At 45.8% G+C, this 141,971-nt stretch overlaps 3 protein-coding genes and 1 long non-coding RNA gene across 5 annotated transcripts; 1 reads left to right on the forward strand and 3 right to left on the reverse strand.

Moving 5' to 3' along the window:
• Positions 1-64,491: 64,491 nt before the first annotated feature.
• On the reverse strand, positions 64,492-84,460 carry kl-3 (dynein heavy chain 8, axonemal kl-3). Its single transcript, XM_076519481.1, has 64 exons — positions 84,329-84,460; positions 83,994-84,216; positions 83,758-83,909; positions 83,484-83,682; positions 83,171-83,334; positions 82,927-83,103; positions 82,623-82,844; positions 82,460-82,561; positions 82,246-82,392; positions 81,902-82,176; positions 81,498-81,837; positions 81,198-81,424; positions 80,642-81,126; positions 80,398-80,557; positions 80,114-80,319; positions 79,904-80,019; positions 79,645-79,825; positions 79,251-79,588; positions 79,024-79,187; positions 78,705-78,959; positions 78,404-78,644; positions 77,967-78,338; positions 77,758-77,903; positions 77,549-77,687; positions 77,254-77,484; positions 76,989-77,194; positions 76,689-76,909; positions 76,304-76,589; positions 75,984-76,122; positions 75,690-75,910; positions 75,448-75,631; positions 75,238-75,378; positions 74,814-75,161; positions 74,562-74,736; positions 74,331-74,476; positions 74,064-74,262; positions 73,876-73,994; positions 73,471-73,807; positions 73,130-73,400; positions 72,853-73,053; positions 72,516-72,761; positions 72,136-72,454; positions 71,483-71,709; positions 71,187-71,409; positions 70,929-71,105; positions 70,697-70,864; positions 70,411-70,626; positions 70,197-70,334; positions 69,830-70,126; positions 68,835-69,146; positions 68,632-68,767; positions 68,416-68,567; positions 68,102-68,355; positions 67,611-68,039; positions 67,265-67,541; positions 66,679-66,865; positions 66,359-66,620; positions 66,028-66,267; positions 65,786-65,953; positions 65,578-65,719; positions 65,320-65,509; positions 65,122-65,243; positions 64,897-65,058; positions 64,492-64,820 (listed from the first exon to the last, which is right to left on the reverse strand). Exons 1-64 carry the CDS (start codon positions 84,458-84,460, stop codon positions 64,695-64,697), a joined length of 13,758 nt encoding a protein of 4,585 aa, XP_076375596.1. The 3' UTR covers positions 64,492-64,694.
• A 313-nt stretch (positions 84,461-84,773) lies between these two features.
• On the forward strand, positions 84,774-100,121 carry Vps13B (vacuolar protein sorting 13B). 2 transcript variants are annotated; one of them, XM_076520621.1, is made up of 38 exons: positions 84,774-85,005; positions 85,320-85,586; positions 85,682-85,859; positions 85,924-86,002; positions 86,089-86,264; positions 86,329-86,432; positions 86,505-86,754; positions 86,826-87,016; positions 87,103-87,312; positions 87,388-87,526; positions 87,596-87,713; positions 87,776-87,918; positions 87,997-88,169; positions 88,251-88,427; positions 88,491-88,779; positions 88,854-89,016; positions 89,079-89,466; positions 89,577-89,712; positions 89,786-89,953; positions 90,024-90,247; positions 90,328-90,547; positions 90,621-90,825; positions 90,895-91,072; positions 91,133-91,459; positions 91,538-91,741; positions 91,809-91,924; positions 91,992-92,343; positions 92,416-92,532; positions 92,611-92,727; positions 92,791-93,060; positions 93,126-93,737; positions 93,815-93,910; positions 93,980-97,529; positions 97,598-98,002; positions 98,071-98,247; positions 98,313-98,677; positions 98,752-99,090; positions 99,175-100,121. In XM_076520621.1, the coding sequence occupies exons 2-38, from the start codon at positions 85,500-85,502 to the stop codon at positions 99,403-99,405; spliced, it is 11,274 nt and encodes a 3,757-aa protein (XP_076376736.1). In that variant the 5' UTR covers positions 84,774-85,005; positions 85,320-85,499; the 3' UTR covers positions 99,406-100,121. The 2 variants fall into 2 exon arrangements, with proteins under 2 accessions (XP_076376736.1, XP_076376737.1); XM_076520622.1 differs by having other exon boundaries at positions 89,586-89,712.
• Positions 100,019-102,016, reverse strand: LOC143259213 (RING finger protein 37). The gene is made up of 2 exons (XM_076520623.1): positions 101,159-102,016; positions 100,019-100,955 (listed from the first exon to the last, which is right to left on the reverse strand). Exons 1-2 carry the CDS (start codon positions 101,818-101,820, stop codon positions 100,157-100,159), a joined length of 1,461 nt encoding a protein of 486 aa, XP_076376738.1. The 5' UTR covers positions 101,821-102,016; the 3' UTR covers positions 100,019-100,156.
• A 2,572-nt stretch (positions 102,017-104,588) lies between these two features.
• On the reverse strand, positions 104,589-108,756 carry LOC143259214 (uncharacterized). Its single transcript, XR_013033053.1, has 5 exons — positions 107,742-108,756; positions 105,888-106,140; positions 105,372-105,508; positions 105,159-105,242; positions 104,589-104,992 (listed from the first exon to the last, which is right to left on the reverse strand). It is a non-coding gene; the product is annotated as an uncharacterized LOC143259214 (long non-coding RNA).
• Between the last annotated feature and the right edge of the window lie 33,215 nt (positions 108,757-141,971).

Raw genomic sequence — 141,971 nt, forward strand, 5'->3', positions numbered from 1 at the left:
TTCAAGTGTGCGGCATATCCGAACAGAATGTTTCCTCAGTTTTCCGCGAATGATGTTTCTTGTTTGTGCAAACAATTTTTCCTAACGAAACAGTTATGGTTATACGAAAGTAGAGACTTCGAGCTTCAAAATAAGCCAAAGCTCGTCGCCGTACGATTTTCTTGCACGAAGTTACAACAGTTCGAAGCGCGCGTTGCACGTCGAATATCCAGGTCCGACCAAACAGCGCTAGCACTACTCGGACCCGCCGCTGTCTCTAAAAATACAATGTATTCGCGATCCGGCCGCTGCAACGACACCTCGTTGTCGCAATCACGGCCGCTGCCTCGATCAATTAATTTCGCGATTCCGTCAACAATCATTTACAATAACGGGAACCGCAGCACACGCGATCGATCAATTCCGGCTCGCAGCGGCGAGGCGAGGCGCGGCGCGGCAATTAAACTCCGCTTAAAGGGGCGGTAATTTTCGGGTTCTTCGAGCCGCTTTTACAACGCTGTCGCCGCAGGGGAGCGTGTAAACGAGCTCCCGCGGGGCTGCGAAGACGCCGGGAGATAATCACCCGGGTAACACTACGGAACGAGTTAATTGCCGAAGGTTTGGAAGCGCGCGGGGCTAGCTGGTCCCTCGCTGGAGTGCCACCAGCCCTCGGGTATGGTAAATAAAAGGAATTATTCTGGATTCATGAAAAGGCGTGGCGCCCTTCCGCGCGCAGTTCCAAGGGTGGCCGGGCCACGGCCAGCTAGGTTTTCGGGGGGCGAACGACGACAGAGGGAGGAGGCTGGTGGTGGTGGAGGAGGAGGATCGTTTTCATTTGCAAGCTGTTACGAGTGTAGCATCTGCTGCTAAACGCTATAAACAGCTTTACTCGACTCGTAATGGCGGGAGGTGGAGTTTAACTTTGGAATAGGGTGGCAGCGTCCGTGCGCCGAGCTGCGAGACGAGACCGTCTCTGCTCGAGCACTCCTTGGTAATGGAATGTAAGTGAAATAATAGAGTCGCCACTTACTACATCTACGAAAACCCTATTTCGTCTTCCGTTTCCCTTTTTACCCCCCACCGCTCCTCCCACCACCCCTCGACCGCCCCTTAAAACTACATTCTATCGTGAAACGTCCGAACCCTTGTTCTTTGCGTTCTCGTTTCCCGACGACGCATACTTTGCAAATTTCTGTGCAATCTCCCCTTTTCTCCCCCCTTTCTCCCTCTCTCTCTTTCTCTTTAGTTTTCTCTCTCTCTCTCTCTCTCTCAATCTTTCGTTTTCCCGCTGTCTCTTACTCTTTCGTTTTCTCTCTCGCTTTCTTTCGTTTCCTCACGGCTCTCTCTTTCTTTCTTTCGTTTCCTCACGGCTCTCTCTTTCTTTCTTTCGTTTTCTGTAGATTCTCTCTCTTTTTTCGTTTTCTCTCGGCTCTCCCTATCTTTCTTTCGTTTTCTGTCCACTCTCTCTCTCTTTCTTCCGTTTTTTCTCTCGCTTTCTTTCGTGTCCCCTCAGCTGTCTCTTTCTTTCTTCCGTTTTCTGTCGACTCTCTCTGTCTTTTTTTCATTTTCTCTCGGCTCTCCCTCTCTTTCTTTCGTTTTCTGTCGACTCTCTCTTTCACTCTTTCGTTTTCTCTCTCTCTTTCTTTCGTTTTTTCTCGGCTCTCTCTCTCTCCTTCTTTCGTTTTCTCTCGGCTCTCTCTCTTTCTTTCTTTCGTTTTCTCTCGATTCACTTTCTCTCTGTCTCTCTTTCTTTCCTTTTCTCTCAGCTCTCTCTCTCTCCCTTCGTTCTCTCTCTCTCTCTTTCGTTCTCTCTCTCTCTTTCGTTCTCTCTCTCTCTCTCTTTGTCTCCTGCTCGGAAATAGAGGCTCCACGGGGACGCACTAAAAATTCTATGGACCACCGACGGAATACCGAGCTTTACGAGGTTCGTTTCTATAATAACGCGAATGATGGACAAGGTGCACTTCCATTCCACTTGGCTCTCCTCGCCTCTACGCCGGGATTTGTCGTCCCCGCGGCCTGTGTTTTATTCCCGACGAGACAGTCGAAAATCACTTTACCCGGCGGCGGGATCAGCTCGTAAGCTCGGCTCCTTCGACAGATGTAACGTCGGTTACACAGATTCGAGCTCTCTCCGGCTTGTTTGTCCCCTTTCGGGTTACAGATCCCCCGAGAATCCCTGGTTCTTTTGTTCGGGAACTGTCTCGGGATTGCGGGAGTTAGTAGATTAGGCCACCCTGTGATAATGCGTCGACGAGGCACGCTAGCTCTGTGCTGATACTCTTGACTGAGACTTGTGACTGCAACGAGCTGCGAACTGTAAGGAGACAAGTAGTAGTACGTGTCGATCACGAGACGGACAAAACTGTGGGTACGTAAGTACGAACGGAAGGGTCATTGTACAATTTTTGACCGATCTCTGGCTGGCTGATGCTACTGATAATGTTCACTTTGTCCTGATCGTGATTAGTATTTACTAATCGTGATTAATATTTAGTATTAGTATTAGTATTAGTATTAGCATTTAGTATATATATATTAGTATTTAGTATTAGTATTAGCATTTAGTATTAGTATTAGTATTAGTATTGGCATTTAGTATATATATTAGTATTAGTATTAGCATTTAGTATTAGTATTGGTATTAGTATTAGTATTAGTATTAGTATTAGTATTAGTATTAGTATTAGTATTAGTATTAGTATTAGTATTAGTATTAGTATTAGTATTAGTATTAGTATTAGTATTAGTATTAGTATTAGTATTAGTATTAGTATTAGTATTAGTATTAGTATTAGTATTTAGTATTAGTATACACTAATCGCTATTAGCAAGCCGATCGTCCGAAGAATCAGTCAAAACCGTTCACTTCTCGGTCAAAGGGGCCAGCATCAGTAGCATCGGTCAGCCATAGGTTGGACAAAAATTGTACATCGATGCCTGCGATCGTATCATCCGCGAACAACGTTCCAGCAAGTAGTACAGATCAAGCATCGCTCGGACACGTAAACTACTCGCTAAACAAGCACCGTTCGGACAAGTGGTATAATCCAATCACATCTCGTACAAATAGGATCTACAAACGCGAAAGTGGAATGCACGGGGATATAGCGCAGCGGAAACAGTAATCTCGCGGAAGCCGCGTAATAGGTCCGAACAGAGCGTAGCATAAAGGGCTCGAAAATCTCGGTTCTTTCGTTCAAGAATTGTGCCATCAGCGCGGCTCCTCCGTTTCAGCTAATTACTTTGTTTGTTCTCTCCCGCGGCGCTATTAGACGCGATTAGAGCGGCGAACTATTATTGTTACATCGCGATAGCAAAACGCCCGAGTAATTCGGTGGAAGTGCGAGCGGGGGCTGGGAGGGGCGCGGGGGCAGTGGGAGACGAGGGAAATATTTAACGCACATTCGAAGCACACGCGCGGATCGTTCTAATGGGGCCGAGATACCATGATATACATCGGCGCTTAAGCCGGGGCATGGCATTGTTCGCGCGGAGAGACCGTAAACCGAGCGCGCGAGGATAACGACGGTAATCGCCGCAAGCGGTAAGACACACGCCGCACGGGGAACGTCTTTTTGCGAGTTTTCCGCGAGCAAGGGAGCGCCGGATCGAGCGGAAGCGTTCATTAGGCCCGCTTCAATCTCGCGGCCAGGGGACCGGCTGTTTCCTTATTTGCCGCGGAGATCGAGATCGTTAGCGAAACTATCATTAGCCCGGGCAGCCGGCGAGCACTCTGACCAATGATTTTTAAACGAGGTCGAAGTAGAGGGATCTTGTAAAATCTCCGAAAAACGTCTCGATTTCAATTTCTTCGCGAACTCGCCAAGCTGCTTGTAATTATTGTTGTTGCAATTATTGTCTGACCGGTGGTCGATGTGTTCTACTCGTAAACCTGTACCTGCTTGTTTCCATGAATTTTACTCGCTGAAAGTCAAGGTTGATATTTCATCCCCTCTACCTTCTGATTTGATTCGATTGGGAAAAGCTTCGTGTCTTCGGAAACACCGTAAGCTTTTTTTTACCAATTTCAGTATTTATAATAATTCTATGTATCCTATATAATTAACTCCATGTATCTCTGTCGAAAGCTTCTTCTACTTCTCTGCAACGTTCATTTTATTCCGAATTACGTGTGTTACATTTGCACGATTTGAAAGGGTTCGGTAGCCCGTGAACGAATAAAGCATACCGATAACAATAATAATAATAATTTCTGGTAAAACGTTCGTCCGGTTATTACGTTTTGCCGGCGGATGCCGCGAGCAAACGCTAATCGATCCGAACAACAGGCAGAGTCGAGGGTACACTTGGATTTGTCCGAGTGTTTCTCAGTTGTCAGTCTCAATCTGGTTCGGCTCGGCGCGGTATTAAATTACAGTCACCGTCCGACACACGCTTCTTGCCAAAAGCTCTGGCCGCATCGATCCGGCCCGGCTAATTGTCAATTTCCTGACCGATAAATCATGCAGCCGGGGCTCGCGACCACTTGCCCGCGAGATTGCCGGCCACTGTATTATCGGTGCAATTGCTGTGTCGTTAGACCTAGCACGCGCAATTATTCGGATTTCGCGTTGTCTTCCCGCCGTTCGAACCCGCGATCGGAACAATACGCGCCGGCTAATAATAAGGGAAACGTGTTTCGAACAGAGTTGCTCCGATCGTCGCGACAACTTCGAACAACAACTCGTTTCGTTCGGCTAAGCCGATCGAACGGCGATGTCCGACGTTCGTTGCACTCGATCGCGATTCGTTGTTCCGGTGATTGTCGCGGTCGCGGCTGGATCGAATTCAACCACCGTGCCGGGATATCAAAAATTCTTTTAACGAAGTGCGAAAGTGATCGAGGAATGCCTGCGGTCGGACACGCGAGGATCCGGCGAGAGAATCGGTGGTCGATCGGCAAATTACACGAGCGGAAAGACGCGAATAACAGAGACGCCTCTGGGATTCGAATGATTAAGAGGCGAATTAGGCTTGATGTTGTTAAGTGGAAACGGTATGCTTACGGTCAGACAGACGCAGGTGGTAACGTATCGCTAGATGCGGGGTAATTCGATTTAATCTTGCAAAGTATTCTAGAATTACTTTCACGGGAAAGGGGACACTAGATTGAATCGGCTACATTCGCAAGTGGATTAAGTCTGCCTGTGGTTCGGCGACTGGAAAATGATCGTCTCGATAATTCAATTACAGCTTACGTTGATTCGTCCAACATAAATTGCAGATATAATTGTCTGACTGTGGATTTTGAGCATTTATTTTAATAAAAAGAATTAGTGCCTGCAATACGAAATATTAGGAGAAGAAATACCATTTAATAATGTCGATACTTGCGATATTAACTATCGGTATTAATTATTAGTATAATTATTGGTATAATTATTAGTATTGACGACGCAACGCGACAGCCAAGCGACACCTAATTAACAGACCTAACAGACGTTTAAGATGTTTATTTTGCCGAACGATCCGCTGTCCGACGATTATAAATAAAACAAGGAGCCAGTGGAACAAGATGGTCTGTTGCCAGCGGCAAAGGGGGGCTCTGAATTCTAAACCACGATAGTTACGAAACCGTAGCACCGACAGAATAAATCTCTGCTCATCCGAGTAGTTTTCGAATAGTCCGAACGGCATTACAATCCTCGATATTAGAGGAATTACAGTTCCCCGAGATTATCCTGCCGAGAGTCCGGCGACCGGGGAGCCGTAAAAAATTCGTGAAACATTTATACGTTTCCAGTGCAGCTTGGGAACCGTGGCTCTGTTCCGCTTCATTTATTCCCATTCCGTGGAAGATGAGTTTGTTCAACGACTAACCCCGGCGAAGCTGCCGCGACAAACGGCCGGGCAAAGGGTAGAAATGTAATATTCCGCAATGGTGTTTTCCCTTGTTCCCATTTTAACTCTTCACTTTTCGCGACTTCGATAGCCCCGTTGTTCCACGTGGCTGTCTCCTCTCTCTCTCTCGCGTGCGCGCGCTCTCTCTATCTGCCTATCTGTCTCTATCTCTCTCTTTCTCTCTCGCACGCCCTCTCTCTCGCGCTCTCCCTATCTGACTGTCTGACTGTCTCTCTCCATCACTTTCTTTCTCTCTCTCTCGCGCTCTATATCTCTCTTTCTCTCTCGCGCGCGTTCTCACTCTCGCGCTTTCTCTCTCGCCCTCTATCTCTCTCTTTCTCTCTCGCGCGCTCTCACTCTCGCGCTCTCTCTCTCTCGCGCTTCTCTCTCGCGCTCTCACTCTCGCGCTTTCTCTCGCGCGCTCTCTCTCTCTTTTTTCTCTCACCATCTCTCTCTCCTTCTCACTCTTTCTCTGTCTCCCCCTCTTTTTCTGTCTCTCTCTCTCTCTATCTATCTGTCTCTCTCTTTCTCTCTCTCCTCCTCTTCCGTCACGGTATCTCCGGCGACGTTTACGTGCGCAAACCCTTCGGCAGCGCCTTAACCGTCGTCTTTTATGCCGGCAGACTAGCTGCTTTATAACCGAACTTATTTGTCCTGCGGACAACTCTTTTGTTATTCGCGGTCTTTTGTCCCTGTTAGTTTATCGACTCGTCCCTGCAGACGTCTTCGTCACCCCTCATCCTCCTCCCCGTCCTCCTCGTCCATCTCGTCGGGGTCCCGCAACATTTTCAACTTAACGGCGGTCGAATCGAGATTACGCGTCGTTCGGACGCAACAATGCCTCCCGGATACGTCCGACAGCGTTTCGTTCTATCGCCGGGAGCAGTTAGAGCCGACGGATTCGCGAGAACGCGCACGCGCGCGCGCGGGGCCCCGAGAACAATGAGGGCAGAATTTTATTAGCAAGGAGGGGAGAGCCGCGTCCGCGGGCTGCGTATTCGTTTATTTATCCGTGCCGCGGCTCGTCCGCGAACGATAAACCCCTTGGGAACTTCGTAAACAAAACTTTACTCCTGTCATAATTCAACGGTTCCGCGAAGAAACAGCTCGCGCGGACTTTCTATTAATTTAACCGGTTAGCTGCGAGCTGTTCGCATCATGTCGTCCGTGAACTTCGCGAACTGTTCCTTTAACCTGTCAGCTATGCCGCCTTCTTTTTAAAGCTCGCATCTACAGGGTGTCCCAGAAATGTCTCGCAATCCGGAAATGACGGGTTCCTCGGATCATTTGAAGCAGCCTCTTCCGTTGCCAAAATGTTCTCCGAGGCACCGTTAACGAGTTATTAACGAAAAACGGTGACCAATAAGAATCGAGTACGGCTGACGCGAGGCGGCCCCGCAGGAAGCCCAGTTACGCTCATTGACTCGGTCGCCTCGCGCCAGCCGAGCTCGCCTCTCATTGGTCACTGTTTTCCGTGAATAACTCGTTAACGGTGCCTCGGAGAACATTTTTGTAAAGGAAAAAGTTGCTTCGAATGACCTGAGGAACCCACCACTTTCGGATTGCGAGACATTTTTCGGACACTCTGTATATGTGTCGCGAGAATCAAGCGACGACGAGTATACTCGTCGAACACAGCTAATTGGTTCATGCTGAACTAGCTGAGGACAGTGTACAGTCGGATACGATCGACGAGTGGAAACAGATCGGCTGTAATCGGTCGAGATAATTGACGTTTTAATGAACCTGTTCATAGTTTCACGCGAACTACTTATAAAAGAAAAACCAGGGTATTTTGGAGCATTCTTAATACGCAGAAAGTAGAATCGGATCGCCTCGAACCAGCCAGAAACTTCCGAGAGACGCGTTGCACAAATAATTTCGCTGGTAGTATAAGGCGGCGCGCAGTCAGACAACGCGGGTGGGAACGAACACCGGCAATCAGCCTTTACCTTCGAAAGCTACAATGGCGCCGCGCAATCAAGTGAAAGCGAAATGCGCCGAGTCGGACACAAAATGCGAGCGTAACGAGCTTCAATACGGTCGGACGAGGTACGCCGCGTGTTCGATAAATATCGCGGATATTCCGTGGCGGCGTTGACAAGCGCCGTAAAGAACAGACGCGTGGCGGCGGCGGCGGGGAGGGAGAGGAAAAAAATAATAGATTCCGTAATCATCCGCCTTTGCCGAGTTTCCAGGTGAGCGCTCGTAAAACCGTGGGGCCGTTGGGTTTTCGAAACAAGAGTTTTCCAGGCGCGGCTCGCGACTCGTTCGCCCGCCGAAAGTGTATTAAAAACCGCTTTCCCCGTAAATATCTCGTCGCGTTCGTTTTTCGAGCGCCGCGAAGGATAAGCGTGAATCTTCGCCGAGGGTGCGTGGGGGGGCGGGACGGCGAACAGGGATGAAGGGTGGAAATTTCGCGTACGTTTGACACGAGGGCGGGAGAAGGGGCGCGCTCGCTTGCGCGGCGTTGAAGATATTTTTTGGCCGGCGCGGACACGGCCAGCGCGAAGGAAAGTTGGACGACTCGTTACAACTTTTTAATGGACGGGAGATTAGTTTTTAAACGACTTTCCGCGTTGCCGGGGAACATTTTCATGATACCCGTGGCCGAACGTTCTTTAATGGTTCTTGACGTGTGACGTCGGAACGGTGCCCGGCCAATTAGAGAAACGCGGGCGAGCGCTCGTTGTAGCACAGCGGGACTAATTATCGATTGTTGCGCGCACCGGAGGGCGGACCACCACCTTTTTTTCACCCCTCGCTTCTCCTTCGTCGGAAACGCAACAATTAGGTGACAGAGTAACGAACGATCTTGTTCGAAAGCGTCGGATATTTTTCCAGATGAAACGCGCCGGCCTGTTTGCGAATGATCCGCGCTCGCTGCTAATGAAATTCCGAAGCCGAACTGATATTAATACATCCACTCGCCGCCGGTAAATTTTATATCGGCGATATTAAAACGCGGCCTGCTGCGCGCCGGTTCACGATTCACCGTCGCTTCCTGATTGATCTTGATTATTTCGATGTTACCTTGCGCTCTTCGCCGCCTGTTCCGTGTAAACAGACCGCCCTGTGTGCGAACGGAATTTTTTAACGGGCTACGGAGATCGACGATCGGACGCTGAATATCCTCCCATTATCGTCTCCATCGCGGAACATCCTAAACGATGCGAAAGATATAATGACATTCGCATTATTCTGCGATCATGCACGAAGGAATAATGCAACGTCTGGACACGGATTTTTTAATCGTCGATTTATTGCTTGCCATGTTACTTTATCGAGTTGTTGCAACGACGAGTTTTTCGAATTATTCGAATGAAGGGTTATTCCGGTAAATAATTATTCGAATGAAGAATTTTATTCAGATAAAGAATTATTCGAATAAAGAATTATTCAAATAAAAAATTATTCAGATTGTTCCGGCCGAATCGCGGACCGCGGGTCAACGCACGTTCGACATTCGGTGTACGCCGTCTCGCCGTTTTGTCGAATAAACGGCGAGGCGGCAAGACAATAACACGATCAACGTGCGTTGGCCCGACCGTCAAACGCTCGCTTCGGCCGTATGTATACGCAGCGTGTTTTGCCTTAGAAGGCAATGCCCGGCCTTCGACACCTGACGATGCTTCTCCTTGAACATCGGCCAGATGTCTATATATACTGCCGCACATTTCGATAACCGTTACAATGCAATACAGCAATACAATTAGGATTGTCAAGATTTCGGTCGTTAACGTCACGAGTTTAATTCTGCGCCCTTGCGCCCATCCGGAGCCGTGCTTCACCTTTATACGCTGAACGGAGCCGTGCTCCAACAATTGTAACTATTAACAATTCCTTTGCGCCGTGCGCAACTCGTTTTATACAAGTTTACGTGGACGGTGGAGTCCAAAATAAATCAGCAAGCGACACGACGTCGGACTACATCGTTTTCGTCTCCTTACGACCTCCGGCAATTATTTTGTGACGTGCGCAACACAGATAAAGAATTATTCAAATAAAAAATTATTCAGATAAAGAATCATTCGAATAAAGAATTATCCGAATGAAAAATTATTCAGATAAAGGATCATTCGAATAAAGAATTATTCAAATAAAAAATTATTCAAATAAAGAACTATTCGAGTAAAGAATTGTTCGAATAAAATACACGACTGAAAGGAATTCATTCGGACAATTATCCTAAATAAATATTTATTCGAAACGAACCGAGCAATGCCAAACTCTGTATCTGGAAACTCTAAAAGCCACGATAATAGCTTCCAAGTGGAATCAGGCAGCCTGTGATCAGACAGGCAGCTCAAACGATATATCCAAGTACCGTGGACAGGTTAAAAATGATAAACAAGCGAGATTCCAGCACGGGGCAGCAGGAAATATTCTTTCACCAGGCGAGTGCAGAGAAATCTCTGCAACGAGTTCGACCGTTGCAACGAGCTTCGTCGACCGACCCGGTGAAACGGAGCGAACTGTAGTTACAACTCGGCGTGATTATTTCAAACGGGTCAGCATCCTGTGCGCGGGAACGTTTTTTTTCCCCCGGCGGGGCTTTTTCTTCGAGCGGCTGGAAATAAGACGTTTGAGAGCTTTGAGCGGCTTTCACGGTCCACGCACAACGCGCGATGAATGTTAAACAAATTCCTCCCGGTTGAACATCGCCGGCAGTTCGAAATTCTTTTGCGCGTTCGTCCCCGGGAACGGCGGTGCTAAAAAATTGTTACTTTTGTCCGGAGAGATCAGATAAAGAACGACTCGAAAGCGCAACTGAAAATTATAATGTGTCGCCGGCGTCTAAAAATGTAAACGAGAGAGGACGTGGGACCCAAGTGGCTAAGGGAAACAAGTCGCTTATGGTCAGATACCTGTAAATAACCCTGCCAATAAGTTGTTCCAGCCATTTTCTCGTTCCTAGTATTTCTGTTATCTGAGCCCAAAAGGCTCAGTGATACAAAGTGAAGGCTCAGCTAATAAAGTGAGCCAAAAGGCTCACAATTTCTACATTTTTTTAATACCACATTAAAAATCAATACTGTCGCAAATTATATAATGGTTATTATATAATTACATAACGGTGCTACTAAGCAGAGTTCGAGAAGCAAAGGAAATAGAAAATCAAATATATTAATAGTCAATTGTTACGAATAGTACCGACAGTCTAATAACAGCATAATTTTAAATTCGTTGCATAAATTATTGTATTTCAATTGAGCTTAATTCGTCGTGTCGCACATATAATTATATAATTGGATACAATTTATCGCATCGAGTTCGATACATCGAGTTGAATTTTTATCTCATATCAGCTATATTTTCTCGTTTCATTCGATCTATTTTATTTTATTTTATTTTATTTCATTTTATTGCATGGCACACGACGAACAAAGAAGCTCGTCGCCTAAACAGAATCAATTTGGTTATCCTCGAGGGAACCACTGCCCGTTGATATATTTCGCGAAGTAACTTGATCATCGTATTCGCCGTCATTGTTAACGAAAGTTCGTTCTACTTTTTGAGCAGTTCGTTAAGTTCGCGGAAGGTTCGGATTTCGCAGCGAAGGGGGAGAGGGGCGGAGACGTAACGAAGCGGTTCTGGAGTCCGTCGGCGAACGTCTGCCGTACGGTAATTAGGGTTCTTCGAAAAAGCGGCGTACCCGTCGGCCCTCGCGACGGTTCCCGCCCGTGTCCCGATACTCCGCCGGCAATTATTAAATTACTTTTCAGCCGGGTATCTCGCGAGAGGTTGGCCGGAGCGCAGCCCGAAGAACCCGGGGGGGGGGCCTCGCGTTAATTGGAGTTTTAAGTTGTTCGAGAACTATTGACAGTTCGCGACGTGATATCGCGGCGACACGGCGCCGCGGCTGTTTACCGGATCGCCCGGACGAGAATAGACGGTAATAATAGGCACGGATTAATGTTGCTGTGATTAAACACGGCGGAACGCCGCGCCGAGCCGCGCCGCGCCGCGACTGCGCGTAATTAAAACTCGAAACGACGGGCGGTAGACGCAGCTTTACGAGAGAGAGCTGCTCGCCGGGCGATGCCGTTTGATTCTTTTTTCCTGATCTTCTTTTCCACCTCTCCCCCAAAAACTGCTCTTTGCTCGCGCATGCATCTGAAATGTTGTTTAATCAGTTTCCCCCGGCAATTTTTCACGGTTTGATGCCTGCAAGTCTATCAACGTCCTTTTAATTAATACGTCTCTCGCGGAAGGTCGAGCGAAAATATTAGCTCGCCGCGTTACTGCCGAGCTCTTTACTTTGTCCGGAGGGAGGGAGGGGGGGGGGAATATTTTAGTCGGGGAAATAGATGTTAAAATGATCCAAGGAAATGAGAATTTCCGTAAATAATCGCATTAACCGGCGCAGCAGCTTAACGCGCGCGCGCCGCGAGTTACATCGGCGGAATCCGCGACTTTTCTCTGCTGCCAGAGCCGTCTTTAATGCAGCCCCGCGCGTCAAGAAGCGTCTCGTTTGCGTTTAATTAACGCCAAAGAACAACCGTGAACGCTGGCGGACGTTTCGTCGGTCCGTGAACGAACGTTTAACAATCGCGAAAAGCCGACGCACGGATTCACGGTTCTTTAATACTTCGTCCGAGTTCTCGTTCCTCTCTTAATTGAACCCGATAGCCACTGTATATATATATATATATCTATCTCATTCTCCCGATCGACGATACACATCGAAACCGCCGCTGATGGATGGCTAAAGTGTGCTAAGACCGTGTTAACTCCGCGAGGAATTAAGCCATCCCGCAAGGGGAGGACGCGAGGAACCATTTATATGCGTTAAGACGTCTTAGCTTTCTTGGGCGAAGTTTTAACGACCGCGGACAGGGAGTTTCGCCGACCGTTGGCGAAGAGGGAGGGGGGAGGAGGGGTGTGCGGAAGACCTCGTGAAAGTTTTAATCTTAGCGAACCGCAGCCACGCGATTGAGCCTGCCGACATTTTCGCCCACGCGCTCCTTCCGTCGCCCTAACTCCCCGGAAAATCACGTGTCGACGACTGCGGGGAGCACCGATGAATTAACGCGCATTAGAAAGCACCTCGTCCCGCTTCGCACGCCGCAAATCTCCTACGATCTCTGGCAATCTTCCTACGCACTTGTCATGGGATATATTATATATAGGGGCGCGCACTCGAAACGATAGAACTGTGCCAACAGTCTCTTGAGATCGACGCGGACCACTTTTTTTTTCTTTCGTAAAGGTCCTCCGTCCAATTACAAGGATTTAATTGCTTCGTACGTGGCGGAAATTGGCGGCTGAAAGTGGAAGAATTAGTTTTCTGGTTCGCGATCGACGTACGTAATTTTTATTTCGAGGACTCCGAGAAGCTTGATAAATGCAGTATAAACATCGTAGATTCACGGCTCGCGGGTAAAATAATTATAAATATAGATTGTAATCATAAATCTTGATCATAAGTATAAATATAAATTATAAATATAATGGGAAATAAATAACCACAACGTAAGGGGAATAATGAACGACTCGCGCGTACGATTTTGACACGAGCATTACCGAGATCGTTCTCGGAAAGTTTCGGAAATAATTGTCGAGCACGTGCCGGTAAGTGCGCGAAGCTCCCCGCGGTCCAATTACAAGCATCCCGACTGCTTTCCGAACGGAACCACGCGAATTTACAGCCCGCCGAATAAAAACATGCTGGAAATATCGCGGCGCGGCGCCCACCGCTGCTAATTTCCCGACGAGAAGAGATTTGAGAGTTCGCTGAGAAACGGCGTGCAACAGCCGCGACACGCTCCAATTTCACATACGAATTAGCCTCCCCCCCTCCCCCCTTCGGACGTGATTGAGAGTTGGAACGGCCGGTCTCCGCGGAGTATCGGAAAAATTTCTTTATGTTTGAGAAAGTCGGCAGCCAGGCCCCATTCATAACACACCGGCTGCAGGGCACTCCCCCGTAATTCTTACTTCGTTCCTTTCCGGTCGCGATTGCGTGTTACCTATTGATCCGTTCTTTGTACGGGCGGCTCGTAAAGCCGGATTGGCCGGCAGCTATCGGAACGGGATCCGATCGTGGAACATCGTGAATCAGCAATTTAGGATTTTATGGAACGATGCTGCGCTCGGCCCCGTTTAAAGAGTAATTGGAATTCCTTCTGTGTCGATTTGTCGGCCGAGAAACGGCGTTTTGTTTCGCCGCCGGACAGAACGGGATCGGCGATCAACGACTGCGAGATAAATGGCCAGGGATAACCTTTTTTTTCGGACGGCAGAGCAAAGCTGTTGGCGGCAACGTTTTGCTGCGGCAGTTGTTCCTACGATATTTTCTTTAATTAGCCGCCGGAACGTTTTCCGGAGATTTCATAGATTTCGAAGAAAATTTTGGTGCTGTTGAGACATTATTTTCGTTTTGCTTAAGAGAGATTATATTGCCTTCGCTATTGATGAGTATAAATGTCAGTATTAATATGACAGGTTTTTAGTCGCTATGGTAAAAATAGGTGTTCACCCGTGTATGTAAATAAATTAAGTTAAATGAAACGAAACGAAATTGAATTAAATGAAATGAAATTAAATGATACAGTAATGTCTCCCTTACTGACGCTCGGATTGTCCACTAAAACGGATAATTTGGGCAGAGGAAATACGATTATTCGAGTCTTGCGGCTCATTTTTATAATTGCCGACAATTTATAACTCTAAAAATAAACCGCAAGGCTCGAATAATCGTATCTCCTCTTCCCAAACTGTCCATTTTTGTGGTCAATCTGGGCGTCAATTAGAGAGACATGACTGTATTAAATTATATTAAATGAAATTAAATAATTAAGTGATTAGTAGAGACTACAGTTTATATCGGACTCGTAACGAAGATAAGTAAATCGAACGGGAAACACATTTAACAAATTTAAAGATACAGTTGCATTGTTCTCAGTCAATTAAGATTAATCAGAAATGATGTGAACTTCTGCGTAGCTGACGCGCCTCGCAATCGATGCAGACAATTGTCGCTCTGCCGGTGGAGATTATTTCGTCGTTTCAAATGGACCGCGTCGTTTTCGAAATTTGCGTACGCGGTCGAAAAACTGGCTACGCGATCGATCGAATATTTCGTAACACAGTGTGTTCCGCGGGTTCACAAAAGGCTCCGGTATTTTCAGACGGTTTTATGCGTTTCGAAACAATATTTGGTATTTGCCGGTTCGAGGCCGGTTTAAAAAGCGACTCCGCGCGGCGAGATGAATTTTTCATTGGATCACGATCGACCGCTAACGATAGTGAATCAGCGCGCGGACGATGAAGTTTCGAATAAATATTCGATCGAGGTGTGTAGGGGAGCAGCGCCTTCGCCTATTCATCGCCGGCAAACCAGGCCCGGCGTGTCGCTATTACGTGTTCGGGGTGGTCCCCTAACATGTGCGTCGCCACTAACCCCGGGGATAATAATGTTAGAGGCACGCCGGGGATCACCGTTAAAATTTCAAGCATTATAACCGGTTTATCGATCGTTACCGTCGCGCACCGTTCCTCTGCCACGGCGCGGCGCGGCGTGCCGTTCGCGAAATTTACTGGAAATTTATCCGGTCGCGTATCGAAGTCACGTAATATTTGCTTAGAATACGCTACAACCCCCTCCTCCCCTCCCCGCCTCCACCCCATCCCCAAGTATCGACGCATTCGCCGAGCCAATCCGCCGTCCAATATTGCCCAATTAAACTTTCAGATCGTCGATTTTACCGGCATAAAAGCAAATTGCTCGGGGAAATATGATGGCGAGCTGCTCGAAAGTTTAAAGGGCGATCGCGATAGCGGCCGCGAATATTATTCGACAACAATGCAAATCGAATGCTCTTTTGTATTTAAAATCCCCCCGCCGATAGTACTCGCGGATCGCTGGCCCTCCAACGATTAGTCCGCGAAATTTCCCGGATGTTTGAACGAACTAAAAAAAATTCTAGCAGCGTTCCCGCGACGAGAGGAACAGGCTTTCCCGTTACAATTAAAAGTGGGTCATTCATTAGTGGACTCGGCGAATTCTCGTTTCCATTCGGCATTTCACAAAAATCGGAATTAAAGGAACGTATCCTTCGCCGACCAAACGATTGCTCGCTACAAAAAGAAACCGAACTGCTGTTACACCTCGTTAATGCAGACGTTATCTTGCATTTTCGAAATCTGCACGAATCGTAAACGCGCGAAGATCCGCAGCAATCTCGTTGATTGCAGCAAATTAAGAGACAAATCGTTTATAATTCAAAGCATCCGATGCAACGCACGATTCTTTATAGGATCGGTCGGCGTGTCTGGTCATCGACGGTCGTTTCTACTTGCCGTGCAGACATCATTCTAACAGACTATTAAATTGCGAACCTTCGCCGAAAGTTCTCGACAAAATTGAAATCCCATTGCCTACAATCACGATAGAATAACAGTGCTTTGGACAAACTGCGAACATGCGTGAAACAAAAATATAATTATCTTCGCTGGACGAAATTCCATTCCAATTTCAGGATCGAATCTTTCACGTTCTACTATTGTTGCTCATCCTTTCGACTTGCCGCGAGCACGAATATTTCCGTCACAAGCAATTCAACCAGAAATCGCGACGAATTTCTGTACAGAGAGAGAGAGAGAGAGAGAGAGAGAAAGAGAGAGAGTTCCGTCGATCGAAGTGAAATGACAATACAGCGAATAAAACGAACGATGGCCCGCATTAAATTCCATTGGAACGGCGCAACGAAATCTCGCGCTGTTTCTTTCATGAACGCACAAAAGCGGGTGATTCGCGAATGATTCTCCGTAGTAAATGCTCAGGCAAATGGAAGCCCGGACGAAAAGAATTCTCGATTTGCTCCCGCTGGCTTTGCCGCGCCGCGATTTCAAAAGCCGCGCGGCCGGCGCGGCGTGCAGATAATTTTCTATTCTTTTCACGGCGGGTGCTCGAGTTATGGAAACACTTCGGGCGTTTTTGAAAGGGGGTGGGACCCGGAGGAGGGGGGCCATCGGTCGGCCGGACGTCGGAGGGCGGTTTCTGCGGCGTATTTTCCGCGGGTAATATCCGGGGCGAAGAATCCGAAAAACGCGCCCGCTCGAACGTCTCGCGGGCTCTGTCGGGAACGGGAGAGGCACGCCTCGGCAACCGGAGGAACAAAAAGGCCAATAAAAACTTCGGAGAATGTTTAATGACGCGCGGCCGGAGACCCAGGCATTCGTTTAATTTGTTCGGAAGTTCGGCTAAGTGTTTAATTAGTTAACTTCACATACTGCGCGCGCGGCCCGCCTCTCTCTCCCTCTCTCTCTCCCGCTATTACTCTTTCTCTCTCTCTCTCGCAGTCTCGCTCTCTCTATTTCTCTCGTCGAGCCCTCCCTCCCACGGCCAGGTACGCAAACACTTAGTAGGTAAATTACAGGCCCAGCCATTCCATAACTTTCCAGCATCCGCGGGAGCAAGTGTGTACTGCATAGCAATATCACCGTCTACCGACGAACCGCCTAATAATACCCGAGAAGCTCCGAGCCCCCGTAGACACTTCGAATTCCCATGGCGAACTTTCCCCGTTCCTCTGCCCTCGCGGCTGCTGCTTTTTAACACCTTCGACGGTTCCGGCCAATCGAACGCCGCGCCCTGGCCCCTCTAACCCTTTGAGCGAAACGAGGCTTCCGCACGAGCCTTTCCCGATTCCGAACCGTTCCCTCCCTTTCATCTCAGAATTTCGCAACCGCATTACGCGCGCGTAATTCAATCGTATTCCCATATGCAAATTTCCGACCTATTTAGAACAGTCGAGAAATACCGCGCGTGCCCATACGTGCCGTGTAATTGTGGCATTATTCGCGAACGCGATGTAAATCGGCGAAATGAGTAACTATTAGCGCCGAAGCCGGTGTCGAGAGTCTAGTTCGATGCGGCGGAACGTGTTCCGCGTAATTCGTCGCGATTAGTCTGCCGGCGAGCTTTATGCGTTATTTATTTATGATGCTATTATTATTATTATTATTATTATTCATTTATTTATTTACGAGTTACCGGACCCTTTTCAATCATACGAATGAGGTACACGTGAACCAAATAAACGTTACAGATTTTACGGCAGATATCGTGGAATCATTTTAATCAATTAACATGGCTCAGGGCTTGATTGCATTGTTTGCAACCTATTGCATTTATTAACGCTAAACCTACCGAGCATTAAAAGCGACGAAATGCTCTGTAAGAACGATGAGATTGAATTTATTTAGATTTTTCACAATCTTTTTAACAACGAATACTTCGATTAGGAAATTCATTCGATCATTTCCCATGAGAGTGTCTTTACAATTCCAGCAATTTTCAGGTAGGAAACGTGAAACCGGTCGTTCTAATCGGCTCAATAGCTTCGGCGTCAAGGCAGAAGATAGAACAAAAATTGCCAAATCGAAGGACTCCTTTTCGAAGATCTCTTTCACGCGGCGACTCGAGAATCTTGCGATCGATGCGCATCATTTTCATTTCGCGCGACAATTGGCAGTCCGACGATGACGCCGTTCAACGTGCTAACGCCTCTTCGTTCATCCTTCGTTGCTCGATGGTATAAAAGCTCATTTTCACGTGAATATTTTGAAGAATCGCTCGCTGAACGCGTAAGTTGCGTCGACGAAGCTGTCGGAAATCGCGAACGATGCGGCCGTTGATCCGACGGTACCCGCGGAAAGAAGGGACGACCGGGTCCGGGTTTTCGTCGCAATATCCGTAACCAGTTAATTAAGCAACCGGGAGGTGTACGCCGGAGTATCTTGGCCGAGGAAGAGTTTATGGATCGTTCGGGCGACTTAACGCGCACGCTGAGAGGGAACGGTAGGCGTTGAATTGTAATGAGCCCGTGAACTTTCGCCTGCTCGTTTCGCCGGATGAATCATCGCCGGTTTTAATCTTCGCCTGTGCAACCGGTCGGTTCTCTCTCTCTCTCTCTCTCTCTCTCTCTCTCTCTCGCGGATATATTAAGAGAGGAAAACAAAAAGAACGCGCGAAACTACGGTGTAAATGACCCGAGCGCGGAGCGTCGAACGCGGAGGACGACAAATCCGCGCGGCCGTGTCGAAGCGCGGCGAGTTCTCCGCGAGAATTGGCCCAATCGGCGAGTTCTCCGTGCTATCGCGGTTCGGCCACGATTTCACGCGCGTTCGAACGCTTTTCTTTGCCGGGAAACTTCCTAAATTGGGAATAGTTCCGACGGGGCGTTCCACGGAGCGGCCAGCGTGTCGCCAGCTTTTAAAGCTCCCGCCGCTGAGTAATTCGTCGATTAATTAGCCCGCGTGCCTTTCTTTGACCGCGTAGTCATTTAACTTGCATCCAGGCTGCGACCCCCGGCCGAGGGAGGCACCAGGAACGTTGCGTGAACCTCGTTCATCGATCCGCTCCGGCAAATATCCATTAACACGTTCGCTGCCACTCGCGCCCGGCAAATATCCATTAACACGTTCAGTGCCACTTCGGTGACATTATAAAGAAGCAGCAATCGCCGCGGCAGACTTTAGCCTCGCAGTTCCCGTTTTTATTAACGAAATTGATTAGCTGCGACCTAGCTTTCATGCACGGCAATCGAACTGGTTGATATTTCGCGGTGCGACTTCTTTCGCGGCAACGACGATATCGCGGCTTCTTTGTCGTCGATGAATTCTTACGGGAGAATGATAGTTTATAGTTGCCGCGTGTCTGCGTTAATTGTAACGGCGTCGACGGAAACGTTGAATCTTATTTTTGATTGAGAACAGCGGCACCTTATTTCTTGTTGAAAATTGTTCGAGATCCGTGATCGACCATAAGCGTTAAGTCATTTCTGCATCATACCAGCACACAGTGCATTCGGAGCGAGATACAAACACGAGAAAAAATCGTGGCGTCATGTTTGAGAGCTTATTCAAAAGCAGAAACTTTAATCTTTAAGATCATCATAGTTTCATGTAGGAGAAAAATTTTTTCGAGTTCGTGCAGACGTTCGAATTTACATAGAACACAATCAGTCATGAACGAATCGGCTATATTGACGTACTTTTTGCATTCAAAGTGTGATAAAACCGCGAAAAAATCGTATGTGAACGTGTGAGAGCTTATTTTTAAGAGAAAACTTCAATCTTTAAGATCATTATAGTTTCATTCCGGAGAAAAATTTTTTCGAGTTCGTGCAGACGTTCGAATTTACATAAAACATAATCAGTCATTAATGTTTCAAAGCGTGATAAAACCGCGAGAAAAAATCGTACACGAACATTCGAGAATTGATTTTCAAGAGAAAACTTCGCTCTTTAAGACCATCATAGTTTCATCCCAGGAAAAAATTTTTCAACTTCGCACCAGTTGTCAGAGTTTTCCTAAAACATAATGGATCACAAACCTCAGGTTTTACATCGTTCCTATACACTGACCGTTCAATGTGTGATAAATCCGTAAGAAAAGATCCTATCAATCAGTTTTAGGGCTCATTTTAAAGAGTAAACTTCGCTCTTCAAGATCGCAGTAACTTCATTCCGCAAAAAAATTTGTCCAAGTTCCTACAGATCTTCGAATTCACGATAAAAAATGAAGAAACAAGAGTTTCTTTACATCTTTCTATTCCACGTAATAGCAAAATTTAAAAAAAAGTATCTCAGTCACTGTACAGTAAACAAGACCCTCCGACATTTGAAACAGAATCTCATACAGTTTCGAAAGGTGCGCGGTCACTTGTGCTCCTTACCGTGAGTCTAAGCCTCATGCCGCTACGATTCTAACCCGCTCGAACGACGTTGCTCGGGTCTCGTCGCAGGAAGGCGTGCTTCTATCGAGTCCCATTGGATCCCATCGAGTCCCATTGTGGCGATCGGGGATATCCATAGTAATGATTCCTTGCGGTTCGGGTGTCGGACGTCGCGGCCGTCGAAAAATGTGCCCATTCTCCGCGGCGGCCGCGGCGCCGCGCGCTCGCATTGTCAGCCTTAAGCGTGAAGCCTATTGTCTCGAAACTCATTTATCTAGAAGAGGGTAGCCGGGGTGGTCGGCTGGCCGCGACAATGCCGTTCAAGAACTCGACCGCGTAATGGAAAAGAGAGGGTCGGCCGTCGCGGCGCCGTTGGAGATCTCGTCCCGCGAGCCTCGCCTCGCCATTATCGCGCGAGCAAATTCGAAAGCGCGCGCGTCAATACGGCTGTTTTCACCTCCGTCGCCGCTCTCGGAAGGGTGAAAACTTGCCGGGGATCGAATAGAGAAACGACGGCGCGACGTCCCGCTCGCGGACGACGCCGAACGTCGAGTGCCGACGCCACGGACGACAAGGATACGTCGACGGCATTACGGATTGTAGACACGCAACTCCCGGGAAACTCGATTCTCATGGCTTACGCCCTCCGCACCCTCCTCGCGACGGAGTGGCGACGCATCCGCCGCTGCTGAAATAACAAGAAGCCGGCTAATTTCTGAAGCGACTTCGACGGTATCTGCAGCCAGCCGTCGCCTCGAGACGGGAAACAAGACCGACGAGACCGTTCGCGGTTCTTCGACGAGAAACGCCTTTCTGCCGATTAATTTATCCAACGATCGCCTAATTAAGTAATCACGATGTTCATCGACTCATTGAACATCCTGTGAAAATATCAACAGAAACAACTGCGACGTTTATCGATTTATCGAACGCGATACCAAAATATTAGCAGAAATTCTGACGCGATAGTTTCACACGTTGTCAGCGTCGCGCGTGTGCGACGACGCAGATTTTCAAATGAACAAATTTGTCGTGTCTTGTACGACGATTACGATGTTTAATTACGCTTGAAGATGAACGAGCCTAAGCGTTCGGCTGCGAATTTCGCGAGGAGTGACTATCGTTTCGAGTGACAATCCGCGGCGAGGAAAAGTGTCGATTCTGTCGGCGATCGCGCCGAGACGATGAAGCGTCGTATTTAACGATCTCTGTCGCGGGACGAACAATTAAAGGAAGCAAATTAAAATCCCGCTTTCTTAAAGCGGTTCGCGGAACGACGGCGGGATCGAGATCGTCCCGAGGCGGATCGGAACGTGATGCTCGCGAGGCAGAAGTTCGCGGGAATGTTTGCGCGCCCCGGGAGACGGTATCTCGCGCGACATAGTAATCATTGGCAGAGGTGCACGGAGCATGATGCACCTGGAGCCAGGCAAAGAAACCAGCTGGAACAATATTCGCGAGGGGCGCGGGCGTACGCGTGTTCGACTAACCCGGCATTAATCACGGAGTAGTTCGCGGAGAAACCGCATTAATTACACACAATACGCAGGCTACGCGGGAATTTGCATGGGACGTGCTAGCCCTCTAATTAATAGTATGTAAATTGCGGTCTCTTCGCGCGTGCCTCCACGAGCCCCTTGATTCCCGGCCGCTCGTCGTTCGAAGCGATTAATCGGCTCCGCGTCGGAAAATAAGCGTCGAAACCGAGCGGAAACCGTCGCGGATCCGCGGGCCCTTTGTGGCCGCCGCGCGCACCACCCGATCCGACGTCGCGATGTTAATTAATCGGCCGTGTGAAATGTTAATTAAAACGGAAATTAGTGTCGCGCTCGCTCGCGCGCGTGCGCGCGTGCGCTAGCGCGGCGCGTTCTTGCGGTGCTCCGCCTACGCGTGCGGAACACCGCCGCGAGTTCGCTGAAATTTATGCCATCCTACGACAACGCCGTGAGCGTATTGCGCCTACCTGTCACGTGGCATTTTATCGCTAAACATTATACCGACAGCCGAGCATGTTCCTTCAACCCTGCGATCGGCTCATATTCCCACGGCTATGGCGAATTTTGGACCGTGAAATCCGTTTCATTGCGACGAGATAGCGCAAAAGTTCGCCCTTCCGCGATCTAATTCCTCCACCTTTGTCTATTAATCTTTCTTTCGTATTATTTTTCTTCTTCCGATTTTTTCCCAAACTGCTTGCGTGGGTCTGATAAAAATTCCCATCCATCATATTTTCCTGTGCTATACGGACTTACTATAGTTACCCTATGTATTGTACGATACACTTTTTCTTTCTTTGTATTATATTTATATATATATATATGTACGTATATATTTATGATTTTTATATTGTAGTCGTGCGAGAGGTCTATATAGAAATCTCTTTCTTTTTACTTTTTCTCGTGTAATAAAGGGTTCTTTTGTCAGCACACATGAATATATAAATAAATAAATAAAAATCCCTGTTCGAACATAATCAAATCACTACCCCCTTCTATTTCTCATCATAAATGATACTGTAGGATCGTAAACGAGCCAAATACCAAATCTTAACAATTGAAATACTATTTATCATTTCCAAAATCTACAGAAAACCGAAAACTCAATCCGAATTGGCAAGAAAATTATTATTTCGTTCGCTCGTAAAGCGCGGCACGAGTGAAGAGGGAGAGAAAAAGCTGAATGTATAAGCATTTATTTCGACAATGCATGTTCCGCGGTTCAAATTTTTCATTCGATCGACTATTTATTCGATCGTATCGTATGAAATTGTACTCGTCAGTCTTTATCCGATATCCGTCATCCGAATAAAATGCCGAGCGACACTGAAAAGAGCGCCTATACATCGTTTAGAATAACAGAGAACCGCTGGCCTGGCGAATCGCAGTTGTTCCCGGCGCTGGCGGACAAGTTATTAAAACACCGTTCTAATTGTAACAATTTCCGGGTCGGGCCGGGCCGGGCCGGGTTCTCTCGCGGAAGCATCGTGTTACACGGCGGCGGATTATACGCGGCCGCTTGTTACGCGCGCGTGTCCGCCCACTGATAAGTGCGCGTCGCGCGGGGATCGGTGTCGGTGAACGGGCCCGGAAATATCGCGTTGCTGATTTCGAAATAAAATATTCAAGCGGTGTTTTCGCCGGTCACGCGATACCGTGAGCGATCCCGCGTCCGTTTCAATCGCGCCCCGCCGCACGCGATGCGAACTCATCGCTCGCATTATCCTCGGCCCGGACGAGGACCGTGAGCCGTTCGATCGTCAAAAACGGCACCGGTCGAAATTGCCGGGCCGTATCGCGGCGGTTCTGCCCGCCTCATAAATCCGGGAGCGGGCCGCGCGCCCGTCGGCACCCGACGCGGCGGGAACGCGCGAGCACGCCGCGCCGCCCCAGCCACGCTGATTTCTCTTTTAATTAACATTTCATTCGGCCGCAGCGCAATCGAACGCGCTGCCACGCGGCGCTACAAACACCGCCGACCTTCATACCTCACTCTAAATGAAGGATTCTTCGGATTCTTGCGGTCTACGCGCGACACGGCGCCGCGATGGCCGCCAGTACGCCGCGCGTTTGCGTTGCCGTGATTTCGCCGGATGATTCAGCGTGATACACCTACATTCCTGGATGCGTTTCATTCGGTTAGAAGGATCGCGTGCGACGTAGGTACGACCACTAAAAACTGATGAAGTGTCCGATACTTTCAGCGTTTTCAACGTAGTCGGCGTTCGTTTATGCAACACGCTTGCTCACTTCGCGTTTAAGCGGCGATAAAGCCGCGGACAAAGATCGTGCGTGGGGACGTTTGACGGCTCGTTGCGAAGCGGAAACTTCAATCTTCAAGATCGCGATAGTTTCATTGCGGGGAAACATTTTTTAAGGTTCGTAGAGGCAACCGGATTTGCATGAAACGCGATCGACCGTAAGCGTTATCGTACACGTTGCGTTCAAGGTGTGGTACGGACGCGAGAAAAAAATCGCATCGTCAAGTTTGAGGGCTCGTTGCGAAGGGAAAACTTCAATCTTTAAGATCGTAATAGTCTCGTTCCGGAACAAAATTTTTTACGCTCCCGAGAGGCGACCGGATTTACATGGAACGTGATCGACCATGAGCGTTAAGTAATTTATACATCGTGGTGGCACACGTTGCATTCAAGGTGTGACGGAGACGCGAGAAAAAATCGTATCAGCAAGTTTCGGGGCTCGTTGCGAAGAAGGAACTTCAATCTTTGAGATCGCCGTAGTCTCGTTCCGGTGAAAAATTTTTCCGAGTTCGTACAGACGTTCGAATTTACATGAAACATAATCGGTCATTGACGTTTCAAAGCGTGATAAAACCGCGAGAAAAAATCGTATCTGAATATTTGAGAACTCATTTTAAAGAGAAAACTTCGCTCTTTAAGACCATCATAGTTTCATCCCAGGAAAAAATTTTCCAACTTCGCACCAATCGTCAGAGTTTGCCTAAAACGTAACAGGTCACCAGGTTCCTCATCTTCCCCGCGCACTTTGTGTTCGAAGCGTTATAAATCCGCGGAGAAAAATCGTATCGATAAGTTTGAGTGCTCGTTTTAAAGGGGAAGCATCGTCATTTCGGACAATAATGCTTTTCTGCGCGGAGAAAAATGTTTCCACGTCCGTAGAGAGGTTTGTATTTATACGAGACGTCTTGGAAAGAGAATTAAGCTGCAACGGCGTTGATCGTCGATCGTGTACAGTGATTTCCAGACAGCCGCATTAAAATCTCGGGCAACATGACCCACATGCAACGCGGGATAGGCACAATGAAAAGTAAACGGACGGAAGCGCGGATGAGCCGTGTCGAGGGCGCACTGACGCAGAAGAACGACCGGCGAAGTATGTTAAGTGATGCTCTCGACAGGTGTGGATAACGGCCGGCGAGGCCTCGCGCATTCACGGACCGTAACCGCGAAACTACAATTGATGCGCGACTCTCGGGCGCAAGTTCAACGGGGAACGGGGCAGGTGGCGAAGAGAGGGAGAGAGAGAGACAGAGAGAGAGAGAGAGAGAAACGGGGAGAAAAAGAGCGAAAGAGACGGAAGGAGAGAAAAAGAGCGAGAGAGAAAAAGAGCGAGAGAGAGACGGAGGCGGAGATAAATAGAGAGAGATTCCCGACCGCGCCTATTGCGGACGCTCTCTTCCCGCAGAACGTAAATAAAGTCTGTTTCTGCTCCCGTGGAAATATGTATACGCTCGAGAAAGGAATAGCAGCCGCGAATTCAACGGAAAATACGGAAACCGGGGCCGGCGAGCTAACAAGCATCGCGATTCGGAAATTTGTCTATTTTCGTCGTTTTCCTAACAAAAGATCGCCGGACAAACTGTTGTGCTTTAGTTCCGACTTTCACGTCTAAGCTTCCGCGGTCGTTCTCTTCTATCCAGCAACTGAACGCCCGCGCGGAATATTTTCGACTATAATTCTCTGGATATCGACGAGATTGCCGAGCAAATTTAACACGGGAATGCTGACAGCGACGGCGGAACAACGCTAAAACGGTATTATATCTCTTGCATAACAAGCCGCCGCGATAAGAGAAATAAATTCGCGAATTCTTCCTTTCAGAGAGATACTTTCGATAAAGGATCCATTGTTCGCCGTATTTCGTGGAACTAAATATTAATAGTGTTCCGACCGAATCGCGGACCGCGGGTCGACGCACGTTCGACATTCGGTGTACGCCGTCTCACCGTCTTTGTCGAATAAACGGCGAGGCGGCAAGACAATAACACGATCAACGTGCGTTGGCCCGACCGTCAAACGCTCGCCTCGGCCGTATGTATACGCGGCGTTTTTGCCTTAGAAGGCAATGACCCGGCCATCGACACCTGACGATGCTTCCCCTTGAACATCGGCTAGGTGTCTATATATATGTTACAGTGAAACACCGAAATCTGGAGAATGTCGACTTTCACCGGTGAACGTCAACATTCACATAGTCGCTTGGTGTATGTCCGAAATATTTGCTAAATACCCTTATTTCTGACTTACACCGGTAAATGTTGTCATTCACCATGCACTAATGGTGAATGTTGAACATGTTGGAGATTTATATTTTCTTCTCCGTAATTCAGTCGCTATAAAACGCCACAAGGGTGACGTAACTTTTTCGCCTCTCTTTCTGAAAGGAATGACCAAGAATTTAAAATACACGGTACATTCTACATGAGAAAAGAAAATAATAGTAATAAAAAAATTACTTACTTATGTGATTCAAATCTTGTTTATTGCAACAACTTAAACTATTATGACACTTTGAATTGCACACGAGTCCCTTGCTTTTACAACTGCATTTATTTGTGGAACACTTCCTTTTGCAATGACAGGTTTTGGACCTCCACCAGAACATATCTGTGATCGTCGACACACACCGGAGAGGGTCCGAATGTACAACGATGTAATGAAATATTCGATCTTTCACCGACGTATTTGGTATCTGTTGACATTCACCGGTGAAAGTCGACATTCTCCAATTTCGGTCATTCACGGTAACATATATACTGCCGTACATTTCGATAACCGTTACAATGCAATACAGCAATACAATTAGGATTGTCAAGATTTCGGTCGTTAACGTCACGAATTTAATTCTGCGCCCTTGCGCCCATCCGAAGCCGTGCTTCACCTTATACGCTGAACGGAGCCGTGCTCCAACAATTGTAACTATTAACAATTCCAACACGTTTTATACAAGTTTACGTGGACTGTGGAGTCCAAAATAAATCAGCAAGCGACACGACGTCGGACTAAATCGTACTCGTCTCCTTAAGACCTCCGGCAATTATTTTGTGCCGTGCGTAACAAATAGCAATAAAAAGGTCGACTAATAATATCAATATTATTTATTAATTATAATATTAATATATTATATATATTAATACCTATAATATAAATATATTATATATATTAATACCTATAATATTAATATATTATATATATTAATACCTATAATATTAATATATTATATATATTAATACCTATCATATTAATATATTATATATATTAATACCTATAATATTAATTTAATATATAATATTATCGTTAATATTATCAATTTTCTGAATAACGATCCACGCGGCAAGAACTAGTTAACTGTTTCAATTAGCGCGGCTTGTAGGGGATGACGTCGAGTGAAAAACAGGCTGGAGAAAACATGAATTAAAGTAACTGGTAAAGGAATGGAAACGTATAGTTGCTAGGATATGCTCGGCGATTTTGCAAAAATAACGAGAAGATGATTCGGCGAGGAACGAAGAATTCCGATCCGGCGCGAAATCAGCATGCAACCCCCACTTACAATCATGCCCGGCGTCTCCGACGGAAGTTCAAAAATGCAAAAGAATAAAGGCATAAGCTCGCGGAGCCGCCACGAGGGAGGATAAGGTCGAGACGCGCAACAGCGAAAGAATACGAAATATTCGATTATGAAAGTTTCATGGGGCGGACGTGACACGACGGTGCGAGCGAGTGGAAGCGGAGTTGAAGCGGGGGCCACGAGCCGTACCGTCCTCTTTAAACGCTGATACGTCAGTCAGACGTTTTCCGGGTAACGTGCTGCCTCCGGTACGGCGATGCCGGAACTCCGGCCGGCCCCGGGAGGGTGTTTTAATTAACCCCTGAGCAAATATTTATTTGTTTACCGAGGTTAGAAGCCAGAACGTGGGCTAACACGACAAGCTACAAAAGTTACAAGGGGGTGGGGGGCGGGGGAGAGGTGGAGCGAACGGATGCCGTCGTCAAAGCGTGTCGAAAAGGGGTGGTGGATGGTCGATCGCGAGGAACGACGCGAAAGAAAAAGGACGCAGGGGACGGAAAAATGAAGGGCTCGCGATAATCCTTCCCTCCGTTCAATTATCTCGGACGACAGTTTAATTAATAGACATTCAGGGACGCGTGTCCGGCTAGTTCCGTCGAGTTTATGAGTCCGTCGACGGCCGGAAGGAGGAACGCGGGGGTGGTTAAGCGACCGAGCAAGGGCTCCGCTCAACTATCGGCAAATCGCTCGTTGACTTAGCCCCTTTGCTTTGACCGGTAAACCGATTACTCGACAAAACACCGAGTATTTAACTTGGCCCTACCCGGCCCCGACAATTAGAGTGGAAACGTATCAAATTTGGCCGTGGCTAATTGAACAGCGAGGACGCATTAACTCGCGAAATCACCGAAACCGGTCGTCCGAACTCGCCGGCGTTTTTCAGCCGTTACACACGCAGTGTAATCGTTATTATTTATTAATTGAACGGGCAAAATACCCCTCGGATCACAGAACATAATATTTATTGTACTAGATAATACACAATATATAATATTATACTACATTTATAATAATATATTATGCTACTATGATATAATATATAATAATATTATTATAGCATAAATAAAATTATAATATTATTATAGCATAATAATAATATTATAATAGCATGAATCGCGTTGGATCATTTAGGAGTCACAGAACAAATCTCTATTATTAATATAGGAGAGTTTCTGTATCCGATAATTCTGTCAAGACGATAGCACCGTACAATTACGAAATTAACAGCGTGCGTCCGTTATATCGGATTGTTCGAGAAGTAATTTCGTTGTTTCGCGAGAAAACGGAACGCGATATTTCAATATTTCGAGTAAATATTACTCGAGACGATGCATTGTTCCATAACTTTCCGACATTTTTCAACGTCCAGAACGGGAACTGCTAATCGCAGCCAATCGAGGCGCGAGGCGCAAGTGGTATAAGACGTTCTCGTTCAGAAGCGGGCGATCGAACCGGGTGAACAATTGCCCGTAGAATATTTTAAGCAGAGGCAGCGGGCTATTGGTCGGACAGCCGTGGAAACAAACAGCCTTCTCTCTCGATGGCAATACCATTAGATCCGGGTAATTTCGCGACCGGACGACGACGCAACGGAACGGTTAACGACGTAGCTAACAGTTGTTCGATAGTCTCCTGGACGGAATCAATTTTTTATTTTTAAGTACGTCCTTCCTGGAAGGGGCCGTGTCTTCCAGTCAGGATAAATGGATCCGCCGACGTGAAAAATCTACGGGCGCAGAATGGAACGAACCTGGCGAGGAAATAGGGCGAAAAGGAGAGAGGGAGAAAGAGAGAAAGAGAGGAAGAGGGAGAGAGGAGCACAGAGAGAAACATGCTTAGGTAACGCAAATATTTGGTCCTGTTACTTCGGTAATCCCGGGGGACGGACGGATCGGTATCGATCGGTCCTCGAGCAAGGTTTTAAAACCTGGCCCGTCCCGTCGCGGTTGTTTCGCCAGGGGCGGACCGAAATTTGCACCTCGATTGCATACCGTCTTTTATTCATCAGCGACCAGCACCCGCGTTCCGAAAACCGTCGGCCGAGAGAACGCAGAATTTTTTAAAAATAAATTATAAACGCGACGGAAAATCCCCGATCAAATGCTAGGATCGTCGTCGGCGTGCTGGTACACTTTGCAGTCGATGCGCGAGAGAACCGCGGGAAAAAATCGTACGTGGAAATTTGGTATCGCGGTGGAAAGGGGAGACTTCAATCTTTGCAATCGTGGTTGTCTCGTTTGAATAAAAAATGTTTAAGAGGCGTAGAGGCGATTGGATCTGCGTGATACATGATCGACTACAAGCGTTCAGTTGTTTCAGTACACGTTGCATTCGAGGAGTGTCACTCACGCGAGAAAAAATCGTACGGTCAAGTTTGAGCACTCGTTGTAAAGAGGAAACTTCAATCTTTAAGATCGTCGCAGTTTCATTTCGGAGAAAAATTTTTTCGGGTTCGTGCAGGTGTTCGAATTTACATAAAACAGTTGGTCACCAACGTTGGAGTCTGCACCATATTAGCACACTTTGCGTTCGAGGTGTGTAAAACCGCGAAAAAAAATCGCATGTGGACGTTTGAGAACTCATTTTGAAGAGAAAACTTCAATCTTTAAGATCATTATAGTTTCATTCCGGAGAAAAATTTTTTCGGGTTCGTACAGACGTTCGAATTTACATAAAACATAATCGGTCGTGAACGTTTCAAGGTGAGATAAAACCGCGAAAAAAAATCGCACGAGAACGTTCGGCAACTCATTTTGAAGGGGAAACTTCACTCTTCAAGATAGTAATAGCTGCATTGTAGAAAAAAATTTTTCCAACTTCGCACAGCCGTTGGAATTTGCCTAAAATATAATGGATTCTAAATGTCAGATGCTGCATAATATTAGTACACTTTGCATTCAAAGTAGAATAAAACTTCGAGAAAAAATCGTATGTGGACGTTTAACAACTCATTTTGAAGAGAAAACTTCGCTCTTTAAGATCGTCATAGTTTCATTCCGGAAAAAAATTTGTCCAAGTTCTTACAGATGTTCGAATCTGCATAAAATATAACCGATCGCAAACTTTAGATTCCGCAGACTTCCGAAATTCGGTGCGCTAATTTAGAGTCGTCTAAGCATTTCAGCTCGATTAATCCATTACGATGAAATAATAGGGGGGAGGGGGAGGGTCCATAGAAATCCAGACGACCCCGTAAGCCACAGAATCCCGGTCCCAATCCCAAATCGAACGGCACGGATTTCATTTTCGGCGAACAAAAATGCGGCCGAGTCGAGTATCCCAAGCCGGACCAACGTTGCGCTGCGATTTTTGCGCGCGACCCAGCTGCGTCCTGTCACGGTGGATCATGTCGGATAATATTGGATTATCCTAAACGGCTATATTGCCAGGCCTGAAATCCTTGCCAAGGCCACCTTCAACGGACCGGCTGAAATAGTTCGAAGTGCCGGCCACCAGGTCCACGCCCCCGACCGCTTGCCGGCGGTTTAAACACTGTGTGCACAGAAAACCGGCGGAAAAAAACAATATAGCACCGGGGGATAACAATGCCGGATAAACTCGCGATTTATGCAAACTCCGATATATCGTTCCTTTCTTTTTCGGACGCGACGGAAAATTATTTCGAAAACTGTCGCACCGCGATTCCCTACGTTGTTCACAAAGGGACTCACGGCGGACTCACTGTATTGGTCTTTCTGTTGCCCCGACTGTTCCGTTTCCCTCGACTTCTTTTGTAATTCCTTTACTTCGTTCAAACGCTCCGCCATCGCAGTTCCACGCAACCGTCCTTTATTCTTGTCTCCCTGTCTTCACCATCATTATTATTCTCATTATTACAGGACACAATTAACTTCGTATTTATCGCGAGTAAGCCTGAATAAATTCGTTTATTCTTTTATTTAATTTATTTTCGAGTAAGAAAACATCGATAAATACAAACTCAATTATGCCTGAAAGAATACCAGCGGCACGATAATTGGCCCCACCGTGCTCGGCTCCGCTGCTCTAAATAAATTCAATTAAATTGAATTTAAATGTTGCACGAACAGTTGGACGACGATTTAAATCCACCGGGTAAAAATGACGACGATAACCGCGCGTCGCGAGGGTTAATGGTAATAAAGTGGCGGAATCGAGAGGAAAACGGGCTCGGTATCGAATAAGTTTGGAGCGTGTACGAGCTCGATGGCCGTCGGTCGCGGCGGTCGTTAGACGGCGACCTTCATCGCGCCGTTAAAAACGGGTCGCAGGACGCGACGTCGCATTAACCGACCGTTAAAAGTTAACTGCATCCTCGGCCGGCACCGGGGATGAAATAAGACCTCGCGTACGAACTCGGACGCGGAGTTCGCCGAGCTCTCTCGGGCACGGCGGGATGGAGAGGAGGGGCGATCGATCGTCATAAAATGTGGAAATGTCGCGCGTACGTCGGCCCCAGACGCGGAATGTGATTCACGACTCGACGGAAGTCCGCAGTTCACTGAAAATCAGTGAATACTTTTTCCCCGATAAACTACTGTTAACGCGATCGAGCCACCCTCGCGCGCGCGCGCCCACGCGCCCCCCTGCCCCCGATCGCGCCCTCCGTCTCTGCCACGGTTAAAACGCCGGACGTCCCTGAAAAACTCCGCCGCGATTTTTCTGTTTGATTAACTCCTTTGGACCGTGATATCTTTCCCTCTCTACCTCCCACCCTCTCTCATCCCCCCTGCCGCCCCTGTGTTTTATATTCAGCCGGCCGGAGCCTCTATTTTATTGGAAGTTTTAACGAAACCCGACGTTCCGCTGTGCTCTTTAAAGCTGCTTTACGCCCCGGCCTGTCTTCGCGATTTATTCCGCGCCCGATTCCCCCGCACTAAGTATCCAGCCGCTTCGTGCGGAAGTTCGCGCGGCTGTGTGACTGCGCTCCGGAGATGTTCGCGAGACGGTTTTATATGGTATAATCGCGGCCGGATCCCGAAGAGCCGTTTCTCTCGGTAGCGGGGGGCAATTTATTCGCTGAAAGCAGTCCGGGTCTGTTCACCGATTTATCGACGAAAATGTGACCGGTGTTTCTGCTGCGAAGTTGCGCTCTTTTTCCGATCGTATCGACGTTGACGTCGTAAATAATTCGTCGACGATCTTTCTTTCTTGCTTTCCTGAACGGTTGCAGCGTTACGAGCGATTCGGTCGACGAATCTCCCTCGTCGGAAAAAATGTATTATTCCTGCACTCTCCGATCGTTCTAATGTTGCGATAGAAAATAACGCTCGAATGATACGCTGTCTCTTTTTAAGGAGCCCTTACAGCGTCGCAAAAGGTTCCCCTAACCGGCCGAACGGGATAGTTTAAAAATCATTGTAACGTCACGCGGCAGCGGCCGTTTTCTCCAAGGGGAGAGAGAACCGGCATCGTCCGCGGCCCAGGGGAAAAGTTAATATTGTGCTTCTGGCGTGAGTTAAAAAGACGAGAGGGGTCCTTCTGTCGCATGCCGACACGAGCCCGAACGGAATGAGCTGGAACGCCAGGAACTCGGCGCGCACGCGGCCGAAATCGTTTTCGCATTACAACGGGGAAATGCATGGAACTTGCCGCAACCGGAATCGTCGTTGCTTTTACAGCGGGGCACTACCAACCGCGTTGTAAAGCGAGAGTTTAACTAGCATTGTTGCTAGTCGGTCCACCTTTAACGAGCCGGTATTTACCGTCGCAACGCTCCCGGTGCTTTATCGACGAAAAATCGCGAGAATTGCGAATACAATAATCTCCCCCGGAGAATGCCAAACTTCGGATTGCTGTGAATTTCTTTGTGCTGGTCCTGCGCCTATGTAGTTTACTGCTACGTCGATGCTAAGGAGAACCGCGAAGCTACAAGGTACGTGGCAGGTACAGCAAATTCTCCCTGATTCGCGCTCGGATCGTGCACGAGAATGGACGATTTGGGAAGAGGAGACCTCCGAATTGCTTTCAAATCGTATTGCCTTCGAATCGTGGCAAGTGGCCTCCGAATTGCCTTCGAATCGTGGCAAGTTGCCTCCGAATTGCCTTCGAATCGTGTCACGCGGCCTCCGAATTGCCTTCGAATCGTGGCAAGTGGTCTCCGAATTGCCTTCGAATCGTGGCAAGTGGCCTCTGAATTGCCTTCGAATCGTGGCAAGTGGCCTCCGAATTGCCTTCGAATCGTGGCAAGTGGCCTCCGAATTGCTTTCGAATCGTGGCAAAAAATTAGAAATAAAAAAGTTAACTCATCCTTATTATTCTAGCACTACTATGAATTCATATTAACGTACACCGGCATGCTGACGAATTTTATGCTTGCCGTAGTTTAGAGTGATCTTGTTAATTCCCTATGAGCAACGTCAAATACACTTCGGTTTAAACAAAAGCCTGCGCCGATTAATCCGAGCAAGCAACAAATTCAATGCGAAATATAGATCCACGGAAAAACGATCGAATCTCCGGAACCATCGTGGACTCTGCGATCGGGATCGCGTGGTCCGCAATTAGCGGTCGAATCTCTGTTAAGACGAGGGACGCGTTTGAGCTCCGCATGAATAAATACGCCGACGAATTGCAGGGTGCTCCCGACGCGCCTAACCGTTCCCGTTGTGCCGGACGGCCTCCGATAATCCTAAAGAACAACGTTACGTCCGCGGGAAGCGGAAGAGTAGCGAGCGTACCGTTTCGTTCGGCCCTATTTCTCGTTAGCGTTAAATCGCGCGGCTCGAATGTCAGAGGAACGACGCGCAGGGGCGATAATCGATCGTAGCTCTGCAACGCTTCCAGAGTGAACGGAGGACAGCGGTAAAGGGACAGGTGGGCGGAGGGTCGGGTGCGGCGGGACGTCAAAGCTCCCGGGTAAAAGTTTTATTCGGGCCTTTGACACTCGCGAATCTCTATTTTCGCCGCGATCTCTCTCCGCTTCGCTCGCGAATGAGCCACCGATGAGAACGGTGGCGCTCTTTAACGCGGTTATTGTTTCCCCGGCCGCATTTTCGCCCGGCAATTAATTTCCTTCGCGGGTCGGCCACCGTCAGCTTTGAGAACTGAAATTAACCGGCGGACAAAAGGGCGCGCATAATTAGAGTACTAGTTTCACTCGCGTGCTCGTCCCGCCGGAATGGAGTGCCTCGGCCCTTTTCCCGCGTGCTCTAACCCGTCTGCTCCATATACGTATATCCCGACATATTTTCGCTGGCTTTTAAACTCGACACCGTTCCCGCGGTTTTTCTACCGACGCGACGCACATCGGCGAAGGCGATCGAAGAACTAGCTCGTTCGTACGCTAAGAAATCAGTATTTCTCGTTTATTTGTGTAAATATTGGAGACTCTTTTATCTGAAGATTTATTTTCATAGTATCCTGACACCGAAAGATTCTATTGTCTAGACATTTCATTCGAATTCTCGATCAGTTAATAAGGTATCCAAATAATACAATGATTATATAGAACGTTTGGATATCGGAGTATTCTAAAAATAAATGTTCGGATAAGGGTGTCTCTGCTGTAGTTAGAAAACGTGTTTAAATATGAACATTTGGTAAGTGCCATTTTTTTCACCGTGAAAATCAACTCGTCTTTTTATCGACACCCCAAAGAACCTATTCGATTGCACTTGTCCATTTTCTTTTTACCAATTTAACTACATTTCTCGTATTTAAAAATGCTGTTGCCTGTAAGAATCATTACTCCTAATTTATTTTAAAAACTCATATTCAATTGGCCAAGAAGAATTCGTCAACGTATTGTAATAATTTACAACGAATATCTTTCGAATCCCAAATAGTCCGGTTTTCGTCGAGATACTCGTCGATTAAAAATCGACTGCTCGATTTCGCTCGGCCCTGTTTCCCTCTGTCTTCGTATTTCCCTCGAATTTCCAGGGATGCGTGGATGAAATCAGAGGGATACAGTAAATTCTCCCAAATTGTCGCTCAGCTTGTACAAAAAAATGGACAATTTGAGAAGAGGAGAGATATACGATTATTCGAGCTCTGCGGCTCGTTTTTACAGCGACCGATCGTCAACAACCATAAAAACGAGCCGCAAGGCTGGAACACCTCCTCTTCCGAAATTGTCCATTTTCGTTTGCAAGCCGAGCGTCAATTTCGGAGAATTTACAGTACTGGCTGCGTGAAATGTAGCGAGCAGAGGCAATTCGCGTGTCACGGCGAATCGGGCCGCGCGACGCGTTGCCGAAACGCTTTTTACCAACGCGTCGAGCGGTAAACATTGAAAAGTGAGCTATTTTTCGCGCGACACGACGAGCGGACGGCTACACATTTCACCGACAATTTCCGCGGAACCGGCAAGATAACCAAGACCTTGTTCGCCGGTTTATCTTCCGGTGCCATTGACGCCGTCGACAAACAAACGTCAAATTGAGTTCTTCGGTAGCCATTGTCGCCGGAGAACCCCAAGAATTCAAGGATGCGCCACGGTTAAAAGCGTTGGGGAAGCGTCTCTCTGTTACTTCGCCCGTTTCATCCGGAATTCCCGGCGCGACGATAGATAAGCGTTAATTAATCAGAAGAAAAAGTACGCATCGGGGTGGCGGAGGGGGGGGGCAGGAGACCGAGCCGCGGGTAGTAGGTGCCTTTCCATTCTGCCGGCGAGGATCGGTCGGCGTCGATAAAAAGTTCGACTGCCGGCGGACCGTGAAAAAAGGGGAATCGTCCCCGGAGTTTCTTAGACAGTTCATTACGGGGAACAGAAAGCTCGGTATCCATTCCGGTGTCAGACGGTACCCATCGGAATGTAAAAATAATGAGGAAGCGGCTCTAAACGCCGCGGTATCGATGCGCCGGATCATTGCTCCAGATAATTTCGCCTCGTTACAATCTCACGGAGAGGACACGGCGATGCATATCGTCGGCTCCGGAACCAAATAGAAACGTCCCGCAGTGGTTCAATGGTTGTACGGAGATGCGGTTTTTATTCCTTTCTTTAGCATATATTTTTTTCTTTTGCAAGATATTAACCAGTCGGCTGTGTTCGACGAGTATACTCGTCGTTGCTTGATTCTAACCGCAGCTGAAACTGGTTAAAGGAACAGTTCGCGACGAGAAATTGAACGAAATGAAGCGAAAATTCTCGACATATTAATGCAGTGATGTCTCACGCTCGGATTGTGCAGAAAAATGGACAGTTTGGGGAGAGGAGATACGATTATGTCAAGGTTATATTATTACTTAACTTTTTCATTTCGAATTTTTTGCCACGATTCGGAGGCAATTCGGAGGCCACGTGACACGATCAGAAGGCAATTCTGAGAGTACATGCCATTATTCGGAGGCAATTCTGAGACCACATTCCACTATTCGAAGGCAATTCAGAGGCCACATGCCACTATTCGAAAGTAATTCTGTGAGCACATGCCATTATTCGAAGGCAATTCGCAGGCGAAACTATAAGAACGAACCGCGGGGTTCGAATAATCGTATCTTCTCTTCCCAAATCGTCCCTTTTCGGTGGACAATCTGAGCGTCAATTAGAGAGACATTACTGTAATCGGAACGACTTCGCGAAACTGTTCCAGAGAAATTGTCAGAAATAACCGCCGCGCGCAACGCGTCGGGATCCGCAGCGAAATTTGGCGCACGCGGCAACGAATCGGCGAATCGTTTTGATTGTTCGCGAACAATTAAATTTAACCTCGACACGCGTCTTAGCGAGACGCGGCGCCCGAGAGCGTTGAATAAAATTCGCCGGCTCGTAGGAGGTGTTCCGCGACGTTACCGGAATTTCGATGGAACAGGGCGGCGAGGGCACCGACGAGCGCACCCTTTGGCAGCGTGCGCAAGAATATCATGCCAATTATCCCGCAGCCGGAGGAAGGGAGACACGCGTGGCGCGGCGGAAATTTCTGGCACGCGGTTTACCTTTCGAAGATTAGCCAGCTTTCGGGTGGCTCGGTCCTCGGTGAGCCCGTGTACGACTGCGAGCCCGCAATTGCGCCATAGGCTGCTGATGAAATAGGGCGACGGGAGTGGATGTGGGTGACAACTGCGCTGTTCGTGGTTTGATGAAGCATCAGCGTTCATCTACGCTCGTTACGCCGCTTCTACCACTGTTACCTTTGCCCGCGTTACCGTTTACACGATGCGCTCAAACGTTTACATAATGTTACACGCCGTTCCGACACCGTAAAAAGCCCGAGCTACGTCCGCCGCTCTGCAATATTTCCAGACGACTTTCATAATTCTATAAATTATAGAGGCTGTCGCGGCGAGTCGGACGAAGATTTCTAAAAAGATTCGTGTTGCGTCCTATACAAATTATTCCTTTCCTCGGAGCTCGGCAAAATTTGATTCGGATGGCGAATAAGAGGCGAAGACTAACGAATTAAAATCGAAAAATATTGGATAAATATTAGCCAACTTTGATCGTCGATAACACCGCGAAGAATCGTCGTAGCCATGAGAAATCGTCGTAGAAATCAAGCTTGAGATCTCCGCCTTAAGATAACGTTTCTGGATTTTAAGCTTGACGCACCCTAACAACACAGTAACCCTTTAAATGCGAGGCCATTTTATTTTGGTACCGTGGAATAAATATTCGATCGAGAATAAAGATTGATCCGGATCAAACTGTATCCGAATCAAATTTCATTCGAACAAGAATTCAGTCGAGTCAGATTTCGATTGAATAAGAATTTATTCGTGCCGGAATTCCTGCGGAAAATAATCGTTTCGAATAAAAACGACAGAATACAAAGTATTCTTTCTTTTTTTGTAGCTTATCGATACATTTCTTCCATGTCAATTTGTTGAATTATACGAACAAAGAATCCTTCGAACAAAGAATTGATTCAATGATCCAGCACCGCAGCTAACTAAATTGGCTCCGCGGACAATTGCTCGGGCATACGGGACGACCTCCGCCATCTTGGTAGTAGAATAGTGGACGTAGACAAGAACAGCCGGGATAAAAGATCGCGTAGACCTCGCGGAGCAATGACGCGGCGTTATGGAGCGGGAAAGGAGGCACGGAAAAAATTCGACGGAACAAAAAGATGGAAAAACGAGAGACCGGAAGGAGACGAACGAAAGAGAGCGAGAAAAAGAGAGAGTGAGAGAAAGATAGATAGAGAGATAGAGAGAGAGAGAGAGAGAGAGAGAGAGAGAGGGAGAGAACGAAGGAGAGAAGAATGGTGCACCGGCCACGCCGAGGGGTTCCACCGTGGCTGAAGTGGCATTAAGTTGACACACAAAGAGGGACGGAGCTTAACGTCTGATAAAGCTGACGAGCAAACACGCTTTTTGTCCTCGCGTGCACACCCCCGGTATAATATGTATGTTAATGTGTCGTGAAATATGTCGGCTGTAATAAACGGCAGCGTGCCGAGCGCAATTGTCGTCGGAGGTCTCGGGCGGCGGGCACCGTCGACGTCGGCGAACGTTAAAAATAAAGGAGACGCTCGGCGTCGGGTTCCTTGACGTCCGCGACGCCGACCAAGATCTAAGGACGACGCTTTGAAGCAGCCGGGTAAATTTCGCGGCGCGTTTGGCTTTCGGCGCATTCTTGTCTGCTGGCTGGGAAACTTCGCAGAAAAATGTTACGATCGTTGCAGACACGATCGGTCGATCGTTTAACCTTGGAACGATGATATCGTCCGACGATGTCCCCTTGGCGATGCACCGCAAATTGACCACGTATCGCTACAATAGAGGTGACTCGACGGCGAATTGACTCCGTGTCAATTAATGGTGACTTCACATCAAATTGACTCTGTATCGCTAATGGCAGCGCTATTTATATAGAGTCGGTTCAAGGTTGAGTCACTGTTATTGATCAAAGAAGTCCCTTTGTCCTCGAGTCACCGTTATCGATGCGGAGTCAATTTTTAACGTTGCGTTATTACCACTAGATATTAAAACAACGGTTGCGTTTCGAAGGTTAAACCACTGACATTAAAACAGTGATGACCGTTTGAAAGTTAACCCAGCGATATTAGAACAATTGTCACCACTTAACCGTTTGGCTGCTGACGTATTTTTTCATAATAAGAAGAGCAACATAAGAAGAGCGCAATAGCGCTCCTCAGCAGTCAAACGGTTAAACATTAAACCTAATAATATTAGAACAATGGTCATCACTTAAAGATTGCTCAGCCAAATATCGTGCTCTCGTTCGAGTCGGCTACCCTCTAATTTAACCCTCGAATCGGCGACATCGAGCCGAAAACTGAAAGAAACGAGCCACAAGCTTCGTCGATCGAGAAAACTGCATCGACCTATCGCGTACGCTATATCGCGCCAGTGGAATAGTCCTGGCATATCATTATCCTTCATCGATGGAACAGCACGCGTTCACCGGAATGGAATAGGGCCACATTAAGCACTAGCACCGTTCTCTATACGATTACCATGGTCTGTTTCGGAATCAACGTGCGGGCCGCAGATATATCTAGCGTTCCCTAGGCTGGCAAACATGCACCGTTGCATACTGCAATTGAATTTGGGAACCTCTACTTTCGCGAGTTGATTAGCCGCCCCGAACGTTCCTCTTGGCATCCTGCGACGAGATAATAATGTATCTCAGGTGGATCGGGGGTATGAATCGAGAGATAGTTGACTGATTGTTGTCTTGTTGTTGTTTGTCTTATATTTAAAGAGTCTCTTTCTTTTTATTTCTTCTTCCGTATCGAAGAGTTCTTTATCCGTATACGTGAATAAATAAATAATTATTATTAGTTAATTTCATCAGACCTGGCTCAGAAGGCTAAATTCTTGGACGATTTTAGCGGACGCGACTTTATTTTCGATATATAAACGGAATTCCTTACATCGAAATGGAATCCTCGAGACCGTTTCCATTGGCTCCGTCATTGTCCGAGGGTGAAAGGTTAAGCTGACTGTTACCGACACCGTGGAGCGTCAATGTTAGCGAGTGACCCGGTCTTCCCCGTAAATAATGAAGCTACCAGCGGTGAGCGCCGCGGAGCCAGCGATTTCTCATACTTAAACTGATATTTATGGGGTCCTTTAGAGCATTACAAACGCCGGGCCGCGGCGGTCGTGCTGAAAAAAAAGGAGCACGCGCGAAGATAACTCGAGATTATAAAACGTTAGCGCGCCCGAGGAAATTATTTTCCGCGGGTGTACACGGAAAATATCTCAGAAAAGAGAGAAGAAAAAAAAGGAAACCGCGGTCTTATTCCGGAGATTTCGCGTTCCGAAATTTCGCTTCCGCCGTTCCGCGATTTATCCGTTAAATGTATTTCCCCCCGGTTTCGGACGTTCAGATTTTCGCCGGTCAGCCTCGAAATCGCGCGGTCGCCGCGCGGAAGCTCGCGAGGCAAAAACAGATCGCTCGCGATAGATACCTCGGTGTCCCGCAAACATTTAAAAGCCTCGGCGATCGGGAATCCGAATTGAAATGTAAATAGCGCGATTCGGTGCGAAACAACGGGGCGGCACAGGATCCGGATCGTTCGTTGCCGTTGAACATCTCCGCGATTCGAAGGTGGGAAAACGTTTTCCCACGGGCTGGTCCGCGCGACTCGGCGCCGCGTGCACACGCCGGAAAATACGCGCGATATACCCGAGCGTAGTTCCATGTCCGAGCGTGTCCCGCGAACGCAATTACGGTCCGTAGCAGATGAAAATTAAATACAAATATTGACGGAGCGACGGAGCCGCGTCGCGCGACGACAAACCGGCCGCGTTTTAACAACGGTCTTCGCGACACGCGCGATCGTTCGACTTTTCTCGATTTTTAACGCGGTTGATTTCTGTGACAGACCGACCATACGGTATTTACTTGCGACTGGAAATCCTGATGTGAATAATGATATTGTCTATTTTATCGAGAATTTTGCGTATTGTTTCAGGACACCGAATTATACTGTCGAAGTTTCTACCGCCTTGTGAATATTTGTTCAACTATTATTGCCAACGAAGATAATTAAGATAAGATAATTAAGCTTCTAAACAATTATACGAGAGTGTAGAAAAAAAGCGAGCCCTCCAAGCTGTGTTGCAATACATGCATAGTAAATGTCAGGGCTTTAAATATCATCGAAATATCATCGAATAAAATTTCTTGTAAATAAACCTAAGAAAAACTTGAAATATCATATTAAAGAAATATATATTTTCTTTCACATTTTTATCTTGACATTCTCGAGCAATTTGCGATAGTTCAGCGCTTACAGCGCTTGCAGAAAACAATTCCTTGTTCCGCAGATTCATGTATTGTTATTGCAAGAAGTAAAACGCTTCGTTACGTTTCCAAGCTGTCGTTGTCTTAATTGCATGTAAAGATAACAAATAAATCGAGCACTGCTAATAAGAGCTCGAAGACAGCAGCGTTTCCTCTTCCTCCTAGAATTCGCCCCTCGATGCGCCGCGCTCTCTGGCCCTTTTTAGTTCCGAGGCCGCGGAACTAAGGGAACCAAGGGAAGCTCGCGATCTTTTTTCCGCGGCCGTAACTCCGCGCGCGGAACAAAGCCCCGCGCGGATGGTTCGAGGCGCGAAAGACGTCCGGCCGGTGGACAGCCGTTCCACGGCGCGATAAAAAGCGCCGTCAATGATGAAGTTTGCCTACTAAAGCCCGGCAATCGCCGCGGCCATTCCCGCCGCGACTCCTGTGCTCGATGCCCGACGGTTTTATTGGCGACGTTTTACGTCCGAACGTCGAATCGACGGAATTCGCGGAACCGCCGCGCCGACAGACAGCCCCGTCTCCGCTCCTTGAACGACAAATATGCGGACGCGGGACCGTCGCGGGGTCTGCGACCGGGGAAGGGGGGGTAAAAACGACGCGGCTTTATGGCTCATTGTCGTAAACAAGAGACGTCTGATTTACCGCGGCCGGAATTTCTTGCCGTCCCGGCCGTATTTCAAACGACGCGATTCACGCGCGTTTTATTTACCCCGTCGCGGCGCGGCGCGGCGGGTCGCGGGGGTGGAACGGCCGTGCCGGCGAACGAAACATGGAACACGACAAATTCCCCGGACGAGGCGGGGCCCAGATAACGGCGGAAAAAAAACCCCGGTAAAATTGGACGGCGCGGCGGTTCCACCCTCGCCGCGGTATGGTTTAATGGAACGATTCCGCGACGGCGGTGACCAATTCGACGGGGAAACAGCCGTTTCGAATAAAGACGACGGTGCAATTCATCGCGTCGGGTGTTCGGGACAAGGCGGCCGCAATCGAGGGAATATTCTTGCGGCGTAAAACGCGTCGTGCGGCGGGGCCAATTCCGTTTCAGGAGCGATTTAACGGGACGCAAGAAGAGGGTACGCCGTCAGCCAAGCTTCATTGTGTCAGTAAAACGATTGTAGGTTTATTCGAGTTGTTCGACTATTAGGGAAGCAGTTTGAGAACGCTTTTTGTTGACCATCAAAGATTTCAGGATGATGGAAACTCGGCATTGAAGCGCCGCTAGCTTTACATAAATCGGAAATCTTTGTTCGCGACGGCTATCCCGACATGCGGCGCAAGATTCGACGATCGAATTACCGAGACCTGCATCCGCATAAATGAACGGTGCACGACTTTCTTAGGCGCACGTGATAACGAGAGGTGGCCGAAATAGTGGCCGAAATGACGAGAGGTTCGTCTTGGTAGGTTCTCTCGATGGTATTTTCATTTCAATCGATTTTTTCTCGATAGATCCAACCTCCAAATTACTGACAACCAATCACCTATTATTTGAATGCAGGAAATACCCAAACAACAGAATGATATATAAACTGAACACCCCTTAGATTTAACGTCGCAAGAACAAATGGAAAACATCCTAAACTATTTCAGAGGCTCCGAATTACTCTACTGTCGACCAAAAACAAAAGTTCCTATCTACAAAATTTGGTAATTTGACGTTTTGGTTTTGACTCTAGATTGCGGTATGTATTTTCCACGTGTGTACTAAGTTTTGACGTCCTATCTGAGATTTTAGGATCTCATGGAATACATAATACAGTAATGTCTCTCTAATTGACGCTCGGATTGTCCACAAAAATGGTCAGTTTTGGAAGAGGAGATACGATTGTTCGAGCCTTGTGGCTCGTTTTTTATGGTTATCGATAGTCAACAACTATAAAAACGAGTCGCAAGGCTCAAATAATCATATCTCCTCTTCCTAAATTGTCTATTTTTTTCTGTACAATTTCGGCGACGATTAGGGAGACATTACTGTACTATTGTATTATGAATAAATACCAGTGCTTACTAAAATCTGTCAAATTACCAAATTTTGCAGATACATAGATCCTTTTGTTTTAGGACGGCCACGACGGTCCACGCGGCACACAGGGGGTGAAATGAGGTCTGCAACGGAAGAGTAACGCGACGGGAGTCTTCATTCGGTAAAACGTGTCTAAATCAGGATGAATTTGCGAGCCATCGACTGCGAATTCGTGGGGCAGCTCGCGGGAAAGAATTCGTAGTTTGTTACGGAAATCGGAAGCCCGGCCCGGAAGCCTGATGCCAAGCGGCTTCCAGCTTGCGTTACCATAACAATAAATCCGTGAAGGAGGCGGGAACGGGATCGTGATACTCTCTCGATCCCCGCAAAATGGCGCGTCAGTTTTCTCCCGACATCGGCCGGGAAATGGCGCGATTCCTCTCGATCCTATCCCCGGCGAATTTCTCTACGGTCGACCACCGCTCTAACCGGACTTTATTTCCGGTCGCACGGTATCCACCGGATACACGCATAACCGCCGCGAAACTATGCGATCGAGCAGCAAAACAGCTGGAAGTCGCGTGCGCGGCAAACTAATGGACGACGACCGACCGGCCGACAAGAAACAAGAATTCCCGTGGGAATCGCGTTCCAAGGGCTGCATTCGGAATAACGCGTCCGACATTACGGTGGCTGTTGGCCATGTTTTTTCGAGGACGTCGCGGAATCCAATTTCCAGCAGAAGAACCGGAGGATTATAGACAAATAGGGTAACATCCGCCGAATGAAACAGATATCTGCGACCGATTGTATTTACAATGCTATTTGCAACGCTATTACAACGCTATTTATCGTGTAAATCGGTAAGTTTTGCTGGCCAGTTCCACGATGCAAAAATCTTCAACCCCTCCTCAACCCCTTAGGTGCGTCGCTAATAACGCGTTCGTATTAAAAATTAATATTTTAATGCACCTATTTCTACGATTTTCGTTGCATAAAGGAAAATACCTTACGCGCGAAACCATTTGATAATATAAAATGATACTTGCTTCACGATATAAACCAACGAGTTATAATCGTTAATCATTATTCAGATTGCATTCTGCGCAATTATTATAAATTAGATATAATAATCAACGAGTTGCAACCGTTAATCATTGTCCAGATCGCATTTCGCGCAATTATTATAAATTAGATATAACAACCAACGAGTTACAATCGTCAATCATTAATCAGACCATATTCTGCACGATTACTTTCTGCGCAATTATTATAAATTGGTTGCAATAACCAACGCGAGTTACGCGGTAAATTCTCCCTAATTCGCGCTCAGATTGTGCACGAAAATGAACAATTTTGCGAAAGGAGATACGATTAATCAAGCCTTTTCAAGATACGATTAATAACAAGCCTCTCGTTTTTATAGTTCTTGACAATCGGTAACTATATAAACTATCGTATCTCTTCTTCCCAAATTGTCCATATTTGTGCGCAATCTGAACGCGAATTAGGGAGAAATTACTGCACTCGTTGATCGGACATTTTGCCCAACTCCGTAAGGGTTGCAACCCTTCTTCCAGAAGGTCGTCGAGCCTCTCGGAGGTCGAGAGAAAAAATTGCCGGGTGGTTCGAGGAGTCGCGAAACGGGTCCAGTTCCTGTTTGGGTGGTAGGGGCGCGCGTTTCGTTTCCGAGGGCCCGTTATCGGCGGAACGGCCGCGGAAATTGCTCGCGTTTCGTCGCGAGCGTCGAAGAGAGCGCGTCGGGGGTCCGCGAGCCGAATAAAGGGCGGGATTTGCGGCCGCGATCAACGGTCATATCCAGAAAAGCCGCGAGGGAACGAAAGGATGACGCTCCGGGCCGCGGCCGCGGTCACAGGCGGTCACAGCCACCCACGGCGCCGCGGCTCAGGTGAGACCGAGCCGGAAGAGGGGGACGGGGTCGACGGCGCGCGGGACGTGTGACGGTAACGGGCGTTCCGTGACGTTATATAATGGCCCCGCGCCGCTGCAAAACTCCAAAACAAACTCCTTTATTCCGCGAATATAGGCGGCGGTGCGCGCCGCGCGAAACCACAATCCCCGCACATGTATCAAGCTGTCCGCGACCCGCTCTCTAATTTGCATTTCAACGCTTGCCTCTCGTCCATTATTACCAACGGAACAGCTTGGTTGAATTTCACAGACGCATCCACCGTCCCCTCCGCCCTTCCTCCAACACTTTGACCGTTCCCTCTCTCTCACACACACACGCGCGCGCCCGCACACCCTCTGGTAACCCGTCTTTTGATCCGTTCCACCGTCTCCTGCGTGGAACCGTTGCGGAGAAACTTTATATCTTCCCACCGATGCGGAAATTCACTTGCCCACCGTGAATACCTCTGGCTGTTTCTTCGCCGTGCGAACGTAGCCGTGAATTAGTCGCAGATGAAACACAGGGGCTGTGTAATCGTCGAACGAAACTCGAAATTTCTTGTTGACTTATCACGCTTAGAGATCGGAGATTAATTGCAAGAAAATAGAGGAGATTGATTTCACAGCACTACTTTAAAATTATAGTGCTGGACAGGATGTCCCAAAAATGTCTTGTAATCCGGAAACGGGGGATTCCTGAGATCATTTCAAGTAACTTTTTCCTTAGCGAAAATTCAATCCGTGGCTTCGTTTACGAATTATTAGCGGAAAACAGTGACCAATGCGAGACGAGATCAGTCGGCGCGGGAGGGCCGAGCCAGTGGGCTGCGCGTGCTCGTTGGCTGAGCCGTCACGCGCCAGTCGAGCTCGCCTCTTATTGGTCAGTGTTTTTCGTTAATAACTCGTAAACGAAGCCGCCGATTGAATTTCCGCTAAGGAAAAAGTTACTTCAAATGACCTCAGAAATCCCCCATTTTCAGATTGCGAGATATTCTTGGGGCAGCTTGTACGAGTTCGCAATCTTTACCGAATCTCAAAGCTCGCTTCTGCATTTTTGCCTTCTTCCAGACTTGCAAATATTGTAAACACTTTACCGTAATTTGTTACTTTTACACAAATATGTTCTCGTCACCATGTTTGCGTGAAACGTAGCCGAATAAGCCTGTGTGGGTTTAGCAAGCTTAAATAAAACAAGAAGGACAAAATGCGTGGCGAATCCGCCACCTGTCCTCCACGAAGAAAAGCTTGCAGAATAATCGCCAAGGTCCCTTATTTTTCTTTCGTCCGCCAGGAAGATGCCAACAGTCGGACGACTGCGCCGCGGGAATTCGTCCTTCAAGGCGGATGTAATTTCATTTTTTCACGGCCGTCCAGTCAAGGCAGAGCGTAACACGAAGGGCACGAAGTAACAGGGTTAATGCAATTTCGCAGCGGCGGCGCCGGGGGTTTTGTTGGCCGTCGAGAGAATTACGACGTTGTCGGAGTATCATTTGCAAGTTTCGTCTCCTAATATTTAGATAGACGCGACTTTATCCGAAACTTCGAGGCACGACATCCGCGCCCTCGTTTCGCTACCGAAATTTCATCGCTTCTGTCCTTTTATCTTAACAATCGCTATGCGCAGGAGAAGCATTAAAAGCATTAATACTTCATTTAAAAAATTAATCTTTTTCCAAACTTTATCGTATATTTTAAAGAATCCCTTTGTGAAATCCGAAAAGTCCTCGTTATATGCTTGTTATCAAAATCTTACGGTCAATCTTGCAACTATTAAATATCTTTTGAATCAGAAAAAATTTAACTTTTTCACAAGGTTATTAATACCTCTTCCGCGCGTTGCGCGCCAATCGCGATTAATTCTTTCCCCTTTCCCCTGCTCCGACAGATCTTCCCAAGATCAATGCTACGGTCTTCTTGTCCGAAGGCAAACCTTGTTCGCCAACAACAAACTCCGGCAGCTTTTTATCGAGTTAAAGAAGTCACCGGTAACGAACACCGACCCTTCGAACTCGCTAATCGTCGCCATTCACCCTCCATAATTGCCGCGCTGGAAATTAATTGATTTTCAAACCGGGCCGAACAGTCGTGATTAACCGGTCCCGAACAACTTTGCCAAGTTCCCGGCTAATTAAACGTATCGGGAGGAAATTGCGTGTCCTGCGCCGTGCTCGCGAGAAAAGTCGACGCAACTTCTTCTTCTTCTTCTTTCTTTCTTTCTTTTCTTTCAACGATTTGGTATCTCCTTGCGGCATGCTAAGCCGCGAATAGAACGCGCAAGACCGGTGCTGAAGTATCGTATCATTTGCATCGTTGTAATCGATTCATTTTGCCGAATATTGATCTTCGTTCGTTCAGAGTACATATTACAATATAAGCTTTTTCGGTAAACGAATTCGGTATCAAAAGAACAAAACAAATTTTATAGTATTTTAAGAACTTTCGCCTTTACGTGTTTAATTTTAACGAATTTGTTAAGTCTTGCACGATAAATATAAATTATTATTATGCTCAAAAATAAACAGTAGGCACAGTAATTGGCCAGCAACCGGCTCCACTACCCCCGACACAATTGCAGCTCCCTTGCAACGTTTCCTTCGCCGATTAGAGAACTCCTCGGGGTAAAAGTAAATTAATTAACACTTTCGGCTATCGGGCCGTTCGCAGGTTTCCCGTACGAGCCGCGCCCTCGCAGCAGAAGCTCGATACGCTTCTTTTGATCCGTCGCGAGGGCTCGCCGGGATTATTGCGTTGTCCGGCTTCGCGGACGCAATTTCAGGGGAATCCACGGGGCCAACGATCACGTAACCCGACCGAGAGATAATCCGAAAAAGCGGAAACGGCCTCGGTTGTTCGGAAGTTCGTGAGATCGCGGTGGCCGGGGTGAGGCCCCGTAGATCGGGCAGAGGGACAGGGACCCACCCCATTGTCCGTAACGAAGCCACTGGGAGCCGAGCATCGTCGTCGCGTGCACGCGTTCTGGAAAATCGTTGACGGAACCCCTTGTCTCGGGATATCGGCCCCGCCGAAATCGATTTCACGCCCACGATGCCATGCAACAAGTGCTCCGCGCTAGGCAAAAAAAGAATCGCGCGCGCGTAGGTGCTCGTGAAACGACCACACGAATCCCTAGACCGTCTCACTTGTCCGGCTGGATAGACGTTAGCCGACGTTCCCTCTCGATCCAACAACCCCTCGATTCTTCGACCGTTATATAAACAAGTACGCCGGATAACTGATAAATTTCGGATAACTGAACGTCGTGGAAAATCGCGTAGGATCGGAGCTTTCAAGAAAAATTAGCGCGATATTTAGTAGCAAGAAAATTTCGAGAACTCGACAGACAAAAGCTTTGAACACTCGGCTAAACATGCAACAAGCTTCGCGCTGGTCGACCAGGAGAATCGTTGACTCCAGGAGGAGCCGAAAAATCGGTCGAAAGCCCGAAGAACTCGGCGGTACAATTTGAGGGAGTGCTCGAGCGAGACGGAGGCCAGGGGTGGGCTGGCAATTTGTTGAACACGATAGGCCGGAAGTCCGTCCCAGAACACTCATCAGCGGCGCGGCTTGTAGCCTTGTTGGTACACCGGGCAAAGGGTGGAGGGCCTATCGTCGTACCAGCGGCCTGACAAGGGCGCGGGGGCCGGGGTGCGGGCCCGGGGAGGCTTGACTTCATGCCGAGGATATCAATCGATGTCACGTAAAGTGTGTGCGCTTGTAAATTAATTGGCCACCTGTGGATGGAGGTGACACGAGCCGCCTACTGATTTCGTCGCCGGTCCCCGAGATCGGATTCTAATCAGATTAGTCGGCGCCCTTGTAGCCGAAACGCGTGCCGAAAGGGGGCTGGGTGCACAGGTGACGAGGAGGAGGAGGAGGAGGGCCCGCGGGGAGAGGGCGAGAGACGGTTAATGCAATTTTTAGAGGCGCGCTGCCACGCCGCGACGACCGATAAAACGAGCTTCCCGGCGGCGATTTGCATTCGGCGAAGCGTCGATGGAAGCTCGTTACGCGGGCTGCTACGCGTCGCCAGCACCCTATCACGTTTATTTCACAGCCCCCCCTCCTTCCTCCAGCTTTCCTCCGATAAAAAGATCGACTTCGATACCCCGGAATGGAGACATCGAGGATCAAGCGGGAAGATTTTGCAACCGGGATATCGCCGGCGTTTATGGCTCGCGAGCGAAATAGCGACATTTACGAGCCGCAACCACCTCCGTAAAGTATTAGAATTCTTACAAGTTTTAGCACCTTGCCGGATCTTCGGCGGTCTTTTTCCGATCCGAGTTGTTATCTCTGCGCCGGCCCGACGATCGATACGATTTATGGTATTATTTGTTGCTGTGTCGGGGGACGAGCAGCGCGTATAATTTAATTTAATTTTAATTCGATTTATTTGCTGTGCAAACAGTGTAATAACAGCGAGTGCACACGTGCACCAGTGTATAATAACAATGATAAGAATGATAATGATGGTAATAACGGTAACGGTAATAACTAGACCGCCGATTTTATGCGTTTATGGCAAAACAGAGTGACCGAAATGTAAAAGACGAATTTTAGATGAATTCAATCATGTTGTGTTACGCTACTTTCGACTTCGTTTCATTTCTGCTTCCGAGAATCGTTCTTGAAAGTTTCTATTTTGCACGAAGATCCGCCGTCTGGTAACGACGGTAACACAACAATTATGGGAAAAACTTGCGTAAAATAATGACAGCGGAACGTTCGAACGTGGAAAAGCGATCGCGAAAGAAGTCGACGGAATGCGAATAACGACGGACCTCGGATTCTTTACTCTCCAATTTGTCTATCCGGTCTGGTAAAATTTCAAAGTACAGTACAAACTGTAATCGTTTTCGGCGCTCGTTAGCGCCGGCGTCAAACAGCCGGCAGCAATTTGTCGTCGGGATCGCGGAAAGAAGCCGGAATAAATCATCCTCGTTACCGGAGGATTAGTCCTCATTAACGCGGTTCTCTATACATTACATAACTCTCTGAAAGCGAATGGGGCGGTATCCTTATCGCCAGGAATCCAATAGCTGAAAGACACGTCTCTCGCTGAAATACTCATCCACGAGGCCGCGACTTCGCGCAGAGAGATGCTCTCATTACTATCCAGACACAGTGCGCCGGATTCAACGTAAGATCTCTCCGGTTTATCAATGGGCTGAATAGAAAATTCGTGGATGCGATCATTTAAAAATCCGCGTTCCATCGGATCCCTTTCAAAATACTGTAACGGTGTCCGATCTTATCCGGCTCGGGGAGGAGCACACTTTCAATTTCCTCGAAAATGGAAGAAAACGAAAAACGAGAAAAAGAGAAAGAGGGACGGAGAACGGGAGAGTAAGAGAGAAATATATATAGAGAGAGAGGAATAGAAAGAGAGTAAAAGAGAGAGAGAGAGAGGGAGAGAGGTTTCGGGCAGCAGAATAGAGACCTGGACAAGCGAGAACCGACAGAGGCCAGTAACGAGCTAAGGAGAGAAAAAAAGCTTGCCGGATCCGCATCAGCAGTCTCCGGCCGGGTCTTTTTCACCTGGCCGTTCGTTATCAATCACAAAAGGTCCCATAGAAACCGGGGGAGAGAGAGTCCGGCGGAACCGAATGAATGCGTTACCCTCTATCTCGCGGCGGAATCTCGCGGGTAGCGTCCCCATTCAGCCGGCTGCCATATAAACCACCCCCACGGAGCCAGCCCATCAGCGATATCCAAAGTTTCGATGCGGCAACCGAGCGTGCATCGGATAATTTTGCCCAACGCGAACGCGTCCGCCCGCCCTTCCTTTTCTCCTCCGGCCATCGGAGGTGCAATATCAGGCGGCGCGGCGCGGGGTGCCGTAGGAAAACGTTTGCCTCTCGCGCGTTTACACCTAGCAGCAAGCTAGACTGTTCATTTAATGCATGCACGCGCCCCAGTCAGCGCCGGTGGGAGTCTGCACTCGAATGTATCCCGCTAATGGTCCGCATCGTGGACACTGCGCGTCCCATTGTGCTCTCTTTCGCCGTTCCATCCCCTCGTTCCAACTTTCTCCGTCTCCCTTCGCCGACCGCATTCTTCCCTTCGCCGCTCGCCCCGCCGGTTCTCGCCGCCGACAACCGCCGAGACAACCGTGAATACGCCTTTGACGAGTGTTGCCCCGTCGACCTGACAAAAGCCACCGGCTCCCCATAGGCGACAAGGCTCGCGGATCCGTCTTATATGTCCCCTGTTTGACCAGGCTCTCGCCCCCGGACGAACCCTGCCCCAGCTACGAGATGAGAACGAGGGTGTTCGAGGATCGCGGGGCTGAAGCTCTCTTTGATTACGAGCACCACAGGATCTCTGCGCTTTTGCTGGCGGGAAAACTGTTTAGGCGCCGCTCGCCCCTTGCATGATTACTCGAAAATGTACTACAGTCGACCCTCCGATAACATGGAGTCTTTCAGTGCTACATCGAAACCGTTCCGTAGATATTATGCGAATTCGGGGATGAGTCTATTTGCAAGGGTGGTCTGTTAACACGTTCGCTGGCAGCGTCGCTGGCGTATATACTTGTGCTTATCGTATCGAATGCATCGTGTCTTCTTTATCAAATATCATAAAAATGTCGTGAAAGAGAAGCTACAAATTCATTGAACACCGTGCCAATGTGTTACAACTTTGGAGAGTTGCATTCATCTCGTCCATCGTAATAATTATTTCGTCGAAAAGTCAATCTTCGATAATCATATTTCTTCAATGTAGAATTATATTATAGAATTATATCTTTAATAATTCAATAATTATCGATTCGATGTTCTTCGCGTCAAATACAAAACGACGGTCGTCGCACATGCGTGCGCGTGACACTCGTGGCGAACGTGTTGATCGGGCTATTTGGAAACCGTATTATGGGGATGAATTAATCGTTCTACGATCTTTCTATTATACAGGATATAATAATTACGGGACACTCTGTATATTGAAGATTAATGTGTCCGGGAATGGATTTGAAGAAACTTCTCTAGAGGGTTGTTCAGCGAAGAGAAACCGTCGAAAACCAATTCGACTGCTCTATCGAGCCGGAGGAACGAAGACGTTGTCAATCCAGCCCCCCCCCCCAAAAAAAAAGAATCGTAGCAATGTCTGGGGCGCTAAAGCAGTTTCGTCGATGATTATCTGGCAAACAAGCCGACCGTTGACAAACACGGCCGGTTCTTTATCTCGGTGGCGGGCCGCGTTCCCAGCCATTTCTACCGCGAAAATTTGCAAGGCGAACTGCAGAAAAAAGGCCGGGCTTGTAACTTTTTTCTGCAGACAACGCTAATTGGGTAGCTGGCCAGTGGGGCGGAGAAGGGGTCGCGCAACTCGTCCTGCATACGAAGTGGCCCGAGATTAACCGGCCGGTGGTAGTAATTTAGGTAGCATCCAGTTTTCCAGAAATCAGGATAGCCTGATTTAGGAAACCCTCCGCCTGCGAGAAATGGGTGGCGCGGAGAAGGGTGCGGAGGGGGGAGGTCCGCGTGAAACCGGTCCACCCGCTTTGACCGAGCCAGCTCGAATTTTTCAGCTCGATTCGACCGGGATGAAAAAACCTTTTAAATTTACGCTTCATTCCCCGTTTGACGAGGCAAAGGGACTGCATCCGCTCATCACGCGGAAATCTTCCCGGAGATATACTCCGGCGTTAATTAGTAGAGCGATTCGGCGTTGGGTCGCTGAATGAGAGAGGTGCCGGTGCGTGGCTCGTCCAGGAATTAATGGCCTACGAACGCTTGTTTCGGTTTACGCGTTAATTACATACCCCCCTAATTTTCTATCATCCCGGCATACATACTTTGGATCCGCATCTTATACTCTAGCACAGGGCTGTCAAACTCAAAAGCTCAATGTTCATAGAAACAAATATTTTTATTTTGACTAGTACATTGTAATAAACATATATAAAGTTAAATTATTGTTTACGTCCTGATACTTGACATCTCTCGCAAAAATGTTCGTCTCGGGCCGCGAGTTTGACACGCCTGCTCTGGCACATGGATCTAGCACTGTCCGAATATTAATCGCTCGACGAACAAAGGCGACGAATTTGCAATATTCGGGATCTGCGCGTTCGCTGCTCTTTTTGATAATTTTAACGAATTGAAAGGAATCTAACAGTCCATTCGTAAATTCTGTAAACGTCTTAACTGTTTTGCGATTCGAGCTAATCATTTTTTCTTATAAATGCACGAAATCCTAGTGATCAAATATGCGACGATGTAAACACAATGGCGTCGATTATTTCTTCAACATTCGTACCTCTTTCGAATGTTAATCAAATTAAGAGATCGTAGGGTTGATCAACGTAAAGATTAACTTAACAGTCGAAGCGTCAATACGCCGAGAATAAAGTGTCTAAATTTTTAAAAATTCCTACAATCTTCTCACTGTTCTGTTTCCTTCGCTGATTTTTATCAAAACTCCATAAAAAATCCGCTTACTAATAATCAATCTACGGATCGATTTTCGCTTCATATTTCCCAGCGAAAATTCCAGCGCACGTTCCTCGGATACGAGACAAATTATCCCGAAAGTTCCGAAGAGCGTACCACTCCTACCCCCTATTTTCTCAAAGAGAAAATCCCGATCATCCGCTTATTCAGATTAGCTTCGCTTTTGCCGCTTTCGCTTTCGCTTCGCAGAATGTTCTCCAGAAAGGGATCGCGGGATCGTCGGTTAAAAATCGTAAGGAATCGGTACGGGAAAAGTCTCCCGGCGAAACAGTTCCCGAGCCGGTCGAAGACGCCGAAGTGGCTGTTTCGTCGCAGTAACTTTCGAACGATAGGGATTGTGTGCGCGCTGCCGTTGAAACACCAACGAAAGAGAGAGAGGGAGAGAGAGACCCGGGTATAAGAGGGGTTGTTGCGCGACTTCATTCGTCTCGCATACGTAAGTTTGCCCCGGTGATTTATAGCGGGCATTGCAACCAGCGCGGCGCGGCGCGGCGGAGAGAAGATAAGACTCGGCGAGCATCGAACGAAGAAAGGGGAACGTCTGAGAGCGTGTAGCCACCGGGTACCGGATTACCCGGTTTATTTACCCGGGATGTTTGTTGCGAGAAACTTGAAACCTGTTTGACGATCGACGAGAACTTTTCGAGTTCGCCGATCTAGGACACGCCGGAGTGTACGCTCCCAGCAGATTGCCGTGCTACGGGGAACCTCGAAAAATTGCCTAACAACCGCCCGTGACTTACGCCGGCGAGGACGGATCGATATCGACCTGAAATAAAACCATTTGGATACGAAACGGGCAAACTTGCTGCGACTGACCTCACTGAAAGATCGGGCTGCCCGGTGGATTAGCTCGGGCACCCTCGTTAAGAAAGAGTCTTTTACCAAGAATCGTAGACTTCGACACTGGAACTACCGAGCCCTGAACGCGACAAATGCACATTGTTCTCTAACAATGACAACACTAGATTCATTTTAAAACTCCCACGATTTTTACGACAATTTATTCTCGAATGGAGAGAGAGAGAGAGAGAGAGAGAGAGAGAGAGAGAGAGAGAAGTTCGTATGTTCTGACAAAAGAATTTTTATAATATCAGGAACTGTAAAAGAAAGAGTCGAGAAATCGTTTGTTTCAACTCGATTTGCTGGTTCTAGCGTTAAAGGAATCTATGAAATAATGTATCCATATACAGGGTGTCCCACAATTATTTTAACAGCCGAAAATGAGGGGTAGCTGAGGTCATTTGAAGTAACTTTTTCCTTTGCGAAAATGCAATCCGCGGCTTTGTTTACGAGTTATTAACGAAAAACACTGGCCAATGAGAGGTGACGGTGCGAGAGAGAGAGTACGCGAGAGAGTCCGCAGCACGAGGCTTTGACAGATGGTCGGGACGGACTCGAGCCACGTTCGAAGTATTGAACAAATCACGAAGCGAGAACTTTCCGGATTTTTTTTTTACTACGTGACAGTGATATTTTGAAGAAAAACGCTGTTCACCTTTACTTTAGAACGTCTGGAGAATATTCACTAATTTTTCGGACTCGAAATAATATGTAGTTTAACCATGACAGTCGTTTTAATTTTCTGGTGTGCATGACACCTTGTGTGTACCATATGAAATTTTTATGCAAGGTGTATAGTGAAGATTAACGAATGATTTGCAAAGCTGATTTAATAATAAATAAGGGACGTAAAGGATTTGTTTATTAGAGAGATATGAAAAATATTATCAGTAAGAAACTCACCCATTTAGTTGAGGATGCATTTGCTGGCTGAAATTCATGATGTCGAAGGGCACTGACCTTGTACAACGTACAGCTGATCTTTCACTGCACTGTCACTAAACACTGATCACTTAATTAATCACTGATAATCCGAATCACTTGTGGATATTTAAGAAAGATCACTGGGACTCGTTCGCGGATAATCGTTTATTCGACGCGTTCGTTCGGAAGTCGACGTTTCACTGCCAAAAAATCGAGGCCTCGACCGTGGGCCCTTGTCGTTCGTCTTTCGGCCGTCCGAGGAAATAACACCCGATACTATTTTCTTCGAAGCGCAGGGTAACGCCAAATGAAATAAACAAGATATGCCGAGACGTAAACTGTGTCCGACCCGCTGTCACCCTGCGCTCTTAGAACGTAATTAATGGCCGTGCGAAGAAAATGGTATCGAGTGTCATTTCCTCGGACGGCCGAACGAAGAACAACAAGGACCCACAGTCAAGGCCTGAATTTTTCGGCAGTGAAACGTCGACTTCCGAATGAACGCGTCGAATAAACGATTATCCGCGAACGAGTCTCAGTGATCTTTCTTAAATATCCACAAGTGATTCGGATTATCAGTGATTAAATAACTGATCAGTGTTTGGTGACAGTGCAGTGTAAGTGAACTTCGCAAATAACCATACCAGAGGTTCCACCGACAGTATCCCTCGAATGTTGCGGTCATCGACCTGAGATCAGCTGTTCGTTGTACGAGGTCAGTACGTACGAGTCAACAAATGCATCCTCAACTAAATGGGTGAGTTTCTTATCGATAATATTTTTCATATTTCTCTAAAAAACAAATCCTTTACGTACCTTAACGCGATTATTTATTATTAAATCAGCTTTGCGAATCATTCGTTGAATTCTGTTCGTACACGGAATTATTTAAATTAAAATATCATTTACGAACTTTGTTAATCTTCACTGTACACCTTGCATAAAAATTTCATATGGTACACACAAGGTGTCATGCACACCAGAAAATTAAAACGACTGTCACGGTTAAACTACATATTATTTCGAGTCCGAAAAATTAGTGAATATTCTTCAGACGTTCTAAAGTAAAGGTGAACAGCGTTTTTCTTAAAAATATCACTGTTATGTAGTTAAAAAATCCGGAAAGTTCTCGCTTCGTGACTTGTTCAATACTTCGAACGCGGCTCGAGTCCGTTCCGACCTTCTGTCAAAGCCTCGTGCTGCGGACTCTCTCGCGTACTCTCTCTCTCGCACCGTCACCTCTCATTGGCCAGTGTTTTTCGTTAATAACTCGTAAACAAAGCCGCGGATTGCATTTTCGCAAAGGAAAAAGTTACTTCAAATGACCTCAGCTACCCCTCATTTTCGGCTGTTAAAATAATTGTGGGACACCCTGTATATGTACATTATACAGGGTGTCCCACAATTATTTTAACAGCCGAAAATGAGGGGTAGCTGAGGTCATTTGAAGTAACTTTTTCCTTTGCGAAAATGCAATCCGCGGCTTTGTTTACGAGTTATTAACGAAAAACACTGGCCAATGAGAGGTGACGGTGCGAGAGAGAGAGTACGCGAGAGAGTCCGCAGCACGAGGCTTTGACAGAAGGTCGGAACGGACTCGAGCCGCGTTCGAAGTATTGAACAAGTCACGAAGCGAGAACTTTCCGGATTTTTTAACTACATAACAGTGATATTTTTAAGAAAAACGCTGTTCACCTTTACTTTAGAACGTCTGAAGAATATTCACTAATTTTTCGGACTCGAAATAATATGTAGTTTAACCGTGACAGTCGTTTTAATTTTCTGGTGTGCATGACACCTTGTGTGTACCATATGAAATTTTTATGCAAGGTGTACAGTGAAGATTAACAAAGTTCGTAAATGATATTTTAATTTAAATAATTCCGTGTACGAACAGAATTCAACGAATGATTCGCAAAGCTGATTTAATAATAAATAATCGCGTTAAGGTACGTAAAGGATTTGTTTTTTAGAGAAATATGAAAAATATTATCGATAAGAAACTCACCCATTTAGTTGAGGATGCATTTGTTGACTCGTACGTACTGACCTCGTACAACGAACAGCTGATCTCAGGTCGATGACCGCAACATTCGAGGGATACTGTCGGTGGAACCTCTGGTATGGTTATTTGCGAAGTTCACTTACACTGCACTGTCACCAAACACTGATCAGTTATTTAATCACTGATAATCCGAATCACTTGTGGATATTTAAGAAAGATCACTGAGACTCGTTCGCGGATAATCGTTTATTCGACGCGTTCATTCGGAAGTCGACGTTTCACTGCCGAAAAATTCAGGCCTTGACTGTGGGTCCTTGTTGTTCTTCGTTCGGCCGTCCGAGGAAATGACACTCGATACCATTTTCTTCGCACGGCCATTAATTACGTTCTAAGAGCGCAGGGTGACAGCGGGTCGGACACAGTTTACGTCTCGGCATATCTTGTTTATTTCATTTGGCGTTACCCTGCGCTTCGAAGAAAATAGTATCGGGTGTTATTTCCTCGGACGGCCGAAAGACGAACGACAAGGGCCCACGGTCGAGGCCTCGATTTTTTGGCAGTGAAACGTCGACTTCCGAACGAACGCGTCGAATAAACGATTATCCGCGAACGAGTCCCAGTGATCTTTCTTAAATATCCACAAGTGATTCGGATTATCAGTGATTAATTAAGTGATCAGTGTTTAGTGACAGTGCAGTGAAAGATCAGCTGTACGTTGTACAAGGTCAGTGCCCTTCGACATCATGAATTTCAGCCAGCAAATGCATCCTCAACTAAATGGGTGAGTTTCTTACTGATAATATTTTTCATATCTCTCTAATAAACAAATCCTTTACGTCCCTTATTTATTATTAAATCAGCTTTGCAAATCATTCGTTAATCTTCACTATACACCTTGCATAAAAATTTCATATGGTACACACAAGGTGTCATGCACACCAGAAAATTAAAACGACTGTCATGGTTAAACTACATATTATTTCGAGTCCGAAAAATTAGTGAATATTCTCCAGACGTTCTAAAGTAAAGGTGAACAGCGTTTTTCTTCAAAATATCACTGTCACGTAGTAAAAAAAAAATCCGGAAAGTTCTCGCTTCGTGATTTGTTCAATACTTCGAACGTGGCTCGAGTCCGTCCCGACCATCTGTCAAAGCCTCGTGCTGCGGACTCTCTCGCGTACTCTCTCTCTCGCACCGTCACCTCTCATTGGCCAGTGTTTTTCGTTAATAACTCGTAAACAAAGCCGCGGATTGCATTTTCGCAAAGGAAAAAGTTACTTCAAATGACCTCAGCTACCCCTCATTTTCGGCTGTTAAAATAATTGTGGGACACCCTGTATAATGTATCCTAAGTCGGCCGCCGAATCAACGTTTCGGATCTGCGACAGATAAACGCGACAAATACACATTGTTCTCTTACAATGACAACACTAGATTCATTTTAAAACTCCCACGATTCTTTTACGACAATTTATTCTCGAATGGAGAGAGAGAGAGAGAGAGAGAGAGAGAGAAGTTCGTATGTTCTGACAAAAGCATTTTTACAATATCAGGAACTGTAAAAGAAAGAGTCGAGAAATCGTTCGTTTCGACTCGGTTTGCTGGTTCTAGCGTTAAAGGAGTCTATGAAATAATGGATAAGTCGGCCGCCGAATCGACTGTTCGAATCTGCTCCGACCTCCTAGAAAATAGGACCACCCGAAGATAGGTGTCCGCCTTGCGGAGCATTTTAGAACATCCAGCGATCGTGCGATTCGGAAGAGTCTTTAACCACGGATCGTAGATCTCGAAGAAACCTGTGAAATAACGGCCGATTGCTAAATCGGCCGGACTCGCGACTTTCGGAGCGAGAATGTATCATTCTCCTCTCGGACGAATTTACCATTTCGAGAGGGTAGCAACGAGTGGCGTCGTCGTCGGTTCCGCGGCGATTCGTTCGAGCCGTTGCCGGTGCCATTTTCAACTTCTAACCGATTTATCAGATCCGCCGGCAGAAAGTACGCGCCGGACGTCTTCTGATTTATGCGGCGGCTCTAGCTCCGGGAATATCCCGTATCGAAGTTGGTGGCGCGGGTCAGCATCGGTCGGAGGAAGGGGGAGAGAGAGAGAGAGAGAGAGAGAGTTCCTCCGCGTGCAGAGGGAGGAACGTATCGGGGGTGGCGTCGCGCGAGACGCTACAGAGGTGGCTGCGAGGATATCCCGAGGCTGTCGGCCGGAACAGGAGGACCGGGACTTCGCTTGACATTTGTTATCTCGCCGGGGATATATAAGTGTCCAAGAAAACTTTCCCACCGGTTTCCATCATTGGCCGGTTCACCGGGCCGTGGTTTCTTCTCCCGGGTAAACTTGCCGTATCCACTTCCAGCACCGAGTCGCGTAAACTTCCCCCTAACGCAACTAAACGACCGTCTACGAGCCGAGGATTATTTTCCCCTTCCTCTGTTGCGGGGATTCCGCGGAACCGCGAGGGAAAACGAGGCCGGAAACGCGTCGGCTTTCTCGTCCAAAGTTTCGGCCCTCGCCGCCTCGAGCCTTCTCGACGCCGTGGCGTTTTTCCGATCAAGATTCCGTGTGGACGAATAATCGTTCGATGCTAATTATTTCGCCGGGATTTCGCCAGCACCTCGGTCGATCGTTTCCGGACGATCGGCGACAAACGGCGGTATCGGACACTTTTTAACTGGCACCGCAAACACGATACGACGAGGACCGAACTTTCTCCGCGGGTTGTACGCTTCCGGCGGATTAAAGTCGGCAGAATCAACAGCCGAGGATACAGCCGTTTACGCTCGGCCCGCGATTGTCCGGCGGCGATCTATTTACCCGGAGCCATTCGACCCGGAGCTGGGCATAATCTCTGCCTGCGGGACCGGCCGCGCTGTCTCCCCTTCGCACCCCATTCCTCGTCGGCCGCCCCCTTCGTTCGCCGGTTATCGAATGGAGGGCCACCGCGGCGGGTTCCGAAGTTTGATCCAATCGACCGGATCCGGTCCTAATTCGGGCCGGCAGCCGACTGGCTTAACTATTTAGATCCTCCCTCGGGCCGCAGGGGGGGAAAGGGGTTTGCTTTGACGAGCCGTGGCACGGTGCCGGTGTGCGGCGTGACGATTTCCCTCTGCGTGGTGCAGCGCGAACGCCGCAGCGCGAACGCGGACACGAGCGTGATGCTTGCGGCCTGCATTGTGATGCGACGCATACATGCACGATGTTTGCCCGTCCTCGCCGGGACGATTATTGTCCCCGGTGTACTCCTGTTGAGACGCGGCCACGTACCCTCCGGCCGTGCACACAACGGCCGACGTGTTCGCTCGTCCTGCATACACTATGCCGTCGGCCTCCGCGAATAAATTCGTCGCTGACCCCTCCTCCAATGTTTTGCCGTGGTTTCGCACAGATTCGAGCGGCGGAACGTAGAAAATGCGGAAGATTGTTCTTGTTCTATTAAATTGTGTAATAAATCCGTTCGCCGACCTCTGACATCTAGGAAAAGACAAGGGAAATTGTACGAATTTAATGCGAAGTTCCGGTGAATTTTTGTATATGTTCTCGAGGGGATATTTCTGTGCAGCTTAGCTTAAACGAAAGCTGGAAGTATCTGCTTTAAGACAGGGCAAATTGAATCGCGATAGAATGACGAAATCATTCTGAGAAATTAAAAGGAATCGATCGCCGACATCGTGAGGTTTACAAGATGTAAAAGGAAAAGTTCAGATGGATGTTAAGATACGATCTCGTAGAGCTATTTCTACGAGACTTAGCTTAAGTGAAAGCTGGAAGTGTCTGCTTTAAGACAGGGTAGATTGGATCGCGACAGAATGACGAAATCCTTCTGAAAAATTAAAAGGAATCGAGCTCTGGCATCGTAGGGTTTACAAGATATAAAAGGAAAAGTTCAGATGGATGTTAAGTTACGATCCCGTAGAGCTATTTCGACGAGACTTCGCTTAAATGAAAGCCGAAAGTGTCCGCTTTAACGCAGGGTAGATTAGGTTGAAATTGTACAATGAGTCCGTTCGCGTCGACGACCGCGCGGTACTATATTTTCCTTGCAAGAAAACGCGACCTAATATTTCCGGGATCCTTGTTTCTCGATGTCGCGCTATTTTCGACAAGTCGATACCTGTCAGCCAATTTTAGACTCCGCAGGGGTTCGCGAGATCCGGCTGTTATTTGCTAATCAGATCCGATCCGGCGGCTTTGAATAATTCCGGCGCGCGATCGTTGCGATTATGAATCGCCGAAGAAACAAACAGAGTAACGAGAATTACGGGATCGAGGGAATTAATTGATTCAAAACACGCCGGCAGCCGGCGGCAACGCGGATCTATTGGCCGTACCGTAATCTGCATAGACCAACCATTCCGACGCGGATTTCAACGTGTTGCCATTCAATTTCGAGTCCGCGGCCGGATACTGCTTACAGGAAGACTAATTTGAAAATCACCGTCGTCTTAGGCTAACGCGTGGCTCGCCCGTTATTGCCTAACGACGACAATACACCGTCGCGGTCCTAAGCCCGGATTACGGACACGCCAATGGGGTGGGGGATGAGGGAGCGCCGATTCGCGACACAATATCAATCATGTTCAGTTAGTTAAAGTTCCTTTACGGTTGCCCGGAGGCGTTATACGGAGCCGCGGAAACCGTCGTAGCTAAGTGAAATTAATATTCCCGGCGACGATACGGCGACAGTTCTTGTCGACTGCGATTCCTATCAAATATAATTTATACGCCCGGCGCCGTTGTTTAATAAGAGGGCCGGCAGAATAGAGGCGCTTGCGTGGAGACAGACGCGACAGGGCACGCGTGACTGAGCCCGAAACTCTGTAAATCCTTCAATTTTCGAGCAGACGAAGAACGTCCTACGAAACGTCGATATCGCGACGCGGCGGTAATGCGGCCCGTGTTCATCACGGTGCCTTGAAAAAAAAAAGGAAACTGTCACAGGCTCGGAGCCAAAGATTTATGGCAGCCGCCGAATAGAACGATTTGGGGAATTCGCGACTTCGAGGGTTCGAAGAGTCTCGAGGTCTCGAAGCTTCGAAGAATCGGAGACCAAAGATCTCCACGCGATTAGGCGTCTTAAAAAGCTCAAGGACTCGTCGACAAAAATTCCATACATAAGCGATCGATTCGTAGAAAAATGTAGGATCGCAAGACCGAGCAGAGGATACAGAATTCTAAGCACTCTCGGTGCTCGAAGAAAGAACTCGGAGAGCTCGGATACTCGACGGCTAGATGCAACCTAATGTAATCCTCTTTCCCGTAGGGCACGGTGTAAGACGGAAGTTGTTAGGTTACTGCTTCTTACAACACGATCAATTTCCGGTCGAAAGCGCCGGGGGGTGGCTGGCTGAAGATCGATACGCCGAGTGCACGCAGCGGCAAGATATTTTAGGCAACAAAAGCAATTCGGACAATTCCCCGTGGCAAATGAGGCGGCCCCTGATTAACACACATTGGCTCAATTACACGGGTTATCCGGGGGAACACGAAATTGCCTGCTATTAACGGCGGCGCGAGGGTGGATAGAGAGGAGAGGATGTATCGAGCGAATAACGCGACGATACAGGGAGAACCGTAGACCGCAATCACTTTCTCGTAGAATAAAAAGGGTGTTCCCAATTAACGCCATTTATTCGCGCCATTCTGCTGCGCGCGGCAGTGCTCGAATTTACATGGCCCGTGCAGATTGGACGCCTTGTTAATTGTATAATTTAATTTCTTTCTTGCATGCCGAATACGTTTCCGCCGTGAAATCCATAAAAATTCTGCATAAAATCGTGATCGATGCCGATAAATATGGGGATAGAATGAGTGATACGAGCGAGGTCATCGCGAGAAACTGGAAACTGGATTATTAATTCGTCGCAAAACTGCTTGCCACTTCGTCGCGACGAAAGTTTCCGGCGCAACCGCGAATTACGACGAAGGCAGTGATCACGTTTTACATCGACGCCGTGAATATGAACACAAGTGCCGTTTCTCGCGTCTCTTCATTCTCATCTCGCAGTTATTCACGCTCCCTTTTTCGCTGAAACTTAATCAACCATAAATTCGCGGAATACCCGCCGAAATATGACACGGAAGCGCAAAACTCGGGGAACCGGATGGCGACGATGCGTGGTTCTGCCAGCGATTTAAAATATCGTGCATTTTTATCGTTGAAAAACGATAAACGACGATTGTATGGATTGTATTTATTTATTATTGTAAATGGAAAGAACAAATGATTCTTGTCGCTTTTCTCATGCTGTACAATGTGAAATCCGGCATGAATCATCTGCTCCTGAAAATGTTAAAATAGCGCCATTCCATGCAATGGCAAAACGCTCAAACTGCTCGCCAAAATTATCCGCAGGTGATAATACCGATGTTAATACAGATGGCGACAGTGCATAAAACCTACTATTTTTTTATTTTCGAATGCCACAGACTGATGACGCCACTATATTATTATATTTTAGTGTAGATCTATCTTATCGGCAAAACCATTCTTTTCTGTCAGTATAAACAGAAAACTTACTTACCGTTCGATGTTATAACAAATTGAGAAATCAATTAGAATGAATATTTGAATTTTCTTCATTAATGATTTGCAATTATTTAATGTCACATAACAATGCGACACCGCGTAGAACCCAAAATTCTGGAGGTCTAATCGTTGGAAGCCATAAGGGTGTAATTAGTTGAACATAGGTCCTCTGTGGCTTTTTGTAAACTGGACACTATAACGATGATAATATTATTAAATTTTATATTACATTATAGAATTAAAGATATTTTTTATGTTCTCGTATATACCTGGTACAATTTAGGGTCTTTGTCTGGTATGTTATAGAGAGCAAAGATATGAATTACAGGCATTAACACAAAAAGAACTTTGTTCGTCGATTCACACAGCCTATTGTTTCTTTTATCCCAGCCTCCTCCTTCTAAGAACAACCCATACACATACACTCCTTCCTAACAATACAAGAATATTCATTTAGAATTAAATTTTTTTATTAATATTCTGTATTAACGTACCGGAGGTGCAATTTTGATTTCATCCGCTACCTGTCGCAGAACTTCATTATGAAGTGTAACATTATCCAGAGCCCAACCTTTGTGAGCTCTGGTTACCTCTTGCCTCATAGCAGTTAAAAATCCTGAAGGACGAAGACGTTATATCAGGGAATAATAATTGCTACGATTAATTGTTGTACACATAAATAAATGAGATACCTTGAGGATTAAAGAAACCGGTCATCCAAAACTTAGCTGGTCTACCACTGTGCAACCAAGTCGAATACTGTTTATTTCGATCCAGAAGTTCCGTGAACCAGAACCCAAGGGATGAAGATTCCCATGATTTTGCCTTCCAGATCTTCGGTATTCTAGCATCGTATATACAATCAAGAGCATCCCTCAATTCCTAGATAAATTCAGATACATTAATTATGCTGTATATATATATAATGAAACAAGTTTATGTAAAATTACCTCGCTCATTATAATGACGCCTTCTATGGCAAGCAGAAGGTCCTTGAGGATAATGTTGACTAATTTAATGACTAGTTGTATCCTGTCGATTTCCTGCTTCAAAAAAATACTCATTGGAGCTGTTGTACCTAGTATCTGTAATCTGTGAAATTTTTTTGTTTTGATTTGAAAAGATAATTTATCAATTTAAAATATCTTTGTTACCTACTTCTGTTTTACTTCAAAGGGGTCGTACATGGGGGGCACTTTCTTCAACATTTCTTTGGCTTGCTTTGATACAATTACTTCTCTAGATTCGCCAGCGCCAGCCCCTGCTTCTTTCGGCTGTACAGACATGATTGTATCCAACACAGTTTGCGTAGTGTTACTCTGATACCTGAAATCAAATTTCATGTATCACCTCTATTTAACAGAGAATATAACTAAAAATTTTGAGAATTAATTAATTACGTGATGTCTGCATTACGATGCAAGCCGTACACTTGAGGAGGATCTATAGTCGGCATTTCGTCTATCACTTTCAAATAGTCAGTAACTTGTTTATAAACAAACACCGGATATCCTTTAAAGAATAAGAAATCTTCGGTGAAAAGAGCTTCCGAAAACCAAAGTTTAGCAAACGTGTTCAACAATCTTTTGTCATAATCGTCGGTCACACGTCCCCCATATTGGACCTCACCGATCATGTACCTGGGGTTCAAATAATTACATTTATTCATGAATCTGTTAAATCTGGTAGACAATTTTTTCGCTTAAAATGAAGATCAATTGTCCTTCGTACCGAATAGTCGACCAGCTAATCCCTTGCTTCGCATCGAAATCGTTTAAATGATTATTAATGAACATACAAGATGCCAGCCAGTCAGACATGTTGAATTCGTATGGGATATTCCATCCAAGTGGACCAAACTTTCGCCGTTCTTGAACAACGGTGTGCAAAAACGATACCGTGTAAATAATTGGTATGTACTGAACAGCGTCGCATTGGTCCAACATTTCTTGGTTCATTCCACTGTACGTAGCAAGCAAACCTGCTCTCACTCCTGCGGTAAATTAAGAATTTAGGTCACCTTGTAAATAATGGAAGTATTACATTTATACCTTGCGGGGGTTCGTAGGTATATTTTATAGACATTTGCAGAAGAGAAATTGGAAAGTCTTTATGGGGTTCGGTAGTGATCCACATGCGGAAATCAGGATGGGGCGCTTCCATCTCCAAGAGAAAACTGGTTACTTCTACCATGTACTCTAAGCCTAAATGGCAGTTCTGGCACAATGCCCAGGAACCCTTAAATAAATAATACATTATCACAATTTTAATATAATTATTATATTATATTATATATATTATATTATATTATATTATATTATATTATATTATATTATATTATATTATATTATATTATATTATATTATATTATATTATATTATATTATATTATATTATATTATATTATATTATATTATATTATATTATATTATATTATATTATATTATATTATATTATATTATATTATATTATATTATATTATATTATATTATATTATATTATATTATATTATATTATATTATATTATATTATATTATATTATATTATATTATATTATATTATATTATATTATATTATATATATTATATAATATATAATAATATAATATAATATCAAATTTCGTGTAGTTTGAACACACTTCGGTCTTTGCACTCTGAAGCAATCTCCTCGCATGAACCTCCTGCCCCTGGCCCATAGAGATGCTTCTACACATGATCTCCTTTTTCTTTGCGAGTTGCTGGATGCTCGTTGTAGGATCGGATCCCATACTTAAGAAGCATATCATGGGTGTATTCGGCCTTGATTCCCCATGCATAACATCCAAAAGAGTGATCACAGGTTCTGCATATCTTTCACCTAATGAATACGATATATACTTCCTTGACTGAGACAATGCCCTGTCTAAGCACCAGGCCCTAAATTTCAATATGATATACAGATTATTAATAATACTATCTATAGACAAATAGTACTTCCGTGACAACCTTATTAACAATAAACGTCGAAAGCTGTCCAAATTATTGTATCCATTAGGTATAACTTCCTCTTCGGGCGCTTCTTTATCGAACCACTGTTTCCACAGTTTCTCAGAAGTTACCACTTGAGAAAGAATGTACTGGTAGTGTCTTAGCGAAGATAAAGCGACTAAATTGAGCCAGGTAACGTCAGAAATCCATTTATGAGGCTTCGGTTGAACGGTGTTCAAGTCCAGAGCTGCGCCTCCTTTGATGAAGTATTGAAACTCATCGTGAGTAATGACTTCGCGTTGAAGGTCGATCTTCAAGGTCATCAGCAAGATAAACATATATTTGTGGATTTCGTAAAGCCCACGTGCCTTGTACTTAAATATTTCGTAGGTAAGATACTCTATGATATAGTTTAGTCTTCTCAGATTGACCGGGCTTTTTTCAGATCTGAAAGAATTTAATTATCTTCAGGTTTTATATTCGAATGGACTGGATCGCGTCGTGCATACCTTTCCATGGAGATATCGAAACGTTCCAAGAATTGGACAAGCGAAGTCTGGTACATGCAGTTTACTAGAGACATATCGCAGATTAAGAAGTAAAGAACGCTTCCACGAGTTGCGACTGGCCGAAATTCTTCGCGAGCTGTGTCGATTCTTAATTCTGTGTCCTTCGCGATGCTTAACTTCTCGGTTATCTCAGCTGCAGTTTGTTTCGTAATGTTCAGCACAGACATCAGTTCTACGTCTTCTATTAAAGGACCCTGTAGACCACAAAATCAATAAGTATATCTTTAAGTGGTAACACAGAGTTCAATACACACCTCTACGGTAGTCAATTTGTGTAATAGATTCGCTTCTAATTCTTTGATCTTCCTATTGTTTGCAGTCACGTCTGCGATCAACTGTGTTTTCTCAGTCTCTAGCTCCTTCTTCTCTGTTAAAATAACTCTTCCCAAGAGCTGATCTTCCAATCCTAAATACCGTATAATAAATTAAAGGTGTATTTACATCAGATAGACGAGAGCCAGCTTAATTACCTTTTATCGTGACAGTGAAATCAATTATAGAGGTGCGAGCAAACACTTCCGGGGTATACGATGGATTGGGTAATTTTGTGGTGATGTATAGTCTGAAATCTTGATGGATATCTACTTCTTTATCGCCCAGCTTGACCTATAAAATTATTTACAAAACGAAGATATAAACGATTCATTTTTTGTATAATACAGAGACACCTTACCTTCAATGAAGTTCCAATTTTAATAAAATTCTTCTCCAACAAATTATCTAGCACGGGATCTAAATTCTCTCCCACGTCCTCGATAAGCAGAGGGCGACCCAGAGATACGCAATCCTCTAAATGATTTCGGAAGTATTTATTCGTAAAAATTGTTGTCTGTAAACTAAACTCCTGCTCTTTACGTTTGATCCACGCTTTCCCTTGTAACTGCGGATCAATTAGAAGCGGGTATCTGGATGCCTTTGTTACTATAATACCATTTTGAATAGACAGATCGTCTGTCGGTAGTCCTTGCAAGCTCCATTCTCCAATCTAGAAGATATAAATATATATATATATATATATAAATATTATATTATTATTATATTATAAATATTATTATATATAAATATTATTATATTATTATTATATTATAAATATTATTATATATAAATATTATTGGAAGAGAAGTGTTTCGGCCGAATCGCGGACCGCGGGTCAACGCACGCTCGACTTTCGATGTACGCCGTCTCGCCGTTTTTTGTCGAATAAACGGCGAGGCGGCAAGACAATAACACGATCGACGTGCGTTGGCCCGACCGTCAAACGCTCGCCTCGGCCTAATGTATACATGCAGCGTTTTTGCCTTAGGAGGCAATGACCGGCTTTCGACACCTGACGATGCGTCACCTTGAGCATCGGCCAGGTGTCTATATATACTGCCGCAAATGTGATAACGGCGAGATTCTCCAAGTATCGTTATCGCTTACAGACAAGTTTAATTTAGCGCCCCTTGCGCCTATACGAAGCCGTGCTTCAATTGTTATACTTCTGTCGTAGCCGTGCTACACTGCATACGCCGAACGGAGCCGTGCTCCAAAAGCTTGTAAATCAAAGGACTGTGGAGTCCAAATCAAATAAATCGCGTGTCGTCTCCTCCCGAATTCCGGCGCTTTAATTTTGTGCCGTGCGCAACAAGAAGTTAAGAACAAATTTTGTTTGAACATTTTACTCACGGTAGCAGTGTCAGTCAATGAGGCCAAGATATTTATTGCAGCAGAGATCGGGATTTTTTTGCCTTGGATAAAATCGAACCATTTACGCTGTAAAAGAGACCGAAATTCTTGGTTGAATGGCCCACAATAGGACAAAAATCCCACGAGAATTAGCACGTCTCCAACAAGACGGTCCGTTTCAGATTTAAATGTAGCTAATTGTTCCGTCCATCTAATCCTCTCACCAGAAAGTCCATCGATCATCGCTGTCGCTGTGTCTGTTTTTGCTTGGCAAGCTTCGGCTAGATCAACTATACCCTATCAATTTATTTCTCATTTAATCGAAGACCCGCTAGATCTAACATTCTGCACACATTTTGCGAATTACTTGACGTTCTTCCATGACTGCGTCGAACTCCTTTTGTACAACTTTCAAATCCTCATCCTTGGCTCTGAGGAGACTCTCGGCGTCGCTCAAGTTCTTGTTTGCCTTCTCATACTTATTTTCTTGGACAGCCAAGTTTGCCTGTGGATCAAAGCACACCGAGTACATTGTAGAATTCGTGGAACATTCTACTTCTTTTAATCAGAATGTAACTAACTTTCAAAGGGAGAACGTCTTTATTTATTTCATAGAATGTAACCATGGAAATGGTCCATTGAATGAGACCAGCAACGTTGCCGCAAGCTTGCTTCGCAGCTTCGTAGGTATATAAATGATAATTTAAATAAGGTTGCATCAAATCAACGGTCTCCGCGTTGATGTTGTCCTTTGGAAAGTTTTGCAAATTGAAGAGGAACCTGGTGTCAGCCATTACCTGTAGGGCCATACCTCGAACATTCCAGAAGTTTTGCAATGAAAATAAAATGGTTAATAAAATAGTAAACCTTCAAAGCTTCGGCCCAGGATGGCATTAGAAATTGTCGATCATAATCAAGTTTAACTGGTTCTAATCGCTTTCCGAATAGTATAAGGACGCAATCCATGATAAGCGTGATTAGATACGGTGGTTTCCCTAGCTTGCGAACTGTGGCAATATCAGCTGCTTTGATAGTCTAACAGTAGAATTCGAATAAATCGTAATAATCAATTCAGGATCATTGCAGAATTAGATCTAACTTGTAAAGCAGCTTCAGCAGCGAGCAGAGCAGGTTCTGCAGCTTTTAGTTTCTTCTCAGCTACCCCTTTCTCTTTTGCTATCACTTTCAAAAGGGCTTCCGCCTCGTCTTTGGAAACTTGCACTTGAGCTTTGACTGCCTCTGCCTCTTGCTTTTTCTCGTTGACAGTAACTAAGATCTATGAAAAAAAAAATCAATGCAACTATGGTCCTGGAAGGATGCCGAAATTGACTCTCTGGATAGTATTATATCTACTAACAGCTTCCACTTGCACGTTCATCACAGCGATCTCCTGTTGATTCTTCTCCAATACTTTCCGCAATTCATCAACCTGTGCTGCGGCGTCCACTAATTTACTTAAGCCATTACTCATACGAAATGCTAGGGTATTGATATTATCCAAGCGTTGCTTATAAAGAGCCTTATACCCGCTCAAGAAAGTTAAGAATGATTTTGGAGTAACGTATACTTGTCTTCTAAACCTATTCAACAATTTACACAGATATACATATAAGAAAGTATAAACCTAACATTTCATTTTATTTTAAGTCCTACCTATCAAAATATTCGACGCAAGTATTGTTAACATCATCCTGGATGTCTCCCATCACTTCTATCAGGTTCAGCTTCACCTCTGGCGTACAAATGACTTTAAACGTCTTTAAGAAGTGATCGCCAACCTCGTATAAAGCTTCCCGAGGCCACCTCCAGAACCAATTAATAGTGCAACCGGAAATGAGACCAGGGAACTTCAAAGACCGAGATCTAAATTTCTCGCCAACCTAAGGTACAATTGAATATTAAACTGTCAAAACATTTGGCGAGATAATTAACACTTTATCGTCCGGTCGTGGTTGAGGCTGCCACTCAGTAAGGACTGGCTTAGTCGCGCGCGCATTTGCTCCCAGTACCGGCTAAATTTTCGCTATTCATTGTGTTGTGCTTATTCCTTTAAAAATAATAATAAATAATAATAATTATTATAATTATAATTCATAAGGATATGGGGAGGTCAGCATACAGGAGGTCAGCTACTAACAAAACAGTAAAGAAGCGAAAACCGTCGATAGCTAAAAGTCGATTAATAGGCTATCGGTCGATAAGCATTGGCAATCGAAAAGCCGATTAATAGGCTAGCGATCGATAAACATTGGCAATCGAAAAGCCGATAAATAGGCTAGCGGTCGATAAAGTGTTAAGTTGCTTACCGGGGAGAAACACAAAACAATATGCAGATTATTTCTGGCCCGCGCTATAAAGAAATCATAAAGATTGTCCGGTGTGGGCGGACGTCTTGGTTCCTCAGCTTTCATTATCGGTGTGACTGTTGATAAAATATCGTCAAGCTCGTCGGCTGGGAAAAGATTGGCCACTTCTCCTACACTGAGAATATTATTGATATATTCTAAAAAGCCTTCCTCTTTTATCTCGTTGTCAGTAAAGATAAAGGTATGTCCTTTGCTGCCTGTGCCAGCAGTGCGGTAAAGCAGCCGAAGATCCTCTATTAAACTCCCAACGTTGTAACTCCTATAAATCATAAATTGACAGCACACATAGATTGACAGAACGTTAATTATATGATCTTCACCTAGACAACATAATTTGGAAGAAGCTAAAACCAGCAATGAAAGATGCCAGCCGAGTCAAACTTTGTTTTCCTGAACCTCCAACGCCCACTAACATGGCGTTGCTCCTGGAAACACCCAGGATCCTTGATATGCGGATCAAATGGACCAAAGCGTCTTGAAAGAATACCAAATCAAGAGTTATGCCTCGAATGTATTCGTTAAATTGTTCCATGTTCTGTAGAACTTTTGTTATCACAACTTGATGACTGAGAACACAGAATGTCCAATGTATTATAAGTACATATGAATATATGTATAAATAAGTGTCTTCTGATTCCCTATCGGGAATATAATGACCTCGGCATCTCTTCATAGACCTTGGGCGCCTCGAATACAAAATCATCTGGCTCGTCTCCAGTAGGTTCTGGAGGTTCGCGCAAGAAGTTCACAAAGTATGTTTCTTTTGAGTCATAGTGCTTGAAATCAGAACCCAACATTTTTTCAGCAGTGCGTTTCATAGTATTCCGGAACCACTTGGTGTCCTCTTCATTGGTGAATCTAACAAACGACGAAAGAAGTTCTCAGTAAATATCTTCAATATGTAACTGTGTTTAATAAATATAAGAATGCAAACCGGTCTGCGATGACGCGAAGACATTCATGTTGCCAGAGATTCAGCAGGATAGTTATTGTACTACATTCGTTTCTCTCTATCCTGAGCATTCCTTGCCAAATCCGAGACAAGTCTCTTAGGTTGAAAACGTAATGAAACTTTGCAGGTGTTGGCAACATCTTCAGCTTAGTTTGTTGCCAAAGAACTCTCGTCAAAGGTATTAACTTTGGCAGGAATTCCACTATATATTCATCGAATCTAGTCTCGCAGAAGTAACCCTGACCAATGCTTTCTGTAAACAATAAAGTGTATTACATCCGAAGCAACAAATATTAATCTGACACGTATAAATTTACACCTACTGAATATAGTATCCATGGACTTGTTCGACGGTAAAGTGCAATTAAAAATATTGAACTGTCTCTTCAGCCTTGGAGGAACATCATTTCTGCCGCCACCGGGATGAATCATTGCAGCAAGCAGCTGAATATCCTGTATGAAGGAAAAATCACCGGGCTTATCCAGGGAATAGAAGCCTTTATACTCCATCAGCTGACGGACAATCTCGTTGGTAATCTGGTCGCCCCATTCGTTTATATCTGGCATATTTATGTCATCGATAAAAATGGTCATTTGTCGACCACCCGGTGGCCCATAAGTTGTACCAACCCTTTTCTCCACATAGCTTTCGAACACACTCTGGAATTTGTGTTCACAATTTAATAGAAATCCTGAATTATCATTTAGAATCTTGCTAGTACAATTACCTGAACCATATTAGGCGTTGACGCCGACGAGAAACTGAAAGACTTGTGCAGATGTATTTCAGGATCGTACTGGGACATGTAGCTTTTGATCATTACAGTCTTTGCAGTGCCCTGTTCTCCTAAAAAATCAATGTTCTAATTTGCATGCTTGACACTAACTAAATAGAGACATAGGAAATTAATTTTACCTATTAACAGCACAGCCTTTTTTTGCTTTGCAATAATATCAATCAAGAACATCGTTCTTGTATTATCTATATTAGGAACTAAAATCGCATGATATGGTAAAACTTCATCTGGAGGATACATGAACTCTGGTACCCTCTCAGACCAATGTAGCCAGTTTCCATTATCAGATACTAAGTATTCGAATATGGTTTCATCTTCCTAGAAGAAGTAAGCTACAATAAATATTTTTCTTTCTTTATTGAATGCATTAATTATTGTGCATTCACCTTGATGCGTGGCCAATTGCACTTTGATTCATGAGTAAGGAAGCACTCCTGCAAAGCACTGCGTTCATCTAGCTCCAATACAGCTCCCAGACTCCACATCAAAGAAAACAGGAATATCTTCTCAATATGTGGTGCCGATAATATATCTAAATATTACATAATCAAGTTTTTTTTTAATCTAATATTACTGATGCATTCAACACTAGTCTGCAATTATAAAGATAACGTCACCTTCTCCAAGTAAACCTTCCAATAAATCAATGCATTGTCTTATGTAAATGGCTTCCAGAAGTTTCATCTTTACCGGAAGTTTTGTCTGAACAAAAGTATGGGCATCATCGTATATTTTATTAAACAAAGCGCGCAATGCTGTTACTTCTATGGTAGATCGTTTCCTGAACCATCCCTGAACAGAAATATAATAAAACTTAGCATCAATTGTTATGGGATCAACACTTCTCCAGTGACTAACTGTGATGTAACCTCTAGAATAGGAGCCCATTTTAATACAGAAGCGCTCATGAACACCATGCCCATTCTTGATATCGTTGCTGGCGATGCATTATCAACATTATCTGGCTCGAAAACCAACTTGGAATTTGGTACCATTATTATACGATCACCGTTTGCTAGAGTCAAGGTTTTATTATCGTCTAATACAGAGTTTAGATTTTCAATCCAAACTGCATCCACAGGCCCATCCAGAACAATCCATAAATTGTCTGTTTTCTTGATTTGCGTTGATCTCCTCCATAGAGTTGAGAATATGCCGTCTGTCCAATCATTTGTTGCAACATCTAGTTTTCCAAACATTTGAGAAGCAGTGATGGCCTGCAATAAAATACCAGTTTGTATGCATAAAAGTAAATTGCACCAAAAAGATATTAAAAACTAGAATGAGAATTACTTTTGGATTCATCCTGACTTCCTTGTGTGGCATACCCATTTCTGTTAGGGCTTTCATCAGCACCCACATACATTGGGTTTTCCCAGCTCCAGTTGGTCCAAGAACCATAAGACCGTGGCGCACAAGAGAAGTCTCGTACAACTATAAACGTATACGAGTGCGATTAGTTCGATTATAAATCAATACTACAGATGCGCAATCAAAACCTACTTGAACTACTTTCAGATTCCACTCAGGATGATTTGTGATGCCAAATGCATCAGTTGCATGTGCTATGGCTTTCTGCAGGTCTTTATACGTTTGGACTCTGAGTTTAATACCTGGGAACATGTCCTCGATAAGAGACATGAACAGCGGTTCATCTTCATCCACCAACTTCGATAAATTCATATCTCTGTAAGTTTACAGTAAAATCTTGAACGTCTCTTCCACGGGCAGAAAACTTTCTTTACCTTAGCACCCTCATAAGAGTAGTTTCTTCCGAGTCCATAGGATTTGCTCGCTTTTGTGCACCGAGAGTCCTCAAGCAAGATAATATATTTCTCAAACCGAAGTCATAATGCACTTGTTTACTGAGTTGCTCCTCGCATAACTTGTACAATGTGAAGAACTTTCGTGATAATAGAACGTTTTCTTTAAAACCACAGGCTGCTAGTTTTACACGCATAATGATCTACGCAAGATATTTTTTTAAAAAAGTAAGAGTAGCAATAATATAATTAAGTAAAATTTATGATCAATTTTACTTGTCTGTCAGGGACCATCATAGCCACGCTTCTGAATTGTACTTTCAAATTCTCTGGCAACTCTTGGCGACCAGCATAACCAGGATTCATCGTGATGAACAGACCAAATTCGTAATTTATTTTATACGTCTCGCCATCGCTAAAAATTATATATATATAATTATATATATAATACAATAATAATAAAATATAATATAATAATATATATTATATATTATATATATATATATTATATTATATTATTATATATATATATATATATATATATATATATTATTTAATAAATTCGTGATTCTGCGAGATGTAATAAATCTGTATACCTAAAGACAAAGGACGTTTTCCTTTCTTTACGTGCGGTGAGCACGATTGCTATTTGTTGAGCAGCCACGGACAGAACAGGCAAGTCAATACGATTAAATTCGTCGAAGCATCCCCATGAACCGGACATGGCTAATCCCTTGAATATTCTACCGAGACCACGGAAATCCATCTGGTCGGAACAATTAAACACGACAACGTACTTTCCAAGTGCCTTTCCCATGTCTTTGGTAGTCTCTGTTTTTCCTGTACCGGCAGGACCAGCAGGTGCGCCGCCGAAATTCATGCCTAGAAATACAATCGCAAAGATCTATTAATAAAGTATATGATTCAATTAAAATGATTATATACACGAATATATTAAAAGAATAATTATAATTATCTCACCCACAGCTTGGGCCAATGTAATGTAACACCTATCTGTAAGTGGAGTAATAGCAAGGCGATCGTTGCAGCCTAAGAACTCGTTCTGATATGTAAAATCTATATCAGTAATTTTTATAGGTATATCTTCGGTTTCAGCGTTGTAATAGAATCTGCACTGCTTCAGCCATTCAAAATCTTGGGCATTACGAATTCTGGATCGGCATAGTTCGTCGAATATGTCTCTACAAAAATTATAAATGAAAGCATTGTCATTTGCATCGTTACTAATTTATAAATTTTAACGCAAGTATTGTGCTGAACCTCTGATGCACGTGTATAGTAATTAGAGCCTCGTATTTAGTTCTTGCATATTTGGACAGATCTTTTACAGTTACTTCAATAAGAAGATTCAATAAATCAAGAAACCACTGATTCGTCTTCTTCATCACTGTTCTGTCCCTTTTCGCTGTATTCAATGCAATTTCAGCATCGCGAGTCCACAGAACTTGCAAACCTAGCAATCCCACCTGCACCGTAACGATTTTTTAAAGACATTTCTTTAAAGGAAAAGAGATTGTATCATTACTTGTAACACGGAATTGTCTATCAGGTTTATCAGATCAAATTCATCGGTGCTCATAGTTTGCAATCCTTGGGAAATTACATAGCCCACAGACTGTTGATGGACTATTAATAAATTGTTCAGCCAATTTTCAACACCTCCCGTGCAAATAACTTCCTTCTCTAATTCTATACGCTCATCTTCACGGGAATACATAGCCACAATTTTCTCGTACTCCTTCTCAGCAAATGATAACTGTAGAAAGAAGAAACCTAAACTGTAAAAAAAATAAATTTCAAGAAGATTGAGAATGTATTACCTTTCCTATGTTATCAAAGAAGCCATCAAGATATTTCTGTATGGTATGGCAATCAGCTGCCTGGCCTAATATCTCTAGCAACGTAGGATCAGATATGAAGCAAAACCTTGGGAATATACTTCGTTTTGTCTCCAAGTATCTAAAATGTAATATTCAATTTTATTTACACCAATTAGATTTAAATACTGTTCGCCAATTGATTTTGTTACCCGCTGAGAGACTTCTGACAAGATTCCAGCTGCTCCAAAAGATGAGGCAGAAATTGGCCCATCGTTTCATCGCCGGTACATGTTTCCACAGCATTCATCCTCTCACGTGCTCTATACATGATCTTCACCCAAGCTTTATCAATGTTCTAAAATAATTAAACGTATATGTAACACGTAACTGCAACTATCAACTTCCATAATTTGCTCACATTAAATCGTTTTGCTTCAGCTGGCAATTGTTTAGATATATCACCGCCAATAAACACAGCCTCCAAATAAGCCCATAAATTTTGCACAGTTAACCACTTTGCTAAGATCTCAGAGGTATTGCTGATTTTGTACTGCCATAGCTGTATGTCTTTTTTAAACGGGGCATTGTACCGGTTAGCCAAAAGTGAACTGATCACCATCATGCTGTCTTCCAACTGAGATATTATCTCAGCAGTCTCTATGCCCTTTAGAAGCAGTTCTCCTCTCTGCTTAAAAGTGGAGAATTGCAAATCTACAGTGGCCCATTCGGCGACGATTTGCTTCAGTTTGCTGTCTATGTCGAGCTCTTTTCCTGCGCTAATGCATATATCCTGTCAAGAGACAAAAGTTCAAGTTTGACAGTTCAGTATCACCGGGTGTTTCACTCGAATCGTACCTCAACATCGTCCTTGTATTTTAACAGGGGTGCTTGCATCACGTTTGCTAGAGTAAAGGTCTCCGAATCGACATCAAAATTATATTTACACAACTTGGACATCCTGTCCCAGTGTCTCTCTTGCATTGCTTTATTTGCCATGAGCTCCAACAAAGGACAAGTCTCGTTGAAGTCGTCGATTTTCTTCTTTAAGTCAATGTAAGCTGGCCAATCCCTCATGGCAGTTGGCAGCCTTCGACATCTGGAGGTGAACGTAGAATTTATTATTTTTAATACAAGAGAAGCAAAAATTGTCGATTACCTATTCTGAAATTCGGCCAGTTCTGTGACTATGGCCTCAATATCAATTTCCGACCAAGGAATCTCGAAGTAACTATCAATAGTGCGATTGACATGCAAGTAAAGGGAATACAACTTCTGTAGTAAGTTTATTTCTCTTTTACGTTGATGAAGAGCTGGATACTCCGTCAATTCCAAACCAAATAAGCTTTCGCCACTGCTGTAAGTTAAGTATTTTTCCCACAATTCTTCGTGACGCGCTTGAAACAGGAGAAGCCTAGAAAAATTGTTATTAATATTAACGACGATTAACTATTAGTTAACGTCCAATTTATTTATACCGATCACTAGCTTCTTTAGCTGGTATGCCCTCGACCATCGGGCCGTTTACTTCAAAATCTCGGTCAAAGATCAACACATCTAGCTTAAAAGCTGCGACACCTTCGGTCAGTTCATTCTTCAGTGGCTCTTGCATCTCGCATATCTTTTCTTGAACTTGCTTTGCCTTAGAATATTCAATACTCCATTAGATACTCTGATATAAAAACAAACTTTACCTAATCTTTACCATGTTCAACATATTAGTAAAATTGTATCGAAGACTGTCAACGATATTTTGTTCCTCCTTTGAGATAGGAATCTCAAATTTCCCCATCAATGTATACGTTTCTTCTATTAATATTAATTCCATATCCAAGGATATAAAATCATCTCGTATCTCGCTCAAACATTTCATAGCAACTCTAACGTCTTCCAGATCCTTTATCTCTCTCGCTAAAGTTTTATTCTTCTCGTTGATGTATTCCGTGATTTTTCTAAGCTTCTCTTTGTACAGAGTGGACATGGTTTGACCTAAAACTGTTTTCCACGTGCGAGCTTCGACCAAAAGTGCTAATTTCAATTTATCTGAAAACATTGTGAATTGAAAAACTTGTTAGTCAAATGGCGTGTAATTTGAATACCCATTTTAATTTCTATGGGGCCAACGATATGTATATCTGGTAAATTCTGTATTTCTCTAACTAGATCATCGTATTCCATGAACTTTTCTTTGACTTCTTGAATAATTGGCTCACTGTCAACAAAATACTGAATAATCTTGTTTCTTTCTTCCGACCATATATACGAATATTTCAGATACATCTAAAAGATAATATTCGAGCTCATAAAAGTATTCGGAACACTGATTCAGGAAAGAGGAAATGAGGAATATGAACGTGCATTTCCAAGTTGTACAATATCGTCTTTGTAGGCAGAAATAGCACCCTGCAAGCTCATCATACTACGTACTATCTCCTTATGATCAGATAGTATGTGGTAATAATTCTTCAATGAAACTTTCGGACTTTCTTCATGCAATGAAAATTTTTTTATAAGGATTCGTGGTTTTTATTGCTCTTAAAAAATACTAACTTTGAATACTCTCGCCACCACCAGATAACCTTATTTCTGTATAACGTTGCCCCCACGTAATAATATGTTTATGAGTTTCTAGTATACTGATAATTAACTTCCCAAAGTAATGTTGTAAATCTTCAATCGGCGGTACTATTGTGATATTTGGGATTTGCAGCACAAATGTAGTTATCATAATCGGAGCCAGTTGCTGTTCTTGATTATTCTCTCTAACTAGAGGACTACGATCATCGAAATGAAGAAATTAGAGATTATTCTTAAACCATGCATTGGTAAGAAGTTCTAAAAATTAGGCGAACCTTATATCGGCGACTTGTTTCTTTAACAGTTCAAGGGAATTCTTTGTACACTTTACTAAATTTTCCACAAGTTTGTTATTAAAGTATGCAAACAGATCCATGCAATCATTATGTACTTTATTTATCTGAACTTTATGCGTCCTTTCAATGGGTGCAAAACCTATAATTATAGAAGAAAATATGTGAACTAAAAATCCAACACTTTAATTTTGAAATAAAAATGAAAATAATCACACAAATATACCAGGTTCGTATCTTTCTTTCGTTAATTTCGTTTGCGAAATATGCTTATGCACTTTATCCAAATCCATCCAATTATATTTCATACTTTGGACGGTCTCGTCGACTATGAAGTCCATGAATTTATTGATAATCGTTACGACTGCTTTCTCCGCTGCAAATGACTTTATTTCAAGTTCATCGCCTATCATATTTACGTGGGCGATATTGTCATCTAAAAGCTGCTGAGGCCTTTTAGGATAATTGTCGAGCTTGCATAATACAGCTTCTGAAATGGATTCAAACACTTCGTCGACTCTCGCTTCCTTCATATCTGTTATCTCTTTGACAAAAATGTGCATTTTAACGAGGGCCTGTTGTATCCCATCGCATACTTCCGCGATGTTCAAAGACGTCCATGTTATCACAGATAAACAGGGTTGAAACGTAATCTCAAGGTCAGCAAGAACAATTTTTATTAAGTTCAGGAACAACGTCGGTATCCTTCGTCTGCGGTTTAAAATCCGATCTATAGTGTTTTTAAAAATTATTTTTCCCGTAAAAGGTAATCGCTGATTTACCTTAATGCATTATTCTCATCTACCAATTTCTTCACTTTCTCGTAAGATGAAAAAATTCTCTTTTTACAAAATGTAATTATTTGTATAAAATCTGGTACTTCTAACTCGAATCTAGCCATGTGTTCAGATTCGCGGATGACTTCTATAATATACGAATCAAAGTTTAAATGGTACTTATTGGTTGTCGGATGTCGTATGAGCAAGGGTGATGCTAATGCCAGTTGAACCTTCAAGTTAAACGGTTAGTGATACAAATAGTCGTTAATATTTCTATGAGTAGAACAATCATACTAAACGTACAACTTCCGAGGAATCATACCATGCTTTATGGTATATTAATTCATAGTGTATAAAAACGCTCATTAGAGCGTTGTAAATTTTAATACATCTTTGCATGTAATCATGGCTGAGCACTCTTGCACATTGTTTATATACTTCCATGGGCCTTTCGATGCGCCTATACAGTTGTCTGATCCACATGATACGACCGGAAATAGGTGGAATATTTCTAGGTATCGGTGGATCCGATCTATCCTCATTGTATCGATCCCGTACATCTTCAATTTTCTTTTGATACAAAGTTGTAAGCTCTAGATATTTCCTGTCAATTCTCAGATGTTTGAACTTCAATTTCTGAAATCTATGGACGATGATGTGAATAAATATTGATCCATTTTTTATACGACATAATACGAAACAATTACCTTGCTATTACTCTCAACGCCTCAGATATATTCGGCACTTCGGAAACACACTGATAAAAGAAAATTCGTAGATCTGTTTCTGTCTGTGCGATCTCTCTCTTAAACTTATCATAGTCAGTATCAAAATATGGTTTTCTATGGTCCAGGGGATCATATTTCTGAGATGCGATATCGTGGAAGAAACTTGAAAATTTATTTGCAAACACATCTATTCCTTGTACAGCTGAACTATGAAGAATTGAATAAGTTAATACTGTCTGGAGAACATCCATAATCTGAAATACAAGTTACACATATAGTTATTGTCTCCAACTTGAAGTATGTTGTAATATATAATTGCTAACTTTTATTATTCTGTTTTTGAAGGTATTAAACTTTCCGAAAACGTACATCTCAGATACTTCGAAAGGCTTTTCTTCGGCGGATTCTCTTACTTGTTTACACATTAAGTTGTAGTAGTCATAATACTGTTCACACAATTTTTTACAGTCCTGCAACAAAATAATTATGTAATAGGAATCGTCGTATTGGGAACACATATTCTTTTGAGACTAGTACCATTATTTTAGATATCATAACGTATTTAGCTTCATTCCAAACAGTTACTTTGCCGCCATCAGTGAGATAAGCTTTGCATGCTAGAATCATTTGATTTGTCATCTAAAAATTACATAAACGTATTAAATTGCTCAAAGTACGAATAGACTAAAATTTGCAGTACTTTCACAAAAACTGCTGTGACCATCCTTCTTGTATTGAAAAATCGTGAAGTAGCATATATCATTCGTATAGCGTACATGAGTGGCGGTAAGTAGTCTCCGATTTTTGTTGGATCAAGCCTGTACAAGGGTTGAGTGAATTTTTCCAACGCATACAAGTATTTGACATTATCCTGGGCTAGAATTTGTATAGTTTTAACGTGGTCTTCCAAGATGTTCCATTTCTAAATACAAGTGCATATCTACCGTTATTGCATATCTACGTAAAAAGTTAACGAGGAATATAAAATTTATATTTAAGTCCACCTTGATATGCTTCGACTTCACACGTGTTAAAAACCCAATGTGTTTCTGGCAAATGGGAGACTTAATGTGCTCAATTATTGATGAAAAACGAACAAGAAGTCGCCTCCAATAGAAGAGTTCTACATTCGGTCCCATCTCTTCAGTCTCCCTGCGCAATTGTTGACTCTCCACAACAGCCTGAAACGATCGATTGACTTTACAATTGTCACATTTATCAGTAGCGAGATATAATTATCAGTTTTACCCGCTCTATACTCTTCATCCATATTCTGACGATATTTTCTATTGCACGGATAGCTGATATATTCTTAACATTCTTCTCTATATCACCTGGCATTGATAGATACAGATCATATGCATGTTGGTCAATACCAAACTTCACTGTGCTGCCCAAATCTATCTTGGTCACTTGATATGAAACAAATATAACAATTTATTTATATAGATTACTAGATAATTATATATAGATTATATATAATATTAGTCTATCTAATATTTAATCTTATATAGATTACTAGATAATTATATAGATAGAACCATTAGCTTGAACAACCTACTGTTTAGAAATTCACAGAAGTCTCTAAAATCGCAGATGAAGTTATTCTTCACTTTTTCACCAGCTTCATTTTTTGACAATTCACCCCATACCGTATTAGCAGTGATTGCTGGCAAATTTAATCTTAGAATTAACTCTGATATAGCTGCAAGAGCACACTGAGATATAGGATCGACTTCTGCATAGGCATAATATGTTTCCTAGTAAAATATTTTGGTTCCTATATAATCATATGTGAACGTGGTTTTATCAATTACACATTAAAAAAAACATACTTCAATTAAATGTTTAGACTCAAATTCAACATCTGATTTTAATCTATAGATTATTACACATTGTCCAGAAAACTCTTCAGTGGAACCATCAGTTACACAGCAGCGTATCATTCTCTTAATATCTTCATATTGTGGAATCCATCTTCCTGACTCTATTACAATACATGTATTAAATTAGATAAATATAGAACAGTGATAAAATCAAAGTAACTGTAGTAACATTGATTATATAGTACCATAAGTGGGTGGTTCCATTGGTTGAAAATGTATAAGAATTGCACGTTTACCGTCCTTAGCAAGGAAGCTATCAAAAATAGCAATGTATTCATCCTTATCAACAATCCCTTCTTCCAAAATCTCAGGATCAACATTTAAAATGAAGGCTACAACTTCCAAGATCTGACGGTGTGTTGCTTTCAGCAGCCCTTCCCTTGCTTGTCTCTGCTCCTTAAATTTGGCCTGCAAATACGCAGAAACGGTATATAAATTGCATTAAAAAGTTAGATAAATTATAAAGAGTATGGGTTACAAATGAAAGATTAATTATAATTCATATACGCGCTTCACGTACAAGACGATCTTTCAGCGATTCTGTAGGCGCGGATTCCAAAGCAACTCTTCTTTTTAATAATTCCTCAATTCGACGATCGATGGCAGGTTTCGTATAATCTCGAGCTGCAAAATATGCAAATATATGGGCCATTATATTAAATTATGAATAACAAAAAGATCACATTCGCATTCCATTCGAAATGAACATCAATGAATGCAAAGAAGTTTGAAGAGAAAAGCGTAAACAATTTTTTTATAGGGTGTCTCAATAATTATTCACATTTATAAGGATTAATCGTTATAAATTTATATTTTTATTATATTATTTGTAAATGAATAAATTGTATCAGTTTTTTAACGATGAATTAGCACGTGTAGTATCCAAGCACGTGTCACCCTAATTTTAAATTTCATTCATAAATTTATCAGTCCGGTGCGCATGCGAAGTAAGATGATCTTGCACATGCAACTGAAGTGCACGTCAAATTGCAAAGGTTATGACAGACAGCACAAAATAACAATACATTTACAACAGACATAGCTGCAATAGAAAAAGTTTCTACAAAATCAAACAAAGTGATATCGATCATATTCTTTAATTTCATGTTACTTGTGAAACATACAGAAAACACATTTTTCAAATATGTTTTTACAGCTTACCTCAATGCATAATTGCCTCCTGATGCTTCGTTTAAGGTTAATACATATTTTATAAATCTGTCCTAACTGATTGTATGAAATTATATTATATTATATTTATATTAATTAAATTTATATATATATTATATTAACCTTCTACGAAATAGAACCGAAATAAAATAGATTTATTAAATACCCAATGATTCTGTTTATCCCTATTTCACTTTCCTTTTAACAATATTGTATACGTTTATTCCACAGGGTAATAGATTAAAGATCTTTTTTACATTTTTCTAAGAGTATTATAATTGTAATACTTTTCAGTCGTGTAAGTTTTACTAGCAATATTAAAACAATTTAATCATTTTCAGATAAAGGTGAGCATATTTTTGTTTCACAACTGCATTTAACACTTCTGCAACAATATATTTGGAACGTGTACTCTATAATTCGAAAATCTGATAATTAAATTATTGAGCAAAGTCTTCAACAACAACACAAATTCATTAAACCGGTAAGAGTATGTGGAATGCATTGAATAACCAGACATCATGTTCAAATTGGAATCGTACATAACACCTGTGATTCTTAGCTATGTGGAAAAGTATGTAAAGAATTTTAAACCAGAACAATCCCAGGTATACTCTTCTATGTCTACTACATTTAATAAGATCACAAGAAAATTATCTACTAATTGAACTTTCTATAAATATTATGATTGTCTATATTTCAGGTTTCTTTGTGGGGTGGAGATGCATCATTTCAAAATCTTGATTTACGACTAGAAGTTTTGGAAGAGCAACTAAATCTTCCTTTTGTCTTTGTTAGCGGCCATATACATGAACTGCTCATTCATGTTCCTTGGGTGAAAATAACTTCAGAACCAATTGTTATTACAATAAATACAATAGGCAAGTAAAAAAATATAAGGTAAAAGGTATCGATAGCGTATACAAATTTCTTCTTTTCTTGTAGAGTGCATTTTGAAATTAAAAGATGATACAAAAATTGAAACCAGTTCTTCTGGATTACAGAAGAGACAAGAAATACCACAGTAAGTAAAACACAATTATGCTACACTTAGTTTGCATTTCAGCAACTTTGCATAACTGTGTACTTTAATTATTAATTTATTTACAGAGAAGAAGCCCCGCCTGGGTACATAAAAAGTATAGTAACAAAAGTTGTAAATAATATAACAATCAATTGTAATAATTTAATTCTAAAATATGTGGAAGAGGATATTGTTCTTAGCGTAAATGTCAGATTTTTAAGTATGCAAACTGTTGATAATAAATGGGAACCAGCATTTACTGGTAAGCATTTTGTGTTTTATTGAATATAACTGATTATATATTTTATAATTGTATTTTCTTTCAGATGTTAATGCATATGAAGTTATGCTTAGGAAAGTTATTACAATTCAGGACCTAACATTATGTTTAGATAAAATGGATGCTTCTGGAAAGATAGAAATATATCAGGTATTCTTATTTTTCAGTTAGTCTACCAAGTTATAGACTTCTTATTAAAGAATATATAATTTCTTGTTTTAGGATCCTGTTTTATATCGTTGTTCTGTTATAATACGTTTGATTATAAACTATCATAGCAACACTGCAAGAAGAGCATCAGTCACACGTCTGGACCTTCATTGTCAGAAAATGGAATTTAGTATAACAGAACAGCAGGTACCAATGCTTTTGAGACTAGCTGCTCTTATAATGGTATTGCAGACGAAACAGTTTCCAACAAATAAAGAAAAATCTTTAATCTCTGTTGATGAAAGAGAAGATAGCATACAAGGTCTTATGTCTTTCCAAAAAATGTACTTTTTAAATAATTGTAATTACGCATATTGTTACTGAATATTCTAGATGACATTATTGATCATGTAAGTGGAGCTCCTGACGACACTACAGGCTGGGGTGGTTGGGCTTGGAACATGGTATCATCTGTGTTACCAATTGACTGGGACAATGATTGGTCTACAGAACAACAAATAGCTTACTCAGGGCATACTATTCATCTGGGTGTATACATACAAGATGCCACCTTGACTTTTAAAGTATAGATATCAGAAAAGCTAAATTATAATTTAAATATTTGTAATTATAAAACCATACAACAAAAAGATTAATTTTTTGTATTTAGACGGTAGAAAATATTAAGGAACATCTATTTTATAAGTCACGGAAACTCAGGTACAAATCATTCTTGACCCTGAGATTGAGTGGTGTGGTGGTAGATACATTGCTTCAAGGAATTGCTATGACCACCTTTCAAATTGGGATGGGCTGTATACGTATATACCCCAGAGGAACCTGTAAATGTGGATACTTGGAAGTAGTTGATGGAGCGCAGGTAATTTTCTCTTCATCTCTTCTATTATTTCATTTATTACGAACTGTGCCTAACTTTCTAACAAATTTCCTCTAGCCACCTCTATATTTGATAGCAGGAAAGTTGAACACTGATTACTTAAAAGATTCATTGTTTGACAATGATTCCGTGGAAAATAAAGGGAAGAAGAGAGACTATAAGCAAGGAATTTACTATCACCTGAATACAGTTTCAGGTAGTGAAAATTTATTGTGCCATTTCATTATTAGATCCATTATAAATAATTGTCTTAACGACCTTTTAGAGGAAAGATTAATAGAACGGTGTCCCGCATTTGCTATGGATTACGTGCATTGTATTGAACTACCAGATGACATTACTCCAGAGAAACTGGCAGAATTTGGATCTAATTTTGAATATAGGTAATTCTCAAGAATTAAAATAACTTACAGAAACAAGAAAATAAATGTATATATTTTTTCAGCAACTTCCACGAACGTAGAGTTATGAGATACATCATAGGTGATTTAACTATCAGATTATGTTCAGGCGTTTTTCATCGGATTGAAACAATAAAGCAAGCTGCTGCAAATTATGACTACAACCCTTATCTTGTTTCGAAACCAGGTTCTTTTTTATTTGCTATTAATATGCAAATGTAATACCATATAAATATAATTACTACTATATTATTAATTTTGGTAGACCCATTGGTGGACGAACTTCCACCAGTTACGCTAGAAGAATATGAATCCTTGCGAGAAAATGTCTCAATGGTTGAAACGAAATTAGTAATAGTGAAGGCATCTCTTCAATTGCAATTGGCCGATCATTCGATTACCGGATTACCACGGCAAAGAAAACTTGTTGAAAGTAGAGTATGTATTGAGCGTATTATGTATTAACTATTTACACAATTAATCTAATTGTTACCGATTCTTTCTATATTGTTTTATTAGACGACACCGTTGACGCCTGCTCTTACAGACGATCCTTTTATGAGCATTGAATGCGATGAAGTAACGCTAACTATGCTGCAGCCCTTGTATCCATTTAGGCTTGCTGCATGTGCATCAAAACAGACTGATGTCTCCACAGAGATGTTCAACCAGTGCCATAAAGTCATTACACTCCAGGTAACACACGAAAGAAGAATGTTATACATATAAAGAACATTATAGATAGTCTATTTAATTTAGGTAAACGGAGCAAGGAGTCAACTTTATTTAACTAAAAGTTGCCATACATCGATAATAATGCCTTATTCGGTCGAATGTAAAGCGAAGAAATTATTATACCCTCAGTACTGGAGAAATATTGATCTGATACATGAAACATATTCGGTGCATATAGACAGTATTACGATCACCGGAACGAAAGCAAAGCTGATGGTTGCTGCATCTATATTGACTTCTATTTTCAATCCAACTGATACAACAAATCCTATTGTGTGTTCTTCTTTGTTCAACGATGCTTGTCAAGAATTAGGTATACTTAATAAAAATAATTATTAATATGATTTAATAAAGATTTAAATGTAATGATATTTATACATATTGCAGATCCAGTGTATTTGGAATTATTACTGGAAAATGTAAATTGCAAACAATTTTCATCGTTGGTTACAATCTCTAATGAGATAAGCATAAACTCCATGAAAATATTTGCTCTAAATGAGGCTCAACAAGCCTTCATATTCTCAGGCCCAGAAAGCAATGTTCATGGGTTAGTATAAATAAGAAACAACACAAAAAAATAATTCACAATAGTGCAAATAATAATTTTAGGGAAGTAGAAAATAAACTGCTATTAATGGCTGTGATACAATACCCAAAAGATGTAGACAAACAAACTCATCCACCACTTCTATCACTCCAAATGGCCGACATCAGAGCTTCACTGGACCCGTTGTTGTTTAAATGGCTGGAATATCGTGTAACATATTATAATTTAGGTACTTCGTGCACCACAAAGTCTGAAACGCAACAGCATTTCGAAGGTGCCTCCTCTGATACGGGCACCAAGAAGAAAACATTCCCAAGTTTGCACGAGAGTGTGCATAGTTCTTCGGATAAAGAAAAAAGAAAATCAATCGTAACGACTGAGAAATCGAAGACTGTACAGAACGATGATACTAAAAGGAAACATGATTCCAAAGCTGATAGCGAAAGACAGGTATATTTTTGATGTGTTATAGAATGTAATGTAATTTTGAATGTATTAAAACATTTTTGTTAGTAGCCTCGGTATGGAATTATTAATTATAAAGAAGTAATGTATGGTAGAACTTACAGAATTTGGGAATATTGGCCAGATTAGCAGAACTGTATCCATGGTGGTGTGGGCTTGTGTTAAGTGGGTGTGTTGGACATATTGTTATATACATACCGTCGAACACAATGAGTGGTATTGGTGCATATGGTAGGCTGATGCATTGAATTTACAATATGTTTATATCAAATAGCTTATGATATATATATTTCACATGTTTCAGGTATCGAAGAAGCAAAAGACAGAGCGCTAAGTGCCGACCATAATTTACAAATGTTAATAGTAAAGTTACCCACTCTTATCGTTCACTCGTCTAATATAAATATTGAGATGCTGACGCCGTATCTTCAAGAGTTACCGGTTAAATTACCAAAATCTATGTGGACAAATAGTACGTTACCTAAGAATAGAAGAGACTTATTCTATTAAAATTTTAACATTATCCATATAACTTCTTCCAGAATTGGAAAGTTTCCCATGGACGTTGAGTCTCGTTGAATTTCATTGCTACATGCTACAACAACATACACAAAAGAATTTCATTAAAAAAGTGTCGTTGAATGCTACAGTTGCTCTCACAACTAAATTTACAACATCTTCAACTGGAGGAAGCGTATTGTCTTCTTTAGGCGTTTGTGTTCATATAGACAATTCTCCTATCATCATTTCAGTCTCTGAAGAACAGGTATTGTGGTAAAAATATTTTTGCGGCATATAAACAATATTCAAAGAACAATTATATAACTGTGTAATTTTTTGCTACAGATAGTTTTCATGAACAAAATCATTTCAAGTATCTTGTATGTACTGCAAGTATCAGATGGCACTGTCAAAAGCGTTGTTCCAAGTACTCTGATAAATACTGAAACACAAGTAGTCCTTCCTATCATTCCACAAACTCCTTCCACTCCAACACAATTGCTATACCCTGAAGATGCAATGACAAACTCAACTGTTTCTACATCAAAGGATGATATCACACAAGGTGCAGAATCTAAAATAACCCAGTTTTGATCATTCTAATGTTAATATTATATGGATTGTTTAATTTTTTCAAGAATCCGATGAACTGACTTTAACGGCATGGATTCAATGGACTATAACAAAAATTGCATTTAAGCTGTATGTAATGGAAGCAGAAAGTACATCTTCATTGAAATTAGTCCTCGAATTAGAAGACATCATTACCTCCTTAGATCTGCAACCAGTTTACTTGAAATTAAAAAGCAAAATTACAACTGCTACTGTATTTCATTACACCAGGTATGTAGCTAGATCAGTGAATAATCTATGTAATTGCAGTTGGAAAGACAATAAAGATATACTTTTTAGGGCCCCAAATTCTCCAACTTGGGATATTGGTGAGTATGTAGGTGCAATACTCTGTGGCAGAGAAGACAGTTTAGAAAAAGGTGATGACTCTGGATTCTTGAGTTTCACTCTAACCAGAGCAAAGTCTGGGAACGTTCACACTCGATGGGGTACCAACAAACGTTATAGAGCTCAGAAGGTACTTGAATTAGTTACCATAAAAGATTGCTGCTTTTCAAATAGTTAATTGCAATTTTAGAAAGACATAGCGGAGCCTACGCTGTCTGCAAACATTTACATCTCAGAAGTAGTCGTAAAAATGCAAATGGTGGACATAATTCTGCCACTTACTATAGTGAGCAAATATATACAGCTATTGAAGCCATTCACCTGCTTCTATCAAACCATTGAGAAAGATAGTACCGAAACTTTTGTACAAAATGCAACAGCAGGTTTGAGTAGCATTATTAATCTTGACAACGAATTTTTGCCATTGATATACTTAGATTTCAAAGGGCTCAGGCTGATGCTACCAGCTTCTAACATAATTAAATTGAAGCCACAGCATGATTTGTTAATGCTGCAGGTAATAATATGTCTTAAAATTTGTGAAAGCAAATGTTATAGCTTAAGGGGAAGATATTTATTTCATCTTTACTTATAGTTGGATGGAATTCGCATAACTCCACATGCAGAGAATCCAATATGCAGAACACCTTTAAGAATGGATATATATCAGCTTGCAGCACAAGCAAATATTTTGAGTATACCAGGTTCTATTGTAGAGGATCGACAATACCAGATTAACATAAAAGGCATCTGTGCCCATACAACCACTTGGAAAAATTACCAAATGAGTATAAACAAGGTTCGTTAGAAATGGATTAGGGAAGCAAATTTTTAAATTACCTTACTTTTAATTTATTGAACTACAGAAGCTGTCACAGTCATATCTTTACACGATGAACGAAAACCCTGCATTAGAATGGAACAAACTAGGACATGGAAGCAGTTTAGAGCAACAATTTTCAACACTACCCTTAGTGTCAAAGTACGTGAATATAAAAAGAATGTCATAAATAGCGAAAAAAATTATTTATTTATCATATACGTTACAGGTTTGATCTGTGCTTGATTATTGCACCTCCGGTTTTGTTTAAACCAGACGTACTAGTGTGCGGAAGTGCTATTGAAGTTAATTGTATCACGGACATCGAAGTGACCATAAATTTAGATCAAATTCAGCTCATTTCCATTCTAAATAATGAATTAAACAATTTGCTATTTGAAAACTTTAAGCTGCACAGAACATCGACTGTGTCTAATAATATGTTTCAAAAAACTCCTACAACTGTGGGAGGTATTAAACAAATTACTTGGACAAAACAATCCTCTGAGGATGTGGACGTTGATTTTACTAAAGATAGTGGTATAGATTTCGAAACTTCCAGCGTAAATTCAACTATTGTTGTAAGTTTCTTCCACATGTAATTTCACTTATAACAGTTTTATATGAAATTATTTTTTAATAACTTTTATTAGGGTAAACCACCACTTCCAGGGACTTCTGTACTATTACCATTCGAATTTTTGGTAAACTGTGGTAAAATAACGCTTGTGCTTTATGATATTCAAAAAGTCAGTTCGGAGTACCAGGTTGTAAGTAATTTTTAAGTAAAAGATATCATAATTATCTTTACATTCACAAAATTAGTATTAGTTATACATTTCGTACAGGAAATAAATGAAATTGAAGAAGACGATGGCGAAAGTCAGAAGCGACCACTATTTTACATTATGATCAATCAGCCAAATATATATTTTTCACAGCAACACCCGTCGCAGAAGATACAAGTATGTTGGTTTTCAACCGTGAATAATTCGTTAAAGAATTGTTTCTAATTCATATCGTCTTAGGTATCCTGTTTCGATATGACTATGGCGTTAGGAGAAAAAGAACATTATGAATTAAATTCGATTCCAACAGAGAAAGATTTCACGATGTTCATGATTGAAACGAAAAGTGGCGATTTGCATCCAGATACAGGCATTCCACCATCTTTTGTAACAATGAAGTGTGAAAAAACAATAGGAAAAAATCCACAATTCTCTGTAGATATGGGTAGACCAACAAAAATTTATTTCTCTTTGTCGAGATTGAGTCAGATACACGCTATGAGAAATAAGGTAATTGATACATAAATATTTGAAGATTCGAACACGTTTCTAAACCTGTTAACATTTGTTGCTAGATACTACCTTACTTTATAAATAAGTACGAAACAGCTTCAACAGATCACTTCGACGATACCAAAATAATATCATCATCAAAACAAAAGAAATTAAATTGGCCTGATTTAAACGTGAGCACTAAGCAGGTTGTATTATCCTTGAAAACAGATTCTGGCGCTGAAATAATGATCAGTTTAGCTTCGTTGTCTGGGAGCATTACATGTCTTCTTCGACCTGATAGAATATACTCCAACGCGTCTATAGATTCATTCATTGTATCAGCAATTCTTAACGAAAACATCAAAGTATTATTGAACCCGTGGTGTTGCAATATCACCGTATGTTTGCTCTGGGAGTCATGGCAAAACGCTGATTCTATTCCCCAAATACAAGTACAAGCGGATAGCGACAGTCTTTATTTAGATTTCGGACCAGAACAAATAAAAATCATGAAGAATGTTATGGAAGATTGCCAGCTGCTGCTAAACGAACTAACAAAGACTCCTGCGGAGACTACAAATAACGAAAAACAAATTGTACTGTCCACTGAACAGCATTATAAGGATGATCTCAAGGCAGGTGCATTCCAGTTTGTTAATGGTAATGCCGACGAACTACCATTCCCATACCAAGTGAGATTGTGAACTCAAATATTATTATAATATTTAAGTTGACATAAAAGACCAGTCTAACACATTGTTAACTGCAGGTTGTATTTTTCGCATATCCTCAACAATCAATGGCATGGAGATACCCACAGCCAAGAACGCTGACTAGGATCCACGTGTCACCAGTCCCATTTGAAGTTAGTGAACTATATTAATAATAATAATCCTGACTATTTTACGTAAATACAAATAATTTATTCTTTTAGACTTTAGATTCTGAGAGTGGTTACATCGACAAAGTACCCTGTGTTCTTGAATACTGGAGTGATTGTCACACGTCCTATCAACGTTATATTGACTTCTATCTATCAGAGACAGATTCTTATCGTTTAGAACTCCCAGAGAAAGCTCCAGCCAGAGCAGTAGCCTGCATATGGCGAGTAGTATTACTTTCAAGCAACAACAAACCACTTTCGAAAACAATAATCTCTGCTCGTGTTCTTGCTGCTTGTTTACGAATCGATTCTTACTTTAATTCCTCCATTATACCCAACATACAAGCGGCTTTGAATATTGGTGCTGTACATGTATCAATGTACAATCATGTGAATTCAAATGCATACAGCAATTTGCAGGCACCGTTGAAAAATTATACCTTGAAAGGTACTATCCCTGAGACTCAATGTTTCATGACTGTGGAGCACAAAGAAGCCATTTTAGTATTCAACAGATGGGTAGATGGTTCAACGTTGATTGACGTCAGTGGTATAGTTAGCGTTCATATTTTAGACTACGCTCATTTAACTATGCAAGAGATGTTGGACCCTTTAGAAGCGAGATTTCAGCTGTCGTTATCAGATAAAACGGATATTTCATTAACATGCAGTCCATTCTCGCTGAAGCTGGGACCAACGATAGCGCACACTCTTGCAGTCTCGGCGCATTTATGGTTCGCATTCCTAGAAGAAGAAAACAGAAACATGATTCTATTCACTCGTTACGTGGTAGCCAACGACACCAGCGTTCCCATTCTCTTCGGTCAAAGCGGAACTGGGGACAACACTCTGCTAGAAAGTCGGCAGTGCACTTTCTACTCGTGGAAGCACTTTGGCAACAAGATGATAAGAATAGGGATAGAAGAGAACATCTGGTTGTGGAGCAAACCGTTCTCTGTAGCCACTGATGGTGTCCAAGCGATTGAATTCAATAATTCTCTAACCAAAGCAGCAACTTTCGTTAGCGTCACGTCTCTCTCCGCTACTCAGAAACTGGTGACCTTCTCTGGTCAACTGATAATTTCCAATCAGTTGATCGACAACTTTGAGATGAAATTAGTCAAGTACGAAGCCGATATTGGCTCGAAAGTAACTGTACTGAAAGATGTGCACCCTATTGCTGGTAAAAGTTCTCCACCATCGGTCATTCTCGATGGAAATAAGAAAATGGCCATACGGTTGCGCTTTACCAATATGCCTAATCTGTCCTGGACAGGTGACATTCCTCTTCAACCAAATGCTAAATGGGGACAGCCTTGGTTAGTCAAAGTACCATTGCAGGAACGCGGGCAGTTCTTAAGTATTTGGGTACGAGTGGTCACTCAGGTGATTCAGGATAGAACAAAGATTCTAGCAGTGCTCAGTCCACTGTACATGATCAGATCCCATTTACCTATACCAGCTAGGGTGCAGATGGATACACCTTCATTGAAAATTTCGTTAAGCACCATGGTAAATGGTCGCGGTGAGAGACAACAATTATACTGTCCTGGGACTTTTGAGCATTTCCATCAGTTAACATTCCAATTGGAATCTGGAGTATCCACCTCCAATCCTTACGTTCCATTGTCATATAGCTCCGTGGATCAACGGAAATTTTTCAGAAGGCCAGAAACTGAAGATATCGATGCTATCCTAAAAAGTCTAGACAGTCGAAAAGAAGAAGAATGGCCCTTCCAAGGAGACATGGTGGAAGAATGGGTGTCCACTGAACAGCCTCAAACACACGTCCAAGTAAAATACCAGGACGCAGGACTAGTTTCCAGTACTTTATTGCTAGAGCTGCAACCATGGTGTTTTATATTGAACTCCATGGGGTGTCACCTGTCTCTCGTGGCAGAGGACACCGAACTGTGTCAAATACCTCACTATGGTATTGTAACTCCTCCTAAACTGGAGGGTACGTTCCACTTGTGTGTTGGGGTTGGTGATACATTTTATACCTCCCAAGCTCTCCAGCTGGCTCGGCCAGATTGGAGTCAGAGTTTCTATATGCCAAGGATCGGGGGTTTAATTCCAGTCGATGGAAACATCAAAACATGCGTGGACTGTTGTTCGAGCGTGTCCATCATGAGCATCAACTCAAGCATGCACGAAGATATGCGGCTCATTCGCATAACAAGCAGCCATGTCATCAGTAACTTAACGTCTCAAGAGTTATGCATCGCTACCTTGGCAGTGCATGAGGAAGAAACTGCACTGGAGTTGCCTAATGATCTCACTTTATATAGTCTTAATATTTCGCCTGCTGAGGATCAGAAACAAGGCATACCCATTACACAATGGCACACGTTGTACATGGAGGACATTATGCAACCTCTTGTGCTTTATATATCCTTGAGTTTGGGGCACAAATGGTCTTGTCCTGTAAGAGTCGACCAAGGCATGAGTCGCAAGTGCGTTGCCATTCCGAATGGCTCGACCACTATGCCAGTAGTCATTATGACTCAAGAAGATAAAGGCACAACATACATAATGATTCACGTGGACCACCATCCTCAGCTGTTGATAGAAAATACTTGTGCTTTTAAAATTCTACTAGGCCAGGCAAATGAAACCGGAGATGCTGTAATGCCGGACACTGGTCATTTTACATGGATTTGCGAGGTGGAGAGCGGTGCATCATGTCACTATTCTATTCCAACAGTCAGTAATAGATTACCCGATGCACCTGTCTCAACTGTATCCAATGTACTCTTGTTCTCTGCCGTGACTAATTACGGCGATCAAACGGTGCACAATAAAGAATTGCGGTGGTCAAGAGGCATAAATCTATCTGCGATATCAAATGCACTGGTAGACCAGTATGTGAGATTGCCATTTTATGGGGACGTGAAGCTAATCATGCAAAACCATTGCTACACTACATATGTTAGTGTTGTACCGATTTCTCAAGAAGAGGTGTCCGCAAGAGACATTAGAAGTCGACTTCTGCGCAAGGAAGTTGATATGAAAGAAGTAGAAATGCAGCATGTTAGGTACACCGATCAGACAGAAGATGATAAACTGATAAATGTGCAAAGCTCTGATAGCTCCACGTCGGTGACAACGTTCTTTTCTGCTCAGGACGAAACTCTGAACACAGAAGTTCCACCACAAATAAATTTACAACAGTCGATTGCAGATATGGATAATATAAAAACCAATGACGATGCAAAAGTCATTGAAGAGAGTGCATCTAAAGAAGGCTCGGCATCTATATGTCTTCGTGGAGTTACTATAATCATCATGCACGATATGAATGAAAATGCACAACGAATCGAGGTCGCCAGTTTGTCCATGACCGATATTGTGGTCACTGTCGCTTCGAAATCCAGAATGGTCAATTTAAGTGCTTTCATTGGGGACTTGCAATTAGATAATCAAATGTTTGATCAAGGAGGTTTCGATTTTCCTGTGGTATTAATTAGTCAGAGCCCTCTTGTTACAAAAGGGGTGAGGTATTATACGCATAATTGCTTGATGAATAAGATAGAACAAGTCAGGGAGAATTCTCTGATAACTGTTGATTATGTCATGGAGAGACAAGGACACATTAGAGGTAGATAACAACATAACTTGATCTTCTATGTTTTAAAATTCCGATTAATTTCTATTCTCTAATTTCAGCATTAAAGGAACTTTATTTGAAGATCGCGCCTATTAGCGCCTACATTGAAGACACGTACATAACGCAATTATTAAATTATGCATCTTCAATGGTTCCCCCCAGATTTTTTGTACCAGATAATACAAAAAAGATGAGACCATTGATTTCAACCACTGCAGTCTGCATGCCTGATTACATAATTGTCGATGCAAAAATATTGAGTGATCCTTTGAAGCTACAGAATTTAAAAATAGAGCCTCTTTCGATATTACTTAGTGTCCATACTTCCGTACGATTATATGTAGCTTTGGATCATTCTCCCTTGTATTTTGGTACCTTTGAGAAGAAAAATATTTTAACTACTCCATACAGACTAGGCAATGCGCTTACAATGCATTACTTGTCTGGAGCTATATTTGGAGCAGGTACAAATATAGCTAACTGCACTCTACTTGCATTATTGGATATTCATTTAAGATCGTTTAAATTTCAGGATGGATGGTTGGATCCTTAGAAATACTTGGCTCTCCCGGAAGCTTAGCACAAGCTCTTGGATCAGGACTTAGAGACTTCATATCTCTTCCGTTCCAAGGCTTACTACAAGGACCATGGGGTTTTATTGTGGGAATAACGCATGGTTCAGCTAGCTTGATGAGACATGTAACCGCAGGTAATTTTTCAAATTTATCCCGCGGCATTTTCTTACCATTTTACTAAATAATAAAATTCGAACAGGTACTCTGAATTCTGTGACGAAATTAGCATCTAGCGTAGCTCGAAACTTGGACCGTTTAACTCTGGATGAAGAGCATTTACAAAGACAAGAAGAGTCTAGGAGGATGAAACCTCAAGGCATGGCACAAGGGCTTTACCAAGGCCTTACTGGATTAGGCATGAGTGTTCTAGCCGCGGTTGCTGGTATTGCTCATCATCCTTTGCAACAAGTTTTGTCGGGTGAAATAACGACTAAAAGTCTTGTGACTGGTGTTGGTCTGGGACTTGTTGGAGTGGTTACAAAACCACTAAGTGGGGCTGCAGAGTTAGTTGCTCTGACAGGACAGGGGCTACTTCAGGGTGCAGGCTGGAACTCTTTACCCTCTGTAAGTAGTTCATAGTTTAGAGTGTTTCTGAACATCATTGATAAGATCGAATACTAATGCATTTTCGCTCATAGCCTCGACAACGACCAGTAGTCCAATATACAACGGGAAATAACAATACATCCATAAGGTATGCTTGGTGGTTGCTACCTCTACTGGAGCAGAACCATGGTAACATTCTACATGTTACCAATGGAGACTATGTGATCCAACAAGGCAGCAATCGTGCTGTCACTTTGGTTTTAACAAGGCATGCGTTATTATTAGTTAACGCAGCCGAAGATATCGTAGAAAGAATACTTTTATTGAAAGAGTTGACCAGCGCAGATCACCATCTTGATTCCACTATAAGTTTGTACTGTGTTCCCGAAACGACACAAAATAATAGACCTGTGTCACCTACTCCATATGAAGTATGATATTTCTTTAGTCCATACTAATATTATTAAAATGATGCATAATAGATTGTTGGAAAATGATGGGAAACATTTTTACAGATGGATCAAGAAATGCGAGCACGTGTAGCAGAATATGTGAGAACTAGCAGCACTGGTTTAGCCAGTGTTTCAACAAACAGCGACGGTCAGTCTGACATTTTTGAGAATGTTACACCTCATTCTGACCGATCTTTGACCTTCTACGTTTCTCCCGATTCGCGTAATTATTTATTATCATTGTTCAACATTGCCAAACGGCAAAGTCAGGGTAGCGGATTCAGAGTATTATAAAAGATAAATAATAGAGTAAACTATATTACTTTTATCAGACTACAGAGTGGATGATTAATATTTTTGAGAAATGGCAAGTGACGAGTCAGTATTACGCTTCAAGTTTAAAGATTCCTTGATAACTGTAATGATACATAAAAAAAAACGGGTATCAAGACTATACAAGATCCATATGTACATATCTGCCTCAAGGTTCGCAATTTTGTTTTGGAAAATATCTTAATATATTGCAATTCATGGGATTACTGACAATATATATAATTCGGCGCTAGTTCATACAGAAAAAATGTTTTTCCAATATTTATAGAAAAATTATTGTAAAGTAAAAAAATTTCCGATTCATTTTATTTACTAAGCTACAATAATATATTGTACATATCCTCTGGCGGCCGTCTGATCGTCTCTATACGTATCGAAACGCAATGAATATGATTGCGTGATTCGGTTTTAAGCATTTTTATGCTTATTTTTCATATATTGATTACAAATGATATATGCAACATACGATTTGTTGGTAAAAAGGAAATTTTTCTGAGTTATAAATATAATTTAATATCACCCCGTTGCTACATGTTATTTACACCACGACTGAAAGTAGACAAGTAGAATGCAATAAAGTGTAAAAGATTTTATACATTTATTAAAAATTATTACATTCTATTTACAATAATCAGTGTAACCGATTTATGAAAAATATAAGGTGGTGACGCGAGAAACTGATGTTCTTGTTTCTTATGGACGAGCGAATTATTTATTCGAAAATGCGTTTTATTTCATTGTTCTTATAAGTTATGCTACATAGTGTGCACTGATTGTCCTGAATGGATAACAATAATTTCCTACATAAGACATGTTTACATGGAAGTTCATAAAAAACTCTGTTGGTGCAGCAAGTACAATTGAACTTAGAACTTGCATTGTCATTTTCTGGTACATTATCCAAGCATTTTAAATGAGGTACCATTGAATCAATGTCGTAGCTTGCACTATTAGTAGCATTATTCTTTTCCTCAGTAGATTCAACAGTCTTTTTTTTCTTTGTTGGCTTGGGCAAAGTGATGGCAGTTCTTTTGTGAGACATCACAACAACTGGCAGTTTATGGCAGAACTTCTTGTTTCCTTGTGTGTCTGATGAAGAACAATGCAACTTCGGCTTAGGGTCGTTTAAAGATTTATTGAACATATTCTCCCCTAATAAATATTTCGGAATTTCTGTCGTTTTAGCCTTTGATGCAGTTGAGAATAATGCACGACCTAAAATCCTTGGCAACCTTTTAATCTCCTCTACATTGCTATTTTCAAGTAAAAACTTATCTATTCTCAATTTCAGTGCAGTTGCTATTACAGGCTTACGATCTTCGCTAAAGGGTATACCAGTGAAGGGATCAGTTAACCTTCTGCCCCATAATGCTTCGGTTTCCTCGTGCTTTTGCAAAGTACTTTGGTCAATAATTTTTCCACTAGGTAACAAGATAGGCTGTGTCATGATTTCCCAAGTAATAGAGTCTAAGAAAGCCTCTGGCACTTCTAAGGATGATTCTATTACTTCTCTAAAATTTGTCATATGTTTGTAAAACAAATAATTCACGATCTACATATAAAATATATAGGAAATGCAAAATAGTTATGAAATTATTGCTAATTTTCTTGGAAAAATGCACATCACAGTAATACTATAAAATTATTTTGTTCCTTCAGATATTTCATAGATACTTTGCATATAATCCTTTGATTACAAGAACATTGCATTTACCTGTTATTTGGAGCAATAATAGGTGGAGAAATATTTTTAGATTGCTCTTCGGACTTGAATGCATTGAACTCTTCTATGCACTGCTCATTTTCTGTAGACTCACACAATTTAGTTTTATACCACAAAGTGGATATACTAGCAGCAATATCTTTCCCACATCGTGACGCAACATTTCCCCACACCTCAATTTTTCCTAATCCAGGTACAGAGTTGTCTGTCTTGCATATGCATATCCTTAAATTATTTATATAACTTGCTAAATATCCCAGAGACGGTTTTATGTACCGTTTCAAAAAGTTTGCAGGAACTGGGAGCGTTTCATGATTAATGTTCGATGGATAAAGCACCAATCCAGCATTTGAGGGATTTAAATATCCATTGGCCAGTGAAGTATATGGTACGCTATTGTCGTTGCTTGTTTTAGCATATATTTGAAAGCCTGTTGACTTTTGCGAACCAACAGAAGGCCAAATAATGATGTAACTAATGTTCACATTACAAAGGAAAGTGATGTCAATGTTAACAGGAGGTTTAATACTTGCATATGCTAGGAAACCTTTGTCGGAATCGCTTATCAAATTGGAGACCTCATATCCTTCTGTGCTGACAGTGTTGCACTCAATTTCTGGCCTCAAACGGGGGTCACAGAAATTAAAAAGCATTTCTCCTTTGTAAAGACACGACTAAAAACATTCTCTGATGAAAGATTGATATATCGATTTGGCACAGAATTCACACAATCATTATTTTTCATGTAAATAATCGCCACCTATTTTGTTGTTTCTGTGAATTCAAATTCACTCTCGGATCAGGTTAGATGTTACTAACGTCATGTTAAATACAATCACAAACAAGGTATAGAAGTAGACCTGACACCTATAATTGGGGCATCGGAAACTCTATTACCATTTCTGTGTCGCACTCATCGTTATCGATATTAAAGAAATTGAAACTTCTTAGTGAAACTCGAGTATACCATATATCTCATTGACATTACAATACGCTGAGAGGGTTTCATTTAGTACTAACAACGATAAAAAAAACATTAAACATGCATATTTTTATATTTTTAATAGGAATTCGGAAATAGGATCAGATTTTCGAACATGTCCGTATTTCAGTGCCCTCTTGTATTATACGCGTAATCATACCTAACCTCATTTTCATTCAAAACAATTCAAAAAGTGTTTATGAGTCCATATGAGTCTTTACGAGTTGTTGTGAGCATTTTTGTATAAAGATATAAAATTGTAAATACACATTCACTGTCAAAAAAATGTTATTTTATATAGTAATTGTCGACTTATTACTATAATCGTATTGAATTATTCTTTGCAGTAAGAAAAATGAGCGAATCTTTTAAGAAAAAGTATGATGAGGAAGCTATGTGCAAAGCCTTGGAGGCTGTAAGGTCAGGAACTCCTATCAATACAGCAGCCAGAAAATACAGAGTTCCAAGATCAACTCTGTATGGCAAATACAAAAATTTACATGCAAGTAACAGACGTGGCCGACCAACGGTACTGTCTTCCAAAGAAGAAAACAAAATTGTTCAGTGGATTATAGACATGTCACGTCTTGGATGTCCAATCACCAAAGAACATCTGATAAATAGTGTGACATTACAAATTAACAATTCGAACATAGCTAATAAATTTATTCATGGACAACCGAGTCGTCATTGGTATCAGGGACTCCGAAAACGACATCCAATACTAATTAAAAGAATATCTGAAAATATAACGCTGTCTAGAGCATCGGTCTCAGAAGATTCTGTTAGAAAATGGTTTGAAGACACTGAAGATTATTTAAGAAAAGAAAACCTTTTAAATGTTGATAGCAACAGTATTTATAATATAGGTGAAACACCTTTAATATTAAATCCAATAGAAGGTCCAATACTAGAAAAGAATGAATCCAAAAATGTTCATAATGTTGCTAATAATGAAGAACAGAATCTCACTGTTTTAATCACCGGTAATGCTAGAGGCCAATTGGCTCCAACACTGCTTGTATTTAATTGCAAGCGAGTGCCCAGTTCTATTTATGCAAAACTCCCTGAAGGATTTTATGTTAGCACATCCAAAGAGGGCTCGATGACGGCATCTCTTTTTTATGATTATATTGCCAATAAATTTTGGCCATGGCTAATTAAAAATAAAATTCAAATGCCAGTTATATTATTCTTGGGTAGTCATGTGTCACACCTTACACAATTGCTAAGTGAATTTTGCCGTGCACACCAAATAGTGCTAATAGCATTGCCTCCAAACACACTGCACTTCCTTCAACCAATGGATGTTAGTATGTTTAAACCACTGAAAGCCCATTGGATGGAAAAGTTAAAACATTATTGTGATGAAAGAGAAAATTTAAAAAGTGTTAGCAAAGAAGATATTGCTCCTATTTTGGAAACAATTTTCAGAGAAATGAATCTGGAAGAAATATTATCCAATAGTTTCAGAACATGTGGCTTAGATCCACTTTCAGTGAATGAAATCAATTTTACAAAAGTTTTTAAACGGAAAAACACGAATGACTGTCAACCTACAGTAAATACTACTTGCAGCCAGCCCTGTCTTCTGGAATTAGTTGAGAAATATATCGATGAAACCACTTTACGAACATTTAAGTGTGAAAAAAGTGAAGAGTGGACAGGACGAGAAGAAGATAAAAACTTGTTCTGTCTATGGAGACGAATTCTCAATGACAACGTCCAAAGTAGAGACATGTCGGATAGTGACAACACACCTGTGGAATTAGTTCTCTTACCTGATGTGTTTGATAGTCAACCAGATCAGGATGAATGTATAATAGGATTCTAATATAGGGTAAATATCCCAATTTTCGTGCCTTCAAGCCAATTTTTGCTTTGCTGAAGCTGTCAATACTATAATTTTCATTGAATGCACAAAATACAAATTTCACAGCCATTAGCTCGATGTAATTTTCGATTTCGAATCTGTGATAAAATGATCGAGATTTCCTTCAATTTAATATAATATTATATATTTATATGATACTTATATTAATATTATATATTTATGTAATATTTATATTAATATTATATATTTATGTAATATTTATATTAATATTAATATATATATATTATTATATATTTATATAATATTTATAATCGAAAATTACATCGATTGCCCGGGTCTCACCACGAGGAGGTTGCTGTGACTGGAAACCCGAAAGGGAGTCAGAACAAAGCCAGATTCGTTATGACTCCGTTTCTTACAAGTTTTACTTAATAACTAACGCCTTAATAACTAACGCATTAATAACCAACGCCTTAATAAGTAACGCATGAATAACTAACGCCTTAATAATTAACCGCATATCAACGAATTACATATTGCAGACCAAAAGTAGAAAAAAAAACGGAACGAAGAAGTGAAGCTAATGCAATAAATCGAGGCATGCGTAGCAATTTTAAACTTTAATTATGTAGAACTATTTTACATTACTCTTACACGTTTAATTACGCGTCTTGACGTCTTAAGCCTTAATACTTGAAGTAACTCCAAGCGATTATGATTCTCACGAATACAAATTTTCGAAGAAGCAAGACTATCTACTATGTTAGATACTACGATATTATCTAACTATGCGAGCGATGCTGTACATTTCTAATATATACCCAGTGAAATATAAACTACACATATCACCACACCCTAATTGCAACATCACAATCACTTAACAGTTATAAATGAGATTTTATGACATGTCAGAACTATACTTTTAGCCAAGTGGGTGCATCCTTCCATCATCGTTGTTTCCTTTTGATTTTCTAAATCGTCTAAAACAGACTTGAGCTTGGATTGGCAACTGAAAAGGAAATAAAAAAGAAGAGATACATTTAAAAGCAAACGCGAGTAGGATATTCGCCATCGCGATGCTAATTTATTAAATTCAGAATAGAAAACTCCCGTGTACTTTCATTTTTTGTATACGCAACTCTCTAAATAGAAACGCGATGGACCGATGAACTTACAGTAGATTTTAGTAATATCTGAATACGCGGGTACCGGAAAATTAATTGTAGCGCACTGGTAGACGTATGTTCCACGTGTTCGATCTTAAAACCCACCGAAAAAAGGAATAAAAATATTAAATGTTAAAATTAAAAAAATATTAAATTTTATATTAAATAGGATAGAAAATTTTGTATTAACTATATTGATAAAAAGAAGAACATGCGACTCACATTTCGATGCAACATTGGCTCTGGAATTCGAAAGTAGAAGAGAAGCAGCAACAGGATGGAAGAGGCAGCGTCAGAAGGGAAGAAGCAGCAGCAGCAGAATGTGCAGAAGTTTCTACAACCCAGACATCAGGTCTGATCTAAAATTACAAACAAAAATATTAATTTCTATCTAGAAAAATTAAATTCATGTTGAAATTGAAGATCAAATTTTGTTAAATGTGGAGTAAGTAGAGTAGATTGAAGTTGATAAGAAAACTAAAATTTAATTTTAGTTATAATATATATATTAGATATAATATATATATTATAATATCTATAATATATATATTATATATTATATCTATATATATAATATAATATCTTCCTATATATATCTATTCTTCCAATTCAAACGAATTTTCTTTTTTAATTTTATATATATATTATATAATATAGATGTAATATATATAGATATAATAGGAAGAAAGTCAACATCGCGATATACAAAAGAAAATTTTAAATAAAAAGGTAACATACATTTGGAAAAAAACTACCAGAAGTGACCACTAGGAAGAGCGTTGCTGATCACAGAATTGGACCAAAGGTCAGTACTAGTTATTCTGGAAGTCGACCCTTGGTCAGATCACTTCTGGAAGAGAACTCTCTAAAACTCGACTAGTCGCTCCAGCGATCGCGCTCCAACTGACTAAACAACGCTCCGCCGAACAGGCAACCGAAAGTTACCCCACCACTAACTTCAATGAACGTTGATCGTCGTGTATTTGAATATCTATAACGATTCCGTTTATTAGAAATATGATTAACCATCCGCTTGTTCTAGCTGCAGATTTAAGAGTCAGTTAGTCATAATTAATATTCTTCAGCGATTCTGTGTTGTGTACATGAGGCAGTAGTTTCATCGAATTTGAAAATACGCGGATTCGAACTAAAATTAGAGGCTCCATACAGCGCCAATTGATGCAGTGGCAAAACGCTCGAACTGTTAGCCAACATCGACCGTTGGTACTTTGGTTAACAGTTTGAGCGACAGTGGCACCTCTTGTGGAGAAAAACCGAAGCTTGTTTCGAGGTCCGTACAGTGGCGAAACGCTTAAACTACTAGCCAAGTTACCGACGGTCGACTGTACGGCGCTGTACGGACCTCGAAACAAGCTTCAGCTTTTCTCCACAAGAAGCGCCACTATCGCTACATTTTCAAAACGCAGGGTCGCCGAAAAACATCAATTACGGCAAAATTTGTGTATAAAAATATAAACCAAAGACGCCGAACTACGCAGGAGAGTCTGCTGCATCGAACGCTATATAATAAAACAAACGGCAACATTGTTAAATATAATTAATTGCATTCCGAAATTCGATCAACTATTATGTTAAATAATTTCGTTCATCCGCTTTTTTTCTTAATTCCATGTTTTCGGTTTATTGTTTTATGCTCTAATTACGTTTAGGTACTCACATTGAAGCTTGGAGTATGTACTATAAGATAAAGTAATCGTGATTCGTAATTAATTAGGATAGCATACTAAAAATCTAGTCTCAATAATCAATTGCACCGCAGAACAAGTGCTCGAATGGTAGATTGAATCAGTACATTCCATTTCACAATATCAGAATAAATTCTAACTGCAGCTGTTAGTCGATATTATCCACTATGTGTAAGATGATTTAAGAATCGAGGATAATACCGATTGGCCAGATCTTATCAAGAGGGGGTTGCTGCTTTAGAGATTCAAGGGAGATCGAACGAAATCGTTAATCATTCTAACTCTCTTTCTTCCAACATTTCACTTAATAGCTAACTAAAGCGCACGCAGCATATTTCGACTAATTATCGAGCAGCGGATTTTTGAACAAAATAAAAATTCTCCAAGATAATTACAAGAAACGTATGTCTGAGGAAAACGTCTTTCATCTTTCAGTCGTTTACAGCAAGTTCTACACAATAGAAAGACATTCTAAAATCCCTCCGATATCTCAACAATTCTACATTTGACCTCGCTATTTTTTTCTTCTTCGAAACTGCATACAACCAGCAGTGTAGCAACGACAAATGCGACGATTACTGTTAATCAGCGCGGAAGGCGTTCGTTCATTAATCTCGCGTCTCGAAATGTCACGAGATTATCATGCGCCGTGTCCTACCGTCTGGCGTTAATGCATCGACGTTGCAAGAACGTGGGTGCATCGTCGGTGCATCGTGCCGCTTGCCTCGATCCGCACAGATGCCGTTCGAATGCGGGCGGGTTCTACAAATTCCACGTTTTAGAACCCGCCGTGTGTCAGGACGGGACGGACTTATAGCGACGTTATTATTGCTATTTGGTTGTACCATGACCTCCTTTTACGTGGCGCATATGAAGGCGTACTAACCGAATGTGAAAACATCGTCCCGGGAACTGGATGGCAACGATTTATCCGCGGATAGATCGATCGGCTTCGTTTTATCTGCGCCGGCCGATCAACGGCGCCGGGCGACTCTCGGCTGTCGCTTGACTTTCGAACGCGCTCCTCGTGTCGGTGGCGTGCGTGCAGTCGCCACTTAATATTGTATATAATATAATATATATAATAATATAATATATAATAATAATATAATATATATATAATAATATCATATATATAATAATATAATATATAATAATAATATAATATATATATAATAATATCATATATATAATAATATAATATATAATAATAATATAATATAGTAATATACATATTATATATAATTATAATTCTATCGACTTCTCCCACAATACTGGCAGAAGCGAATCGCAATCATTGGCTCGTAAATCCTAGATCCTCGGTGTCCAGATCTCGTTGGATCAGAAGTGGAAGCACACGCTCGCGAAGCGTGACCGCGAACCTCGAGATTGTTGATCGTCGGCGACGGCGACGGCGACGGCGACGTTCGAGTTCGCGGGCAAAACGTTCTCGGTCGAAGCTGAAGATCGATCGGCACGATCAGCGGGAAACGTCGTGGACGTTTTCGCCCGAAATATCTCCGATTACCCTGACTCGGGGCCGCGGCCGACGGGGCCGTCGCGCGTTGTTTTCTCGTGGAAACGCGTCCAGAACGCGTGCAGAACGCGCGGCGGAGCCTCGTCGGCCGGCCTGTAACACTCGATACGCGTGTCTCGAATGCTGTCGAGCGATACGAAACACGGCAGTCACCGTATATACACGTACACACACGCGAGCGTGAATTTTCGATGGATCGGCGACCGTGTGCGGGCGGTGTGCACACACGATGCACACGATGCACGGGACTCACACCGAGGCTTGCCGGCGAATCGACAGCCAGCGGAGTGATTTCTCGTGTCACGTGTGTGAACCTCGCGTATTTGGTGTGGGTGCCACCCCCACGTGGCTCTGCACGCCACACGCACACGCACGCATACACTTACACGCGGCTCTATATGCATGTGCAGCCTGTGTGCAACGTACACGAATATGATCGTTTAAATGTCCCCATCTGTACTTCTCTCTCTCTCTTTCTCTCACTATGTGTCTCTGTTTCTCACCTTCTCGCTCACCCCTTTTCTGGCTCCCTCTCTTTCTCTCTTGCGCTCTCTCTCTCTCTCTCTCTCTCTCTCTCTCTCTCTCTCTCTTTTCCTCGCAGCACGTTTATATACGAACGTCTAGCGGCTCGTCACGTGTTCGTGTCAAAATCAATATTTGGCGTTACTAGGTTATGATAACAGTGCACGGTGTCGACGAGGCTGGTGGTGTGTCTTACGTACATAGCGACGCGGGTGGCCCATTCGTTTAGGCTCGTTTTGTCGAGCGGTTGTCGTTGCTCCTGCGTTCGGAACGATTAGCAAAGAGAACGCGGCGGATGCTGACGAAACGCGGAACGTTGGACGACGACGAGCTTTTGCGAGGCTTCGACGACGTTGCTTCGAAAAAATAAAAAAAAGAACGAAGCACGAGAGGGGATGACCCTGTCCGGTGATTTATAGACAGGACGCATCGAACGGAAGGTTAAGAACGTTCCAATCGTTTCCGCGGAGCCATCGCGTCCGGTCGAAGGGGTTGGAAATGTCTTATCTGCTAATACAGATTGACAGAGCGATGCCAAACCGCGTTCAACGTTATCGAGCAATCAATTTTCCGATCGCCGATGATTCATTAGCGCCCCGCCACCGCCTATCGCAATACGTTAACGCTTTATCTGCGCTGGAAACTTGTTAATAGAAATTTTTTTTCTCCACGATCGCGTTATGTTTTAAAGCCGCTTGAAAATGCTCCGAGCAACGGCTGTTCCGATGGAACCGATTAGAGAGTATCGCGGAGAATTGTCGGCGAAACAATCGCTGGATACGTAATGTGTGCTATCAAAAATGAAACGCTCGTCGAACGTGTCGGTATCGGACAGCCCGAGGACAAATCAGGATCGAACGTCGTTCTATCGGCATGTTCCGGATCCTCGAGGAATATTTTAAGCACCGCGGTAAATGCGACCGTTCGTTCGCTTTTCAAATCGGAGGCCTTGATTTTTATGTTTCGCTGTCCCCGGCTCGATAACGTGTCCTCGACCGCGGCGCGTTTTCGAGCATTTATGGTAGCCATGGCTGGATCCGCTTTTCGATCAATTTTCATTTGCATATTATTAATTTGTATATTATTCGTTTCTGTATTTTTATTTGTATATCATATATTGTATATTATTTCTAAGTTATTATTGTATATCATTAATATATTATTTGTATATTATTATCGTATATTATCAACATTATTTGTATATAGTTATTCGTTTGTATATTATTTGTATTATTTAGACCACAGTTAATCCTTCGATTAATTTCAACATCGATAGTTAATAATTACACATAACTGCCGCAAAATTGGATTTTAGTGTGAAACGTTCGCAGCTCCGGGTCAAAACGGACCCGGCGTCGATCCTCCGAGGGTTAATCCCTCGACAACGTCTCGTCGAGGAATCAGCGTTCGGGCTGATCGCGCGAATCGGTGCAAATTTGTGCCCCCGATTTCGAATTCGCAGAAATTCGTTCGAGCGGCCGGCGAAGCAACGCGCGATCGTTCGACGTATTAAATTTTGTCGGCCGCGCAGTGGATCGGCGCGTTTTAGTCTAAACGCGGCGGCACGGTCGGAACACGTTGTTCGAGGGGCGTCGGTTGGACGCGGTTGAAGCGGCGCGGAAAAACAAACGGATCCGTGGGGAGCTCGCGTAAATTGCAGAAAACGTAGCCTGACAAGCAATGAATTTTAATACGCGTAATTATCGTCGTAATTTGATGCTACCCTGGAAGTTTTCAGCCGAATCGGTCTCGTTCTATTCCAGCTACTTGGCATTCCGCGTTTCCGCCGCGCTTTCGTTACCCCAAGAAGCGCGGCAGGAATGTTGTGCTTACTTAGCTCGTCGAGTGGATCCCCGTCCTCGGAGGAATACAGGCACAACAGGTGTACAGCGCACTACATAATGCATAGACTGGATTTTCAGGCGCCCGAGCCCGAAGGATACGGTGCTCGGAGGCGTCGCGACGCCGCTCCGCGTCGGCGGATTCGAGGATTCATGGTTGCGGGCGAGAGAGAGAGAGAGAGCGAGAGAAAGAGAGAGATAGGAAGAGAAAGAGAGAGAGAGAGAGAGAGAGAGAGAGAGAGTCAATCCGATCCGTTCGCCGAATTTCTTGGGCCGGTGTCAAAGGTCGCGAGGCCACCCCCGTCTCGGCAACGAGAGCAGTCGCGCCTTGTTCCTCGAGTTTCGGGTTGCGCGCGGGCGCGCGCGCGTGCACGCGCCCCGTGGCTGGCGGGGGCCGGGGGCAGGACGCGTCGCGACGCGGCCCGACGCGACAGAATTGTACTTTTCAGTTATTTCTCGAATAACACGCCGAAATAACGTTTGTCCAACGTCTCGTTGGGTCGTTTGTGCTCGGCTGCTACGGCTTAATTACCATTTTAGCGAAACAAAGCCAGCGTTTTTCTATCAACGGCGCAGCAGGACTTCGTACGGTTTGCGTTTAATCCCGACGGACGAGCGCTTTTAATTACCCGATGAGGGGAAAAAAACGAGAACGAAAACGGATTTATCGTCCTTAATATACTAGTTTTATTCGTTTATCCTTGCGTGCTTTCAGCGAGTACACGTCAGTCTGTTTGTCGTGTTCGTTGCTTGTTTCTCTTCTGCGCTCTCCGCGTCCCTCTTTCCCATTCCCCTCCGCCTCGCCGACGCTCTCCGCTCCGCTCCGCTCCGTTCCGTTCCGTTTCGACCTCTCTCCGCCGACGAGAGCGAAGAGAGAGGGAGAGAGAGAGAGAGAGAGAGAGAGTGCGAGAGAGACAATTCCATTCGGACAATTTTCTACGCATGGGCTGCCACGTTTTTTTCACGGCGTCCACGCCTATTTTCCGGCGAACGATTCGGTGGGACAGCGCGCTCGTGCACGCCGCGGTGTCGCGCGCGGAAAATTAACTATCGGCCGGGAGGAACGAACGGACGGGACCGAAATCGTGTCACCGGTCACCGCTCGTCTCAAGCTTTTCGTCGGAGACGTTTACTCGACGGTGTTCCTATTACAAAATCCAATATAAAAAAAAAAGAAAAAAAGGAAAGAAAAAGATCATATTTTCGCTCTGCTCGATGGCGGGAACGGCCGCCGAAGGGAAATTAAGCGCGGCCGGGGAACCGATAGGAAAATACGAGAGGGTGCGCGGGGTCGGTGCCGAAGAAATAGTGGCGGGGCAACGGGACGGGGAAAGAGTAACGCGTTACGCCGCCGCGTAATTCATTTTTACGCGTCTCGAGCCCGTTAGGTATACGATTTAATTAAACGAAAAGTGTGTCCGCGGGCGCGATGCGTCGCTCGCGCTTCGACACTGCTCGATTTTATGCGTCGCGAAAAACGACGCGAAAATAGCGAGGCACCCGGCCGACCGACACCGCCCCCCTCCTCCCCCGAGCCGCCACCGCCGGCCCCTTCCCGACCACCCCCCGTAAATCGTGGTCTATTTAATTAGCTCTTCCAGCGGCGAGCTCGCCGGTAAATATTTTGCTTTATTATATTTTTGCATGCGCCCATATACTTCGATTATAACGCGGAACGGACGTAACGAACGGTGTTTTGACAGTAACACGAATATCGTGGAAACGAACCGTGCCGGTTCGCGAGTCGTTTCGAGCGTAACGCCGATTCCCACTCTCCCGCGCCGTCGTTTTCAATCCTTGGAAAACGCGCGGGAGCACACCCGCGGAAAAACCGGCCACGTCCGCGCCGCGGCATGGATTTTTCCAGGTGACGGGAATCCTCTCGCGGAAATAAATCATTAATCGTAGGTGCGACTTTCGTAGGTCCGTCAATATTTGGCTTCGCCCCTCATCGACCGAAGAAATCCCGGTATTTCCCCGCGGTACATTATCCATTGTAACGCAATTTCGATAATCCCTCGCGCCCCGGTCTTCCCTTCTCGCGGCCGCGGCGGTGTTCGCGCTTTTTCGTCGATTATCAATTTTCTACGCTGGAAAGCGAATCGACGCGCTGTCGCACGTTTACAGTAATCGAGCCGTTTGTTTTGGAGGTGGCATAAGTCACTTTGTTTTTAAGTCGATATATTTAAGGGTTTGCGTTTTAGCACGTTTAAAAATATGGATGCTAACTTTCGAGAGGATTTACTTGTATTTGTTATCTCAGGATACTGATATTTTTCTCAGTATAAATAATTTCGTATAAACATTAAAACATCACCACTTTTCATTACGGTAAAGTGACTCCCTCTCTCTCTCTCTCTCTCTCTCTCTCTCTCTTATGCCACTTTCAAAATAAACGGTTCAATTGTGACGACTGGACCGTGGATCTGTATGCGAAATAAATGTTAGCTAAGTTAATCGTGAACGATGTAAATGGGGGATGAAATTGTCGTTTCTCTTTTAATGGTGGCAGTAAGTTGATCACGGTGTGACATAATATCCTTAAATTCTTCTGTCCTTTTGTCAATTTTTGCTGTACCATTTTCTTCATAGTTTCAATGATTAGAAGTTTTTCCATTGCAATAATTCCTTAAGAAGAGAAATATGAAGTTTAAATTAAGTTTAAATATCGATGACAAGTGTGATCAGAATTTTATTCAGACTAAAAAGAACTGAGAAGAAATGTCATTCGTACTCAATTATCACTAAAAATCTCCATCACGTGTCAGACCCGTCAAACTATGGCAAGGGGTTAATTTTGCACTCGAGCCACTCATTTGATTCATGAACGCATCAAATCCCCCAGTCTTGTGATCACCAAACATGGACAAAGGATAAATAGAATTCTCAAACTATCTACAATTCCCAAATCACAATTGACAGGAAAGAAATAAATAACACAACGAGTCCGCCGCGTTGTCGCAGAACAAGGTATCAACCGCCCCAAAAGTATCGTCGACGCGTAACGAAGCAGCCGATATTCGCCCACGAGAACGCAACGACGTCGAACGAAATTCGATCGAGAAGAAGCTCGGACCGGAAGCACCATCGGCGAACAATATTCCCCTGTTTTTTCAATCGCCCCTATTCCAAGGGCGGAGGCACCGAAGCGAAATCGGATTCTCGGCGGTGCATTTCGTCGCGGCGGATTGTCGCTAATAACCGCACCGGCGTGATCGTGGCGGCGTTCAAAATTTCCAGCGAACGGAGGGCAAGAGGCGTCGGAGGAAACGAGAGGCTCCGGGCTCGAGGTGTGCGACTCGGTGAAGAGCGACGGCGAATTCGCGAAGGGAAACTCTAGATAGCGGAGGTAATCGCGTGGGTGAGCGTAGGTGTGCCGGTGTCGGGTCTCCGGCTCGTGTTAGAGAGGGAATCCGCGTTTGTGGATGTCGGCGGGCGGTATCTATCGCATCCTGAATCGCAACAGATGCCTGTTGCAACGCGGCTCTCGGCTTGGCTCTGCTCGCCGCGGAGCGGAGCGGAGCGGGCCCGGGCGATGCTGCCACGTTTTCGGTCTTGTCCTGCCGGGATCCTGCTTCTCGCGTCTCGTCTCTCTTCTCCCCGCCGTCTCATTCTCCCTCTCCCTCTCTCTCTCTCTCTCTCTCTCTCTCTCGAATCCTTTCTCTTCGGGAAACGGTTTTCGCCCTTTTTACCACGTGATCGGACATTGACCCTTCGCCGGCGTAGCCGAGGGGTGGAAAACACGGGGTCTGCCTGCGAGAGCAGGGACGAGACAGACGGATGTTTCGCGTTCCTTTTTATCGATTGCGCGTACCGTTACTTTCAGATTCCGGGACGCTCTTCTCGTTATCGCCCCCGTCACAGTCGATCGAGCCACTTATGCTCGGCGCTCCACCCCGGAGACGGCCCCGCGCCCCGGAACGCATCGAAACACCTGGGCACGTTCCGCGGCAAGGGCGCGCAGGATCCGCCGAATCGCGGATTCCTCGGGCACAAGAAATGGGCCATTCAGGCCCATGCAACCGGCGAAATCGGCGCGGTAAATTCACCCGAAATCGGAGTCGTTCGGCGCGCAAAACAATTCGCGAGAATCGTTTATACCGGGATCGGGGTGCACTTTCGCCGATCTTTCTCCACGAACGGTGGTGGTTTTGTTGGGCGATCGTGCGCGGGGGTAGCGGGGAAAGTTTGAAGACCGTTGTCGGCAGGAAACGGATCGGGGATCGAAGACGCGGCGAACGGCTGCGTGGCGATCGATCCTGCTCGGCCGGAATAATCGCGAGCGACGGAAATCGCGCCTCCTTCCAACCTGTCGTTCCGTTGTCAACGAACGACCCAATTTCGAGAGAGACGTCGCTCCGAATTATTCCGCTTGGAGCGCGGTCGCGCTACTTACACCCGCCGCCTCTCCTTCTGCCCGTTCTGCTCCGCCACGGATTTATCCTCCGAAGGAGGAGGAGCAGGAGGAGGAGGAGGAGGGCCGAGGCGGTGGCGGCGGCGGCGGCGGCAGCGGCGGGGGTGTCTAATAAATTCGGTGGGCTTCGAGTCGCCGCGCCGCGTCGATACTGCTCGATAGCGAGCTGTTCGGCTCGGTGGAAGTCGAAGCTGTCGGCTCGATTCGCCTCGCCTCGCCTCGCCTCGTCTCGCCGGGACGAGGTAGCGAGAGAAAAGAGTAACTCGTCCCTCTCGCGTAATTAAGGACCAAGAGGATCGGAGGGAGGCAGAGGGAGGAGAACAGCGAGAGAGAGAGAGAGAGAGAGAGAGAGAGCGGGGCTCCTGGGATGAGGGGCACGAAGATCGATCGGGTTCGTCGCGTATAAACGTGCAGCCGGCGGTCGGTCGGTCGGTCGGTCGGCGTGTCCTGCGAGTCGCGGCGCGCGTTTCGGCGTGGACGTGTTGCAGGCTGCAAGGACGCACGTGGCCGGCCTGGGCGGGATAACGAGAGAGCCACCACCGCAGGGACGAAGGCCGCGGAGAAACCGGCGGAGGAAAAGAACTCGAGGGGCAACGGGCTCGCGCGCGCCGGAAAGGGAGGCTCGAGGAAGAGGAACGAGCGAACGGCGAAGGCCCGGCTGAAGTCCCGAACCTACCCTAAATCGAAGAACCATGGGGACACACCCTGAATACAATAGCGGATCGGCTGGTTGCCGCTGTCCATTTCTCGTCCTCCGCGCCCTTTTCGCCGGCGACCGCCTACGCCCGTCGATATCTCGCGCGCCGCGAGACGCGGCGCGTTGCATTTGCCCGATCGAGAACGAAAACCGTGGGCCACAGCTGGTTCTTGCTCGCCTGCTGGGAACGATCCGAGTCGATCCTGGAGGCTGTCGGAGACGGGGTTAGAAAATTGTTCGGACGTCTCGCTCCGATCTAGAATCCATACCCCTTGAAGATCTGGATCTCCGACGCGACTGACCTTCTGGTAGAAACTTTTGCCACTCGAGCGTTCGAAGACACAGTTTCGTCGTGCCTCGATTTTCACGGAGCCGCGGCGTTGCTCCGGAGGGCAGTCTGCGTTCGCGTCTAGCCTAGGCCCTGCGTCGGCAGACGCGTCGACGGGAGCTGACGATGGAAGATGAGCTCCGGAGACTAGCTAGGGAACAAGGGAAAGGGCCCTGTCCGCGGCGAGGGCGCGGGACGAGGGCGGCGAACGAGGAGACCGGTTGAATGCAAAGAGAAAGGGACGCGAGGTGGAAGCGTGGAAGAAGCGAGGTCGCGAGAGAAGCGGAGGAAGCGGCCGATGAGGACGAGAAGAAACGGAGAAAGACGGAAGAAAGGAGAGCGCGCGCGCGCGCGAGCGCGGATAAGACGGAGACGGCTCGCGAGAAGCAGAGTGCAGAGACAGAGGCAGAGAGCGAAGGGTGAGTTCCGGTGAGAGAGAGAGAGAGAGAGAGAGAGAGAGAGAAAGAGAGAGTGAGAGAGAGAAAGATTGAGTGAGAGAGAGAAAGGGGGAAAGAGAGAGAGAGAGAGAGCCTGGCCGACAAGGGTAGAGACCGGAGAAGGGTGGGCGCGCGAGAAGGAGAGCGAACGAGACAGTGAGAGGCGGCAACGCCCATTTTTTGATAAGCTAGTTACTCGCCGGCAGGCTAGCTCTCGCGAAGGGCGAGAGAGGGTGGCTCTCGCTCGGCAGAAGGCGGCAAGAGGTGCGACGGCAGGAGGTTCAGGCCGAGGAGGTGGCGTAGGAGGAGGTGGAGAAAGAAGGGTGGGTACAGGCGGGTGTCGGGTTCTACGGAGATCAATAACTGCATAAAAATAAAGTGAGGCTCTGGCCCGCTACCTTTAACCCACCGCCCCTTCCGAGTTCTCCACCTTCACCTTTTCCTCCGTCGCACCGCGCCGCACCGCTCCGCTCCGCGCCGCTCGGCACCGCACCGCTCTGCTCCGCGCCGCTCCTCGCCGCTCCGCCCCGCCTGCCCGCGCCTAGACGCCGACGGCTTCGTTCTCCTTCCTTCGCTGCCCTATCCAACCCTCCCCGACCCCCCTGGCCGCCTCCTCGACCCTCTGCCACCCTTTGCCGCCCCGTCCCGTTCCTAGTCTCCGCCGTCCTGCTCCCGCAACCTTCCGATCTTCTACGCAGTAACGTCTTTGCCGTGCCCGACCACCCTCCGGCCACCCTCTCCGCCCAGCCCCGAACCCTGCCACCCATTTCCTTGTCCCATCCACCTTTACCTCCGATCCTCCGCCTCGTCCTCTGCCCCATCCGCCCGATCCTCCTTCTCCTCCTCCTCCTCCTCCTCCTCCACCTCATCCTCCTCCTCATCCTCATCCTCATCCTCATCCTGTTCCTCTCCCGCGCCGCGCCGACCCGCGCCGCGCCGCTCCGAAGCCGAGAGCGCCACACCGATGAGGATCCGGAGGTTATTGCCTGTATTTTCTTAAGGGATGAATTTTCCGCGAGGACCGCCACGGCTACGCGCCGCTCGTTGCTATAGCCGCCAACGACTGCCCCCGGACATCTCCTCCGCGCCATCCCGTGCTTGCTTTTCCCATCTTCTTTTCTCTTTTTTTTTTCCTTTGCGCCCGTCCCCCCGGCGTCCCGCCCGCGCGTCCTTCCTTCTGCCCCCCGTGTCCTGCAGCCGGAGCACCGGAGAGGCCGGCGACGGCGGTGGATGGGGGTAAGGGCTCGCTTCCGGTATACGCGATACGCCAAGTTTCCGGGGGTGTTCTCTGGGGAACTGCGCGGCGGAGGCGCGGGGGCTGATCAATTTTGCGACGGAGATGCATCTAGGTGGTTGTTCGCGAGGGCGCAGATGCTCCGGACATGGACACGGACCATTCCGCACCGCACCGCTCCGCGCCGCGCCGCGCCGCACCGCGCCACGCCGCGCGGCGCCGTGAGGAACGAGCCGGAAAAAAGAAGACCGGGAAGCCGGACAGCGAGACCGAGCGCGGAATCTCTGTTCCGGGCTGCTCGGGGGTGTCTTCGGGCTGTGTTACACGCGCGGCCAATAACACGAACGCGCCGAGGTCCGGGGAAACATTTGTCGGAGGGCGGAGAAACCGCCGAACTGATCTACTCTCTTTCGACGGGAAAACGGGATGCTAGTTGCCAGCGAAAAATTACGCCACCCTGGATCGATCGATTGATCGATCAAGATATCGACGATCGTCGAGCGCGTGGCTTTCTCTCTCTCTCTCTCTCTCGCTCTCTCTTTCTCTCTCTGTCTCTCCTTCTCTTCTCCTCTCCTTCCGACGGCGGCACAAAATTTCTGGAATTGAACCGCGAGAGGGATAGGAGAGAGAGCGCGACGAGAGAGGGAATTACGATTCCTCGTATTTCGAGAGCAACAAGTACTTACAGACCCTTTGTGGCGCACGCCACAGCTGGAGAGACATCGAAGGGAGCGCGGAACAAAGTTGCAACGAGCGAGCGAACGAACGAGCGCGCACCGCGGCAACTCGGCAATTCGCGATCGCGTATTATATAATTCACGAGGGACGGTCGTTTGGACTCTCTCTCCCCAGGATCCGTTTGGACGAAATCGTTTCTTTTTTCCTCCCTCGTCTCTCCCTCTCTCTCTCGCGCGCGCGCTCTCGCTCTCGCTCTCTCACTCTCTCTCTCTCTCTCTCTATCCGGAGCTGCATGATTTTTTTTTTGTTTCCCGTCGTCCGACAATTCGAAAGCAAAAACACTGTGTACAATCTACGCCCGGTGTGCTATTCGAACAAACTTACGAGCCCGACGCCGCCGACGAGCACCGCCGTCGTAGCCCGTAACCCATTCCCCGCAGCGAATTTCGCTAATGAGTTTTGTTAAGGGACTTTTAATGAGGGCCGACGTTCCCGTGACGCTCAAAAATGTATCTTGCTTCACGGGCCACTGGAAAAATTCGCTGATCCCAAGTAATTCCGTGAAGCGCGCGCGGGGAAGCGCGTGCTGGGACGCGGCGCGGCCGCTGACATCGCCGCCGCCGCCGAGTCCGCCGCGCCACCGAGCATTCGAGGATAATTAAAAGCGGCGAACGATTCCGTGTTCGACCCGCTGGCCTCCCGCATAACGACGCAATCACGGTTCGACGCGAACGATACGCGAATCCGAAGCGAAACGACTCGGAACCTCGCTGATTACCTCCCGGAGCGCTATCCTGCGCCTTCGTCAAAATTAGGGGCCACTAAGCCACGCCTCCTCCGCGACCTCCACCCACCGAGATCAGCGGGCTTCGGTTACTTCGATTATTAGAGCATGCCGGGCTGAAAACCGAGGAGGGGTTGCAATTGCTCTAGCTTCGTCTGAATTAGGAGCAAAGAAATCACGCCTCCTGCGATTATTCTCCTAGAATTAACAAAGTCGTAGAGCAGGGGTGTCAAACTCGCGGCCCGAGATGAACATTTTTGCGGCCCAGTCAATATATCCGACGCAAAGTAAAAATAAAATAGTAATGTGAATTAGAAATGTTGAAAGTAGTCTCGGCCAATCAAATTTCTCCCGAAATAGGAAAGATAGTACCAGAGAAGAGATGTCAAGTATCAGGACGTAAACAATAATTTAACTTCATATATGTGTTTATTACAATGTACTAGTCAAAATAAAAATATTTGTTTCTATGAACATTGATCTTTTTTTTGCGGCCCACCTAAAGTTAGGCATTGTTTATTTGGCCCAAGTTAGCTTTTGAGTTTGACACCTCTGTCGTAGAGGATCGAGACCGAAGCTTCGAAGAGCAATGCGGAGCAAAGAGCGTCGCGCTTCGACGGCAGAAGGTGACCGAAGGGAGGTCCGTGGCCGACGTAATCGGCTCCTCGCGGTCGCGACCGCGTTTGTCAGCTCGGTGCGTGAGCGGACGCGCGCGGAGCCCGCGTGCAGACGCATGCGACCTTCCCCTTTTTCGGCCCGGTATCGACCGTAAGGGGCGGGCTGCGGCTTTCTTTTACGTACGAAAGCAATTTCGCAGGCCGCTGCCGGTAATTTAGGGGCGCGAGGGCGCGGGATGACCGCGGAGAAGGAGATCCGCGGCGACGGCCCAAGCAAGCGCACGCATCCTCCGCGGCGGATCAACGGAGCGCGGAGGCGACCGTCCGAGGCGCCATGTCGCAAGGGGCAAGGTGCGCGCGAGACCCTCTTGGCCAACCGTGAAAAAACACCGTCGGAGAATTCGGAATCGAAGGCCCGGCGTTTCCCGAGTTTCCGCGGAGCGAGAAGAGCGAGCCAGCCTCCTTCCTCGATCAGGCCGCGCCGCGCGCTTTTTCAGCCGGAACGGTCGAACGTGTGGAGGGTTGTCTCGCGTCGAGGGGGATTCGATTTAGTTGATGTTGAGAAGAGAACGTCGACGAGGGGGCGCCCGGCGGAGCGGAGGGGGGAATTGATTACCTGGGACAATTGTGCGGCCGGATATCGCGTGCGCTGCTAGTTGAAATTTCGAGTAGATCGATCGATCCGCGAGCCGCCAACGTTCGGCGGTGGGAGGGGAACGGGTTCTCTCCTATCTACGCGGCGAAACTCCAAGAAACCGGAAGATGCCTCTCTCGCTTTCTGCGAGAGTGCGGGGGTGCAACCGGCGTAGAAGAGAGAAAGAGAGAGAGAGAGAGAGAGAGAGAGGGGGGGAGAGTGAAGTCGACAGACGGCCGATAGATTTCGGGTCGAACGGGGGCCGCTTGCGCCCAAGGACTCGTAAAAGTAATTTAAATTGGCTACTTTAAAGCGGCCGCTCGCCCGCGTTCTTAATTAACTTCCGCGGAATTAAGTGGACCTAGCGGGAAAGTTAAGAGAAGGAGATTTTAGATCACCAGGGATTGCTCGGCCAGTGTCGGTAATTATACCGAAACTCTCGGGGAGCGCGGAGGGTGAGCGCGCGCGAGACTCGACTGGCAACTTTATGCGATCTCTCGACGCGAGGCTAGGCGAGGCAAGTCGAGGCGAGGCGAGGCAAGGCGAGCGGAAGCGTCGCGACGATGGGCGTCGTTTTCCCTTCCGAAAATCGCGGAATTACTCCCGACACGGTCTTATTTCGTAGACGGCTGATCGACCGCGTCGTTGCAGCGTGGAAAAACACCCGCGGGAGCGGCGGCGGGAGGAGAATCGCGGGAAACCGCGAGGAAAATTGTGCGCCGAAAAAAAATGTGTGTCGTCGCGACGCGCGTATAATCGCGGCAGGAATTTTTCAACCCTCTTCCCGGCGGGACAAGTGGTTCTCGAAAGGGCTAAGAAGGAAAGAGGGGTCTCGACGCCCCTACGTCTACGTACGCCGCTCGTACATAAATCACGTAGTAGGGGTAGGTCAGTGCGGGTTATCCTCGGAGGGTTGAAAGTTCCAGGGGAGAGGGAGACGACGGCCCGCACCGCTCGAGACACGCAAATTTAGGGTGGGTCGTCCCTCCGTGAGTCGCACATGTTTCGCGTGAATTTCTCCGGCTTGCACGCTCCCGTCTTTCGGCTCGGGCGGGGCGGGGGCGGCAGGGCGGACGGACGAGACGTCGGAGGATAAGCGAGCCGAGTAACACGCGAGACCCCGTTCGAAAACGATATCCGGCACGAGGAAAGAGAGACATCGCGAGGGGCCCCCTCATCCGAGAATCGTTTTTACCTCCTCGTCCCGGCATTAGCGAAATTCCCCCTCGCATTTTGTTCAGTGAAATTTCTTCGGGCTCTGCTAGAGCCTCTGCGTCGCGACGTCCGCACGGGGAAGGGTCAACGACCTACCGCCGCGACGCACCGTTCGGAAGACTTTTTTCGCAGCCCCTTTGCTCGATATCGGCGCGCGTAGTCCCAATACGCGCGTCGCATGATTCACCCCCCGGTGTAACCTCGCAAAGCCGCCACGAGCCAGCGAGGTTCGTTGGAAAACCGGCCGCGCAGGCCGGAATCGTCCTGCGTCGGCCAGGCCGGGACGCATTACCGGCCTGGCGCGATATCCTTGATCGCATCTGCGCCGAACCGGAGGGCTCGCTTTTTCCCGAGAAAAAAAGGGGGAAAGTTCGATTTTCGAGATCGTAATCAATTTTTAACCACCGGTTGTACCGTCACGCAGAAGGCTTCTGATTCATGCTGTCGATGAACGTTAGCGACGGCGGCGGCGGTGGTGGCCGTCGCCGAGCCAGGCCCCCGCGCCGAGGAGGGTGCATTCGAAATCGAATAACTTCCTTCCGGCGACGCGAAACCAAACGAAAATGTTGTTTCGGCGACGGGTTTCCGGTTGGATCGCGATCTAACGCGAACGAGATCTCCGGCCCTCGGCGGCAGATAGAACTCGGGAGGATCGACGAGACCGGTGAGGGGGGGGGGGGAGGCCAGACGACGCCGTCGGAATAATTCGGGCTCGGGGGGTGGCTGTCTGCGCGCCAGGGGTCGGATCTTTTTTCGACTACCGGCGCGAACCACCCTCGCTGGCCACCGCTATATATACACGTATGTACACGTACGCGTATGTTTAAAAAAATCTACACGGCAGCCGCAATCTGGAAGAATCGACCGACTCGCTGCGGATGAGTTCTTGATTGTCGACGAAGAAAAAGACCGTCGGTCCCCCGCTCTGCGCGTCGACGCCGCGGAGGAAAAAAAAAGGTGTACCGATACAGGTCGTTGAACAACACCCTGCAGAGCCCTAACCCGGAAGCAAAAGCGCCGCGTACGCATCCGCACGGTTGGATAACAAATCGGCCATGGCTCTAGACAATAAAACTTTTCCTCGACGAACTTTTCTGGTACGCCATTGATAATCCTCTCGCTCGGCGCTGCGCTGCGCTGCGCGTCGCAGAGCCTCGCAGAGCCTCGCAGAGCGTCGCGAGCCGAGGCGACCGCTCTCTCGGCGAGATCCTTTGTCCGCAACCGCCGACGCCGACGCCTCCCACTCGTCAAAACGATCGTCGACGATCCCGTCCGAGGTCCTCAGCCTCCGGGAAACCGTGTCCACGATCTCCTCTCTCCTCCGGAGAGAGACGGAGAGATCCGCGAGCCGCCTGTTCTTCGCCGAGGTAGCGACGCGAGCCTCGCGGATTTCGGCTGGCTCGAATGATTAATCTAAACGAAGTCGGCCGGCTCTCGCGTCCAGGCCCGTGATTTATCGTAGTCGGTGGTTTTGATATCTGCTAGACGGAACGGAACGATTCGTCTCCATCTTTAAACGGTCCATCCGCGAACGGACGTAGAAGAAGAGTCCGAAGAACTCCTCGCGAGGACTCTGTTTCGCCCGCTTTTCGCAGCAAGTTCTCGAAGACCACGAATTAATAGGCGGATAGACGGAGACGGAGACGGGGAGCGAGAGGGGGTGGGGGTCGGGGGGAGGCGGTAGTAGAACGCCGACGAACGTAGCGGTGTAAATTTTCATTTTTCAATGCTCTCGTCGAGTGGCAGTGGTAGTCCCCCTTTTTTTCAATACGCTTTGCCCCCGATGATGGTCATTGAATCGCCGCGTTTCACTTTATTACGCGACGTAAATGCACGCGCATCGACGAGCAACATTTTTTTCCTCCCTTTCCGGCACGACGTAACGACGCTTCGCTCGTGAATTTTCGTAACGGCACCCTTTGATATCGTTCATTCAACTTTTCCCGATCTCCCAATAAAAAATCCCGGGGCGCAGGGCGTTCGCAAGGTCTCTCTCTCTCTCTCTTTCTCTCTCTCTATCTCTCTCTCCCTCTTTATCGCGAGCGGAATCCGCTCGCTCTGCTCTCGCGCGGCGAGGCGCGGTGCGGCGCGGCGTTTGTAGCCGCCGACATAAACTGTTGCGTTAATGGAGACTAGCGGGGCTCCACCGCGACAACTCCGCGGCTCGGCGCCGATAAATACCTCCGGAGAGATCCCCCGGCTTCGATCCCGAGCACGAAGATTCGGTTCGAGGAGCGCCCGCCACTCCGCTTCGGGTTCCGAACGCGGATTCCTCCGAGTCCCGCGATGTCCGCCGCTAATTAAGCGGAATTCGCGGCGAGATACACCGGGGGCAATCTGCGCACCGTCGGACCGAAAACTCGGGCGTCCGGTGTTGCTGGGCTTCTGGGTCCGTCTTGTCGCCACGACGAAACTCGAAGAACGCGGTAATTGCAAGCCGGACGGCCGCGGCGTTCCGAATCGCTGGTAGCCGCGCTCGCGGCCGCCGAGGATCCATGGATCGAAGAGAGCTTGCGAAGCGTTCGAATGACGACGGCGGTGGTGGCGGCGATGGTCTGAGGAATTAGTCGAAACGATGAAAGATGAACGGAACGGGGTCTCGTTCTCGGGTTTGCCTAAAGTCGTTCCCCCGAGTCGACTCGTTATCCTGGGACACGAAGCCCACGTGCGGGGGTGGGCCGGTGAAAAAAGCCCGAGGACGAGAAAACGACGCGCTAGAAAGAGGGCAACGGAGGTCCTGGAGGGCGAGGGCGGCGGGGAGCAGGGTGCCGGGTGCCGGGTGGGCAGGAAAAGCGAGCGAGAGAGAGTGAGATGGAGGGAGAGAAAAAGCGAAAGAGTAAGGGTGGTGGCAAGGACAGAGGAAGAGACGAAAAGAAATAGGGAGAAGAAGGGCGGCGGTGGCGTGGCGGGTGCGGAGGAGACGACGGCGGCGGCGGCGGCAGCGGCGGTGGCAACGGCAGCGGCAGCGCCGGCAGAGAGCGAGGAGACAGAGGGACGGTTCTGAAAGGGGGTTGCAATGCGAGTGCAATACTTTTCCGTGAGACGGCACCAGTGTCGTCGGCCCTGAGGGGTGGGTTCGGGCTGGACTGGGGGTGTGCGTGGGGTCAACGACCGCAGTTGGGGTGGCTTCCCCCTACCTGCCACCCCCGTACACCAACTCCCTCCAACCTCCGAGCGTTCCTCTTCCTCCAACCCCACCTTCTACACTCCCCTACGCGCTGTACGCCAGGCCACGTTGCGGTAGGCGGAGGTTGGGGCAGGTTAGGCTTAGCTTAGGGTTCAATATCGGGGAAAACACGGGCTTTTATTTGATCGCTGGATACGTTCTCTGCCCTCTTTGCCTTCGTCGGACGGAAAAAGACGCTCGAGACGCGGCAGGGGGAGGCGGCGGGTGGGACAGAGATCGCGGCGCGGATCAAGGGAGATACGTTTATCGAAAGTGAGAGAAACAACGGAGAGAGACGGAGAGACTATGCGTGGGTGCCCGGGTTCCTGCGTTGGTGCGTGGGTGCCTGCGTGCACGGGTGCATGCGTGCGTGCACGCATTGCTTTCGTACTCCTATGATCTTCTGAATACACCCTGGACAGAAGGGCTGCTTTCGCGTCGGCTGCGCGCGGCGAGGGGAAACGGCTACCATAAATTCATTGGAAAATTTCGAATTCGGTTTTATCGACAGCCTCTTTCTCTCTCTCTCTCTCTCTCTCTCTCTCTCTTTCTTTCTTTCTCTCTCTTTTTATTTCTCTCGAGCACGCGTGTAAAACGCACCCTTTCCCTTCGCTCCCTTCTGCTCCCTTACGCTCCTTTCCGCTCCTTTCCGGCGGCTCCCCGCATTTTTCTCCTTCGAGTGGCATCTCTCCCGTCTAAGGGGGTAAATAAGTTGAAACGCGCGTATCGCGGCGCTGCTGCCGCCCCGGTCTAAAACTTTCGAATCGCGGCTCGACGCGGAGAGCCGGTCGGTGCTCGTTAGCCGACACACTTAGGCAACTACAAATCATTAGTTTAGAAAAGGCCGGGAGGCACGAGTTGCCTCGAAAAACTGCCGCTTTCTTCGAGAGAGACGACACGCGCTCGCGCGGGCAAGGTTTCGGCGAAATCTGGAACGAGTTATCGCCTCTATCCGCGACTTTTATCGCCTGGCAAAGGTCAAGCCAGTCGCGTCTCGATGAGACGGGACTTTCACGGACTGCTGCCCGCTGCAACGTTAATTACTTCCTCGAAGCAGCCCGACGACGTTGCTCCCTCTTTCTTTCGAATTGCCGTAATGAAACGCTTAACGGACCTCGTTTCCACCGGGCAACGAGTCGATCGTCGGCCGGTCCGTAATGAACATTGATCGACCGTCGGCTGAATTATTTATTAAATTAACGAACTCGAGGGAGAGAAAGAGAAAGAGAGAACGAGAGAGAGAGAAAGAGAGAGAGAGAAAGAGAGAAAGAACCGCGGCGTCCCTCTCGCCTGTCTCTGGATCGAGAGGATCGATGATCGCGGATCTTCGGGTCGCTCGCGACGATGAGAATAGGCCCGCGGGGTGGCTCCGGTCTCGCGCCGTTATCTTTAATTGACAGGCCGAGTAATGAATGATGCCGGTCGCACAATGCGTCCGCGGCGAGCCACGCCGGACGAGCGGGAGAGCCCCGTAAAAATCCGGCCGGCGCGTATATGCAAACGATTTCAGCCGGACGGGGCAGTCTTATCGGTTCCCGGGATTCGTTTAATTCGAGTATCGATACTGACCGGCCTCGACTCGGGGGCTGGGACGAGCCCTCGAGCGTAAGATTTCCGCGGGGGGTGGTGGCACGGGGGGCGCGCAGGATGCGCTTGCTTGGTAACCGAGCGAATTAATCGATGTCGAATGATGGGTTCCGCCGGTCGGTCAGACGGGGGAGGAGGAGGAGAAGGAGGAGGAGGTGGAGGAGGAGGAGGAGGAGGAGGAGGTCAAACGAAGAAAAAAGCCGCGGGAGCTGGAACGGAGACGAGAAAGAGAGCCGGAGGAACCGGCGGATCGGGTGGAACGGGCGAAACGGGCGGAGAGAGAACGGAGGGCGCGAGAGGTGACGGCCAGACGAGGTGGAGGGGGACGGGGAAAACGGGGCAGACGGATTTCTAGAACCGAGGGGGGTGAGAAAGCCGGCTTGGCGTTCGTTCGGAGCTGGAAGAACGCCGAGCTGCCAATCAGTCATTAATTAGAAACTACTCGGGAATTACGCACCCCACGGACGCCGAACAGAAAAGGTGGAAACGTTTCGGGGTGGATCCTGGCGTGGGAGACCCGGGGGGGGGGAAGCGTCGCCCCTGTTTTCCACCGATTTTCCAGAAATTCCGTGGAATTGCCGGCGGTGAAGGGTGCCGCACCGAACACCCCGTGTTGTTTCTATATGTCGGTGTGCAACCGGCTCGCCTCTCCCGTTACCGAGGGATGTTTATCGGTGTCCGCGCTACTTTAACACGACCGAACGCAGATCGTTTTCATAACCGGGTTACGCAATTCCGCGCTCGCCCGGCGACGGGCTTGCGTAACGCCGCCTCATCGAACGTTGTCAATTGTAAAACGTTAATAAGGGAGGAACCGCGCGCGAACGCGTTCCGTGCCGCGTCAAACGCGGAACGTGCCCGGCGACGCATCGCCGCGCGAAGAACCTTCGGCTCCCGGAATCTTTCGAGATTCTCGCAGTTGCGTCTCGTCGTTAGATTCGAAGACTGTTCCTAGATCGTTCTAGATCCTGACAACGCATCCGTTCGGAACAGTTTCGAGACAGTCGGCGTTCATTGCGATCCGCGGATCGGATCCAGAGATCGCCGGAATTGGGTTCCGGCAGCCGGAAAACTTCTGCGAACGATCCGCTCGAAGAATTGCTCCCCGCGCGGAAAAGCAGTCGCAACAGCGTTTCGTGCGGTAGCGGGAATGGAACGGCGAGGTTTTCGAGAGCAGAGTTCGCGGGGGTGGCGGCGGGGGAGCGGGAAACGGGAGAAGGGAACGCGACGCGAAGTGCCGCGGAGCGGCATCGAACTCTGATTGGTCGGAACAAGTCTTCGAAACGGGACGGTGGTTCCTCGATCGCTTTGAAAGGCAATAAACGTCGAGCAATTAAGCGTCGTCGCTAAGGAAAGCAACGAGGGTGGAAAAAGGGGCATGAAAAAAAGTACGGGCAAACGGTTACAAGTATTCCGTTGAAGAACGTCGGTGCATCCCCTTGCGAGCGAGCAGGTATACTAATTATTGGGTCGATGGCGGAGGAGGGTGGAGAAAGACAGCGAGAGAAAGAGAGAGAGAGAGGGAGAGAGAGAGAGAGAGAAAGAGGAGGGGAATAGGCAGTCGATGGAGCGGAATCGGCGGGGCCGAAGCTGAAATTTTAAACGGCCGGCGTCGTTGCATCGTGTGCCCTTTTTTTTCGAAGACTCCGCCGACCGCGATCGTTACTAATGGATGCAGTTATCGATTCCACGAGAGGATTCGACGGTCGCTCTCCTCGCCTCCTTTCCGCGCTCGCTGGTCATTTCGAAGGAACGCTCTACCGGATGCCGATGAAAAAGCTGTTGTTGCCGACCGCGACTTGGCTCCGCAGGGGGGAAAAACGCGTCGATTGTTCGAAACGGGGGTACTTTTGCGCGTGGGGCGGCTCCGAGGGCCGACTCGCTTCCACTCGCCTCGACTCGCTCCGGCTCGCCTCGACTCGACGGCGGCGGCTCGTTGTACTTCCCGGGGGGTAGGTATTTTTAATATCGAGGGAATCGTTCGTCGTCGCACGGACAGCCAATTAATTTCCCCCCGCCGACGCCGAGAGCGCGCGCACCAGCGCCGTAATTTTTTCGCGCACCAAAAAGCGTGTCTCGCCGCTCTTTTTCGCCTTCGTCCATTATCTTGGACGAGTCGCGCGGCAATCAGCTGATTGAGCCGGTTCGACCGGTTCTCCCGAAAAACCCGTCGAACTTGCGTGTAATGGACGCGGCGCTCGATTGGCCGCGCTGTTTTCAGGGTAGGAACAAACAACGACGGAACACGGCCGCGATATCCGCTTCGAATTCTGCCCGCGGTATCGGCCGCGTTCGAGCGGGGAGGGAAAAAAGCCGCGTGCCCGATCGAATCGCGGCTAGACCGAAGGAACTAGCGCGCGAGGCTTTTTTTGTCGAGGCTGCGTGCCGCTCCGGACCGCGCCGACCCGCTCGGGCTCGCGTGGCTAGGCTCGCGCCGCTTTTGTGTCCGGCTGCTTTCCGAATCAGACCGAAACAGACCCGCGTCTCTATCGCGGGAAGAAACGAAAATCCGGGAAGCGATCCTCCGCCTTCGCGCGGACTCGGTCGGTCGACCGTTATTCAAGCGGGCCCCGGTCTTCGCGGTTCGATGTCGCGAGCGGATCGCGTAAATCGCATTCTCGGGCCCCCACCCTCGCCGTGGGCGCTCGGGGAGGATATACTTTGACCGAAGATTTCGACGCGGTCGCCTCCGTTAATTGCTCGAAGGAGGGAGGAGACGGTAACGAGCGGGACAGAAGCGTCGGTCAGATTGATCAAGGGTCGGTAGAATACGGAGGGGTTGCGGGAGTAGAACATGTCGGTTCGATTCATGGAGTTTCTCCTGAACTCTCACCCCTGCGCGCGAGGTCATCGCACCGAACCGAACCGCCTCACGCTGCTCGCACTTTTTAGCCTTTCGCTAATTACCTGAACCTTCGCTCGATCCCCTGTTCCGCCGCTCTGCCCGCACCGTGGCGGCGCGACGGGGCGCGGTGCGGCGCGGTGCGTCGAACCTGACGCATCAAGGCATCGAGGGAAAAGGAGAATGGCCGTCTCGCGTTTCGAAAAGACGAGTAGTCATCTCCGGTTGAAGAAACGCGGTTAGGCGAGCAGTCGAGGCGCGAGGAAAACTTCCTCGACCCCGAATCCTTACTCCCACAGCGAACAACAGAAGAGCTCGCCCCTCCCCCCCGCTCCTCGCGCGCGCGCTCGTTGCTTCTCACCCTTGCCGTGGCTCTCTTATCGTTCCTTCGATTATTAAACCGTCGTTCGTTTTCTCTCTCGCCAATCTCTTTACTTCCGGTCGCTTTCCCGGTCGACGAGGCAACACACAGTCTGAGAAATACGAGGAGAGAAAGCGAGGACGAATAGCGGGGGAAAAGAGGGTGCAAAAGAGGGAGAAGAAGAGAGCAAGAGAGAGAGAGAGAGAGAGCAAGAAAGAGAGCAAGAGAGAGAGAAAAAGAGAGAGTGAGAAGGGGGAGAGTGGCGGGCCGCGGCGACGACGACGACGGGAAAGCAAGAAAGAAAAGTCTAATCGAGGCACCTTTTGAGTGTCGACACCTCGACGGAAAGCCGTGGCGGCGGGTGGCGCCGCGCGGCGACGAGAAAACTGCCACGGGAACGGGAATGGGAACGGGGACAGGAACGGGAACACGGGAACCGGGATTGCCACTCGAGAAACGGGGTGCCGTTGGCGGCAATTATTATCGCTGGCTGACAGGTAAGAGGCGTCGTCTTGGTGTGCCGCTCGGGAAGGCTAATTGCCGGTAGTAACGGAGAGACGGCTCTCGCACCTACGAAAAGCCGATGCCAGCCAGCGAGCGAGCGGAGCCGGAGCGGAGCAGAGCGGAGCAGACCGGAGCGGAGCGGAGCGAAGCCAGAGCCAGCCAGCGAGCCTGGATCCCGGCCGAGCTTTGACGAGTCTAATCGCTCGTGTAACGAACTGGACCGTACGATCGCAAATTGCCCGTTTGCTCTTCGAGCTTGTTTGTACTCCGAGGAGACACTCGAACGTTATTCCCGATACCGTGGCGCATAAAGAGTCCACTTCTCTGCTCGACATCGCGGAAATAAAATGTTCTCCTCTGTTCCCGGGACTGTTCGTCGACGCGGGCCTTCCCGCTCTCTCTCTCTCTCTCTCTCTCTCTCTCTTGCTCTCTTTCTCTCTCCAAGTCCCGTGAAAAAGTGTACACCTTATACGTGCGCGCGTCACCGAGCACGCACCGCGCCGCTCGGAAAGTCTGTCGATGCGGTATTTTGCGAGATTTTCGACCGGGAAACGATCCTTCTTGCCGCGGGATTTCCGCGCGAACGAGAACCCGGTTGTTGCGAGGCCTCGCGGAAATCTTCCCGCAAGAAACTCCAACGTTATTCTATTTCCTGTTTCGAGCCTCTGCCAACACACTCGAGGGGGATTTTCCTCCCCCGTATCCCTTTTCCGGCGCCCGTCCCACCCACCCACCCCCCGGCCCCTCCGGCCCCGCGGCGAACCCCCTCCGTTTCTCACGCTCTCTCTCTCGTTCTGTCTCTCGGCGAGGTCTCTCGCGGGCGCAGCCTGCTGTGAAATTGAAAAATTTTCGCGCGTTTTGCGGGCCTCCTGCAGACGAGTCACCCGGTGTGCACGCAGACTGGCTGGATTACCGGCTAGGCTTTGAGACCCACCAAACAGACCGGAAAATATGCAGGCTGCATAATTCAGCACGCTCGTACACGTGCATGTGCGTAGACGAGATACTCGGGCTCGCTCGCTCCCGCGTTCCCTTCTCGGTCGTCGCCGCGGCCACCGGAAAAATTTTGCCCGATATTGCTCGAACGCGATATCCGTCTCCTTCGTTCGCCGTTTCTGTCGACTCGGCGTCCAAGGTTTCTCGCGTCTTGCCCGGAGAATTTCGAGGGAACCGGCGACGTTCTCAGGCCTCTCGCGAGAAAACCGTCGAGGTCTACGTCGACGCTTTGCCCGCTGTGGGACTCGTCGCGATCCTCGTCTCCGCGAAGGATCGGCCCGATCGATGCGTCCCCGCTTCAATCGACGGCTAATTTTTGCCGAAGTTTGCGCGCACGGCGAAACGCAGGCGGGTTATACGAGCCGCGTCGGCTAACCCTTTTATAATTTAAAATGGACAAAGTTAGCGGTCGGTACAGCTGTCGCTGACCGCAACCACGCGAGCCCTGGGGAAAGAGGGTAAACAAATTGCAGGCTGCCCTTCGGTAGGGACTGTCTTGTCCTTGAGGATCGCGCACGAAACGGACGCGTTATCTGAAACAGAGAGAAATATATAGATAGATAGATAGATAGATAGAGAGAGAGAGAGAGAGAGAGAGAGATAGAAAGATACGAAAGAGAGAGAGAGAGAGTGATAGAGAGAAAAAGAAAGAGGGAAACGAGAAGCGAAAAGAGGTAAAGCGGAAAATAGTGGGAGTCAAGGGGAGGGGAAAGAGACAGTCGAATCCCACCGAATCGGTTTTCGCGCTCGGCGCCCGGAGATCGATCCGGAGCAACAAGTATCTCGGCTCCGTCTTCCGGCGAAAATCAAAGAAATCGCGGCGAGGAAGTGTACCGTCTCGGGAAACTCTCGGAAACGCTTCGGTTCCCGGCGCGGTTCCCGTCTCCGCCTCGCCTCCCGGTCCTACGAGAGCCGCGCTCGATCGAACGAGCACGAATGTTGTGTGTCACGAATTCCCGGACACCCTGTAGGCAGCGCGCGCGAGCGGTCATTGTAACGGGAATTGGCCTCGTTAAGACCTACGCCGAATTTCATCGGCGACGGCTCCTCGTTGGGAAGGGTCAGGGCCCGCGCCGCGCGAGCCGCCTACTCGCCTCCGCTCGCGCGATATTTTCAGCCCGGACAGTAGTCGCGCGAACGTTTCGGCGTTGTCGGTCGCCCGAGACGCGGTCGCGGGTCACTCACCGAATATCAGCGCGGAGGAGCCGGCCGAGCCGAGCCGAGCCGAGCATTTCGCGTCCGGCGTTCGCGAAATTGGCCGCGATTTCCGGAACCGCGGGTTCAAGAATCGCCGGACGCGGGGCGGCCACCGTGACGAGGGGTTAAACCGAGCGGTTCGATCCGCGCGGGATTATTCGCAGGCTCGGCTCGGAGTCGTTCGAGCTTGGAACGACGCGTATTCGGATCGATTTTCTGGCAGAATCGGAAAAGAAAAGGTTCTCGCCGGTCGCCGCTCGCGCGCCGGAAGCGTCACCCGCTCGATTCCGACACAGGATACGCGTATACGAGGAGGTGGTGGTGGAGGAGGAGGTGGAGCAGGAGGCGGTGTAGGAGAGGAGAGGAGGAGAGGACTGAAAAAAAACGGGATCCGACCGCGTGCAAACCACTCATCGCCGACCATACTTAACGATAAAAGTGTACCGCGTCAATGACCTTGCGTACACACATGCGTGCGGGCTAAAAGTGCAGCCGGCGAATAAATCGCGTTTACGTGCCGCGCGGAGTCGCGGTTCCTCGAGCAAACGGTATAGACGACGATCCCCGGCTCGTTCCCCCGAATTCACGATTCCAGCGAGACTTTCTCGCGCGGCTGGATAAAGAGAGACGGAGAGAGAGAGAGAGAGAGAGAGAGAGAGAGAGAGAGAGAGGGACTCGACGCTCGCTGGCTTCCCTTCGTGTTTTTCGAGCATTCTCGTTTCGGTTCGAGCCGGCCTCGGCTCGGCGGTCTCCGGTCGGCCATTAATAAGACACGAGGCTTCTCCGTTTACAGCGTCCGGGTCGGGTTAATCGGATTTGAGACGAGGCCAGTGGCGAGCTGCTCGTCGTCGAAAAACGGCCTCGTCGCCGGCCAATCGATCGATCCCTCGCTCGCCGATCGTCCGAGGAGTCGAACACCGATTCATCGACGGTGCTTGATTCCGCTGTTACCTCCTCCTCTCTCTCTCTCTCTCTCTCTCTCTCTCTCTCTCCAGCGACTTCTCGTCCGGTCGAATCGCGCCGAAATCGCACGCCGCGCGTATCTTCGCACCTGGCATCGAACTGTCAGCTTCGCATGCATCGCCGACAACGAACGGAAACCGCGACGATGCCGCTCGATTCGGTCCGATTCGATTCGACGGCTCCCGTTTTCCAAGTTTCGGTTCGAACGAGCACGGGGGTCTGGCGAAAAAATACTTTCCCGTCGGACTGTACGCTGAACGGCGGGACATTTGTTTCGCTGCTTGGCGAACGCAACGAGGTCCCCCGTGCGGAAGGTTAGGGCCGGATGTCGGCCGGGAAACTGTTGGCCGGCTGCGTTGCAGCGGCAGCGGCAACGGCGGCGGCGGCAGCTCGAGCAGGCCGCCGAAAGGCCTAACGGGCGATTTGGGGTAGGTCCTGGTCTCGCCACTCCGACGCACTACGGTCCCGCCGTGCCACCAGACCCGGCAAAAAGAGGGTGGCAGCGGGATCGAAGGGAGCCGCCGCGGGACGAGCTTGGAAAGTTTTGTCGCCGCCACGGAGCCAGCCCCGGCGTGTCCCATCGGCCAAGAATTTACTGTTAACGAATACGTATGCTCGAAATTTCAGCGCCGTAGCACTCTTCTAGACACCGAGCCCTCGCGATAGAGGCTACCGCCTTCTGTCTTCTTCGCCGCTGCTCGCCTACGGCTGCTAACGACGTCGTTATCTTCGAGTTCTTTCCCCCGTTGCCAACTTTCGCTTATCTCTCGTCGATTGCTGGCCGATCGTCTTCGCGAGCACCTGGAGACGATCCGACGCGCGCCTAGATCGGACAGAGAAATTTGTTGTTTCCGTTAGTTCTCGTTTGTTTCCGAATAAATACATTTCTTCTCGCTTCAATGTCTTATTCGATAAACGTGAAGCTTAATCACGACCGAAGACGAAGCAACAGCAATTGGTCGTACCGCAGTAACCGGCTCCACGCGGAAGACGTACCACAGTACCGCTTTTCATTAATTGGATGGTCGCCCTCGGATCCTTCGCCGTTGCCAATTTTCGAGCACCTCTGTCGATAGGTGAGCACACACCATCGTCTTCCATCTGCGGCAGACGTTACTTCGGGCCAGTGACCAGTTGGACCTGCAAGGTCAGTAGGTTTCGTGTAAAGAATCACCCTATATAAGCAGCGGCCGTCTTTATCGGTTCTGTTAATTGGGACACGAAGCAGCTGCGCGCGGGAAAATCGACGTTGCTCGTTTCCGATGCGGAACAGGCGCGACGCGACACACGCGAGCGGAACGCGACCGACTCGTTTCGCCTCGTTCCTCTTACCCGCTCCTCCTCTCGGCACCCCTCGCCCTGTAACGTTTCAGCGAAAAAGCCCGGGAAATCTGGTTTCCACGAGCCACCGAGCCGCTACGTCTTGGACACCGGGCTTTGATTTCGGATCGTTTATTTCCGGTTGGTGCGCGGCGGCAGGTTTCGCCGGAATCCTGGGCAAAGGTAATATTTTTCGACTTGAAACGGATAAAAAATTGTAAAAAATTGCTCCGCGATGATAATAATGTATCTTCGCGATGTTAAATATTTAGTATGTTAACCCTTGGACGGCGGACGTTTTTCAGCATTGATGGCAGCCACGGCTGGATCCGTTCAAATCTTTAGCATTAATTTTCAGTTGTGGATTGTTGAAAACTCTTTGTTCGGATCAAAGTTAATCCTCTTATTAGTTTCAATGTTGATAATTAATAATTACGTATGGCTGCAACAAAATTGGAATTTAGACGGAATGTTTGTAGCTCTAATGTTAATAGTCGATGCGGCATATTATATCGAAGCGTAATAATAACTCTGGCATAAAGATGTAGAAATTATGGTAATTGCATGTAGCAAATGAAAATGTAAAGTACCTTTCTTTATTCTCTTTCTCGCCGTCTGTTCTTTATTCATCTACCCTTGTTACATCTTCGTAGCATACTTCGAGGTGTTTCATTACATCTCCATCTGTAATTTTTGCTGACGCAGAAGAATTGCTGAAAAATCAATTTCGAAGGATCCCCTGTATATTACAGTTAACCCCTTGGGTACATTTGACCACCGAGACTCGTCATGCATTTGTTTTGCCTAAATGACGAATGATGAGTCTAATTCGTCGTTCAAACATCTAATTACTATGTATACGTATTATATCGCTGAAATAAATGAATGCTCACACAGAAATTCTACTGCTTTTATATATTATTCCGTGCATCAGCAAATTAAATCCGTTCCAATCGCAAGAATTTTTTCAAACAAATCTGCACCCAAGCGGTTAACGGAGTTTATTCGTCCGTCACAAACTATAATATTGGGTTGGCAACTAAGTAATTGCCGATTTGTTCAATGAAATAAAAAATTTTTTTTACTTGGAATGAAGTTTAATCTGTAATGTATTTTCCATTTTGTTCGATGACCTTTTGCCATCTCTCTGACAACTTGAAAATTCCACGCTCGTAGAAAGTCTAATCCTTTTCGGCCAAAAACTGAGTTAAGTGAGATTTTACAGCGTCATCATCGTTAAAAGTTTTACCACGAAGGGAGTTGTCCAGGGATCGAAATAAGTGGTAATCCGATGGCGCGAGATCAGGGCTACATGGTGGGTGTAACATCAATTCCCAACCAATATCCATCAATTTTTGCCGAGTGGACAAATACGTGTGCGGCCTAGCATTGTCCTGGTGGAAAATGACACCTTTACGATTGACCAATTCTGGTCGCTTTTCCTTGACCGCTGCATTCAATTTGTCCAGTTGCTAACATTCACGGATAATAAAAAATAACATAATAATAATAATAATAATAATAATAATAATAATAATAATAATAATAATAATAATAATAATAATAATAATAATAATAATAATAATAGTAATTCTATAATATAACATTTACGGATATCATAAAAATGGGAGTGAGAGACATCTATAACTGAAATCGGCAATCACTTAGTTGCCAACCCAATAAATTCGGCCGTTTAGCGCTTGTAACCCTAAACTGTAAGAATTGCAGGCAAATGCGAATATTTCCATCGAATATTTTGTTCTTAGCTAGCGTATAAAATAATAAGACCACGTTGAAGCCATCGATGGACCCCGTTGCACCAGTTAAGGGTTGAAATTTCGAGAAAAATATGTTCCCTTTCGGCCAGGGTTTTTGTCCGAAAGCTGCGAGCACGCGGGGGTTGTGGGTGGACGTCAGGAGCGGAAAGGGGGCCGAAATATCGAGGGAGTTCTGGTTCTTTGGGAAACGAGTCCGGCGAATCGGCTCGGCTTGGCGCGGCGCGGCGGGGCTATCGATTTTTATGGTTTGTGTAATTTACATGAGTCATTCGCGTTCGCCAACCCACACGCCTCGATGCGCCTTCACAGTTCGAACAGGAAGAGGAACGGGCCGGATCGGGCCGTCGGTGGGCAAGGGTCGCCATTGAAAAATCCCGGCTGTAAAGGGATTAGCAAAGTTTGCCCCGGTGTTTTAATTACGCTGGGCGGGCGGCGAGGGGCCGCGGGGGGCCGCGGCCAGGATTCAAATAAGAAACGGATTCGGATTCCTTGCGAGGCCGACAGCGGCGCGGAATTACTGAAATTGTACCGAGTTAATTTGTTAAAGTGGCGCGAGGGCAGGCGTCGATCGCGCGACGCTCTGCGACACGGGGCGTCGCGGCGCGGCGCGGCTCGTCGCGACGCCGACTGTTGCGGAGCGGAGCGGAGCGAGGAGGGCGAGAGGAGACGGAAAAGAGGGCCGGCGCCGGGCAACGCCGCGATCCGTTTCCGGGTCGTCGAAAAGCGACGCGGCGCGCTGGAAAAAGAAATTCCTTTCTTCGGGCCGATCGATAGCGTGTCCGAGTCGCGGCGGTCTGGCCTACCCTCTCGCCGGTTCCGCCCGTAAACGGCGAAACCTCGAGGAGAATAGTTCGCGAGTTTGTTGCCGCGGAACTTTCCCGGCGCGGCGAGCGCGCCTACTTCTCGCGCTCCGACGCTCGCCGAGAAAGAATGGAAATTCTGCTCTCGACTTCTCCGGGTAAGGGCCAAGAACGTGACAAGGGAGAGCCGAGAGAGGCCCCCGATGCCACCGGACAATTTCATCCGAGCCTTTAATCGCGCGGCTACACGTTCGATTCGCCGACCTCGGCGAAGCGGCGGTGCGTCGGGCGATTCAAATTTCATTTTTTTTTTTTTTGAACGCCCGACGGTTCCGAAAAGCACGCTGCTCGTTAAGAAGCGCGTTCGCAGCTCCGTCCGATCGCCGAGACGATTCCTCCGCGCGCATCGTTCTCCGTTCCTTTTCATTCCTCGCCCTTCGCGTTCGCCGCGGACGAATCGTCCGCGACGATCGTTCGGAACGAACAGGTGTCGATTCGGCTCGACCGTTAGACCCGTTTCACGCGAGGCTGCTCGCATCGCGATGCGTGTACGCGATGAATACCGACGGTACATGTAATTCAATGGGAGCGTTCAGACGACGATTCAGCGCCGCGATGCGTTTTCTCGCGTCAAACGCTGCGTCGCGTACGCGCGTAATCCTAGCATTGAAACGGCTCCCAAGGATTCCCGATTGATTTTTTGTTCTTCTTTTTTCTCTGTTGCCCCATTATGTTTCGCGTGCGAATCTTCCGCGAATCCGTGCGCATTATTTCGCGGGGTTTCGTCGGAATCGTCGCGCCGCGTCGCGTAGCGAACCGATTGTTCGCGATTCGTTTATGCGGGGCTCGTGTGACACTGTTTCGGTGCACTCGCTCGGTACCGTGGATCGATGCGATCGAAGTTCACCGAGTTCACGCGATCCCGCCGCCGTCGTCGTCCGAAGAAGCCGACAATCGAAACACCTCTGGAATTTCGCGGGTTCGCGTTCGACGAATGCTTATCGCGCGGTGACATTCGGTCGCATGCTTACACTTGAGCCTCCGACAGGCTGAACGGGTGTGTCCATGGACACAATGGGCGCACACGTTTGCACGCGAAATACGGCCAGCGGTAGGAGGGTGACGGGCGCAGAAAGAGAGAGCGAGAGCGAGAGACGTGTATGCAGGGGAAGAGAGAAAAAGGGAGAGAGAGAGAGAGAGAGAGAGAGAGAGCCGGGCGCACACGTAGCCGTGTGCCGGTCGTTACACACGGCCGTAATGCATACGGTATCGATCGGTGTTTTTGCGCCGTATGACAACTCGTTACGGAACGCTGATCGAAGCGCGAGCACAAAGTACACAATTACGGTATGTTCGCGGTGAGCGCATCGTACTCTGAAAGGAAGAAAATTGCCGGAGAGTTTCGCCTTTTCGCCGCGCTTAATTCTCCTTTCCCGTCCTTTCTTCCCTCGGCGTCCCTCTCTCCGGCCTCTGATCCTCGGCGCCCCTCCGCGTCCCCGTCCCGCTATCTTTATCTTTGCTGTTCCCTGGCTCGTCGCCGAAACAAGAGCAAAAGGGAACCGCTCCGCAGAGGAGCAGAGAAGCATCGCGGCGTTCCTGTTCTCGTGCTCCCTATCGCTCGCTCGCGAAGCCGAAGAGAGAAAGAGAGAGAGAGAGAGAGAGAGAGAGAGAGAGAGAGAGTCCTGCGGTCGTTCTCCGACGGCGGCTCGTCGTCGAAGGAAATATTAGCCCGGCGTTTTCCCGCTGATTTCACTTTAATATCGGCCACGGAGACGCGACGCATCCGTTGCATCCTGCGCGTTGCATCCGCGTCGGTAGCCGGGTACAGGAACGGGGACAGGGACGGGGACACGATATTAACGCGCGGCGAGGAGCACCCTGATATTAAACGACCACGCCGCGGCAAACGAGTGGTTGTGTTTCAAGGGCAAGGAGAGTCGGCCGGTCTCTCGGTTTCCGGCCGGCAAAAGGAAGGGAATCAGTGGGTCGGTGACGCGTGGCACGCGCGCTATCGATTCGGTTTCCTTGAAGCAGGATGACAAGCAAGCAAAGCAAGCAACCGGGCAGACCGGGGCAACCCTGCCACGCTTAATCGCTGCTGTATAGGGGTAGGTCCGTGGCGCGGGGCAGGTTATGGTGAATCGGAATGCGGGATTAGTCACGAGCAAGCTCGCAGGCTCTGGGTAACGACAGCTGCTACCGCCATGCACCGTCGCCGTCATCAACGGCGACTATCGACGCCCATTAACCGACGGATATACCCCGGCACCGATGGTTAGTGTCATCCACATTCTACACCGAGATTCGCCCAGGTAACGCCACCGGCCCGCTGTGAATACAAGGGCTTCGTTCCTCTCTCTCTCTCTCTCTCTCTCTCTCTCTCTCTCAATCTCTCTCTCTCTCTCTCAATCTCTCTCTCTCTCTCTCCATTTTCTCTTTCTCTCGATCTGTCTCTCTCTCTCTCTCAATCTCTCTCTCTCTCCATTTTCTCTTTCTCTCGATCTGTCTCTCTCTCTCTCTCTCTCTCTCTTTCTCTCTCTATCCCTCGACTCGAAACTCGCGCGAGCTGCGAGCGAACGCGACGACGTTGCAGGGTTTCCGACCCTTTCCGATGAATCTTCGAGAACCGGGTGAATGGCGTTCGACGATATCGAACGCTCCCAGTCTCGAAATTCTTCCCGGGATTTATCGGGCGTAAAGCGGATTACCAGCGCGTGCTGTCCGTCGCCGCGCTATGGGGCAAAAGGCACTCAAAAGCGGTAGAAAGTCTTGTTTCGAAAGTATCCATCCTCGAAATGAGAAAAGATGTACGCGGATAGTTTGGACAACCGTTACGGTCGCAAGGAGGTATAACTTTTTCAATTTTTATTAATTATCGACGGGGATGAACGTCTTCGAAGAAGCCCATCACGGAACGATTGGGAAATATTATAAAATGATCGTTTACAAGGTTTTCTTGACGTCATGGATTGTTGGTGGGATTATTCGTATTTTTGAATTGTGCTCTGAATTTCATTTCAATAATATACATTTTTGTTTGTTTTGTTACTTATCTGTGTACAGCAAATTCTGCACACGATTCGAAGGCAAGCGCAGGGAAATTCACAGGGACCCGAAATTCGGCATTTCCGGGAGAAATTTCTGTATTTGTATTCTATGATATTTATAAAATATAGCGTTATTATGCATACAGTAATGTCTCCCTAACTGACGCTCAGATTGTGCCCAAACATGGACAATTTGGGAAAAGCAGATACGATTATTCGAGCCTCGTGGCTCATTTTTACAGGTGCCGATTGTCAACAATTATAAAAACGAGATCCAAGGCTCGAGTAATCGTATCTCCTCTTACGAAATGGTCCATTTCTGTTTACAAGCTGAAGGAAAATTGGGCAGAATTTACTGTCTTTATTTCTTAGTGCAAGATACACGCAGCGCTACGAGAGGTACACGGTACACAACCTTTTTGTTCGACCCATGGTTCTGAACTCGCACCGGGCACCGTCTTCGTTCTTATAGCGCTGCGTCTAACCTGTACTGAGAAATAAGTATAAGTTAAAATGAACTACGGCAGCGCTCCAATTGAATGTACAACATGTTGTTTTATACTTTCCAATTTCATCGTTAATTTCGAAAGCTGCGTCGAATAGAGAATGGTCTTTCCTTTAACACTGGAACTACCAAACCAGTCAAAATGGCTGATTTCTGATCTTTCTTCTCCTGCAATTCCTAATACTGTAAAAATGTCTTTGTCATAAATTCTTATACAAACTCCTCCATTCGGACATACGTTATAATAAAAATCGTGAGAAGTTTAAATAAATCCAATCTTGTCATTGTTAAAAAACAATATATGTACATTGGTCGCGTTTAGGGCACGGAAGTTTTAGTGTTAACAAACAAAAAGATTCCGTTGCAACCGGAGTAGTCGAAGTGATTTCATAAGATCTACCTCTACGTTTAGTTGTTAATTGGTTTTGAGACTCGTACGCTTGGCACTTGTACCTTATACAGTAATGTCTCCCTAACTGACGCTAAGATTGTCCACAAAAATGGGCAATTTGGGAAGAGCTCGTTTTTATAGTTGTTGACAATTCGTAACTATAAAAACGAACCGCGAGGCTCGAATAATCGTATCACCGCTCCCTAAATTGTCCATTTTTGTGGACAAACTGAGCGTCAATTAGAAAGACATTATACTGTAATCGCATTCACAGCTCGTTGTACGAAAGAAAATGTTGCGCACGGATATACAATTTCAATCAGGAAACATCTTTAGCCCGCATTTGGGTGCTTTCTACCCCACGGCGTGCCGTTCCATCGCACCGCGATCTCGCGAACATCTCGACGAATTCGGCACGCGAAACCGCAGCGCGGCTCTTCGGTTCTCTCTTTCGGCGTTCTCGCGAGCCAAACAGATGCGCGGCCGGCACAGATGCGAACGCGTAAAGGGAGCTCTTTACCATTTTTTTCGCCCGGGCTCCTTCTCCTGTTTCCCCTGTGCCGCCGCAGCCGCCGGCAACTCTTCTTCGGTTTCGAGACTGTAATTTAGAGCCGTTTCGACGTCGTGCCAAGGAACACGGAAAGTGGGCTCGTAACACCCTCGGCGAAGCCGGCAGGATCGCGCTGGATGCCGAGCGCTACCAAATTAGCGTCGAGGAGTT

This window comes from Megalopta genalis, chromosome 3 (assembly GCF_051020955.1).
Source record: "Megalopta genalis isolate 19385.01 chromosome 3, iyMegGena1_principal, whole genome shotgun sequence".
NCBI lineage: Eukaryota > Metazoa > Arthropoda > Insecta > Hymenoptera > Halictidae > Megalopta > Megalopta genalis.

Bases quoted from the DNA above. Each gene is read 5' to 3' on its own strand.
- kl-3 (XM_076519481.1), bottom strand. From the start codon at position 84,460: ATGGCCCATATATTTGCATATTTTGCAGCTCGAGATTATACGAAACCT. The intron at 70,627-70,696 runs GTTTACTATTTT...ATGGCCCTACAG, and splicing joins CCTGGGCCGAAGCTTTGAAG to GTAATGGCTGACACCAGGTT. The intron at 70,335-70,410 runs GTTAGTTACATT...TTTGATCCACAG, and splicing joins AAGACGTTCTCCCTTTGAAA to GCAAACTTGGCTGTCCAAGA.
- Vps13B (XM_076520621.1), top strand. From the start codon at position 85,500: ATGTTCAAATTGGAATCGTACATAACACCTGTGATTCTTAGCTATGTG. The intron at 89,954-90,023 runs GTACGTTACCTA...AACTTCTTCCAG, and splicing joins AAAATCTATGTGGACAAATA to AATTGGAAAGTTTCCCATGG. The intron at 92,533-92,610 runs GTAAGTAATTTT...CATTTCGTACAG, and splicing joins TCAGTTCGGAGTACCAGGTT to GAAATAAATGAAATTGAAGA.
- LOC143259213 (XM_076520623.1), bottom strand. From the start codon at position 101,820: ATGCTTTTTAATTTCTGTGACCCCCGTTTGAGGCCAGAAATTGAGTGC. The intron at 100,956-101,158 runs GTAAATGCAATG...GACAAATTTTAG, and splicing joins ATTATTGCTCCAAATAACAG to AGAAGTAATAGAATCATCCT.